At 39.4% G+C, this 121,896-nt stretch overlaps 1 protein-coding gene and 1 pseudogene across 1 annotated transcript; both read right to left on the bottom strand.

Annotated features, from left to right (window-relative positions):
• Window positions 1–16,626: 16,626 nt before the first annotated feature.
• LOC113074279 (regulator of G-protein signaling 20-like) lies at window positions 16,627–113,497 on the bottom strand. The gene is made up of 5 exons (XM_026247039.1): window positions 112,798–113,497; window positions 109,580–109,764; window positions 107,646–107,726; window positions 27,970–28,204; window positions 16,627–17,009 (listed from the first exon to the last, which is right to left on the bottom strand). The coding sequence occupies exons 2-5, from the start codon at window positions 109,759–109,761 to the stop codon at window positions 16,824–16,826; spliced, it is 684 nt and encodes a 227-aa protein (XP_026102824.1). The 5' UTR covers window positions 109,762–109,764; window positions 112,798–113,497; the 3' UTR covers window positions 16,627–16,823.
• On the bottom strand, window positions 51,984–52,137 carry LOC113074293 (uncharacterized; annotated as a pseudogene).
• Window positions 113,498–121,896: the final 8,399 nt, after the last annotated feature.

The raw sequence follows: 121,896 nt of genomic DNA, 5'->3' as shown, positions 1-121,896 counted from the left end.
ATCCACCCTGGCAACCAGTCTACAGTCACTGACAACCAAAGCCCCAGACCACTGCATGATACACAAACCATGCTGCGTGCACAGAACAATATTGTGGGTTGTGCACCGTCTGACATCACAATGCCAGGGCGTGTAATGCCACGGAGCAAAAGGGGGATAAGGCCAATATATTTCCATGATGCAGCATGTGCTGCACCACGCAGCACCAGAGCCACGGACAAAACACTGAAGCAAGCGTCATGCCAGCAGCAAGATGTGGCAAAATATGGGCGAGGGCGAGCTAAACCCAGTCACCGCCCACGAAGCAAAGAGACTGTCATGTCCAACCAAAGACAGGCCTTGTTTGTTTCTTTCTCCCCTTTCTCTCTCTCTCTCTCCCTATTATCTGTACCAGGATGCTGCTGTGGTTTGCTGTGCCGTGCTGTCAGCCAAAGAGAGGACAGCTGCCACCGAGAAAACCGCTGAGACTCCTGACTACCGATGACAGGGCACACTACCCCAGCACTGTAACCGAATACAGCTGTACAAGGTTCCGATGGAGAGAGGACTCCCTCACTCACACTGAGGCCGATGTCAAACACCTGTTCAGCCAATATGAGAAAGTGACGGTTACACAAATGGAGTTAGGTGGACACCACCACCGCTCCAAACAGTTCCCGGGAGCTTTGCTTAGAGCCGCTGCTGCTGCCGCCAGAATGTTTAACATTGTTATGTCCAGTGTCAATGCAGCGAACCAGACTGTAAACTCCTTGAAACTGTTTACTGTCTTCCAGAAGAACTTTACCCAGACTCAGCTGCCTACAGCGTTAACAACAGACATGCTGTGGGAGGTTAGCTCCTCCAATGACAGCCTAACCACGAGTAAAACCCCACCATACATGATACCCTTAAGCCTTGTGTTAACTGTGCTGTCTTACGCCATCACCATGCCAGCTGACCTGCTACAAGTACACCTGGCCAACTCTCTGAATAGCGCCTTCCTACGGCACGTAAACCCCAAACAGAGAGAAGTGAACGTGCTCCTGAACCAACTCATCAGTGAGTCAAACCAAGTCTACAGACCTAAAGACATTGTCAGTGTCAGGATGTGGAAGAGCAACACCCACACCAAAACACACATTCCAAATGTGGTGGCCTACCACGACAGCAACACACAGCTGTACCTGGCCCCAAACATGCACATGTGTACTTTAACTAAAGACATTCATTATCTCTGCCTTAGCAAACCCTTCCTCAGACACAACTCTGAAGGAATCTGCGAGCTGCAACCCTGGGTCAGCGATACGCGCTGCCCTGCCGAAGCCAAGCCTCGTACACAAGTCACAGAAACGCAAGCAGAGATTGTGGGTAACAGATGGCTCGTCAACACTCCTGTGCGCTCAGCTATGCTGACCTACGACCAGCATGACACCGCCACCCGTGCCAACCTGCTGGACCAAGTACTGAAAGGTACCACCCAACACATTGACATTACTCCTGTCGATACAGCCCTCCAAGCACTGTCTCGACAGCCCATTCTGAACCAGTCATCTGCTGTCCTAGCCTGGACTGCTGCCGACACTGCACGGTGCATCTTCACCGTCATTGGTCCCACCCTGACTCTTGGCGTGACCTTCATCCTATACAGGATACTCAACGAGATGCAAACCTCTACAGCCAAACTCACGACAACTGTGGCTGGAGGTCTCCGATGGAATCCCCGGAAAAGGGACGCAAAGTCAAAGACAATACCGAACCTCACCAAGCTGAATCCTCAGCTTCAGGAACCACCTGTCATCATGACCCACCTGCTGCATGACCATCACGATTCACCTGTCATCTGCCCATCCGGATGATTGCCGTCCGATGATGTCCACACAGGGACTTCATCTGACGTAAAGGGGGAGATGTAACAGATATGCAGGTCAGCGATTCATGGGTTAAATTCTGTTTTATAAATTCAGACTGTTGGTACTAAATGCCAGCCTGGCTGGACTTAAATTACTTTACGATACCCATGCGAGCCTCAAAGGATACCTGAAACCAAATTCCTTAACACACACACACACACACACACACACACAAAAAGAAACCTTTCTTTTTGTTCCTTACTTTTGTAAGTCCTTTATTAAATATGTATTTTATATGTTTGTGTATTGCATAAAATGGTTAATCCTGGGTAAATGGTTAAAGTGCTGACTTATAAGTGGAAATGCTTGATTTCAATCTTATACTTTCTCAAAAAGAAATGTTCTGCAACCCCCACACTCCTTGGTAGCTCGTAAAATTTTACGACCACACAGGACAGGAGAGAAGCCAAGTCACTGGCTTCTTTTGAACAATGCATTCTATGGAATGTATTCATTAACTTTCTGTTTTCATGTTTTATAAATGTATTACGTATTCCCTTTTGGTACATTTAGATGTTTCCCAACATCTGCAGTGTTATCATGTGTTAAACAAATCTTTAAATGTGTAATTCGATCTAAAAATTAGATCTTTGGTCATATATATATTATGTCTAGTCTTGTTCTAATCGTCATGCTTTGACAGACCCACTTATCTAGAGCAAAGTAATGAAAAATGTATTTAATCTGGAATAATGAACTTGCTTTAATATTCCTGATGAAATCGGACAGGCCCTAAATCATCAGGGGGTTGTCTCAACCGAGACAAAGGAACTTTCCCTCCGCTTCAGATCGCGGACATTCATTGGATGCTCCCTCGAAAATGGGCGTGAACTATTTCAAGCTATAAGAATTGACCAAACAAGGTCCACCTTCTCTTCTTGCGCTCTTCTTGCTCTTCTTCCCGTTCTCCGTTCTCGGACACGTCGGGCCGCGCTCAGTTCTCCTCCCCCCTCAGCACACGGACTGAGGAGAGGAAAGCCATTTTCATGGCTCATTTGGAAACTTTCATTTTCGTTGTTTTGTTTTCTTTTCTTTACTAAGTTTATTCAACTATTCGCCTCTCCACACAATGAAGACGAATTCTGGAACATTGTTTGTTGAACCTTTCAAATACCGCGCGAAGATGAACGAACACCTCTTTGCAACAAAGGAACACGTGACTCCACGCTCACGCCAAGATCCAGCGCAGCTTGCACGCGCGTCGCACGGCCTCCGGCCCACGCGCGCAGTTTTCAAAGGACCACGTGACATCACACGTGCGTCGCCGGTACCACGCTCACCCACTGGGCCATGCAAGTATCGTTTTCTATGGAGATTTAAATGCTGCTTTAAAGTGTTGCTATTATTTGATTCGTTGTTGGTTCCACTAAGGTTTACTGACTGATTTTCATACCTGAGCTCATTCTGTGATCTCTCTCGCCTTCTCCACTTCTCTCTCTCTCTCTCTCTCTCTCTCTCTCTCTCTCTCTCTCTCTCTCTCTATTATTTGGATTCCGTTATGTCTGGTAAATGTTTATTGTCTGTATTTTCGTATGCATATTTACTCTGTGTGATTTGTAGTTTGATGTATTACTAGTTGAATTATTAAAAACCCATATATAAAATGATTGGCTTTGGACTCCACCCCACTCACATTACGAGTCACTGATATGTTTTGGTCTTTAGCTACAAGCTCTAAATTTAGAAACTAAATTTATCATAAGGATAGGATAATATTTTCATGGCCAGAGAATACTTTTCCTTGAATTATAAGGCGTGATAACTTTATTGAAAATTGATAGGTCTACAGTGGTGTGCTGGACATACCACGGTTTGATCTGCAGTAATTTACAGTAAGAGATCACAATAATTGATATGAAGAATGTAATATTGACATATTAATGAGTAAATTACAGTGCCCTGTGATTAGTATTGGTATTGGCAATTGAGCTATTTTTCATAATCAATAAAATTAAATGTAACTGTCATCTGAGATATATATTAATCAAATTCTTGATTAATTATTCAAATTCCCTATATATCATTTGAGTTAATTACTATGTAAAACTCATTGTTGTTACACTATTTAATTTTATTTATTTTCTCATTACAATTTTTTCACTTTAAATAATTTATAATATATAATTATAGGATTAAAATGAATTGTAGTTGCTCAATATAGATCTTATATTTGAGTGCGTGCCGAGGCCCAGGTTTGCACAAATCTTCTCACTGTGCGCAAAGTCGCTTCCTCTTAAATGTTTAAACTGACAAAGCTTAAATGAGTTTAGTTTAAACACAGATATCAGCACCCAGGTGATGACGGAATAAATTACTGCTCATATACCGCATTCGCGTTGAAAAAGAGTGAATGATTTGTCCAGGTTTTTTTTTTTCTCTCATGTTTTTGTAATGTCTGGGAAGCCAGAATGCGCATGCATCAACAGAAACATTTATTAGCTGAACCCTGTTTTTTTTTTTACGTGCCATTTATAGCAAGCCATATTACAGATGATATTACAGATGGTTTTTCAGATTTAAGTTGAAGCGCGTGCCGAACCGTGTGTGGTGAACCGAATGTTTTTTTTTTTTTTTTCAGCGAACTGTGCCATCCCTATTACCTCAATAATCAATCAATTACAGGCCTAAAACAATCATGCCCGAGCAGACGGATATTAGTACATCTCATCACACCGGCACCCGTGTCTAAATCAGTTGTATGGTCTGGTTTTCAGTCTAAAACAGTTGTGTCATGGATAAATGTCTCGTCTGTTTCGGGAGGTGCGCGTGCAGTCATCTTTTTTTTCTCAGGTTTTGAAAAATCTTCGCCAACGACTTAAAATGCTTCAAAGATCGACTTGTTGACCGCGACAGACGGGTTGGTGCCTCCAGATATAGCGACCAACTTTTTTTGAACAAGCATTGATTATGCGTGACACAGTCTCAATTTGTGGGACGCATGAATTGGGCTTCAAACGCTGTGCGCGCACACACTACACGGGACAGGTTGTCACCCTAAATAACATACTAAAATGATTTAAATATCCAAATCCGTTAAAGGATTTTTAAGCTGCATTAATTAGGTAAACCGGAAGCGGGAACACTACCCATAACACCCTATGTACTTGCTACATCATTAGAAGAATGGCATCTACTCTAATATTTGTCTGTTTCTCTCTTATTCCAAGGTCACCTTAGCCACCAGATCCAATATGTATCCAGATCAGAGGGTCACTGCAGTCACCCAGATCCAGTACATATCCAGAAGAGATGGTGGATCAGCACCTAGAAAGGACCTCTACTGCCCTGAAAGACAGCGGAGACCAGGACAACTAGAGCAGATCCCCTGTAAAGACCTTGTCTCAGATGACCACCAGGACAAGACCACAGGAAACAGATGATTCTTCTGCACAATCTGACTTTTCTGCAGCCTGGATTTGAACTACTGGTTTCGTCTGGTCAGAGGAGAACTGGCCCCCCAACTGAGCCTGGTTTCTCCCAAGGTTTTTTTCTCCATTCTGTCACTGATGGAGTTTCAGCTCCTTGCCGCTGTCGCCTCTGGCTTGCTTAGTTGGGGTCACTTCATCTACAGCGATATCGTTGACTTGATTGCAAATAAATGCACAGACACTATTTACCTGAACAGACATTTTGCATTATTGACACACAATTTTCCTAATGAATGTTGTTCAGTTGCTTTGACGCAATGTATTTTGTTTAAAGCGCTATATAAATAAAGGTGACTTGACTTGACTTGACTTAACATGTAAAGCGTGAAGAGTAACGTCCCTATTACTGAGCCTTGAGGTAATCCATACTGCACTTGTGATCAATATGATACCTCTTCATTCACTGCTACAAACTGATGGCGGTCATATAACTACAATTTAAACCATGCTAATGCACTTCCATTAATGCCAAAAAAATGTGTTCTAGTCTATGAAAAAAAAAATGTTGTAGTCAACAGTGTTGAACGCAGCACTAAGATCCAATAGCACTAATAGAGAGATACAACCACCATCAGATGATAAGAGCAGGTAATTTGTAACTCTAAGGAGAGCAGTCTCAGTTCTATGATATGGTCTAAATCCTGACAGGAAATTAGGGATGTCCCGATCAGGTTTTTTTGCCCTCGAGTCCGAGTCAGTGTCCGAGTCTGAGTTATTTGATTTTGAGTATCTGCCGATACCGAGTCCCGATCCAATACTTCTATAATACATAAAAAAGAATAAAGAAGAGTGAAAAAAAACAGATCCAGGATGTTCAATAAATTAATATAAAATAAATAAATATAAAACAGCTATTTTAAATAGGCTTGTAAAAATATGTCAAAATCTTACTGTTTTGCTGTACTTTGGATCAAATAAATGCAAGCTTGGTGAACAGAAGGGACTTCTTTAAAAAAAAAAACATTAACAAGCTTACTGTTGAAAAACTTCTGACTGGTAGTATAGGCAACTTTAATTTTTCTCTAGTTTCTAGCTTTTAATTGGTTTAGAAATCTATAAATGCTGGACAATAACAAATAATAATGATTTGTTTATATACTACAAACACTGTTTATCACATAATAAGGCAGGATCGTTTCTATACTGTAATAAATGCTATGTCAGTTAGCAGTGTTGGGGGTAACGAGTTACAAAGTAACAAATTAAAGTAACGATATTACTTTTTTGGGTAACGAAGTAAAGTAAGGCATTACACTAATAATATTGGTAACTACAGTACTTTACAAGACTACAGGAACGCGCTTTCCTGCGTTACACATGCCGGGTTTGACTGTGTGTAAAGTTCTGGGCTGGGTTTCCCGATTATGATTGATCTTAGTGCTTAGAGGCGCCATAGTGTACGTGATTACGTCATCGCATTTTGACAACATTGATTCGTCAGAAGAAACCAATGCTTTTGTTCCTCTGAGAAAAAAGAAATGATTGGTGATGCTTAGTCCCACCCTCGTGCCCAGATTGGTTCAAACTCTGCCATATTAAACCAATAAGTTGAACTACTACTTAACATAGCCTACTGCTTTGGTAAATGAACGAAAACAAAGTGAAAGTAAAGTCTGTCGTGAGAGCATGAATACAAACACACAATAACACATTTGCATGAGAAAACTCTCCGAAAAAACACAAAAAAACAATCGACAGAGTACTTTGACATAAAACAAATAAAAAAGGATGAAATAGTGATATATATATCATATCTGATAAAGCACTGGGATTTATGTCTTGGGTCGTTAGGCGAGGTCCCGGTAAAATCGATTCTGACACAGATTACAGCCAACGTATCGATCATTTATATTATGCATACTATGTGAATCATTATGTAATTATACAGTTCATAAAGATAGTTGCACAATTTTTATTATTATTATTTTGATGCACTCCGAATATTTCTCATTCATTTTGTGTGAAGTTTGTGAATCTTTTGCACTTTATTGTTGAAGACAATTTGTACAATTGTTTTTACTATATGCTACATAGTTTGTGTTTGTTGTTCATACTCAGATTGAAAATATATTTCTCAGAAGAAGAAAAAAAGAAATGCAATTTATATTTAAAAGAAAATCTAAATGAATGTTTTATGCCTTCATTTGATAACCAGAAAAGTGTAAATACACAACAGAATTTCTGAGGGGAAAAACACTTCATAATGCTATTTTAAGAAAATGTAATAAATGAAGTTGGTTTTTATGCATTTAAATAATTACACATGCTAAATAAAACATATGGTTGTTACGGATCACTCGGAGACAGAGGAGTAACAGATGAGTATGATGTTTTATTAAAGACACAAGCAGAGGAGCAGGTAGTGAATGAGGGATTGGGATCCGTGCTGGGTTGGAGGTGAAGGCACACACACGCACCGTGGGTTTCTTGGAGGAGTCTTCGGGAACCATCCTTAGAGAGGAGAAGGAGGAGTTGAACTCTGAGAATATCCTTGGAGAGAAGGTAAAGAGGAGTTAGTCCTTATAGTTGGCGCAGATGAGTAATCTTGTCGCGAACGTGACCGGACAATGACTGTGTGTGTGTGTGTGGTTTTTATGGTGCAGTGGTGGATGACAGGTGATGAGGATCAGGTGGTGAAGGTTCAGAATTCAGGTGAGGGTGTTCGCTGTGATTGTGTGGAGGTGGAACCTGGCGTGTTTGTAACAATGGTGAAGAAAAAATAAAACATTTCATAGGGCCCTAAACATGTAATTTTTGTTAAACTTTTAATAAATTCCTGTGAAAATGTATAAGAGTTATGAATTAAATTAATTAGACATGCTTTTTGATGAATACAATTAAATTTAACCATTAAAAAGAAGTTGAGAAAAATTTTAACGGATTTTATAGGGCCCTAAAAAAAGTAAAGTAATAAGTAGTGAAGTTACTTTTCAAATGCAGTAACTAGTAAAGTAATCTCATTACAATTTACAGAAGTAACTAGTAACTAATTACATTTTTTGAGTAACTACCCCAACACTGTCAGTTAGCACTGCATTGTTCATATACTGTATTTATCACCTGCTGGAAATGACTTGAAAAACAATTTATTGTCGTGATCGTATAATGTTTGCATAAGTTTTTGTTTTCCTGTGAGCACCACAGCGATAGCTGGATGCTTTTGTCCATATTAGGAATTTCCTGATATCAGCGTGAGAGTGTCACGGTGTCTGGTCTGTGTTTCCCTGGGTGTCCACTAGTGGTCTCACTTCCCCATCGGCACCTCACCGCAGGCACTACAATTCCCTCAAAGCCTTGTCCCTTCATCACGGTAATTGCAAACCTGTTAATTGCACTCAGGTGTCTTCACTTTCATAGTCATTATCCTGCCTATTTAAACCGGTCTGTTTTCTGTCTGTGTTATGGAGTCCTTACTTTCCGTCACTAGGTTTCCAGGCGTTCCTAGTATTTCGAGTCCTGTTCCTGTTTGTTTGTGTTTTGGACTAATTTTGGTTTTTGACCCCCTGCTTGTTTGATTCTGATTTTGGATTACCCATTAAACTCACACTGCTCTTGGATCTCTCGTCTCCTGTGTCCCAGTCATTACAGAAGGACTCCATCATGTCTAGATCCAGCGGTGTGGGACTTCATATCCGTTTCCCAGCCAGTATGGAGTAGCGGAGTGTGAGATTTCTCAAATTAACCACCCTCCTTCAAAAGGAGTATTCTGGACACTGGCGGTAGGAATGGGATATAATCATGCGGCCCTAAAAGACCTTTTCAACGCCGGTCTGGATAACCCTGTGCCAGAAAGGGAAATGGATAAGCTGGAAGCCTTTGATTTTTGGGGGTTCATTCACATCGGTCTCAGTGGGATACCCCAGCCACACCTGTCTCTCCCGGTGGGATGGCTGACTCTAGACAGGGGTCTACATTCAGGAGGACCGCCAGCCCAGCACCACTGCACAATATGGCCGCCAACCCAGCACCACAGTACAAGATGGCCGCAAGCCCAGGGCCACAGCACAAGGTGGCCGCTAGCCCAGCGCCACAGCACAAGTTGGCCACCGGCCCTGAGCCATGGCACAAGATGGCCACCGGTCCAGCACCTCTGCACAAGATGGCCACCAGTCCTGAGTCAGGTCAGGTCACTGTTTACACTCCAGAGTCAGGTCAAGTCACCGTTTACACTCCAGAGTCAGGTCAAGTCACCATTGACACTCATGAGTTAAGCACTACCACAGTTAGACCTCAGGAGTCAAGTCAAGTCACCGGTGATCTTCATGGGCAAAGTCAAGTCACCGACTATCGGGCGCTCGACTTATCCTGTCTTGCCCACGGAGGCCACCCTTAACCTGTTCATGTTCTCTGTTTCAGACTTGCCTAACCAGACTTGCTCTCCTGTGTAAACGATCCCACTGTGGTGGTCTTCAGCGCCGCCCTGATGGGCTCCTGTCCCGACCGCATGGCTGTGGTGGTCTTCTGCGCCGCCCTGGTGGGCTTCTGTCTCGAACGCATGGCTCCAGTTCCACCTTGCTCCACCCTCAATTCCTGCCCTGTCGCTCGGCCCTGGGCCCCTGAACTTTCTGTTCTCTCTTGGCCTTGTGTTTTGTTGTTGTTTTGCTTTTGATTTTTGCACTTCCTGTCTCTATTTCCCTCTATTACCTGGCCCTCCGTCCCTCCCCCTGGTCCTCCGCTGGTCCATCTCCCTCCTAGTCTCCTTGTTTTTGTTTTTTTGCACTTCCTGTCTCTGTTTCCCTCTATTACCTGGCCCTCCATCCCTCCCCCTGGTCCTCCGCTGGTTCACCTCCCTCCTGGTGTCCTTGTTTTTGTTTTTTGCACTTCCTGTCTCTGTTTCCCTCTGTTGACTGGCCCTCCATCCCTCCCCCTGGTCCTCCACCAGTCCACCTCCCTCCTGGTCTCTGTGTTCCTTGGTTTGTTCTAGTGTTCGGCTGGAGCATCTGGTAGCTGGCACCTGGTGGCACCTCACCACAGGCACTACAATTCCCACAAAGCCTTGTCCCTTCATCACAGTAATTGCACACCTGTTAATTGCACTCAGGTGTGTTAACTTTCAAAGTCATTATCCTGCCTATTTAAACCAGTCTGTTTTCTGTCTGTGTTATGGAGTCCTTACTTTCCATCACCTGGTTCTCTTGGATCTCTCGTCTCCTGTGTCCCAGTCGTTACAAAGAGCATGCTCCGGCTTCGAGTATGGGCCCGATTTCCAATCACGTGATCTGATCTGGACATCCCAACTGGAAATCCTCACAAATACTATTTTTCTCCAAGATGGAATATAATTGTGAGGATCCTACCACTTCTAGTACCTTGGACAGAAAAGGGAGATTCGAGATCGGTCTATGATTAACTAGTTCTTTGGGGTCAAGTTGTGTTTTTTTGATGAGAGGCTTAATAACAGCTAGTTTGAAGGTTTTGGGGACATATCCTAATGACAATGAGGAATTAATAATAATCAGAAGAGGATCTATGACTTCTGGAAGCACCTCTTTCAGGAGCTTAGATGGTATAGGGTCTAACATACATGTTGTTGGTCTAGATGATTTAACAAGTTTATACAATTCTTCCTCTCATATAGTAGAGAATGAGTGGAACTGTTCCTCAGGGGATCTATGGTGCCCTGTCTGATGCGATACTGTAGCTGACAGCTGAATTGTTACAATTTTATCTCGAATAGTACCAATTTTAGAAGTAAAGTAGTTCATAAAGTCATTACTGCTGTGATGTTGGAAAATGTCAGGACTTGTTAAAGCTTAATTTTTCGTTAATTTAGCCACTGTATTGAATAAATACCTGGGGTTATGTTTGTTTTCTTCTAAAAGAGATGAAAAGTAATCAGATCTAGCAGTTTTTAATGCTTTTCCGTAGGATAGGTTACTTTCCTGCCAAGCAATATGAAATACCTCTAGTTTTATTTTATTTTTTTCCACAGTTTCACACATTGCATTTGTTACTACATCAGAAAAAAACAAAAGTGTTCTATTGTGAAAAAAAATGGACTCCCAAGAAGCAATAGCTTATAAATAGGGGTCCATTCCATCACCAGCACCACCCCACCCACCTGGCAATGATTATGTGAGCAGTCCAACTTTAGATACCAGGGCAACCATTCTTTAAATTGTTGGTATTTAGAGTACGGTTATCTTAAACAGAATATTCAGAATATCTGCTTATCAATTCCATGTGACAGTATTAAATCTAGAGTATGATTTCGACAATGAGTAGGTCCTGAGACGTGTTCAGAATAGAGTTCAGAATGTCTATAAATACTGATACCAATGCATCTTTTTCATTTTCAACATGGATATTAAAATCACCAACTATTAAAACTTTATCTGCAGCCAGCACTAACTTGGATGTAAAATCGGCAAACTTTAATAAAGTCTGCATGGTGCCCTGGTGGCCTGTATACAGTAGCCAGTACAAACATCACAGGGGATTTATCATTAACATTTGTTTCTCTGGATAACCGTTTGGACTTGGCGCATGTTTATAACAGTAATCTTAAGAGGTAGACTCATTTAAAATAATGTAATCGCCAGGTTTTAGCCAGGTTTCTGTCAAAAAAGAGCTAATCTAGATTATGATCAATGATCATATTATGAAGTGCTTTCATAGAAAGGGACCTGATATTTAATAAGCCAAGCTTTATTATTTGTTTATCAGTATTGCATCTGTTTTTTGTTTTTTTTGAACCTCACTTAAATTGTTGCTCTTAAATTGGTTTGGCTGTTTTTTGTATTTTCTATTTCAGAGAACAGACACTGTCTCTATAGCATGATATCTAGGTGAAAGAGTCTCTATGTGCTAAGAATTAACTATCTTCTGTGATGTGAGGCAGCTAGCAGACAGTAGGTTTAGCCAGTCTGTCAGCTTCCTGACCTGGCACCCAGTTAGTCAAGTACAAACTCTAAGACTATGTGCCATATTTCTAGAGAGAAGAGCTGAAGGGATGAAGACCATCTCTTTTCAACAGGTTAGGTCTGCCCCAAAAGCTCGTCCAATTGTCTATGAAACCTATATTATTAATCTGCTACGCATCTCATCACCATGGTAAGCAGGGAGAGGACCAGAGCATATTACAGTGTCTGACATCGTGCTTGCAAGTTCACACACCTCTTTAATGTTATTTTTAGTGATCTGCGACTGGCGAAGTCAAACATCATTACCGCCGGCATGAATAATAATCTTACTGTATTTACTTTTAGCATTAGCCAGCATTTTTAAATTTGTCAAGATGGCAGGTGCTCTGGCTCTCGGTAAACATTGGACTATGGTGGCTGGTGTCTCTATATTCACATTCCGTACAATAGAATCGCCAATAACTAGAACACTTTCTAACTTTCTAACTAGAGAGTAGGCCTAATGGTTAGAGAGTCGGACTCTCATTCGAAAGGTTGTGAGTTCGAGTCCCATGCATGTATAGTTCTCTCTCCACCTTCGATACCACGTTCATGGCTTGAGCAAGGCATCGAACCCCCAACTGCCCCCCGGGTGCTGCAGCATAAATGGCTGCCCACTGCTCCGGGTGTGTGTTCACAGTGTGTGTGTGTGTGTTCACTGCTCTGTGTGTGTGCACTTCGGATGGGTTAAATGCAGAGCATAAATTCTGAGTATGGGTCACCATACTTGGCTGAATGTCACGTCACTTTCACTTTCATCAGGTTTCTCAGTGGTTGCATCACTGAGTGGGGAAAACCTGTTTAATGTTTTTATCGCAACAGAAGAGCAGTGTTTTGACCCATGACTATGTCTCACTGTCACCTAGGTGCCCTGCTTCTGTTACCAGAACCAAACAATGTACAGGACTCCAAAGACGTATCTAGAGCCCTCACATTCTTACTGTCCTCAATTAAAGTTTGGATGCGTGTCTCTAATTCTGAAATCTTCTCTGTCAGCCTAGCTATTTCCCTGCATTTATCACATGTGAATCCCTCATCACCGACAGAGATAGATAATCTGTACATGTGGCAATCAGTGCAAATAACAATAGCAGGAGAATCAATTACTCACCATGCTAAAGATTCTTACCACAGTTGTTTTCATGAACTGGGGTGGCAGTGGTTCATGTAGGTTGTCTACAAACCGGAAGGTTGGTGGTTCAATCCCCGGCTCCACCTGACCAAGTGTTGAGGTGTCCTTGAGCAAGACACCTAACCCCAGCTGCTCCCGACGAGCTGGATGGCGCCTTGAATGGCTGACACCGCAGTCCGTGAGTGAATGAGTGTATGAATGGGTGAATGTGAGGCAAATTGTAAAGCGCTTTGGATGGCCATGTGGTCTGTTGAAAGCGCTATATAAATGCAGTCCATTTACCAGTCCAGTCCAACTTGTGAAAAACTGGCAAGAGAGTGGAGAGGAAGAGAAAGAAAACAGCGATAGGCACGAATGGAAATGCTAATGACAAACAATGACGGGTGCTTAAGTATATATCTCATTGAGAGCATTATTATCAAACTCTGGAATAGTCTTCCTGATAACGTTCGGGGTTCAGACACACTCTCTCTGTTTAAATCCAGATTAAAGACACATATCTTTGGCCAAGGATTCAAATAATGCATATCTTAATGTTGAACTGCAGATATCTGATAAAATGCACAATATTATTCTTTAGTTTGGGTTAAACACATTAATTTAACTTGGTTGAAACAGTATCTATTTGTTTCTCTGTTTTGCCATGGGATTGACATCCCGAAGTAATCTAGGATTTAAAAAAGCAGCCCCTCAGTACTTCAATGAGCTTTTGTTACATTATAATCCCCCACGGGAGGCAAACACATTCTTGCAGTTTAAATCTAGATTAAAGACCCATCTCTTTACCTGGCTTACACATAACACACTAATATGTTTCTAATATCCAAATCCGTTAAAGGATTTTTAGGCTGCATTAATTAGGTAAACCGGAACCGGGAACACTTCCCATAACACCCGATGTACTTGCTACATCATTAGAAGAAATGCATCTATGCTAATATTAGTCTGTTTCTCTCTTATTCCGAGGTCACCGTAGCCATCAGATCCAGTCTGTATCCAAATCAGAGGGTCACTGCAGCCACCCGGATCCAGTACGTATCCAGACCAGATGGTGGATCAGCACCTAGAAAGGACCTCTACAGCCCTGCAAGATAGCGAAGACCAGGACATCTAGAGCCTAAGATACAGATCCCCTGTAAAGACCTTGTCTCAGACGACCACCGGGACAAGACCACAGGAAACAGATGATTCTTCTGCCAATCTGAATTAGCTGGTTTTGTCTAGTCAGAAAACTGTCCTCTCAATTGAACCTGGTTTCTCCCAAGGTTTTTTCTCTATTCTGTGGAGTTTTGGTTCCTTGCCGCTGTTGCCTCTGGCTTAGTTGGGGTCGCTTCATTTACAACTATATCGTTGATACTATTTAAACTGAACTGAGAATTTAATGATGAAGTGCCTTTAACTGTCATTTTGCATTATTGACACTGTTTTCCTAATTAATGTTGTTCAGTTGCTTTGACGCAATACTTTTTGTTTAAAGTGCTATATAAATAAAGGTGACTTGACTTGACTTAAGCTACTACTAAATATTATAGAAACATAAATTTTCTTTAAAGTTGCTGTTGATTTATATTGTAAAAAGCGCTATAGAAATCAAATTTAATTGAATTAACTGTTGCTGCAGGTTGTTTTTTTTTATGTCCTCAAGTTGAAACGACCCCATTTACATGTATTTTAGCCCCCTGAGCGTGATTTTTACTGGGGGACCCCCTCAAAACGCGGTTAGTTTGGGCTAGTTTTGAGTTGCAATTGGGCAGGTTTTGTTGTGTGAAACCCGGAAACCCTTTTCCTCAGGGACGTAACGTTATGATTGCTAACATATCAACTCTTTTTTAAAATACATTGGCATTATCTGTATTAAAGAGAAGATAAAGTTTAAGTGAATAAAATTACAGCATTTCTTACTGGAGTTCCACAACTAATGACTTTGTTCTCTCTTGTGTGTGTGTGTGTAAGTGATGTAAAAGAGGAAAGCAGGCATTATGACTAAAGCACTATGAGGCAAGGGAGGAGGAGACTCAAAATGTTTCTAAACTTTAAAATACGTTTTTGTCCCGTTTGCTCTGCTTTACAACTTAAACAGTTATTTGAAGTATAAAGTATACATGTATAAAAAGTATAAAATAAACAGTATGATTTTTAAACCATATTTTAGCAAAGCAAACATGTAAACATTTAATATGATGGGGGCAAGTTTTTGAGCAATATTGCAGGGCAACTTTAGTTAATGAAGGCATCAATGGGCAATCAGTGAGACACAGCGCCTATGACCAATTTAAAGGATCCAGATAGAAATTTGAAACCCATTTTCAGTGAGAAAGTGCCCCAAGCAACATTGCTCAATAAAAGTAGCCTTTCAAAATTGCTCAAAGAGTTGCCCCATGTTATCATCAGATTTAGGTCACAAATAATGTCTCAAAAGTCATGGAAAATCATGGAAATTTATTGATAAAAATGTGTACAAACCCTGTACTTTTAGATGAGATGTCGTGTCAAAAATGAACCCAAAAGCAGACTTTATTAATGATATAGACAATAATGTAGACAAACTCATCAACAGACATTTTACAAACCAATCTGAGAATTATTTTGAAGGCTAACAGTTTTTTTCTATCACCAATATCACGTCTGAATGTCAGCATTGTTCAGTCATTTTGACATTTTTATAAGTGGATCTCTTAAATTCTAAAACCTCCTTAGTGTTACAATTACGAAAAATTTGCTCCCTTTTCAGGTAGGTCTAATTCTATTTTGTTCATACAGTATTTTCAAATTAAGGACTTTAAACTAGATTACTGGGACACAGGTATTATTTGTTTTGCACTTTACTGTTACATATCTCTATTTGTACATTTATTCCATTAATTCATACAGATACCACCACAGAACTGGATTGAGATTTTATTTTTACCTCAATATCAGTCTTTTTGGGGGTGTATATTTGTAAGATCTATTTTTATTACTTCACATTTAAATTGTAAACCATCTAGACTAAAACTACTTGACAGCACCAATTTCCAGTGGCAGTATAATTTTCTGGCCTATCCTAATCTTTGAGGCAAGGCACAATTAAAGCTCTGCTATTTTAAGTGCATATACTTGCACTAAAATAATTAATAAAATATATTATATTTGACAAAAAATAGAACCAGTGCCAAATGTACAGAGTGCCCAAAATGTATGTGTCTAAATAAATAAATAAAACATTTGTAAAAGCCATATGTTATTCCAGTCATTTTACTATATATATATATATATATATATAAAAGGCACTGTCAACAAAATACAATAACCACTGTCACAGAAGATGTGTTTTGAGATGTGTGTAAATATCAGATTTGAATGTCTTGGCTGACCTGATCACTTGGGATGGATGGTAAGTGTTAACAGGGCCAAAGGGATCTATCTGGTCTTCAGGGAAGTGTAATAGGCCTGTATCTAAAGTCTAGGTCCCATGTACATTCATATATGCATGTTAAGACTCATTGACTTGTTCAAGGCTCTGTATGAGGTCTGCGTACATGCTGGAGTTCATATATCGTGGGTAGGAGTCTCGCTGCATGAGCGTGTAGATCTGCTGTTGTGCCTCATCAAACGTGCATGATGAGGGTTCCAGCATGTTCCTCTTGATCACTTCACGTGCACTTGAATCCAGACTTACCTATATAAGCAAAGACAGATTTCCAGGTGAAGTAATAATAGTTAAATTATTCTTAATGGTAGTTCTGTTACAAAAACTGGTGAGCTACTTGGTGAACTGGTGATTACTTCCAACGCAAGAACATTGTTAATACATATAGTATATCATGATTCAGTACATCATGATGTTATATGGGGGAATATTACTATTTAAAATTTTTACAAAATGTAGCTGTAATTCACAATGCATTATGGGTCAAATAAGTTTTTTCAGTTGCTAACAGTATATTTCCATGTCAACTGTAATTCATTTACAAGAAGCAGGTAGCTATCTATCTATCTATCTATCTATCTATCTATCTATCTATCTATCTATCTATCTATCTATCTATCTATCTATCTATCTCTCTCTCTCTCTCTCTCTCTCTCTCTATATATATATATATATATATATATAAAGTTGAACATAAAACAAAGAAAAGACTACACAAAGTGGGTATGTGCACGATAGTTCCTTGAATGAAACAGCCAGGGACATTATAATATATATATATATATATATATATATATATATATATATATATATATATATATATATATATATATATATATATATATATATATATATATACACACACACACATACAGGTGCTGTATCTGGTTTAAGGACCATGGTATCCCTGTTCTTAATTGGCCAGCAAACTCGCCTGACCTTAACCCCATATAAAATCTATGGGGTATTGTGAAGAGGAAGATGTGATATTCCAGACCCAACAATGCAGAAGAGCTGAAGGCCACTATCAGAGCAACCTGGGCTCTCATAACACCTGGGCAGTGCCACAGACTGATCGACTCCATGCCACACCGCATTGCTGCAGTAATTCAGGCAAAGAGAGCCCCAACTAAGTATTGAGTGCTGTACATGCTCATACTTTTCATGTTCATACTTTCCAGTTGTCCAAGATTTATAAAATCCTTTCTTTGTATTGGTCTTAGTTGAGTGTAGTTGTCAGGTCAGTTCAAATGGAGTTGAGGAGTCTGATGACTCGAAGGAAGAAACTGTCCCGCAATCTGACCGTGATGGCCGTCAATGTTCAGCGGAGAGTGGTTGGTATGTGATCTCCTAAAGTCAACAACCATCTCTTTAGTTTTGTCCACGTTCAGGGACAGGTCATTGACTTTATACAAATCCGCTAACCAATGCAAATCCTCTCTGTATGATGATTCATCGCCTTTGCTTATAAGACCCAACACGGTCGTGTCATCAGCAAACTTGATGATGTGGTTTGAGCTGTGCATTGCTGCACAGTCGTGGGTCAGCAAAGTGAACAGCAATGGACTAAGCACGCAGCCTTGGGGAGCTCCAGTGCAGTGTTAATTTCGTTGACTAAATATTTTCGTCATTATTTTCGTCACGAATATATTTTTGCGGACGAAAACGAAACGAAAACTAAAATAGAAGGCACTGATGGAGACTAAAACTATGACTAAATTGATTGACATTATCGTCAACGAATAAAGGACGAGACGAAAATAGACTGTGACGAAAATCAAATCAGCAGACGGGAGAGATGCGAGGAATGAACAAAAGAACCGGCAAAACGGAACAGACTGCATGAGAGAAGAGAACCAATCCGAGCCTGACTTATTGAGACGTGAAGCGAAGGTTTTCAGTTTTTAAATGAGCTCCCGGGAAGACGGCATTCGAAGAGGTGATGTCTAAAAGAGCGACAAAATGTCCACAGCTCACTTCACGTTTGACAACGAACAAAACAAAACAAAGCGTAAAGCACGCGGAGCGCTCATTTGTGGCAAGAACACCACCAATTTGAAAAGACGAGCCACCCGGACATTTTCTCAAATGTAATTTCACAACGATGTTCTTTTGTTTATTGAGCTAAGCAAAATTGGAAGACTGCAGTGCGTAGATGTTGTAGCATTAAATATTACGAACTGAAAAGTACTGTAAAATAGCCCCTTCTTCAAGTTAGATGAGAGCACAATACTAATACGTAATATCATGATAAATACATTTGATTAATACTAATGTTTAGTATATTTTATAATGTTCTACTTGTTGACAATATCACAAATATTTCTATATTAGTCATGTGAAACATGAATGTTCACATCCTATCATTATACATACAAATCTAGCAGATCTATTCAGAATCTATTGTAGTATTTAAAACATACAATATTGCTAGACAAATGAATACCTTATAAAATCTTGTTACTTTTTTTTATCCACCTAGCTGCCAACTTATTAAATATTTACTTTAAATGTATGCACTTATTGTTCAGCTCAGCTGTAAGCTTTAAGGTCCTGGACCTAACGTTATTTTTCTTTTATTGATGGTCAATTGGCAGCTAGTTATTGTTTACATTATCATGACAGTGTTTGTTGCTGCATAAAAGCTTTTGAATCTAAATAAAGACACAGTTGTGTTGAAATAAAGTTGAATTTGTGTTTTATATATTTTGGTTAAGTTTGTTTCCTATACCAGCTTTACAAAATTGTCTAGTAAATCTGTTATTGATTTTAGTCTTATTTTAGTCGACTAAAATACCAAGCAATTTTAGTCGACTAAAATAAGACTAAAATTAAAACAAATCAGATGACTAAAACTTGACTAAAACTAAAAATAATTATAGTCAAAAGACTAAGACTAAAACTAAATTAAAATTTTGTGTCAAAATTAACACTGCTCCAGTGCTCAGTATGGTGGTGCTTGAGAAGCTGTTTCCGATCTAGACTATCTGAGGTCTCTCTGACAGGAAATCCAGGATCCAGTTACAGAGGGAGTTGTTCAGTCCCAGCAGGCTCAGCTTTTCAATCAGGGTCTGAATGCTGAGCTGAAGTCTATGAACAGCATTCTGACATATGTGTCTTTTTTATCCAAGTGAGAGCTAGATGTAGGGAGGTTGTGATGGCATCATGTGTTGAGCAGATTCTTGATGTGCTTCATGACAAGCCTCTCAAAGCCCTTCATGATAATGGGTGTGAGTGCAACGGGTCGGTAGTCATTGAGGCTGGACACTGTGGACTTCTTCAGCACAGGGACGATGGTGGTAGCCTTGAGACAACACATTTCAGCGGTGCTCCGTGCGGTACACTCTGGGGATGTTTGTGTAAATGAGATCCGCATATTTTTGTCTCATTACAAAGTCCACATACTGATGACATTTAGGGAGTACTGTCTTGAGCTTCATGTGATTGAAATCTCCTGTGACAACAAAAAGTCTGTCAGGGTGTGGGTCTTTTGTAGTACACTGATAGCCACATACAATTCACAAAGTGCCTCATTAGCTTTAGCACTGGCATTAGCGCTAGGAGGAATGTGAACTCCGACTACAAACACTGTGGTGAACCGGACGGTTTTTGCTTTAAATACGCTATCGGCAATCTGACTTTTTTTTTTTTTTTTTTTAGCCGATTTTTCCTGAAGTTCACCCGTGTGCACAGACTACATTGTAATCAGTTTCTATCATATAATTTGTGTGGAAGTATTTCAAAATCTGTGCGTTGGACACAGGCAGCCGTTCAGCACTGGAAGTGCAGAGCTACATGTCTGAGGCAAAGATAGCAGGAAGCGAACAGCCGTTGATGTATTTGCGCACAAATAAGAGTCCCTTTCCTGCGCTCACTGAAAATGCATGAGCGTACTGTACCTGTCTGTGCCCAGTACATGCAGAGACAGTGAAGGGATGTTCAGCTCAACTTCTCACGTGTTGTATGAGAAACGAAATGGACTAAACTGTGATAAAAATGAGATGCTTTTTCTTTTTCTTTTTGTGTAAAGTAGAACTTGCATACACATTTGCAAAGCCAGATTTAAATGTCAGTTCTGTATAGGATGATTATTTTTATTTTACCTGAAAATTACATAGACTTAATTTTATTTAATAATAACCTGCTGTATCACACTGAAAAAAAGTCTGTCATTCATCCAATTAAAATTATTCACATCTATATTTTAGAGGGAAACAAAAATGAAAGACACAGACAAGAAACCCAGGAGGGAGGTGGACCGGCAGAGGATCAGGGGGAGGGACGGAGGGCCAGGTCCATAGGAGGAAAACAGACAGAAGGAAAGAAAAAAACAAACACAAAAACACAAGTCCAAGAAGGACATCACGTGACGCCCACCAGGGCGGAGCAGAAGACAACCACATCCGTGCAGCCGAACCAGACGCCCCCCAGGGTGGAGCAGAAGACCACCACATCCGTGCGGCCGAACCAGACGCCCCCCAGGGCGGAGCAGAAGACCGCCACATCCGTGCGGTCCAAGCAGACAGCTCCCAGGGCGGAGCAGAAGACCACCAAATCCGTGCGGCTGAAACAGACGCCCCCCAGGGCGGAACAGAAGACCACCACATCCATGTGGTCGAATGAACAGGAGGACAAGTCTGATTGGGCAAGTCTGAAACAAAGAATATGAACAAGTTAAAGGTAGCCTCCGTGGCCACAACAGGATCATTCGGATGCTCAGAGAGTTCGACTGAGACGTGGCGAGGCTCTGGAAGTTCTGCAGAGGCGAGGAGAGACTCTCGTAGATCAGCCGATACGTGGAGAAGCTCTGGTAGTTCATCAGAGACGTGGAGAGCCTCCGATAGTTCAACAGAGAAATGACGAGACTCTGGTACTCTCATGGTGTTTCTACTGGGTTCCAGAAGATCAATGCTGACTTGACTCTGCTCATGAAGATTATTGGTGACTTGCATTTGTTCATGAAAATCATTGGTAACTTCTATTTGTTCATGAAGATCAATGGTGACTTGCCTTTGTTCATGAAGATCACTGGTGACTTGAATTCTCCCATGAAGAACCTCGGTGACTTGACTCGGTCCTTGAAGATCACCGGTGACTTGACTCTGTCCCTGAAGATCACCGGTGACTTGACTCTGTCCTTGAAGATCACCGGTGACTTGACTCTGTCCCTGAAGATCACCGGTGACTTGACTCTGTCCTTGAAGATCACCAGTGACTTGACTTGGCTCTGAAAGGTCAACGGTGACTAGCCCTGACTCTGGAAGGTTAACGGTGACTAACCCTGACTCTGGAAGGTCAACGTTGACTTACCCTGACTCTGGAGGTTCCATGAGCACCTGACTCGACTCTGGAGGGTCCATGAGCACCTGACTCGACTCTGGAGGGTCAACCGGAACCTGACTCAACTCTGGAAAGTCAACGGGCACCTGACTCGACTCTGGAGGGTCAACTGGAACATGACTCAACTCTGGAGGGTCAATGGAAACCTGACTCAACTCTGGAGAGTCAACGGGCACCTGACTCGACTCTGGAAGGTCAACAGGAATCTGACTTGATTCTGGAGGATCAACTGCAATGTGACTTGACTCTGGATGGTCAACAGGAATCTGACTTGATTCTGGAGGATCAACTGGAATGTGACTCCACTCTGGATGGTCAACAGAAACCTGACTCAACTCTGGAGGGTCAACTGGAACCTGACTCAACTCTGGAGGGTCAACTGGAACCTGACTCAACTCTGGAGGGTCAACGGGAATATGACTTGACTCTGGAGGGTCAACCGGAACCTGACTCAACTGTGGAGAATCAACGGGAATTTGACTCGACTCTGGAGGGTCAACCGGAACCTTACTCAACTCTGGAGGGTCAACGGGAACGTGACTCAACTCAGGAAAGCCCACTGTAGCTGCCATCCTCTGCAGTGGCTCCGGGCTGGTGGCCACCTTGTGCAGTGGCACTGGGTTGGTGGCCATCTTGTTCTGTGGTGCTGGCTCAGCAGACATGACGTGAACAGTCTCTGGATCAGCAGACGTGACGTGAATACTCCTGGGAATCTCTAGGATTGTTGACAGCATGGAGAAATAATCCAAAAATGTCTCATCGGCCATCTTGGGCGTTGGCGCTGAGCTGGCGGCCATCTTGCATCGTGGCGCTGGGCTGGTGACCACTTTGTGCTGTGGTGCTGTGCTGGTGTCCATCTTGCCTCGTGGCGCTGGGCTGACGGCCATCTTGTGTAGTGTTGCTGGACCTGCGGCCATTCTGCGCAGTGGCTCTGGGCTGGCTGCAATCTTGTGCTGTGGCGCTGAGCTGGCGTCCATCTTGCCTCGTGGCGCTGGGCTGGCGGCCATCTTGTGCTGTGGTGTTGGGCTGGCTTCCATCTTGCCTCGTGGTGCTGGGTTGGCGGCCATCCTGTGCAATGGCGCTGGGTCGGCGGCCATCTTGTGCAGCGGCACTGGGCTGGTGGCCATTTTGTGCAGCGGTGCTGGCTCGGCAGACTTGCGCATCCTCTACCCTCTCCGTCCACAATGGTGAGACGGCGGCTCCCATCCATTCCTCCCGAACCCAGGGTAGACGGGGGGCCATAGTGGAGAGTGATGCCGGACCTCCTCTCGACCACTCACTCCTAAACGACCTCCCCTGGTCCCACGAAACACGACCAGGCGGGTACCTCGAAACCATTCCTCTCCCTCTCGGTGGGTGGAGAGGAAATATGAACAGACATACCGCTGGATCTCAGTGATGGAGTCCTTCTGTGACGATCGTGTACCCAGAGAGACACAGGGAGAGCGAGAGATCCAATTGCAGAAGTCTTTATTCAGGGATAATCCAAATCGTAGTCAAAAACAATCCAAGGTCTAAACCAAAAGACAGTCCAAAAATAAACAAACAAGGAAAGGGACAGGAAAGGGAACTCAGAAAACAAGAGGACTTGGAGGACGAGCAGACTAGGAAGAATCTCGGGGAACGAGAATGCTGGATACGTGAAAGGTAAGGACTCCATACAAACAACAGGAAAAGACTGGTATTTATAGGGAGGCTAATGACAATAAAGTGACTGCACCTGGTGCAATTAACAGGAGTGCAATTACTCTGATGACAGGACAAGACTAGAGGAATTCTAGTGCCTACGGTGAAGTGCCTAATGGCAAGTGAACCCACTAGCGGACATCCAGGGAAACAGAGACTAGACAGCGTGACAAGTATAAAAGAAAAAGTAATGTAAGGGAAAAAAATGCCATTGAGAACAAAATATTGGGCCGTGCCACAGGGACCTATTGTCCACTAACCCACCTCCTCAAAAAAAAAAAAAAAAAAAAAAAAAACATTTTCTAAAGGCCAAAATGACTATAATGTTATATTAAAATGTTCATGTAGAAAAATTTGGGATGCACTAGGCTACCTGTTTCAGCCACATATATGCCCATTGAAAATGAACGCATTTTAGTACAATGCAAATATATTAAAGAGCTAGAGATAGGATGACTAGTTGCGAATAAGTATTGTTATGGTGCAAAAAGTCAAACTTCAGAGGCATGTCATCAATAACCTTTAATGGAATGTAAATGTACATCCAAGCTTAGCTGCAGGAATCTGCAAGGGCAATGGACAAGAACATTAGTGCAGGCTTAATAACAATTACACTTGTATGGTTGTCTATATACAATAAACATTATAGTGCTGTCAAAATTAATGATTAATCCAAGTGATTAATCAAAAACTAAAAATGAAAAATAACTCATAATCCTGATACCTTCTTGATTGATAGCTTCCTGTATTCACTACATACGTTTGCTATGTTCGGGGGGTAACGAGTTACAAAGTTGGTAAAGCCTAGTTATCACAACATTGTCAATCGCGTCATCAGTCGCAAACGATAATTTATTAAAACGTCTCGCTACCGAACTACCTACAGTAGCTTAATTTGTGGAGGAGGAAGATAAAGCACCCATTTGGTAAATGAGCCAGTGAGAAATAATGACTTTTAAGTAGGGTCCAGTGCCTTTTCGATACTTTTAAAAGGTACCGGGGCCTAAACTGTGCCTGAACCGATACTTTAAAAAAAAAGAACCTCAAAAAACAAACTATGGATAACTTTAAAGAACATTACAAAAATTTGAAATAAATCCATAGCTTCCACCTTGGATGCTCTCATTTCCCAAGTTGTGCTTCCCTTAATCTAAGGCTAATAAATGTATTTCACAATCTGGGTCATTATTTAAGACAAAACCACACATAATATTTCTACTGTATCTCTGTCACTCACTCTGATATTTAGTTAAAATGAGTGCTGTCTGTCACTGTCTTTAATCAATTCTGTGAATTACTGTATGCTCATTCTTTATAAAGTAGCAACAATGTAGTTTTTAAATACAGTACTGTGCAAAAGTCTTATGGAAAAGAAAAAATAGTATTTTCACCCCCAAAAAAAGGGTTTTAAGCCAGTTATTTATATCTTTTGCTGTATTGTGTCAGTAGGAAATATCAGTTTGCCATTAATCTTAATAATAATCTAGTGCGATTTTGAAGTTTGACAATGGCAAAATGAATGTTTGGAAATGTAAACTGATATTTTCTACTGACGCACTACAGCAAAATATATAAATAGCCGAACACCATTCTTTTAAGTGAAAATACTAACGTGCCTAAGACTTTTTCACAGTAGCTAGTGTATGTATAAAGTACGTATGAATAAGTGTAATTAAAGTATGTGTTCGTTCATATGTGTTAAGGGCTAGATTTTCGCTGGAGGAAACGGCTGTGATGTGATGAGCAGTGACAAGCAAAAACTTTACAGTAGATGAGCTCACGTTGAGTCAATCGAATGAACAAACACGTGCGCATATTTGCATCGCTTTGATCATTTCACCTTCAATGCATTGATTGACATTCTGTCTACAGTTAAAGGTCAATTAGTGCAATAATAAGTGCTGTAGTGTAATTCATCAAATATCCCACCCATCATGTTCAAAAATAAGGAGCATGACGCTGTAATCCAAGCAATGAAAGTAGATGTAATAGACGAGTGGGATGACTTTTTTTACAAGGTCATTTTTAATTTTGATGATTTTGTAACATATTATCACTGTAATAAAAAAAAAAAGTAGATTCATGGTAGTTTGAATAAATTTTATTAGTGTATAAATATGTGACTATGTTACAGCACCCCTAAGAAGGGGAGCTAATCCTTTTCTGCTCACAGGTAATTGGAGACGAGTATTGTTCCCATATAGTTTTTTGTAAAAAAATGTACTCAGTTACTAATGTAACCTCGGTTCCTTTAGATACGGAATGAGTACTGCATCGTAAGCCGTAGGGAAAAAGTCCCTTTTCTCCAATTTCTGAAACCTTTTCAATCACACAGTGATAACTGCACGACCGTTGATAGAAACAAACCAATGGTGGCACCGCCACACGAGCCTATGGTGAGGGAGCCCGCCCAAACCTGCCAAAAGGGGCGGGGCATCGGGCTATATATTCAGCTGTCTCACCCAATGCAGACTGATTTAATACGACTGGAGCGACGACATGAGGTGTCCTTGCGTACAGCATGACAAAGCATGCAGTACTCCTTCCGTATCTAAGGGAACCAAGGTTACGTTACGTTGACAAAGTCATCATCGCTCTATGTGGATACCTGGAGCTGTATGATACCTATTCATACAAGTACTTCTACAGAAGCCCCTCCCATGACGTGAATTCACATCTGTTGTGAAGTTAATTTCACATGCGAATGAAGTGAATAAATTCAAAATGTTCAAGCATCCAACTACGCATGAATAGTGCGATTTAACACGGAGCATGACTTGATGCGCGACATTGCAGAAAATGTGCATTCACAAATGTTGCCTATGTTGATTAAAATATGGAAAGCACTTTCAAATGTAATAATATGAGGTTTTCTCCAGAAATGTTTTGCCATATTTCTTCAATTAAGGGTGATTGCTGCGTAATATTTGTGTTTCCGTTTGCCTGAACCTCGTAAAGTGAATTGCGGGCCAAACAGAAAATCCCGCACCCTCCTTCACTACTAATACTGCGACTATTCTTAATTCTATAACAAATTTGTCCATTCTGGTGCTCAATTTTAACGAACTGATGGCTCTTGATGACAATTTGAATTGAATTCCACCAAAGTGCATGCTTGTTTGTGTTTGTTAAATGCGTAACGTAATGTGAGTAGGTTTGCTCATGTCTGAAAATAATTTGACATAAAAACAATAGGCTATAGCTTATATTTCTTTAGTACATTTTTTAATTAATGTAAAAACTAAAATGAATTGTAAAAAAAAAAATTGAAAGTAATTTCTTTAAATTGTGTTCAGCATGGCGGGCCGCATTTGAATTCATGAAGGGCCGTGGGTTGAGAACCACTGGAATACAGGAAGACAGTTTTATCCGAGTCCTTGATCTCTGTCAGATTCAGCCAGAGGTGGCATTCCAACACCACCAAGCTGGCCATCGAACGCCCGATGGTCTTGGCGGTGGCCTTAGTAGCGTGCAGGTCCAGGTCCGTAGCGCTGTGCAACGCCTTAAATTTGGCCGGGTTGTGCCTCACTTCATCAATGGTGCGGAGGAGCTTGGCCTGGTACAATCGAAGCACCGACATGGAGTACAGTGCTGAAGCTGCCTGGCTGGCTGAGATGTAAGCTCATCCTGCGAGAGCCAAAGTCGTCATGGCTTGGACGGGAGGGTCACCTTAGACTTCCATCCAATGGCAGCATGCGGGCACAGGTGTACGGCCATGGCTTTGTCCACTGGAGAGATCTTCTCATAGCTCTTCTGCCCCTCACCGTCAACCACATGGCATGAGAGGCAGATGTTTTGAGGAGAGCAGAGTAGTCTAGTCACTTCGGTTGCTTATTTGTCTCGCGATAGTTGGTAACAGTGTCTCAATCAGGTATTTTATATTTCATTTAATCATATAGCAGACATTTATGGAAAATAGAAGCAAGCAAAACCAAAATAAGAGCAATAAAATGCAAATGCAAAAAAAGTCTCGGCAAGTATATTTTTTTCTTCCTGTGAGGTGACAGGAAGAAAAACTTGTATATAAAATAGTATTTTATAATAGTATATATAAAAAATGTATTATTTAAATCCTAACAGCCTTTTTTTTCTTTTTTTTTTGGCCATACCATGTATATTCATATTTAACCACAGTGTGAGTAAAATTTAAATGCAGAGTGTGTAATCATGTTGAATCATATACCTCTTTAGGTGACAATACAGAAATGTAGTCCTCATATATTTGTTTCACGGCCTGTTCTACCATGGGTTTGTTAGTCTCTTTCTTTAGATCCTCACAGGCGAGCCAGAACTTCAGGTTTTCTTCACTAAACTCAGTCTTAAGAAACTGTCGGAAGTGCACACGACCTTGTGCACTTTTTATTAACCGTTCAAATGAATCTCCCCATGTGTGCACCTCCTCCAGAGTGAGCTGAGGCCTATAAAAGAAGTGTCAGAAAGGAAAGTTCAAATTTATTTATAAAACACTGAATAAAACAATTTTAACCAAAGTGCTGTACAAACATTAAAGCAATTAGGAGAGAAAAAAAATCACAACCATATATCAAATGTAAAAAGAGAAGCCTTAAAAAAAACTGTTGAAATATATCTTAAATAAAGAAAAAAGTAACACATATTACACTAGCAAACTTCACAGTTATCTTTGATCAAGTGCTATCATAAAAAAAAATTCAGATGGCTTTTAAACTCACTGAGCGTCAGTACATCCCTAATATATAGCATCAGGTTGTTCCATAATAAAAGCATTATCCCCTCTAGATTTAATCTTAAACCAAGGAATAATACAATTTTTCTGTGATTGAGAATGTAAAAATCTAGTTGGCTTTTGCTCCTGAATCCGCAATATACGATGGAACTATCCACCTAATTTTGCAACGCGAAAGTAGATATGATGATGCACTTACTTATAATGTGTTAAACTTTAGTTTCACTAGCCGGTAGGTAAGAAGCGTAGGAGTGATATGGTGGGCACACACACAGAACACTACTAAACACCATGATGGTAAATATTTACCACACCTACGGTGTATGACACACTAGAAGGATGAAAAGAAGAAGTGGCCTGCCATAACTGTTTTAATATTTTGTTTTGTCGCTTGGAGAAGACGGGTCTTCAATACAGAATTATAAAAGCACTGAGGCATATATCAGTAACGTTATCTGCAGATCAGAAAAGTCGGCCGAGTGCTGGTACATGAAACAGAAAATGAAATTTGTGTTTTTAAAAGCAGACTGAATCCCAGTACTGTTATGAGATTGCATTTAGGATTTAGATAACTAGTAAATGATTGTATCCTTTTTCTCTTTCATTACTTATATTTTTGAAGTACTAATTATTTATTTATTTTTTGTTCTTATCCGTAAACTGATTACTATATCAGTTGCAGAATTAGGCAATGCATTTTATTTGCATCTAAAATAGAAGTTGTAACTAAAATATATGTGTGTACTTTTTATATATTTATATATAAAACATTTTTATTTTGGATGCAATTACTCGTTTTACAGTACTATTCAGAATGTTTTCCATTTTTCCATGAATTAAAAAAAAAAAATAAATACAAATTAGCCATTATTTACCTAGCATTGCTAAACTATCATTTTCAGTAAGGAGAAAAAATCTAAATAAACTGCAACTTGACATTTTAATTGTGTGCATTTGTGTGTGCATATATAAGGAGAAAGAAGTATTATAAGATATTTAAAAAATATTTGTGTAAAAACAGTATATTTAATGGTCACACTGAATAATTCCCAACAACTACACAATGTATCCAAATTTACTACACCATTCTAAATTTCATATAAAATGACATGGAATGTAGACTCGTGCTCCTCTTCAAAGTATTCAGCAAGATCTCCTTTAAGTAAATTCAACTTCAGCTTCATCATGGTCATCAGAATTTGATCCATTATGTGCATCTTAAGTTTAGTATTCAACAGTGTACAATAAAGAGCCTGTGTCATTCTTGAGAAAGGCAAGGGCTAAGGTATCTTCACTGTGGAACTGTATTGCCTTGTATAACATTATTTTATATTCTGAGGCAAAAGTATGTCAATCCCTGGACTTCAGGCATTACTGTACTGAAGGGGAAGCTGCAATGGCCCCATTTGTGCGGTCTCATGATCACCTTGCTCATCTGCAAAACACAACAGTGAAGTCAGTCAGATGCTCAGAAGAAACTGATAAATTCTCCAACCCCTTTTTACAGAAGGTGTTACAAAAACAAAGTAAAAGTATTTTGTACATGGCACCGTTGTGTTCCCGTCCAAGAACAGTGGTACTTTTATTCAATACAATCACCTGTACCTGGCTTTCAAGGATAGCTCACCCAAAAATGAACATTTTCATCATTTACTCAACCTCAAGTTTTTCTAAACCAGTATTCAAGTCAAGTCAAGTCACATTTATTTATATTGCGCTTTTAACAAAATACATTATGTCAAAGCAACTGAACAACATTAATTGGGAAAACAGTATTACTATGAAAGTGAATGGGACCCAAGATTTGCTTACAAGATTTGGATACAAATTAACACAGGTTTGGAACAAACAGAGTAATTTAATTAAAAGTAAATTACAGAATTTTACTCTCTATGCGCTTTTTTGTAACAGTTTTCTACCGTTATCAACAGTGTCATCGATAAATAAATAGTTTAAACAATGTCTTTTGTTAGAGCACATAACTTAACAAGAAGCTGTAACATACCTATTAATGGATGTATCCTTACGAGATATCACCTCTGAGTCTTCACTAGAGCATCGTTTCTTGGGTTAATGGATGATTTTCCATGGGTCTGCCATCAAAGAAGTGGAAAGAGCAAACGTACGGAAATTTCAATGGTTTCTTTAAGTTGAAGGCTTTTAGTTTTAACCAAAGCCGACAAGCTTCTTCTGCAAATCATAGGGTGCCTTCATCCACATTCAGCTCTGATGAGTGGATTATGTTAAAAACAAATGTCTTGCAGGTATTTTTTACTTTTTAGCTATTATGACACCCCCTTTTTAGACATATAATAAGATTTTAAAATTAGTCCTAAAATAAACAAGAAACCAATTCAATGAATTGAAAGGTGGTATAGAATGCAAACATCGTTTTTATAAGGTGTTTGAACACAGTTGTGTGGCCGCACTGTGTGAAAATAAAATGGTAAAAATTCACCCACTCATTGTTTTATAATCCCAATAAATCATAAACAGTCTCTCCACACAAGCAGTTCCGGAGATACAATGTCAGCGCCAAAGATCCATTAAAAGTGTCGTGTGTTGGGATGCAACAATGAACATAGAAGTCTCCATAGACATTGTGGTTAAATTTGATCTTCGTAGGAAATGTTCCTAAAAAAAAGAGACAAAAAAAATAAAGTCCTATACATTTGTGCTAACATTTTACACCGGACTGCTTCATAAACGCAGGTCAGTTCAGTGCTGGAGTTTTGCAAAGATTTCCCTTGAAAGAGGGATGATTGACACCGACGCTTCGTGTTAGCCCGCAAACATGAGCTCTTGAAGCTCTGCACTCTTCTGAAAAGGGAGACGGGAGCACCAGCTCATTTTCATTTAAAGGGGACAAACACAAAAAGATTTCTTTTTTTTTTTTTTTCTAAAGTGGCTCAGAGGATCTATAGGTATCTGTGTAAAACGAACAGTGCCACACAAAAAAAATAAATATATATATTTTTTTGTTTTGTGGCACTGTTCGTTTTATACAGATATTTTTTGTTAAAACAACACAAATATATTTAGTTTCCTGGCAAATTATCATTGTATTGTGCTTAATCAACTTAAACGGTTTAATTTTCAATTTTACTTAATTATTAATCGTTAAACTAACGTAAAGGGTTTAATTTCGTAGTTAAAAAAAAAAAAAAAAGATTTTCCAATGCATTTGATGATGATGGGACGGAGGGGAGAGCAAGAAGTACCCATCAGGTAAGAAAATCTAAAGTTTTCCTTGTGTTAAGTCTTTCGTTTCTCTTAGAGTTTCTGTTTTGAGGTGCTTTTGTTTTGTAGTCTAGTTTTTTGTAACTGGTTTTTTGTAACTGGTTTATTGCACCGTTAATAGATGATTTTGAGCGTTTGGGAGATGTGAAAGTGCACAACTCTCTGTGATGTATTGTCTTTATATATATACACTAGGGCTGAAACAGTTAGTCGACATTATCGACAACGTCGATGATAAAACAAATTGTCAGCAAATTTTTTGGAGTAGTGGTTTGATCTCGTATCTGCCGAATGTAAGAGCCTGCAATAATGCGGTTTGACCAGTGTGGCGCTGTAACGCAAGACTGTAATACACTCTCCTGATTCAATTCAAAAGAAGAAGATAACACTTCAGTTTAAGCAAACTGAGCTGATCCGAACCTTGGAGGAATATCTCACTAACTGCATAAACACAACAAAAACTGACCGCGATATAACAGCAGCTCTAAAGGACACATTTGATTACAACTATGTGGATGTTTGCACAAACTCTGAGGTTCGGCACTCCAGTAAAGAAAAGTCCAGTCACGTTTATTTATATGACAGTCCTTTATGCAATAGATAACATTTACAGTATTAAACATGAAATTAGTCAGTGTCGCTAGAATTATAACTTGATTTCCTGTTATAAAGCAGCTCTCCAGTGTGGAGCTAGCTAATGATCAAATCATTTTATAAGTGGGGGGAAAAATATTTCATTAAAGTTTTAGCTCAGCGCTAGATCAAACCAAACTGTTTTGATTATCATAACCCAATAAGGTATTTTAAGAGAGACTGTAATTATTAATACATTTTTTATTCAAAAATAACATTTCCTATCACTTACTTTTACTTTTATTATACAAATGGCTTACAATAAGAGATGTTAATAGGCAGAATGATTTGTCATTCAGCTAATTCCTCATTTCTCTATTCAAATGGTGAATAGGAGTTTCTCTCTTGTCTCATTTTGTGTGCCAAATATATTTATTTGTATAAATTAATTGTATAATAGTAATACATAATGAATTTCAAAAGCGGAAGTAATTGCTTTTATTTGTTAGAATATGTATATTTTAACTAATTGCAAAAGCTGAATAATAAATAAATGTCTAACCATGAAATGTCGACCGAGTTTGGAGACCTGGCTTAGCACAGTTAAAGTCTTTAAAGTTTTATGAACATGGCGGTGTGGTCATACAATGACTTTAAACCAGACACTACTCTTGAGCTGTTCACATTATACATATGTTCCAGATATGTAATGTGGTGGAAAAATTCATTTAACATTACTTCTGTATGCCTATATATGCATGTGTTTTTCTTAGAATTGCTGTGTTGGTTCAGAAGGGCGACACCTGGGTGGGAAACAGATGTCTGAGAATGACCTGAGGGGGTCACCTAAGTCCTAAATGTGTGAGAAACTGCCCATAGAGAGTGTTCCTTGTTATGTGTGGAAAGTTATAGCTGTTCAGACTGTATAACCTTGGAAGCAGCAGAGGTATATAAGGTGGAGGACTGCCCTCTTTCTGGGTCGGTTTCACTCTGCAGGAACTCAGTGTTGCTGTATGACTGTCTGACCTTCTTTGCAAAGATTAAAAGCTTTCTTTTTAATTATACCTGAGAATGAGTCTGTCTCTTTGGCTGATGAGAGTTGATTTAAATTTTGCCACGACAATTTGGTGTCAGAAGTGGGATTCCTTGGTTGTGTCTTCTGGACCTGTGAGCGGACGGTGACTGATCATCCTGAACAATAGAAGTTCAGCCCTAACCCCGATTAGGTTTGAGGGAGAAAGGGACCGACCGCCGAGGCCCGGAGGGGACACCACTGGAATCAGAAAAAGAACCGGAGTGGCAACAGAGCTCTCGGGTAAGAGACAGTTCATGGTATTCTAAATTTTTTTTTTTTTTTTTAAATAAGGATTGGAATTTAAATTAGAAAAGATGAACCATATTGGTTTCCTTCTCTGTGGAATGCACAATCTGGGCGATTCCAGGGGAATTGGATTGTGAGAATACTGCGGCACAGTTAATACATTTCTAAGGGGAATTGAAACTGCTGCAACTGGCGTGATCGTAAATTGAGTTAGAAATTGAGATCAAAGCGATCCAGATATTTCCAAGCGATAAGCTGAGATCACGCTCGAGCGGTTAATATATTTCTAAGAGGGAAAGTGAGACTGTGCGAGTATTGGCTCTCCGACTTGGCCGGGAAGTCGGATCTGTTGGAGACGTCTGACAGATTATAGGCGCGCCGAAGAGAATCTCCACAGAGAAGAAACCGGGAGATATGGGAAAGTCTCAGAGCAAGCTCGTTGAATATGATACACCAGTGTTTAGGCAAATGAAAAAAGTGTATGGCCAAAAATGCATGCAAGATGTGGGGAAATTTATTAAATACCATGGTTTTCCAAAAGAGGGAACGTTGAGTGTTAAGATATTAAAAGCTGTGAAGGAATCAGTAGAAGAGGGAAGCGAGGGACAGAAAGGTTGTTGTGCGAGGCACATGTGTGAGAAATGTGAAGGAACTGTGAATTGTTGGATAGCGGAAGCAGATAGGAGAGAAAGGAGAACAATGCAGAAAGAATTAGCAAGTAGGAAGGAGGAAAAGAAACTTGAAGAATGCAAAGAAAGTGTAAATGCCTCACATAGACCTACTAACCGCTCTGATGTTTGTGTTTCTAAACATGTACCTCCACCATACACACATTTCCCGGTGACCGAGGTGCAAGCCGCGAAAATGGACCCCGACCTCGACTGCTCTCCACCGAGAAGACCAACAGCACCGTGGCCAGATCCAGAATGGAGACAAGAAACAGCGGAAGACCCAGAAATCATTCCTGAAACCCCCAACGAGGAAATAGAAGAGGAAATAGTGCGCAGAGCACCCTTGTTAAAGAAAAGAAAGACCAGACAGCCAGTGAAAGAAGAAAATGTTCCAATGATTGAAGTTTCAGGCCCTGATGGCCCTGTTATGGTCTTTAGACCATGGACTATAACGGACGTTAAGGAAGCGATGGCTCACTTGCTGAGCCCTGACGAAGCAGGTAATACATTTTCTACCGAATTAGATTCTACTAATTAGATATTGCAGAGGAGATCCAGACAGCGAAGAAGGAAAGAGTTAAAGCCAAGACCAACAGAGTGGCAGCTGGCATTAGTGCAAGCCGTGTCGAAGCCGGTGGGCTATTCTGAACAGCGAAACCAGCAATCGAAAGGGGGAAGATGGAAAAGAGAAGGAGGAAGATATCCGAACGAAACTTAAAGAAACTCTGAAAGATGGGGTTGTCGGATCTGCAAGACTGAAGAACATGAGATATTGAATTGTACCAGATGCAGACTGTGCAAAAAGGATGGTCATTGGGCCGAAGATTGCCCGGAGAACCGGCAAAATCAACAGGCAGACTGAAGTGAGGGAGACGGAGAGCAGAGAGGAGGGGTCCCGGGCGAGCAACCAACAGTCACAAGTCAGGGAAGTGAAAATTTTCTAACCACAAACACATACACATACACTGATGTACTTTCTGCTCTCTGCAATGAAGAAAACGCTTGCTTTCCTTTGTGTATGTCTGATTCTGTTGATAAGCATCCTGACAAATGTGCTATTATGTTTAAGAGTGAAGCCTTTATGAAAATGCCTAAATATCCTATGCTAGTAGAGGGGATATTGATTGAGTTTTTAGCTGATATATATATATATATATATATATATATATATATATATATATATATATATATATATATATATATATATATATATATATATATATATATACAGCCATGTGATTTGTAATGCCAACCACAATTAACAGGTGAAATGAATGAGTCAATTTCTGCATCAGGGCACGTAATTTGTGAAAGGTTCACAGTGACTCTGAATTGAAAAAAAAAAAGAAAAAAGAAGGGGGTGAGGTGCTGAGGCATGCTTTTCTCTATACCCCTGCATGTCCAGTGCCTTTGATGGGGAGAGATTTATTGTGCAAACTAAATTTGACACTGATTGCAGACTCTGGGGGTGTCCGAGTGGCAGAGAAAGAGCAGATTTGCTGTCTGCAAGCAGAACCAAAATGGGCATATGAATGGCACATCATAAATTCTGATTGGGCTGGAATGATGTGTGAACTGGCTAAAGATAGAACAAAACCATTTGATAGAGAAATCATGTTGCCTGACAAATTGCATTGCACGTCACATGTTGTAATGCAGCGAGATGACCAGTATGAAAAAGACTGATTTGAGGGGGAAGAAGGAGAAACCTTACATTTTGAGAAAATGTTTTGGACAGAAAATGTGTGTGCAGTTTCAGTTTGCCTGACAGAGAAACAGCTTCAGTTTTACCTAATGGCAGAAGATTCTGTGCCTCACTTATCACTTTCCAAGTACAGGAGCCAGACAGGGCCCAGATTAGACTTGTTTGTGAAAAACTGTGTTTATGCCAAAGACTGGAGTCAATTAGGGGAGGGGGTGAAACACAGTGAGAGTCTGGGAGCATTTATGACTGAGTGCAAGCATGACATTGAAACAGAGAGAGTTGTGGTACCCACTGACAAAAGAAAGAGGGAGAATCATTGCATGACAATCATTTGCGCCTCAGAAATACATCCAGCATTGACAAAAGTGCCATCAGAGTTATGGGCAAAACACAAATATGATGTGGGTTTGATTAAAGGATGTGAACCAGTTGTGGTCACCCCAAAATCTGATTACAGACCATTGTCAACGTCAATACCCTCTAAAACAAGAGGCAATTCTTGGTATAAAACCAGTGTTTGAGTCACTATTAACAGAGGGAATGATGGTGCCGTGCAATGATTCTCCAGTTCACATTCCAATTTTTTCCTGTAAATAAAAATAAAAATAAGGGATGAGGGTCAGCCCACAGATCGGCGATTTGTACAGGGTTTACAGGCTGTAAGCGCTGCTGACAGGCAAAGAGCTCCATCAGTACCAAATCCATACACAATTTTGTCACAAATACCACAAGATGCAACATTCTTCTCAGTGGTAGATTTGGCAAATGCATTTTTTAGCGTGCCAGTTGATAAAGACAGCCAATTGTGATTTGCATTTGAATTTGAGGGCAAAGGTTACAACGAAGCCCTAAGAAGGAGTTTGGAAGCGTTGACCCTGACAGCAGGTACAGCTTTATTACAGTATGTGGATGATCTTTGCTTGTGTGCTCGTGATGTGGGACACTTTGACCCTCTTGAACCATCTGGCTCAGGAGGGCCATAAAGTCAGCCTGACAAAACTGCAGTTCGTAAAACAACAGATTAGATTCCTGGGGCATGTAATAACACCGAATAGCAAATCACTGTCTGAAAAAGGGGTTGAAGAGAGGTCCCAAAACCAGTAACAAAGAAACAAATGCTTAATTTTTTGGGGATGTGTTCCAATTGTAGAACATCTATTCCAAATTATAAAATTCTTGAGCTGCCCCTGAGAGCCCTAAGAGGGAAGGGGTTGAATTTATATGACAGGATTGAGTGGACAGAGAAAGCGGAAGAGGCATTTCTGAACATAAAGGTTCAGCTGTCTGTTGCGCCAGATAAACCCTTTGTTCAGATGGTTGATGAGAAAAATGGATTTATGACTTCTGTATTGTTGCAATATCATGGAGACAAACTGAGACCTGTGGCACATTTTTCCAGCAAATTAGATCCAGTTGCACCAGGCCTGCCACACTGTCTGAGGGCTGTGGCAGCTGCTGAGAAGGCCATGATGGCTTCTAGAAAATTCGTAGGTTACTCTGATTTGACATTGATGGTGTCTCACGCAGTGTCCATGATTTTGCAGGAATAGAAAACATCACACTTATTAACAGCACGATGGTTAAGATATCATACTATTCTGCTTGATATGACTAACATCACTGTTAAGCGATGCACAACCTTGAATGCTGCTTCTCTCCTTCCAACAGAAAAGGATGGGGAAGAGCATCATTGTTGTTTAACAGCACTTGAACAAGTGTGTACGCCACATCCAGACCTGTCTGACGTGCCACTTAAAAATTGTGAAAATGTCTTTGTGGATGGCTCAGCTTTTGAAAATCCACAAACAGGCCTGAATAAGGTTGGTTATGCGACAACTGAATTTGACATTGTGGCCTCTGGCTCATTGCCATCAAATTATTCAGCACAAGCAGCTGAGATTGTGGCATTAACAGAAGCATGCAAACTAATGACAGACAAATATGTAACGATTTAAGCAGATTCACGCTATACATTTGTGGTTACTCATGATTTTGGTGCGCTGTGAAAACACAGAAAGTTTTTAAAGTCAGATGGTCGACCAATATTAAATGCACCCCTCGTGACAGATTTGCTAGACGCTATTTTGCTGCCAGAAAAGATAGCCATTTGTAAATGCGCAGTGCAGACTAATAACAAAGATTCTGTATCTACAGGAAACGTCAAAGCAGACGCAGCTTCGAAGGCTGCGGCATCTCAGCAGACAAAATCATCAGAATGTACTTTGTTATCTGAAAATAACCCTGACATTTCTTCATCTTTACAGGGCATGCAGACATTTGCGACAGGACAGGAGAGAGAGAAATGGAAGCAGTGTGGCTGTGAAGTGGTGAATGGAGTATGGATGAGCAGAGATGGCAAGCCTTGTTTACCTAAACACTTCTTTCCTAACTATGCTAAGTCGATGCATGGGAAAGACCAAGCATCGAAAGGGGGAATTATTAATTAAATTAAAAGAATTTATAAATTAAATTAAAGAATTGTGGTTTACAAAAGGGTTCAAAATTTATGCAGAAAAATTTTGAAAAAAGATGTGTCATTTGCAATACACATAATGTGGCAAGAGGCATAAACATTTCTCACGTATTCCAGCAGGCCCTTTGAATATTTACAGATGGATTTCATTGAACTTTTCCCATGTGAAGGGAAGGGAAAATGGTTTGGTATTTGTGGACATGTGGTCCAAATGGGTAGTGGTCCAAAACAGGATGCATCAGCAGTAGTAAGGGCTCTGCTGACTGAAATAGTCCCGAGATGGGGAAATTCCATGAAAAAGCAGTTCAGACAATGAAACACATTTTATGTAGGGGCAATAAAAATTGAATTGGCTAAGTGTTGTGAGAAAACTGGACTCACATGGGTTAAGGTGATCCCAATCATTCTCATGTACATGAGAATGAGAAATCGATCCAGAGGAAACCTGAGCCCTTTTGAAATTCACTTTGGCAACCCACCATTTGTGAGTATTGAAGGGGGTAAACAACAGCTACCATCTACAGGTGTGTGAGCATGACATGTTGAGTTATTGCAAGGAAATGTCTTCTCTGTTGTCTAATGTCTGTGTTCAGGTGAAAGCTGCTCAGGAGAAGGTTGCTGAAATTCCGTTGCACAACCTGAAACTAGGAGATTTCGTGGTGGTACTAGATCTGAGGAGAAAGAGCTAGAAGGCAAAAAGGTGCTTTTGACCACTCACACGGCTGTGAAGGGAGCAGAGAGAGCAAAGTGGACCCAGGCCAGCCACTGCAGAAAGGTCCCACAGAAAGGATCTTTAGACACACGTCAACAAGGCCAAGAATCCAGCCTAAACATCAAGCGTCCTTATCAGCGGGAAGAGCAAGGTTAAGACTGAAAAACAACATCGAAGTAGTCTGTGCACAAGTGAAAAGATAACTATGAGCATCATAGCTGGGTACATCATGTTGTTTTCATATTCCAGACTACAGTGACAACGTTATCAATATCATCACTCAGATGAGAAAGGCCGTAAAAGAGCCTGACCGTACACATAATGCTGCTAATTGATTTTTGCTGCTTTGGTATTTGTGGACCACATGTCCACAAATACCAAACCATTTTCCCTTCCCTTCACATGGGAACAGTTCAATGAAATCCATCTGTAAATATTCAAAGGGCCTGCTGGAATACGTGAGACATTTTTTGCTGTCTACCGTGTATTTTTTTTGTTGATATCCAGCTCAGTACAGAGACTGGTGAAGTTTAGTTTTTCACATCAAATGGTTCAATTGACTCAGTACAATGAAGACATTATCATGGATTTGACTAGGGAGAAAACTATTGATGAAGGGACAAACAGTAGTGGAAGCTACAGTGAAATGTGTTAAATGTATGAGATTTATGATATTTTTTCCTTTGAAGTAATGTTCAGGCCTATCTGAATCTATACTGTTTGCTTGCTTAAAATAGGGTCTGTCCCCATATAAAAAGCCTTAGCATATTTTCTAACTTCTTTTACAAACTTAAGAGGGTGATCATTTATGAGAAAATCAGGGATGAAGAGTATTAATGTGATGAAATGCCTTAAGTTTGCTTTATTTTGAATTATGCTTGTATTCTTGAGTGTGAATTTTAGATTTTTGAATTGTGTTTGTATCTGTGACGTGACTGAGGGTCTGACTTATGTCAGGAATGCAGTAGCAGTGATTACTCGTTTAGCCCGGTGCCCAGAGCAAACATAATGCTAAGTGTGTAGTGGAAATAGAACAAGTAGTAATGCATTTTTATGTTTTATTGATCAATGAATGATAAAAAGGGGGAAATTACTTCTGTATGCCTATATATGCATGTGTTTTTCTTAGAATTGCTGTGTTGGTTCAGAAGGGCGACACCTGGGTGGGAAACAGATGTCTGAGAATGACCTGAGAGGGTCATTGGGACATATAGTGGGGGGACGATGTCTGAGGATGACCTGAGGGGGTCACCTAAGTCCTAAATGTGTGAGAAACCGCCCATAGAGAGTGTTCCTTGTTATGTGTGGAAAGTTATAGCTGTTCAGACTGTATAACCTTGGAAGCAGCAGAGGTATATAAGGTGGAGGACTGCCCTCTTTCTGGGTTGGTTTCACTCTGCAGGAACTCAGTGTTGCTGTATGACTGTCTGACCTTCTTTGCAAAGAATAAAAGCTTTCTTTTTAATTATACCTGAGGATGAGTCTGTTTCTTTGGCTGATGAGAGTTGATTTAAATTTTGCCACGACAGTAATCAGGTCCACCCTTTTGGAATGGTAAACATGACACTATTCATCACTCACAAAAAATAAATAGTTTAATATTTGGATAATTGAATTGGTTTTTGCTGTTAAACTTTTTTTTTTTTTTTGTAACAAATTGCATTTCATGTGTTTAAAGATTTGTTCAGAATTTGAGACATACAGAATTACCATAGGCCCATTACAATCAACAATCTTTGACAAAATGGATCTGCACTGCAAAGTTTATGAAGATGTTTGCATAATGCAGAAGAGTGCTTGGACGAATAATGAAACCCTCTTGGTGCCCACTACACAGGTAAGAACAACTGCACTCAACAACACTTTGTATTAAAACTTGTGGTGGGCATAGATACATTTTTAAAATCTAGATTAATCTCACTGTGATCTTGAAATTAATCTAGATTAAAATGGCTCATTCGAATTCTCCCGAAGGCATTCAGAATATGTGTGTTACCCAAATAAAATTGACAAACAGTAAGTCTTTGAGAAGGGGTTTATCAAGCTAGGTGGTGCATTAGAAAAGGGGCTCATCTCCTGTTTCCAAAATGCATCACAATGTGCTTGAAAAAGCTGTAAATTAATTCCACATTGCACAAGGTGCAAACAACCTTATGCCTGATTGTACCAGTGGGCCCTGTTTGAAATTGTTTAATTTGTATGTTCGTTTATTTTTATTTATTTGTGCAATTGGATATTGCTATTGGATTGGATAGACACACACACACACATATATATATATATATATATTTATATATATATATATATATATATATATATATATATATATATATATATATATATATATATATATCAAAAATTATATCTGGTGTCTGAATATTTTTTGTTTTGACTGCTAAAACTACAAAGTAATTCAGTCAAGAGCAGTGAGTGATTTTCATTTTCATTTTCTTGGATTAACATTACAGCAGCCAGTAGCTAAATTAGGCCAGGGGCGATTCTAAGATTTTGATTTTAGGGGGGCTCAGCCCCCAATAAGTGTATGATTAAAAAATATTATTTTACTATTAGGGTAGGGTTGTATACTACTAACCTTATTGCAATCCACTATTCCATTGTATTCCTTGTATTTCATATATGGGAGTAGGAGTACTGACTGAGCCATATGTAACACTGTAAAAAAAACTAATACAGTTTTTTTAGATGTGACCAGTCACTGGAAAATTTTGAATTGGGAATGTAGATATTTTTTTTTATTTTTATTTTTTTACAATAAAGACTTCATGATTCAGTATTAGGACATTCATGTTTATCCTTTGATGATACCACTGCTTTTTCTTATGAAATGTACGTGGAAATTGGCAGAAAATTAAAACAACATAAGGGTTCAATGACTGCAATGAATCTTGGGAACACAGTGGTATTGTGTGTGTGTGTGTGTGTGAGGCTGTCTGTTCTATTCTCACCTGACTGTTGCTCATTTGCAGACCTACTCCCGCACGACAAAAAAAAAATGTTGTATATCCATCTACAATGAAATATAAATTATAATATTTTATTATTATTATTATTATTATTATTATTAATTTTTAGCTTTTTAGCCTTTATAATCAACAATACGGTTGGTTATACATCAAGTCAGTCCCTGAAAATGTATTTCATTTCAAATAATTTAACTAACCAGCTAATATTCATTAAGAATATAGACAAAACATGTATTAATGTAATTGTCTATTGGCAATATGTTTAATCTGTTCTATATTTATTTATATTTATTAAAAATAACATCATTATCAATTTGCCACTTCTATAAATCAATTACTTAAAAAAAAAAAATAATCACAGATCCCTTTACTCTTACTCTAATATATGTATCATGATACACTAATGATTAATTATTACTTAATACAAAATTATGTTTAATAATAGAAAACAAAATAACTCCACATGATGTTTCTCTCTCTGTGCCATTTAGTACTTTCAGACAATGATGTGTGTCGTTAATAATTTATTTTGCATGGCTGCATAATGTAATGCCGAAATACACAATAATATGTTTTCAATTTCAAAAAGTAAATTAAAATAAATCATGATCGTTTTCTAAAGTATGTTTTCATGGGTGTTAATCGCTTCATTTTTGTTAGAAGAAAACACATCTGTCACACTGTGATAAAGGCTGAAAGTGAACGCAGCGAAGACGTACTGGTATTGGATGCGAGAACACACACACGCACACACACGCACGCACACACACACCTTGTACTCTCTGATGTTCGCTCTGCTCGGCGCCCCTGTGGATTGAAAAACGCGCTGAATCCATGCAGACTCAGATAAGGGGAGGAGCCGGAACTTGATGCAGCTTGCCACCGTCTCAAATGAGTTTTTAAAGGGGACTGAAGCGATCACTAATTAATTAATCAAATAATTAATCAAATAATTTTTTAGGGGGGCTGGGCATAAGTTTAGGGGGGCTGAAGCCCCCCTAAAAAGGGCCTAGCGACGCCCCTGAATTAGGCGCAGTCACTTTAAGAGACGATGAACGCATCCCATTTTTTTCCTCAACTGTTTACTTTCACTTAAGAAATAACTGACAGTTTTTTCGAGCATAATTTCCAAGGTGGATATTTTGACATGTTTTGTATGTTTTTGTCGGCACAAGAGCAAAAATAAGCAAATTCAATGTTCAAGTGTTTTGAGACGCCTTTCTCTGCGTGAGCCCTGAACACCAGAACACCGCGAGTACTGAATTGGGCTCTTTCACATCTTTTTGTTTGTTCAAATTGCGATTTGTATTTGTTCTTTCAGGTGCAGGAGGGACCTCGAGGAGAACTTCGCAGAAGTGAGCTCGGTTCGGTGTCGCTGTCCGTGATACGAGTCTCTCTCTCTCTCTCGTGCGCACCGAACACAGCGCGCGAGTAACCAGCTACTCTGTTCAGCTTTTCTGCGTCTTGTGTTTGGATGCTTTAAATGTTTAAATCGTCAAGCGGTAAGTCTTAAAAACACGTGAAAAAGATAAGCTTTCTTTACGATGCGCAGCAGTGGCCCGTCAACTGTCCTGAGCATCTTTTTAGGCTGGCCTCAGCCAGTCGGTTATATGAAATATCAAGGTGATAGTCATCATAGCTTGCTTAGTATATAGACCCAGCTTTGAGAATAGATTAACAGCTATATTTTTTTTTCCGCCCGATAAGAGTCTCACATTAACGGAGCACGTTAATGCCGTTAACGGCCCACCTCTAATTAAAACATTATTTTCTCACTGGCCACTGGAGTTTTAGGGTTATGGAAATAAAAAAAGAGACAGATATAATAAGATTAGGTTTATTGACACAATAAATACAAAATATGTGGTATTATTATAAACTGACAGATTATGAATGCATTTGCTTCCCAAAAACAATTTATTTTGATGCAAGGCAGGGGTGTCCAGAAGCCAGTGTTCTATGGAGTATAGCTCTAACACACCTGCCTGGAACTTCTAATAAGACTTTGTTCTTGTTTTAAAATTCCCAAAAACCTTGATTAGCTGGTTCAGGTGTTTAAATGGCTAGATCACCCAAAAATAAAAATGTCATTAATTACTCACCCTCATGTCGTTTCAAACACGTAAGACCATCATTCATCTTCAAACACAAATTTATATTTTTTGAAAATGCAAGAGCTTTCTGAACCTCCATAAAGGCTGTTCCCTGACCCAGAGTCATGGTAATGACATCAGTGGTTCAACCACACTTTTACAAAGCTACAAGAAAACTTTTTTGTGCAAATAAAACAAAAATAGCCACTTTATTCAACAATTCTTCTCCAAATCACATATTCCGCCATTATGGAGAGTAACAAGAGGCATGAACATTGCTGTCCTCTGCGTGTAATTAAGGCTCAGTGCATGCGTGTTCTAGGTCAGCAGCAACATGCGCATGCATTATTTACGTGCTGTTGATAATGGTGGAAGATGCGATTTGGAGAAGAATTGTTGAATAAAGTCTCTATTTTTGTTTTGTTTGCCAAGAAAGTATTATTGTAGCTTTGTAAAATTACGGTTGAACCACTGATGTCACATGAACAGTTTTACTGATGTACTTACAATTTTCTGGGTCTGGGAACATTTCAGTTGTATTGCTTACCAGGGTCAGAAAGCTCTCGGGTTTCATCAAATATCTTAATTTGTGTTCTGAAGATGACTGAAGATCTTGCGGGTTCAGAACGACATGAAGGTGGAGCAGTTAATAATAGAATTTTTATTTTTGGGTAAACTAACCCTTTAATTGGGAATATTGCTAAACTCTGCAGGACAGTGGCTTTCTGTGCTGATCTGGCCCAGTACCAGTTTCAACTGTAATGTTTGTTAGAATCCCATCTTGACTGCTTGCCTGTATTTCCCATAAGGAAATGAATGACTGACTTTTTTTTTTTTTTTTTACTTGTAATTTTAGAAAAAAACAAAGGCTAAATTTCATTGTTTTCATCTTCAGACTAATGAAATTGAAGTATCCAAATGAAGATCCTAGAAGTATGGTGAGTTTTTTTTTTTTTTTTTCAGGGTTAATAAATGCTTTGTTAAAGTTAATACACAAGAATTTAAGTACTCCATCCTTTTAAATACTTCTAGGATACAGACATTGCAAGCAATCAGGAGGTGATCCAGAAGACTCGTGGGAATCATTGAACTCGGGTGCATCATTGAAGACAGTCCAGCAGATGTTGGAGTATTGGAAGATAAAGTTCTTCAGGACCTATCAGTTTACAGTATGCAAAACCATGTTGCTGGGACTGAACTTGAGCAACCCTCCTGAACTCAGGTACACATTTGGGATGTTATTTCTGGACCCAGATCCTGTTCCTGGAATAAGGTTTGACATGAATGCCAATTAGAAAAGTAGTTTGATATTTCTGCTATTTTGTGTAATTTTGTAATGTGGTTTCAACTGTATTTAACTGTGTAATTATTTATTGCTTGTTTAACAAATACACTTCATTTGTGACATCTTGTCTTTTGACTCATTACAAGACAAATCACACAACAAATGCTTTGTTGAAGGGAGTAACTTTAAATAGAAAACATTTAGTAACTAGAACTAATTGGGTGGAACCACTGTCCATAATTTAAATGAGTAATTTGAAACAAACCTCCTTTTGTTGATAGAGTGAAACAAATTTGGCTAGAATGTAATAAACCAAAACATGTTCAGTTAACTTAACTGGTTTAAGTTAAAGGAAAGTGAATACATTGATTTGGTTGGACATTACTACTTCACATAGATTCTACCTCATTCAGTTGTGTTGTCGCAACACAAGGAGCTTGCATAGATTCAAAAAATTCCATTAATGTTATCAAAACACAATTTGGTTGTGTGGAACCACTGTCCATAATTAAATTAAGTAAGTTTAAAGAGTAAATTTTTTGAGTGTAGTTTCATTTCAACTGTGTCACCAGGTTCAGAGGGACCAAAGAGAATTAATTAAATTTTCTATTCATTTAGACTCAAAAAATTTGTAGACATCCATGCCCCGACTTCATTAAAACAGGACAGCAATTTTCTTTATTTTATTGTAATTCTTCTGAACATTCATTAATCTTAGGTATTCCAAGATTTAATAACATGTTGTTAAAATCAAAAGTTGCAGTTGTGTTATTTAATGAGCTAACATGAACTAAGACTTGTGTTTTTTTAACAAAGATTTATAACTTCTGTAGCAAACGTAGCTAGTGCTCATAGTGAGTGTTAATGGTTAACTAATGTTAACTAATGAGGTCTTATTGTAAAGTGATACAGATTGGTCTTTATAGTTATTTTGGACTTTAATCTGTTTAAAACTTTTATCTTTATATATATATATATATATATATATATATATATATATATATATTAGGGGTGTAACGGTTCACAAAATTCACGGTTCGGTTCGATACGATACACTGATGTCACGGTTCGGTTCGGTTCGATACGTTTTAGATACAGCAAAATGTAAAAACATCTCAACTTTTCAGAATGCCGCAAGCGCACCGCGGGTCATGTGACAAGAACTAACAAATCAGCTTCATCCTTTCCCGTAACAACGTTGAGAGCTCAGCCAAGATGAAGGATCAGCTGATCATAGTTGTATATGGATTGCAATTTTGAAATAAATTTAGTAGCAGAGCTACTGCAAGCGATTTTTAGAGCTGCAAATCCATTTATCCTTCGCTGAAATTTCCGCGTCTCATGGAGAGAGCACGTCATTGTTGCTTAGCAAAGACAGACGCCTCATGAGCGCTTCTGCCCAAGCGCTTTGGAAAGGAGGAGAAAGACGTGCTTAGCGTTTTCCACGCGTTTTTAGGAGCGATTCAACGGTTCAATACGAATACGCGTATCGTTACACCCCTAATATATATATATATATATATATATATATATATATATATATATATATATAAATAAATATATATATATATATATATATATATATATATATGTATATATATATATATATAAATATATATATATATATATATATATATATATATATATATATATATATATATATATATATATATATATATATATATATATATATATATATATATATATATATATATATATATATTTAGGGCTGTAGCTATCGAATATTTTAGTAATCGAGTATTCTACCCAGAATTCCACCGATTAATCGAGTAATCGGATAAAATGTGTTTTTGCATAAAGTGCAATATTAATTATGCAGGAGAAAATGAGACTCCTGGGTCTCTTAAAATTAACAACGAACTATTTTTTAAATGCATAGAATGCAATGCATACATCAAAAATAAACATTTAATCATTACCCATTGTTTCTCTGTCTGCACTTGTACTGTGAACAATGACAATAAAGTTAGACAGATGAATTAAGTGCGTTTAAGTGCCAATCGGTTGGGGTTTTAAATAAAGCAGTTTCTGAGATGCACATTAAACATTAAACACAAAACATTAATTTAATTTATCTTTTAATTATTAAAAATTAAGCAAACTTAACTTTTTGGTAAACAAAGGGGATTTACTATTAAAAATAAAACATGGAAGAAATGTGTGATTAATACTTAAAAAAATAATATTTTTTTTAGTAGTAGGCTATGTACATTGTGCTGAACAATAGTTTTTAACCGGACTTTTATTTTATTTTTACTGTGTATCTGATGTGACGCTAGTTTTACTCTAATCAAACGGTCAAATGCTTATGAAGTGACTGTCAGAGCAGTTCTGGAGATGTTGTTCATGTGTCCACGTACTTATTTAGTGAGACGCTGAAATCACCAGAGCGTCACGCTCGCTTCAGTGTGTTTAATGAATGAAGACGCGCTTCTGCTCCATTCATTAACAGAGACATGCAGAAAATGCAGGATTCATATTTAAATAGACTGTTCCGGCTTAATATTTACAGATATAAGTACATATCGTGATTTGATGTAAGTGCAATGACCTATTTTTCAAATTTGGCAAATTCCGTGCCAATCCGCATTAAACTGTAAATTCCGTTTTTATGACTGGATTCCGCGATTCCATCCACGTTTTCTGCATTGCGGAATCATAGGGCCCTAGTTGTGGTATGCCAGCTCTATCTTGAAATGAACACACGCCACGACGTTCTCTTTACGTTTGCCCTCGCACTCAAATCAAAACACTGCTGACTCCTGGCAGTATGCAACATAGACATATATGTCTATGGTATGCGACTTCGGACGCAGCGCTTGTGTCTCCTTCCGCTTTGTGGGTGACGTAAACGCATTGTGTCACATAAAAAAAATAATTGCGAAAGAACCTGAAAGATTTAAAATAAATTAAAAGAGGCTTCGAGGCAGAGGAATTTGCCTCGATCATTTTTTGTAACCGAGTTACTCAAGGAATCGTTTCAGCCCTAAATATTTTCTGTATTGCTTTATTGTATTTAAATATTCAGTTGTTTTTTATAAGAAATTTTTATAAGAGATTTGGTAACACTTTCTATGAAGCCGTATTTATAATACATTATAAGGGTATTCTTAAGACATTATAATGAATGCATAATGCATTATAAAAAACCTTATAATATGTTATTTCAACTCATGAATAATCATAACGATTATAATATATCATAATATTTATGTTTATGTGGTTTTAAGTTTAAGATTATGATTATTTATAACGCAAAATGAACACCATATTAAATCTACTTCATGTACAGTATAGACCAAGGGGCAAGGAACTCGACCGGAAGTTGAAGTCGGGTGGGGGCTGCCATCTTTTAGCAGAACTTCACTTGCGTTAGCATTCCCATTGACTCCCATTCATTTTGGCGTCACTTTGACAGCGAATAACTTTACATCTGAGGCGTTTAAAGACTCCGTTTGTCCATTATTTATTTCTAAAGATACACGACAATGTATAAAGGGCTCCATTACCTTTTATGTTACATTATGGCCCTGTATAAACAGTTTTTGTAAAAAATAGGCTAACGATTGCGTCATAACCACTTGGCTCTCTGTCGCATTACCGTACAGACAGGTGGAGAAGCTCGCAGGCAATTAACTTAATATGGCGTACTGGCGTTACATTTTAAAATACTATACAAAATAATTAATCAGAATACTTACTCCTGCTCATTCACGCCAAAGAACTCCCCGCTCAAGCTCGCCGTCTCTGCAAGATTAACGATGGCAGTTTTCACGCACAGCCACTTAGAAGATTTACATCTGTCAGACAGGTTGCTGACGTCGTCAAGCTTCGTTTGAGTCTGCGCGGCAGAAACGGAAGTGCTAAAAAACGCTAAAACTGGGCTTCATTTGTCTCAATTGAGTTCCAATGGGGTCGCTGTGTCCATTTCTTTTACTGTCTATGGTATAGACCCCTTTTGCGCGGACGTCAGAGGTACGTCACGGCGCTAGCTGGAGGCAAAAAAACCCGGAAAACTGGAGGCGGCTAATACAAACCAACACAGGGTCGGCTACTCAAGGAGCTTAAAATGTCGTCTTGTTGTGTTGTTAGTTGCCAGAATCGACGGAGAACATTTTATTTACATTGTTGTGATTAATTGTGACCGGAATTTAAGAACATGGTATGAAAGAATAAATACAGAAAGTTTATAATTAATTTGCAGTCTTCAGAAGTTTTATTTCTAGAAACTATTTACATCTTAATAATAATTTTACTGTAATGTCACTCTTTATTTAATCTAAGGATTTATACGCCCTCATTTTCTCTTTACTATACACGCTCGGTTTCTCTATCAGGTAAGTGTAGATGTCAGGCCACTCAATCGGAGGTAATCCTGTCAGATCGTCCATCCAATGAGTTATTGTGTATGGGTCGACCAATCTGGTTCCATCCGTTAAAGTTAACTTTTTCAAATAATTATTGCAGTCCCGGACAGTGAGTGACCTTAAATATCCAGATAAAGCAAGATTTTCTCCAGCCATTGTTAAAAAAAACAAGCTAAGAAAACTCGCTAGCTACCGTTTGTTCAAGTGTTGAGGGGAATCTTTCTGCCTCCAGCTAAGCCCCACCCACACAAATACGTCACATTGTTTACCAACTGTAAAAGGGTCTATAATGGACTGTATCATATCCTGACATTGTTTATTTCAGATCTACACAGTATCTTACTACAGCTTTTGTGTTATTTGAGTGTTTCCTGTGGATCTAATGTTAATTAATTGATGTGAGCTTAATACTTCAAATAAAATAAAAAATGCAACGTTTTATATGGTTACATTTTATTTTGATGGTCCCCTTAATTGACTATAGAGTGTTTCCAGTACTCAGGAACAATCCATGAAAGTAGACTTTTTTCTTAATATGGAAACGATTTAAGGACTGACCAATTCAATGATTTTCCTTAACAGAGGTGTTGGAAGAATGTCTTGAGCAGATGCAGGTATTTTAATTTAGACAAGTCTTTCAACATTTCATAAACAATTATTTACTTATCTTTCTTTCATTTTCATTCACATCTTCTACATTCCCTTCTTAGGGACCGTATATGTTAATTTAACTATGGAGCTAATATTAATATTGTCATCTATTTTTAGTTTTAGTCTTAGTCCTGTGTTAAATGTCCTTGTTAGTTTTTATTATATTTAGTCAACCTTATCCTATTTAGATTTAGTCAACTAAAAGTCTCAACATTTTAGTATGGTTTTAGTCAATGAAAACTTGACATTTTAGCAATAAGATTATTATTAATTAACTGCAGAGCAGTATAATTTTGACAGCTATTTTAAATGTATACTTAGTCTACTCAAATGTAGATTTTAGTTATCATATTTAGTCAACTTTGTTCTGTTTTTGTTTAAATGTAATTTATTAATAAGATTCGGGAGGAGCGCTTCAGATACTTAGCCTAACCAACACAGGTGGACCATAATCAAGTAATCAATCCCATAGTATAAATATCGCTGACTTACCTCTATCCATTGTCGGTTTATCAGCATGCTGGTTCGCTTCGTCAGTCACCTTATCACAGACCCAATTTTCGTACCAACGAAGAGTGCTACACAGGGGATTTATAAGACCTGCTGCTTTTGCCAGACCCGAGACCATTTCTACCCAGCCAAACACGGCCGTTGAGCAGCATTAAGCGTCATCGCGACAGCTGCTCTCCTCGCCAAGCAACACATCGTGGCCAATAGACCGTGCAAGCTCCGAGCTCGCCTCGCTCGATACAACGATCGTGCCGCCCGATACCGAGCTCTTGTCGAGCGCTGGATTGCAGCAGAAAGAATCCAACCAGCCTGGGCTGAAAAGTTCTCACCGCGGCTCAGCCTTCCACCCCAGCGTTTCGGCCGAGTGGCAGTTTGAGGCCACTTCCTCTAGCGGCACAGACCACGCGACGTTAACCAATACACTTCCAGGCGAAGATGCTAAAAACAGGTTCTTCTTTTTCTTCATTGGATTTTTACAGCAGTTGGCATCCAAAGTGTTGCATCTAAAAGCAGGTTCGCGGCTAAAGTTTGTTAAACGACATCATGATGCAGTTCTGTCTTCTTCTACTAGTGTTTTATGGCGGTTTTGGCAAACCAGCGTAATGTGCATTACCGCCACCTGCTGATCTGGAGTGTCGATCGCACATAGATTTGGACTACAGATACAAACGTTCCGTCGGATGATGATGCCACTTTTAACCACGAAGCCAAGGCATTACATTCACCTTACCGCGCACGTTTTAACCTCACTGAAATTATACAGAAATAAGTTCCATGATTTAAAAAAAAAATGCTTGTAAGTCTCCGGATAAGAGACTGCTAAATGCTAAATGCACACTGCTAAATGCTTAATTTAATTTTAATTTTTAATTTCCATGGCAGACTTCTGGTAGGACCAAAACCACTACCATAAATTATGCAGTCGAGATTCCCGCATTTGGGGAATTCGCAGGGGTCAGCATGGCCGGAGTGCAATGGACAAGCCTCGCCCTGGGTGAACCGCCTTCTTGATCATGGTGTCTCCCCTGCCAGGTAAGTATAACTTACAGTCAGAACACACATGTGAGAATGCTGTTCATAGACTTCAGTTCTGCATTTAATACGGTAATCCCCTCCAAGCTGATCTCCAAGCTCAGCCATCTTGGAATCAGCACACCCATCTGCAACTGGATTCTAGATTTTCTGACTAACAGACCTCAGTCTGTTAAGTTAGATAACCTCTCCTCCTCCATCATCACCCTGAACACTGGAGTGCCACAAGGCTGCGTACTGAGCCCTCTCCTGTACTCCCTATTCACCCATGACTGCGTTCCTGTTTATGGCTCCAACACCATAGTCAAATTTGCAGATGACACCACGGTGGTAGGTCTGATCAAGGATGACGACGAGTCAGCCTACAGGGATGAGGTGCAGCACCTGGCTGTGTGGTGTGCCACCAACAACCTGGAACTAAACACCCAGAAGACAAAGGAGATCATTGTGGACTTCAGGCGGACTAGGAATCATGCACACACACCCATCTACATCAACGGAGCTGTAGTGGAGCGTGTGTCAAGTTTCAAGTTCCTTGGCATCAACATCTCAGATGACCTCACCTGGTCCCTAAACACCTCCACCCTGGTCAAAAAGGCTCAGCAGCGCCTTTATTTCTTACGGAGCCTTAAAAAAGTTCACCTCAGTCCCAGGATCCTTGCTGAATTCTACCGCTGAACCATTGAGAGCATACTTACAAACTGCATCTCAGTGTGGTACAGCAATTGCTCCGCATCTGACCGCAAAGCACTCCAGCGGGTGGTGAAAACTGCTCAACGGATCACCGGCACCCAGTTAACATCCACCGAGAACATTTATCACAGGCGCTGTCTGGGCAGGGCAAGAAACATCATCAAGGATGCCTCTCACCCTAACCATGGACTTTTCACCCTCCTTCCATCCGGCAGGCGTTACAGAAGCCTACGCTCTTGAACTAGTAGGCTCAGGAAGAGCTTCTTTCCTGAGGCTGTGACACTTCTGAATGCCGCACCACCTATCTAACCTGCACCTGCTCTTTTACTGCACTGGTCACAGTACTTTACATACATGTATTGCACTACTCATATTTTGCACAGACTGCACATGGTTAAATCCATTACACTATAAACTGTCTAAGTGGTTACTGTACAAGCACAGTAGACTATTTCTACAAAAAATCATTGCACTACTGTTATTTTGCATATAATAGATTGTTCAACAATACTTTGCACGCTCATTCAACTGTATTTATTACCACTGTTCTCACGTTCCTGCTATTCATAATGTATATATAATCCTTCATTGCTCTGTTCATAATGTACATACAATATCTACATTGCATTCATATTTATAATCTGTATATACTCTGCTCAATACTGTATATAGCAACTCCACTGTACATTCTGTATATCATAGCTTTACTTACTCTGCACTTTTATGTATATAAAACACTATATTCTTGCACTTCTGGTTAGATGCTAACTGCATTTCATTAGCTCTGTACTTGTACTCTGCATAATGACAATAAAGTTGAATCTAATCTAATCTAATCTAAAATCATTTAGGGACCTATTTCACCATTCACTGGCGTGATCACTCAAAATTCATCTAAACACATCTGCCCACGTGTTTTGATGCAGGATAGCAAGTGTGAATAAAATTACTGTCTCCTTTTAAGGACCGTAATACGAAAAAAAAAAAAAAAACTGGCAAGTAAATATCTTTAGAAACCACGTGGAAGTGAATAGCACATAACTGCTATTAACCCATTTGCTTGCAGGCATCGCCAACGGCCCCAGTCTATTATCGTTTCACTTTCACAGCACGTTAAACATCACTCTCTTACATGATCTGGATAAACCGCGCATCAATTAAAAGTCTAAAGACTTTGGCTTTTATATTTGACCAATATTTCGATAAAACATTTCAGTGATAATTTTCCATTATGTCAGGAAAACTATTCCTATTCCTGAACGGTAAATGTCGAAGTGTTAGCTCGTGGACAAATGTTGATCATGGATCTATTCAGAAAGAATCATGAACAGAAACATCTTTATTTTGGGTATGTAATTTCTGTCTTTTTACTCTTCCCACAGCCAACATCTACAGCAGCAGAAGCAAGTAGCCTTTCCTGTACCTCCTCACTGCCGCAGCAGTGTCTGCACCTGCAGGAGCCTTTCCCGGATCTCCTCACTGCCGCAGCAGTGTCTGCTCCCGCAGGAGCCTTTCCTATACCTCCTCACTGCCGTACAGTGTCTGCTCCCTCAGGAGCCTTTCCTGTACCTCCTCACTGCCGCAGCAGTGTCTGCTCCCCCAGGAGCCTTTCCCGTACCTCCTCAATGCCGTAGCAGTGTCTGCTCCCGCACAAGACTTTCCTATACCTAAATATATATTATATTAAAAAAAAAAAAAAAAAATCACATCACCTCCGCTTAAAGGTATCCCATGCATCCTAGGTTGCGGTGATAGCATCATGTATCGACAATAGCCAAGATGATATTAGGCCCATTCTCCAACCAACGTTTTTTATAATAATTATTAGGCGGCCTACCATAATTCGGCTATCAAACCGCTCTGTTATCCCATCTCAGCACTGCATTTCACACTCACCCGTGCTCTCAAAGGATGATGTGAGCCTGTAGGTGGCAAAAAAGTCTCCATCCACAAATAGACATACATCTTTTGAAGATATAAGGTATTCCATCGTACTCTAACAGGTAATCCGATACGTGCCATATTTTAAAGGAGCTCTCACTAACGGAGTTTAATGCCACAGTTACGTTAGAACGCATCTCATTCTGGTTTCAGGGGCGGCGCGTCGGTCCCATCATGAGGCATGTGGTCCAGAGCACGTACGACCAAGGCATCATTTCAACCGAACTCACTCCAAATATGAGAACTTACCGTTTTTTGAATACCTTATACTTAAGGCATTAGTTTACGTCTATATTAGGGTTAAATCGTTGGACTTTAAATTGGAATCTACTATCGTTCAAAAAAAAATAAAAAATTCACAGGACAAGCGAGATGACAGTAGTGCCGACTACATGAACTAGCAGTTTTAAATATAGTATTTTATATTTAATGCCAGTTTATCAGTACGTCCGAAAGTATATTTTTCGATTATTGGTGATTCCATAGGCTCTTTTCGTGCACCTGTATGGTCAAAATGGCAAATAGTAAGCTCAGACAAGTATAAAGAATATTTCTCTTACTCCATCCATGCACGATTACATCGTCGATATGTACCATCGATCTTACGTGCTGACAATGACCACATCACCGATACATGGCACCTATTTGGGGTACACTGGCACAGGAAATCCAATTTATTTTTGCACGCTTAATTTCGAATACAATGACTGCACCAAGATTTTTCGGACTCATTATCGGAAGCAGCTCATTGGATTTGCTAAACAATTATTCAAGTAAGCCTCACAGCGTCTACCCTCGTAGACAAACAAATCATCCTTAGTGTAACCTTATGTTTATTTCATTATTTTATTTTTCATTTTGTCAATTCATAGGTTATATATATAAAAAAAAAGAAAAAGGAAGAATAAGACATTTTTGGTAAAATTTGTTTAGTAAGATTTTGGTGTATTTTCAAATGTCTTATGCAAAGTTTTATACATGTTTTGTTAGAAAGATATTTGGTGCGCCGGCTCCTTTAAGGCAGGGGCGCGCTTGGGAAAAAAAAACCCAAGCGAGTGTAGTGAGAGTGTTGTGTGTTCGGCTGTTCATGCTGTTATGCCGATGCTTCTGATTAAAAGAAGAAACGTGAATTATCACTGTTGTAACCCGTGTTTTATTTATGGATCTACGTTGAAGAGACTGGAGTAGGTGCAGACAAAAATAAAGGGTTACAGACTGGTGGCAGCGGTGTTCAAGTTCAAGAGTTTCTGGAAGTTTCTCGGCTGAAGCGTTCGATTACGAAGGTGCATTTTTTTTAATGCACCGTGAAGGGTACTGGTGAGTGCACAGTTGCCAGTCGTTAGATTGTGCAGTGAAAATGTCTACCGATTCTCGCGTGCTCCCCGCACGTGCTGCGTCCTCTAATGAGACGGATAGTGATGAAAGTACACCTACAGCGGAGGGCAGAGAGCACGCAACTCCTGCAAATCGCACTACAAGATTGCTGCACTTTAAAGTCGATCTACCACCGTGCTTTCATGGAGACGGTAGGGACAAAGACAGTTTTTCTTTATGGAAAGCCCGTTTAGAGCTTGCAGTTAAGGCCTGTGCGGATGCACAAACGCAAGATTTGGCCGCCATTTTGCCTACAAGGTTGAGTGGAGATGCTTTAGCTTACTGGCTCTCCCTGTCTCCTGACATACAACAGAACTATGAACTGTGTGTTGCTGCATTAAATGATGTTTTTGGGAGGAAACAATTTTTGCTACATTTTCAAACTTTTGTGAATGCCAGACCACGTATGTCCAAAGAACCTTTGGAAGTTTTTGCAGCTCAGATCACAAGACTAGTTTTGGAAAACTAATTTTCCAAATTATGGTGAGTCCGCCATTGCCATGGAAAGATTTAGACGGTTCGTAGCTGGTCTTGATCCCATCCTTCAAGCAAAATGTCATGAACATGGTGCTACTAGCCTAGAGGAAGCTTTAGCTATTGCTTGCAAGTGGGAACGGGCACAAGAACTTCTCAGACTTGCACCTCTGCCCCCTCTGAGTCAAAAGACAGCCTGTCACCAAACTCATCTACTACCTTACCCAGTGAATCGCTTTCAGCTATGGTGTCCACAAAGACCACAGCATCTGGGGACATTTCTTCTGAAATCATGACTGCGGTGAAGCAATTGACGGCTGATGTTAAGGCTCTCAGGATGGAAGTGAGTCAAATGAAGAGACAACACGCTTTCACCAGTCAGAGAGATTACTCATCTGAACGTGGAAGAGACAAGCAACGTTACTCTCCACTTTCATCTCCTAGGAGATATCCATTGTCACCGGCATCTTCTCCACATCGTCAAAATGAGCCTTACTCATTCAGCCACCGAGACCGTGACAGACGTCGGGGCTATGGAGAGCATCACGTGAGTCCATCTTCTCCTTACCGAGATCGTCATGTGAGCCCATCTCCACATCATCAAGATCGTCACATCAGTGCTTCTTCATATTACCGAGATCATCACGTCAGCCCACCTCAACCTCATCAAGATTATCGCACCAGCATGTCTCCACATTTTGCTGCTCAACATACCAGCCTTACTCCTATTCATCGTAACCAGCATGTCAGCTCGCCCCCACCTCACCGTGATCGTTGTGGCAGTCCAACCTCTGATCATCGAGATCATCGCTTACATCACGCATCCCATCATCAGGATCATCATATGACAGAATGGCCCTCCAACAAGTTCTCTGGCGAGAGATATGGCCCACGATCTTCTACTGACCATCTACCCTCGTCTGGTGACCATCATGTCAGTTTTGTTGGAGAGGATGTTGATCTTCAGGGAAACGGCTGGTAGCAGGTACTATGGGCCGGGTATCTGCTGAGACTATGGTTGGGCCCAAACAAACTGAACGGGTAAATCCTGTCATTCCAACGCCTTATGTTTTTGCAATCATTGAGAACATTGCCATGCAAGCATTTGTAGACACAGGTTCAGAAATATCTTTAATCAGTGAAACACTGAGAATGTCAATTCCAAAAAACCTATTCAGAAATCCTTTCTTTTGGCGAAATCAGTAACTGGTGACTATCTTGACACTTTGGGTTTGTTGCCCATTACTATTAGGCTGGGTGAGGAAATGTTCTCACATGATGTTCAGGTGGTTAGAATTGCTACACAACCAGTTCGAGCTGAGATAGACAGGCAAGTTCAGCAGCTCCTTTCCAATGATGTAATTGAGGAAAGTTGTAGTCCCTGGGCTTCTCCTGTTGTCTTAGTGAAGACGAAAGATGGCAGTTATAGATTCTGCATTGATTTCAGAAAGCTTAATGCAGTCACTGTAAAAGACTCTTACCCCTTACCTCGTGCGTCAGATGCTTTAGACAGCTTGGCAGGTGCACGCTGGTTTAGCACAATGGATCTGTCCAGTGGTTACTGGCAAGTTGAGCTAGACCCCAAGGATAGGAAGAAAACCGCTTTCAATACAGGCAGTGCTTTATATCATTTCAAGGTAATGCCTATGGGTCTTACGAATGCCCCTCCAACTTTTCAACGATTGATGGAGCTGGTGCTTCGTGGACTTCATTGGAAGGTTTGTCTTGTTTACCTTGATGATGTACTGGTGTTCAGTCAAACTTTCAGTGAACATCTTAACAGTCTTGAGGAGGTTTTTAGTCGTTTCCGTTCAGCAGGTCTGAAATTGAAGGTTAACAAATGTCATTTTGCACGCAGTGAAGTTTCCTACTTAGGTCATGTTGTATCCAGCCAGTGTCTGCTGCCCGATGAAAAGAATCTGAACAAGGTCCGGTCATGGCCTACCCCCAGGACGGTCACAGAGGTGAGAGCGTTTGTTGGTCTATGCTCCTATTATAGGAGATTTGTCAGGAGTTTCGCTGTAGTGGCCGCACCCCTTCATGCACTGACCCAGAAAGGTGCTGTCTTCAATTGGTCAAGTGATTGTGAGGAGGCTTTTAGGTCACTGAAGCAGGCCCTTACTAGTCCTCCCATTGTAGCTCACCCTATATTCACACAGCCTTTTCTACTATACACTGATGCTTCTCATGATTGTGTAGGTTCAGTGCTTGCTCAGATGCAGGATGGGAAGGAATGCGCAATTGTTTACGCCAGTCATGCTCTCACTCCATCAGAAAAGAGATGGTCAACTTATGACCGTGAACTGTGGGTTGTGGTATGGTCTGTTCGACATTTTAGACATTTCTTGTCTGGGGTGCCATTCAAGATTATTACAGATCACAAACCATTGTTAAATCTAAAAAAGGCAGCAGTTGATAATAATCCGACTGGTAGAAGAGCACGCTGGATACTTGAAATGGATGTGTATGACTTTACCATTCAATACAGGGAAGGGAAGCATCATAGTAATGCTGATTCCTTGTCGCGGTGTCCTAGCTCGCCGGTGACTGAAACGAAATCAGTGCAGTGTGTAATTCCCAGCCATACCACTGCTGAAAAAGTCTCCTTTTCATCTGAAGTGCCACTGGTTTGTGGGGTTCTTCCTGACGTGGGTCCGACACTGTCAGTGATTTGACTGAATTACAAGCTCAGCAAAAGGCTGACTTTTGTCTTAGTACTGTCATGGACTGGAAAGAGAATGGTAATCAAAGGCCCCCACTAGGCAGACTGAAACATTCCCCTGCCACACTGAGGAAACTTTGGCATGAATTTTCCAAATTATCAGTCCAAGAGGGTATACTGTGTCGTAGTGAAATCATCTCCTCATAGCCCTCTTGTTTACCAAGTAGTCTTGCCTGAGGTAATCATTCTAACAGCTCTTAAGTGTTTTCATGGGGAGAAGTTTAGTGGTCATTTGAGTGCTGAGTGTACTTTGTTGAGAGCTAGGAAAATGTGCTATTGGCCTTACATGTCCCGTGATATTCAGAAATTCTGTGCTGAATGTGTATCCTGTCAGTCCTGTGCTTCCACCACTCCTCATGAAAGGGCCCCGTTACAGTCAATTCATGCAGAACGACCATTTCAAAGAATTGCCGCTGACATCACTGAGCTACCTGTTACCTCTCTTGGGAATAGGTATGTTTTAGTTGTGATGGATTATTTTACCCGTTTTGTCAATTTATACCCTCTGAAGGATCAGCGTGCAACAACTGTAGCACAGTGCATTTTTGAGGATTACATTAAGCAGCACGGGGTCCCTGAGATAATCCATACAGACCAAGGTAGACAGTTTGAGTCAGATTTGATTAAACATTTGTGCAGACAATTAGGCATTGAGAAACCTCACCCTACCACGCCCAGTGTGATGGTATGGTCGAAAGACTGAATCGAACCTTGAAAGACCAACTCGCCAAGTACATTTGTGAAAGTGGGGGTGAATGGGATAAATATCTGCCTCAAGTGGAACTGGCATATAACTCCAGTATTCATTCTAGCACAGGGTTCTCTCCTTTCTTTCTTGCACATGGCAGAGAACCACGGCTACCTGCAGATATCATTCTGAACTATAGTCCAGCTGTCACTTCCTATACAACAGGCACCCCTGCAGGCTATGCTCATGATGTGACCATGCGTTTGTCTTATGCTTTCAAAGATGCTGCTGTGCGGTCCACTGCAGCTAAACTTAACCAGAAACGGCAGTATGACAAAAAGACATTTTTCCATCCGCATAAGCCAGGTGACATTGTATTTTTGGATGACCCAGCTCAAAAGCAGAATAAACTGGCTCCTAAATGGAAAGGGCCATACAAAATTCTGAGGCGAATGGACAGAGATAACTGCCCAGGGGTAACTTATGAAATTACTGATCCAAGAAATCCACAGTCGAGAAGGTGGGTGGTTCATCACAATCGCCTAAAACCTTACAGGGGTCCTTGGGAGTTGCCTGCAACTCCTAGTTCAGGTTATGATCCTCCTGTGTTTGGTAGTGCTGAGGCCCCTTCTTTAGTTTCTTTAGTTCCCCTCACTGCATTGTCAGGTGCTTTACCCTTTCGACCCTCAACACCGCCGTATGTGCCCAACCAAACTATACAACAGACTACTACCAATGCACAGACTGAACGTTCAAATCCAACTGCTTTGTTGACTGAACCTGAAAGTGTGCCAAGTCCCAGTGTTCCGGCCTCTATGGCTCCGGAGAGGGCTATATTGCCTTCAGCAGACACACCTCAATTATCCCGTAGTGGCCGTGTGGTTAAAAAAACCTGAAAAGTTTAAAGATTTTGTTTGTTAAGGAGTTATGCACTTATTGGTTGTCTGTGCATTGTATTTTTCACTGTATTTTCACTGTAATGGATAATCTATATAGGAGAAACAAGGACGTTTCCTTGTTAAGCTGGGAAGACTGTAACCTTATGTTTATTTCATTATTTTATTTTTCATTATGTCAATTCATAGGTTATATATATAAAAAAAGAAAAAGGAAGAATAAGACATTTTGGTAAATTTGTTTAGTAAGATTTTGGTGTATTTTCAAATGTCTTATGCAAAGTTTTATACATGTTTTGTTAGAAAGATATTTGGTGCGCCGGCTCCTTTAAGGCAGGGGCGCGCTTGGGAAAAAAAAAACCCAAGCGAGTGTAGTGAGAGTGTTGTGTGTTCGGCTGTTCATGGTGTTATGCCGATGCTTCTGATTAAAAGAAGAAACGTGAATTATCACCGTTGTAACCCGTGTTTTATTTATGGATCTACGTTGAAGAGACTGGAGTAGGTGCAGACAAAAATAAAGGGTTACACTTAGAATCGAACTCCCTGTCAGGCACTGCAAGAGTGCTCCCGGTTGAGCCAACCTTTGCCTTCTCCATTCAACTTTCAGCAAAGCTATTAAAGTATTAAAATCCTGTCAGATGCTTTCCCGCTTCAGCAATCTAGGACTTTCCATCCGACCACCAGCAAAGCTTACCCGATTAACCCAAAAAAAAAAAAATTACACTTACCTATCGAACATCAACGAGTACATCGCAGCTAAAACAAATTTTTCCCTCCGATGGCAAGATGTACCCATCCAATACCGCAAGTTACCCTTTTGCCGAACACTAATGGGTGCTTCGCAGATAAAACAATCTAAATTTTCCCTCCGATGGCTGGAGAGACTACCCATCTGGTGTCGCAAATGTAATTAATTAATAAAAAAAAATTAATTAAATAAAAATAAATAAATAAATAAAAAGACACCGGATGCCGGCCATAGCCTCCCGGCCAGATAACCTTACCTTTTTCTATCCTATGGCCAGCAAGGCTTCTCTCTTCGATGCCAGGAGCTCGAGCTCCCATCGGATGCTGACGAGAGCCTCCCGGCCAAACAACCTCACCTTTTCCATTCTGCGGCCAGCTCCCTCCCTTCGGATGTAGGTGAAAGCCCCCAGCTACCTGTTTTGCCATTCTGTTTTACGTACGGAGAGGTTTACCCATCCAATGCATGGAGTCAGGGCTCCCATTGGATGTGGGTGAGAGCTTCCCAGCTAGACAACCTTACCTTTTCTGTCCTTTGGCCAGCGAGGCTTAACCGTTCGATTCCGGGAGCTAAGCTCCTGTCAGACGAAGGTAAGAGCCCCCCGGCTGGACAACCTTTTCCGTCCTTCAGCCAAAGAGGTTTACCTGTTCGATTTCTGAAGCTAAGCTCCTATCGGACACCGGCAAGAGCCTCCTGGCCAGCCAACCACGACCATTCCACGTGGTTTAGGTCACAAAACCTACAAGCAATCCGTTCGATGCCACAAGTACCAAACACACAAATAAACCCTCCCTCCTTCCTACGGTCATCAAGGCTTACCCGTCTCTTGCTGTGAGTAGCAAACTCCCATAAGACGCCGACGACAGCATAACGACCACACAAACGTACCTTTTCCATCCTGCGGCCTGCGAGGCTCACCCAGTTGTTTTTGGAACAGGAAGTCCCCGTTGGATGCTGGCAAGAGCCTCCTGGCCACCTATCGTTACCTTTTCTGTCCCACATCCGGAGAGGCTTACCCGTTCGATGCGTGTGCTCCCTTCGGACGCCGGTGAGAGCCTCCCGGTTAGACAACCTTACTTTTTCCTTTTCTGTGGTCAGCGAGGCTTACCCGTTCGATGCACGTACTCCCTTCGGACGCAGGCGAGAGCCTCCTGGACAGACTTGCTTTACGTTTCCACTCTACGGTCGGTGAGGCTTACCCATTCGATATGTGTGCTCCCTTCGGACGTCGGTAACAGTCTCTCGGCCACGCAACTTACTTTTCCATTTGACGGTAGGCAAGGCTTAACCGTCCAACACTACGAGTCTCGTCCTCTCGCCAAATCCTGCAAAAAAAATAAATAAAATAAAAATAAAAATACAACACTCTCAGCTATGCTCATATCTTTTAACTCCGCCTGGCAAGGCTTACCCGTTCGATGTTCTGAGTTTAATGCCCCATCAGATGCCGCGAGAGTCCTCCCAGTCGGGTTTCCCTTTCCGCTCTCCCCGTCCGGCGAGGCTTACCCGTCTGATGCGTTTGCTCCCTTCAGATGTCTGGCGAGAGTTCTCCCGTTCGGGCCTATGCTTGCCGGCTGCAAGTGAGTCTCATCCATCCGATGCCATGAGTCGGGATCTCCCTTCGGATGTCGCCAGAGTCCTCCTTGTCGGCCAGCCCAAAGCTTTTTATCTGCCAAACCGAGAGGACCCAGACGTCCGTCATCCTGAGTCTCAATCTCCTGTCGGAGGCTTCATGGGCCCTCTTGGTCAGCATTAGGCCCTTCACCCACTGAATAGCAGGGGCTATCAGCCAGTAGGGCCCGTACGCCGACACCATGACCTATTCCGGTCGAGGCAACTCGGGTCCTCCCGGTCGGGCACCACAACCACGCTGCTCCTCCTCATCGGCTGGTAGGGCTCACCATTCCAATGCCAAAAAGCTCCAGTTGAGCAACGGTTCGAGCCCTACCGACCGGGCAATCCAATAGTATAAATATCGCTGATTTAACTCTATCCATTGATGGTTTATCAGCATCCCTCCTCCACCCCATCTCCTCACTTCGAGTTCACCTTATAAATAGACGGGGAAGGGGGGGTACTCTAGGTTCGGGCCATTCCCGATCTCGGTGCCCTTCCCCGGACAGCACGCCAAATACGCATACCATACCTCAGCTAATTATATGTAAGCGTGAACTAGTGAATCAAGTATGAGTCAATTAAATCTTATTCATATTTTCATCATGCTCTATGATGATTAAACTGACAAAAAGTCATTTTTGCTCAAAATTATAATCATAAAGATTATTGGCATTTGAGAAATTCACTTTTTGCATTTCAAGCATTGCACTTTCACCCCGCAAACCACATCCTTTTCTGTTTGTTTAAACAACTGCAATTTGTATTTGTTAGCAAAGGAGAGTTTGGTTCGTTGTTGCTGACTGTGAGACATGGCTCTTTGCGTGTGCACCGAAAACAGTGCGTGAGCAACCAGCTACTCAGTTGAGCTTTTCGACGTCTTCTATTAGAATGCTTTAAACTCTTTTCAATGTTTAAATTGGCAAGTTGCAAGGCTTAAAACTTGCAAATTATAAACTTTAGTGATGACATGCACCAGTGGCCTGTCAACTGTCCTGGTCGTCTTTTTAGGCTGGTCTCAGCCAGATGGTTGAGATCGTCCAGACGGTTTGACCCTCCGCCGTGGGCCTCTATAATCATCACCACCTTTCACCCTACTTGTTACATCCAGCGATTGTCTGTATTTCTCCTGTTCTGTATTTCCGTGACTTGTTGTTATCTTAGGTCAGTTCCTGTGCTTAATTGATGGCGCGTTGGAGGGGGGAGAGAGCGGCGTTGCTTTGTGTTTGAATTGTTGCTTTAAATTAGATTTTTGGTTATGTAAACTTTTGAGTTAACAAATAAATCCTTAGATATTTGTTTGCCGCACTTTCTCCTGCCTCTTGTGTTACTATTTGAGAGCCAGTAGTAACAAGTAGGGGCTCGTTCAAAAACAATTTTGCCTATAATCTATTGTAATCAGAGGCTGATGGGACGCTCGCTCACGTGTCTCCGATATTAAATCTGGCATTTTGGGCGATTGCAAGTAATGTGAACAGAGGAAAAAACTGTGCGGTCGGAGAGTAGGCTATATCAAACGTTATATTGTGCCTTGTGCGTGTCTGGGACTAATATGAATGTTTGTTATCTTGTTGGAGTCAGGAAAATAGATTTTCTATTGTAATCAGAGGCTAACTGGAATGTTGGACATGGAGGGTAAGTTCAGCGATATGTAGGCTATTTAATCAATTAACCATTTCTTTTTGTGCTTACATTGTAGGTTGCGTGTTTTGGGTCGTGTGTTTTTTTGTTTTTGAACAGGTCTGTGGCTAGAGCATTAGTCTCGGGGGCACTACCGAGGAATTGGGGAAATCGCCAGATTACTGGTTGTTTAGCCACTCCTGCGGGCTTGGTGTTTAATCCATCCCACCGCAGACCTGTTTGAAGATTCGCGTCTAGGTAAATAGTATGGGGTATCTTTGTAAGCTTAAGAGAAATGGTTAGCTATTTGGTTTTGAAAATGTCGCTGTTCTACCCGGTTCATGTTTAATTTATTCAGATCGTACAGACTGTAATAAGAAATGTTGATTTGAGTTAATAATAATAGAACTTGCTGATCATTATAAAATAGAGCTTACAAGTAAGCGATATAAAAAAGAGATCAAAAGTGTAATGAATGAAGCCTTGTGCGCCAAGGGTTTACTGATAGCGTCTGCCGATGCATCTAAAGATGATGATGAAATAGTTTCTCCGACTTCAGGTCATGCTGAAAAATTAACCTTTGCTGAACAAAAAGAATTATTACTCTTACAATTAGAAAATCGTAAGTTAGAACATCAAATGCAAATGGACAGTTTGCGTCAAAACGAACAAAATGAACGTGCGAAACGAGCACTAGAGCAGCAAAAGCTTGAACTTGAAGCTGAACGTTTGGATCTAATAAGACAAGGGAGAATGTCTGGTTTAGGGGATTCGAAGTTCGATATCTCCACTAGTTTACGGCTTCTTCCCTCATTTAATGAGAAGGATGTCGACACTTTTTTTCTGTTATTTGAAAGGGTGGCAGACGCGCAGGGTTGGCCTGACATACATTGCACTCTTATGTTGCAGTGTACTCTTACGGGGAAAGTACAGAGAGCGTTCTCCGCTCTCAGTGTGGATGATGCGAAAGACTACGAAATCATTAAGGCATCAGTGTTAAGATCATTTGAGTTAATTCCAGAAGCCTATCGGCAGCGATTCAGAGGAATGCGAAGACGTTTCGATCAAACCAATGTGGAGTTTGCGAGAGATTTGTGGTTACAATACCAACGCTGGTGCGTCGCCTCTAATGTTCAAACAGTGGATAACATGACAGACTTAATAGTCTTAGAGCAATTTAAGAACACATTGCCAGAGCGTGTTGCGATATATATTGCTGAAAAGCAGGCAACAAACGAGGCTGATGCTGCGGTGTTGGTGGATAAATACGAACTAACACATAAAGCTCATTCTGGCGAACGCGTGTGTTCAGTAAGGGGACAAAGAGACGCGTTTTCTTTTCGTAATAAAACTCCAAACGTTAATCCTCTACTAGTAAATCAGGATCGCTCAAGTGTAACGTCTGATGCAGAGCAAATTTGCCGTTATTGCCAAGGGAAAGGTCATTGGAAAGGGAGCTGTCCAGTGCTGAAGGCAAAAGCTAAAGCTCGTTTTTCGTTTGTGAAACCTGCTTTGGCTGTGTCGCCTGGTAATTCAGAGGTTGTGCTTAGTAAACTGAAGCCTAATTATCTTCCATTTATTTCAGATGGATTTGTTTCACTACTTGGCAATGAGGAGAAAATTCCTGTAAAAATCTTGAGGGATACAGGAGCTTCAGAGTCCTTTATTTTGGAGTCTGTGTTGCCGTTTTCTTCCTCAAGGTCCGGGAGGTCACTTTTGGTGAGAGGTATTGATCTTAGTACTTTAGAAGTCCCTTTACATAAGGTTGTGCTCTACTCTGAGTTGGTAGAGGGGGAAGTTGAGTTGGGAGTCCGCCCGGCCCTACCTGTTGATGGGGTGTCTGTTACATTAGGGAATAATTTAGCTGGCGGCCGTGTTTGGCAGACTAGTCCTATTCCTGTGGTGACTGATTCTCCTCAGCTGGGGAATGAATCTGATGACTGTTTTAAAGAATTTCCTCAGGTGTTTGCTGCTTGTGCGGTGACTCGTGCTGCTAGTCGTGCTGATGTGAAGGACCTGGAGGTTAAGGCTGCTGCAGGAAAGGTTAGCTTTGCTTTAACAGATTTTCCCTTGTCTCTTTCTCAAGAAGAGCTAGTCAAGGAACAGCATACAGATCAATCTCTGTCTTCGTTGTTTGAGCGAGCTGTTCCTGTTGACTGTTTTGAGAGTGTGGATCATGGTTATGGTGTTCTAGATGGCTTGCTAGTGAGGAAATGGACACCTGCAACAAACATTTAACTGGGGGAACCATGGTTTCAGGTTGTTGTGCCTATCACCTTTAGACAACTGGTGTTAAAGACTGCTCATTACATATTGGGTCATTTGGGAGTAAGAAAGACGTATGATCGCATTATGCGTCATTTCTATTGGCCAAAATTAAAGAAAGATGTTGCTGCCTACATTAAAACCTGCCACATTTGCCAGATGACTGGAAAGCCCAATCAGGTTATAAAGCCTGCACCTCTGCATCCAATACCTGTTGTAGCTGGTCCTTTTGAACATTTACAGTTGGACTGTGTAGGGCCATTAGTTGGTGCTAAATCTGGGTCTAGGTATTTGCTGACCGTAATGTGTCAGGTAACCCGTTAGCCTGCTGCCTACCCACTACGCTCTATTACCACCAGGGCCGTTGTAAGGGCTCTTACGCAATTTTTTCTATATTTGGTATACCAAAAGTTGTCCAGACTGACCAGGGCTCAAATTTTATGTCTCGTGTTTTTGCTCAGGTCTTACGCCAGCTTCATATTAGACACAACAAAGCCTCGGCTTACCATCCTCAGAGTCTAGGTGTTCTTGAACGTTTCCACGAGACCCTAAAGTCCCTTCTCCATGCATATTGTATGGAGCTGGGACGTGACTGGGAGGAAGGTTTGCCATGGATGTTGCGTACACTCTAGGGAAGTCGTTCAAGAGAGTACAGGTTTCAGCCCTAATGATTTAGTGTTTGGCCATTCTGTACGTGGACCTTTGGCTGTCCTAATAGATGGTGTGGACCTCAAAGAACCACCAAAAGCCTTGTGTGATTATGTCAATGGTTTTAGGAGACGTCTTTATGAGGCGGGGAGGTTGGCCCGTGAGAAGTTAACAAACACTCAGTCTAAAATGAAGGAGCAGTATGATAAGCAAACAGAGCGTCGTGTTTTGGCAGTCGGTGATAAGGTGTTGGCTCTTTTGCCTGTTGTGTCATCTCCTTTCCAGGCAAAGTTTTCTGGACCGTATACGGTTGTCAGGAAGGTTTCAGATGTTAATTATGTAATTGCCACTCCGGACAGAAGGAAAAATACTCAGTTGTGTCACCTTAACCTGCTTAAGCCATATCACGAACGTTCAAAGGCAGTTAAGAGTAAAACTGCTGTACAGCCTGTGGCTCTAAGTGATGCCAGTTTGTCTCCTGTTTTTTCTCTTGTTCCTCCGGTGGCAGCGCAGGAGCAGGAGGAGATCCTGATGATGGGGTTTTGCGTGCACGTTTGCACAATTCTGAGACATTGAAGCAACTTCCACAGTTGCTGCAGCACTTGTCTGGGAACAAGTGTACTGAGATAATTAATTTAATTAATGATTTTCCAACTCTCTTCTCAGATACTCCGACTCAGACGCATCTCTTGGAACATGATATAGATGTTGGTGAGGCTTCTCCAATTAGGCAGCGGTTTTATCGTGCTTCCCAAGAGAAGAGGAAGTACATTGACACAGAGGTAGAGTACCTTCTCGACAGTGGGCTGGCGGAACCTTCTGCATCGGCCTGGGCATCACCATGCCTTCTGGTTAACAAGCCAGATGGTACCTTTAGGTTTTGCACTGACTATCAGAAACTTAATGCAGTCACAAAGCCAGACAGTTTTCCCTTACCTCGCATAGAGGATTGTGTAGATCAAGTTGGTGCCGCGACATTTGTTAGTAACTTCGATCTCCTTAAGGGCTACTGGCAGGTGCTCTTGACTCATCATGCAAGAGAGGTGTCTACTTTTATTACTTCACAAGGGTTGTTTTCATATAAAGTAATGAGTTTTGGATTACGAAACGCTCCTGCCACCTTCCAGCGACTGATGAACACCGTGGTCGCTGGTCTAGAGGGTTGTGCAGTATACTTAGACGATGTGGTGGTCTTTAGTAACACTTGGGGTGATCACTTGGACTCTATTAGAGCTCTGTTCCAGCGCCTTGCCCAGGCTCACTTAACTATCAACCTTGCAAAGTGTGAGTTTGCGAGGGCGACTGTAACCTACCTGGGAAAAGTGGTAGGCCAAGGTAGTAACACTACTAGCGACGACCCTGCTTCTGGATGTGGCTTCAGAGAAAAGACAAGACATGGGGGAGAGAAGGATCAGAGGGTTGGCTGCAGGGGGTTTTAGGAAGATTTCCCCAAGTCTACTCCACCACATGGTAATGTTCTAGGAACATCAACGATCGGTTGCTCCCAGCTTATGACCCTGCAGCCAGCCTAAATGACACTCTCCAAGGTGCATCAGGCAGAAATGTCTTACAGGTATTTCTACTTGTGCTTTATCGGGCTTTACGGGCAAATGGTGTTCGGATCCAGAGAAAGAGGGTGCAAAGTTTAGTTTAGAGTTCAGTTCGAATTGACCCGAGGGCAGCTGCACTAAGGGCAATGTCCCAAAGACTGTTCAGTGTCACTGGACCAAACACCATGTGGCAACTTGATGCTGACCATAAATTGATTAGGTAAATATACACAGGTTATGCAGCAATAGTTGTTCTTGTGTGTTTGTGTGTGTGTGTGTTTTAAACACATTATGTTGCTTATAATTATTACTATATAATTGTTAGACAGTACTTGCCAACAGTTTAAAACAATAAAAATATATTTTAAAAATAAAAACATTAATTTTGTGAAATAGTATTACAGTTTGTTGAATTTTCAGCTTCATTACTCCAGTCTTCAGTGTCACGTGATCCATCAAAAAATAATTATAATGTGCTGATTTGCTACTCAGATTTTGTTTTATTATTATTATTATCCATTTTGAAAACAGTTAAATAAATAATAATAATAAAAACACTTTAAATATTAAAGAAGAAAGTTTTTACAATATTAAGCATAAGACATTAAAAACAAGAACTGTACCATTCTGTTTCGTTTTTCTAATGTCTTTTCTTGTTTGTTTATATGTTAAGGTTTAGATGGAGAATTGTCATTCATGGTGGTATCAATGGCTGGATCTGTCTTATAGCCTTCCTCCATGCCTCTAACAACAACCACAGCAGTATTGTAATGGATTGCTTCTTAAATGCCGTGGCGAGATATGGAGTGCCATTAGAGGCAGGAGCACTCACTAATTCCTTACATTTATATAGCACTTTTCTGTGCACTCAAAGTGCTTTACAAGGAGGGAATCTTCTCAACCACGATCAGTGTTGGGAAGTAACTAGTTACATGTAACGGCGTTACATAATTTAATTACAAAATAAATCTAACTATAACCAGTTAGTTACTAAGATTTTTTTTTTAAATTAAATAACAGTTACTTATGAAAATTTTAACGATCACAAAGGGGATTACATTTGAATATTTCTTCAACTTCTCTAAGATATACAGCCCTATAATTTCTGCTATGTGGAAAACACAGTCTGGTTCATAGAATCCAGTCATAAAACCGGAATTCCTATAGCCTAATGCGGATGGAATATGTCACATTTTGGGACAAATAAATAAAAAGTAGGTCAGTATACTTGAATCAAAATGCGATAAGGACTAGTGTCTGTGAATATTAAGCCGCAAAAAGACAACATATGAATCCTGCACATTCTTTGTGTCTGTGGAAATCAGGCATGGACTGGCCATTGGGAGAATCGGGATAATTCCCCGTGGCCTGGCAGACGATTTTGCATGCTATTTTAATATAATATTATTGTATAGTTGCCTGCCGAATGTACTAAAGCGATTATTTCCATCCGTTAATTAAATCTCTAATACAAAATTAATTGGTTAGTCGTGAATGCAATACTTCGGCTCAGGCACTCTCTGCACCACCTCCAGGTGGTTTGGATCACAGTAATGAGTGGACTGTGGAAGTGCACAGGTGGAGCAAAGAAGCAAAACTACAGGGTTTCAAGTGCCTGTTTTGTCTTTGTTTACCTAGTTAAGCAGCAGCAGCCCATTTCTCATCATCACTTAAAATACTGTATAAAGGAGATCATTATTAACTATTGTAATGTTACATAGTAATTTAGATAATAATCTTAATTTATTATAGGTTTAGGGGGAGCTAGGGCAGACAACAACACAACCCTTATGAAAATGTAAGATAATTTTACTTTAAATCTAATTTCTTAATGTGTTCCTGTGGATCAAGTGGTAGACCATTGTGTTAGCAGCGCTAGGATGTGTGTTAGATTCCCAGGGAACACATGTTAAGTAAAAAAAAAAATGTTAGCCTGAATGCACCAAGTCGCTTTGGATAAAAGTGTCTACTATATTCATAAATTAAATTTAAATCTAAAAACAATGGGTCTCATTCACTAATTTTTGCGTACAATTTTCTTATTTATATGCGCATTTGAACTTCTCACGAGAACTTTCCGCCTAATTCACAACACGTGCGTACGTACATGAGCTTGTTCTTAAACTCGTTCTTCTGTTAGTGAATTTGGAGTCTTCTAAATGAGCGCCCGCGTGCACGAGGTCAGTAATTAGCATAATTCACGCCCAAACCAGCTCCATATAAGGACTTTCCACAACGAGGCACTTGTACAGAGAAAGACAATTATGGCACCGAAACAAAAGACAAAGAAAAATAACTTTAACGATAATAAACGTGAGGTTTTGCTGTCGGAGGTGGAAGCCAGGAAAAATTATTTGTTATTTAAAAGTGTATCCACTTGCATAACGGGCACAGGTAAAAAGGAAGCATATGGGCTATAACAAAGGCTTGGAGATAAGGTGGTGAGAGTGGTTGGTGATGTGGCTTAGGTGTGGTTCCAGTGAGTTACATAAATCAATGAGGACTTCTCTGGGCAACCTAAAGCGACTGAACAGCCATTCGTCACTCTCCGCGAATATATCTGTGCGCTCTCTAAAGACGCGCTCTCTCCTTAGAGCACGTGCCGCGATGTCTTCAAGCAGTACCAAGTGTGCCACGCCTCTAAACACAAGATGAGACACATTAATCACCGTTTATATAAGGATAGATCAGGTGATTATTGTTTGGACCTCTAATATGTTCTTGAATCTTTTCGTACATTTAGAATAAATTTTAGTATGAAAGTTTTTGATGAATCATGATTTATTCGTGAAAACGTCCGTACGCACATTTCACGCAAAAATCTGTGCCTACGCATATTTAGTGAATGAGACCCAATAGTTACTATTGTTCAACCATGTTAACCACAAATTTACCATGGTTTTTGACACTAACCATAGTTTAAACATGGAATGTTTAGTAAAAATTAATACAAATGGTAATCCATTTAGAAATTATAGTTTTGTTAAATCCTGAGTGTAAAAGTAATGTGAGAGATATGGCATAATAAAGAGACTGAAAAGAAAAATGGAAGTGAAGGTGCAGTTCTGGAGAAAACCTGTTTTGCATGTCACCAAACTGAAGATTTAAACCTTTTTTTATGTGAGGTCAAAATATAAAAATATAGGGCTGTCCATGTTTCAGTATTATTATTATTTTTTTTTTTTGTATGAGTGTGAGAATTCCCGGGCTTCCCAGTATTCACCTCAAGGAAATTAATAGTGCAGACATACAGTTTCATTTACTTCACATAGGCCTATTGAAGCTTGTGGTGTTTTCAACCTCAATACATGAATACGTGAACACATAAACATAATCTCTAGATCTGCTCTGAGTCACTTCATGAGCATTTTACTTATTTTGAGAAAACTATCAGAGACACCAATTTTTCAGGAGTTTAGTACACAGTATAGGACACATGCTTATTTGAGTTGATGTACATGCTTTTATTTATTATTTTTTAATTAACTTGTTTTTTTTCTCCCAAACCATTGTTAGATATAGTTCCCTGTAGTTATGCAAAGATTTGGTTTCAAAATCAGTATCAATAAACAATTTCTTATGATTTTAAATCTGCACTGAACATCAGATCAATCTCAAAGTAAAGTCTGATTTTGTGGTGAATGTGTTCAAAAGTGATCATCTTAATTTTTTTTTTTGAAAGTCTGACAGTATTGAGCACTACTGTAAGATTTACCCTGCATGTTGTAAATGTTTAAAAAATTATTAACAGTTGAAAATAAATGTTCATTAGAAATTTAGAAAAGTAATCAAAAAGTAATCAAAAGCAATCAGTTACATTAATAAAGTAATTGAAAAAAGTTACACTTCTATTACATTTTATATCAGGAAACTTGTAATCTGTAACCTCAAGGTCAAGGTCATGGTATCTTTATTTCATACCTGCAGGTAAATTTGTTTAGCAGATAAAAGAAGAATTCGGTCATCCAATATAAAACATAGAAAACATAAAACAGGCTGCACCATGACACATACACATCCTCTATTCAAATTAACTATCAAACCTATAACATTATAAACCTGTAAACTATTACATTTCAGAGTAACCTTCCCAACACTGACCATGACCAGTATGCATCATCCACCTGGATGATGCAAAGGCAGCCATTTTGTGCCCACCACACAGCAGCTTATTGGTGGGGAGGAGATAGAGTGATGGAGCCAATCACTGAAGCAGAATACCGGAGTTACACACCTACTCTTCTGGGATTATAAATGACCACAGAGAGTTAGGACCTTGGTTTAACGTCTCATCCGAAAGATGTTGCTTTTTGTCAGTATAGTGTCCCCGTCTGCATTTAACTCATGCAAGTGCACACAAAGTAAGAGAGAACACACACCAAAACAGAGCAGTGGGCAGCCATTTTTGCTGTTGCACCCAGGGAGTAGTTGGGGTTTGGTACCTTGCTCATGGACATGGTTATTGAGTGGGGAAGAGAGTATTGCACAATCACGCACTGTTTTGTTTTTCTTTGTTTTTATTCTTTATTTTTTCCCCCACCCCTTCATGTTGGTGATACCAAAACAACTGTCCAAATCACCCAAAAAACCTTTTAGTCAAATTTTTTTCCACACCCTACTCCACCCCATATGTTCCGACCTCTATAATTGTCACTTATAACAACTGAACACTTTTGATTGCCACTGTATTATTATATAAATATTGTAAGCCAAGGGAAGTTTATTTAATTAGCACATTTCATACACAATGGTAATTCAAAGCACTTAAAAATAAAATAATAATAAAAATAATCAACAATAAAACAAAAAAATTAAAAGCTTTGAAAATGTAACATTTAAAATGTTTAAAAGGTGTTTTTGAAAACAATTAAGATTTGTAAATGATTAAACATAAAATACAGTGCAATCAACTTGCAAATTGTTGTAAAGAAATGGTCCACTGAAGGTGAGCATAGTGAAGAACCCATGTGCAGTTTATTTACAGACGTAATCCTGAATACAAATATTATCCAAGACTAGAGACACAGACTTGATGAGGCAGGAACAGATCACCAACAAAACAAACCAAAGGGAAACAAGACACATGACTTGAGTAGTATGACAGGACAACAATCAATCAGAACATGAGTCAATGAACCAAAGAACCAATCAGAACAAAAAACACACAGATAAGGGAAATCACATGGCAGAACAAGGACCATGACTAAACTCCAAAATAAAGACATGAAAGCAATAAACAAGAAACAAACAAAACCCAAACCTTTTACATACAGTATTGTTCAAAATAATAGCAGTACAATGTGACTAACCAGAATAATCAAGGTTTTTCGTATATTTTTTTATTGCTACGTGGCAAACAAGTTACCAGTAGGTTCAGTAGATTCTCAGAAAACAAATGAGACCAGGCATTCATGATATGCACGCTCTTAAGGCTGTGCAATTGGGCAATTAGTTGAATTAGTTGAAAGGGGTGTGTTCAAAAAAATAGCAGTGTGGCATTCAATCACTGAGGTCATTAATTTTGTGAAGAAACAGGTGTGAATCAGGTGGCCCCTATTTAAGGATGAAGCCAACACTTGTTGAACATGCATTTGAAAGCTGAGGAAAATTGATCGTTCAAGACATTGTTCAGAAGAACAGCGTACTTTGATTAAAAAGTTGATTAGAGAGGGGAAAACCTATAAAGAGGTGCAAAAAATTATAGGCTGTTCAGCTAAAATGATCTCCAATGCCTTAAAATGGAGAGCAAAACCAGAGAGACGTGGAAGAAAACGGAAGACAACCATCAAAATGGATAGAAGAATAACCAGAATGGCAAAGGCTCAGCCAATGATCACCTCCAGGATGATCAAAGACAGTCTGGAGTTACCTGTAAGTACTGTGACAGTTAGAAGACGTCTGTGTGAAGCTAATCTATTTTCAAGAATCCCCCGCAAAGTCCCTCTGTTAAAAAAAAGGCATGTGCAGAAGAGGTTACAATTTGCCAAAGAACACATCAACTGGCCTAAAGAGAAATGGAGGAACATTTTGTGGACTGATGAGAGTAAAATTGTTCTTTTTGGGTCCAAGGGCCACAGGCAGTTTGTGAGACGACCCCCAAACTCTGAATTCAAGCCACAGTACACAGTGAAGACAGTGAAGCATGGAGGTGCAAGCATCATGATATGGGCATGTTTCTCCTACTATGGTGTTGGGCCTATTTATCGCATACCAGGGATCATGGATCAGTTTGCATATGTTAAAATACTTGAAGAGGTCATGTTGCCCTATGCTGAAGAGGACATGACCTTGAAATGGTTGTTTCAACAAGACAATGACCCAAAACACACTAGTAAACGGGCAAAGTCTTGGTTCCAAACCAACAAAATTAATGTTATGGAGTGGCCAGCCCAATCTCCAGACCTTAATCCAATTGAGAACTTGTGGGGTGATATCAAAAATGCTGTTTCTGAAGCAAAACCAAGAAATGTGAATGAATTGTGGAATGTTGTTAAAGAATCATGGAGTGGAATAACAGCTGAGAGGTGCCACAAGTTGGTTGACTCCATGCCACACAGATGTCAAGCAGTTTTAAAAAACTGTGGTCATACAACTAAATATTAGTTTAGTGATTCACAGGATTGCTAAATCCCAGAAAAAAAAAATGTTTGTACAAAATAGTTTTGAGTTTGTACAGTCAAAGGTAGACACTGCTATTTTTTTGAACACACCCCTTTCAACTAATTGCCCAATTGCACAGCCTTAAGAGCGTGCATATCATGAATGCTGGGTCTTGTTTGTTTTCTGACTATCTACTGAACCTACTGGTAACTTGTTTGCCACGTAGCAATAAAAAATATACTAAAAACCTTGATTATTCTGGTTAGTCACATTGTACTGCTAATATTTTGAACAATACTGTATCACTCCTCTAAGGGCGGCTCCAGATGCCCAAACAAACACCAACAAGTCAAGGACGGTTTTAGAGTGAAGGCGGAACAGGGGGAGGGATGGAGGGCAGGCCCTTGAGGGGGAACAGGATCTGGAGCATGGGGCAATGGCAATACTGGGACATAGAGCAAAGGTGGGCCTGGATAATGGAGATGATCAAGAGGAGCATGGAGCCATGGCAGAGCCAGCAGAGCAGGGGGCCTTGGCGAGCAGGGAGAGACGGACGTCTGAGTGGTACCGGCAGAGCAGGAAGCCAAGATGGAGCAGGTAAATGGACAGACCATTTGGCTGTGACAGAGCAGGCAAAGAGTTCTTGAATGGCCTTCTTGGCCATGACATGACAGACAGTGAGTTCATGAACGGCCTCCATGACTGTGGCAGGACAGACAGTGCGTCCATGTGTGGCCTCCTTGGCCATGGCAGGACAGATAGTGAGTTCATGTGTGGCCTCCTTGGCCGTGGCAGGACAGACAGTGAGGGACAGACAGTGAGTTAATTTGTGGCCTGCTTGGTCGTGGCAAGACAGACAGTGAGTTTATGAATGGCCTCCTTAGCTGTGGCAGGACAGACAGTGAGTTCATGAATGGCCTCTGTGGTCATGGCAGAACAGGCAAAGATTTCAGAAGTGGCCTCCTTGGCTGCAGCGGAAGCCGCTGCCTTTGGAGGTTCTGCAGCAGAAGCTGCCACCTCTGGAGGTCCTGGAGTAGATTTGTGGACAGGAGAGGCCCCAGGAGCAGATTCCATCTTGGCCGGGGACTACGGCGTGGCCGCCATCTCGGCCGGGGAGTCTGATGTGGCTGCCATTTTGGCTGGGTACTCCAGCGTGGCTGCCATCTTGACCGGGGACTCCGGCGTGGCCGCCATCTTTGGCCGGTGACTCAGAAATGGTGGCCATGCTGTGACGAGACTCAAGAAGGGCGGCCATTTTGTGAAGAGACTCTTGTGTGGTGGCCATCTTGCGATGAAGCTCTTGAATGGCTGCCATGTTGTGATGAATCTCTTGAGTGACCGGCATGATGTGAGCAGACTCTGGCTTGGGAGACATGAAGAGGACTTGGCATAGCAGACATGGCGTGAGTAGGCTCTGGCAGACATGATGTGATCAGGCTTTAACTTGGTAGAAATGACTTGAGTATACTTTGACTTACCTGGCATGTGAGCAGGTCCTGGAGTAGCGGGCATGATGTGAGTAGGCTTTGGCTTGGCAGGCATGACCTGAGCAAACCTTGGCTTGGCAGGCATGATGAGAGGAAGCTTTGAGGAAGTGTTGTGTTCCTTCTCCATGACACCCACAGTAAAAGCAGATCCATTCAACCGTAAAGCAAAGTCAATTTACTTTTCAGTGAGGAGTATTGTGAGGCATTAAACTTGATAATTAGTCCTTAATTAAACCAAAACAAAAAAATGTCCTTTAGCAAGGTTTTATTGAAGTCCACCTTATGATAAAGTCCACAAAAGTCCTCAGCATAATCCTCTATGTCCCAGTTTCCTTGGCGAAGATGAACAAGGCAATCTGCTGGCTTCATTTTGGCAGTTGTGTATTCTGTAAAGAATTACTCCACTGAAGGCGAGCATAGTAAAGAACCCATGTGCAGTTTATTTATAGACGTAATCCTAAATACAAAATAATCCAAGACTAGAGACACAGATTTGACTTGATGAGACATGAACAGACTTGACTAGGTATGAACAGACTTGACGTATACCTACCTGATGAGGCATAAACAGACTAGGCTCACCGACAGTGGGTTACAACTTCAATACACAACAAAGAACAATGGCATATGATGGCTACTTATAGCAGACAATGAAGGGTCACATAACAAGAACAAAACAATGGGAAACAAGACACCTGACTAGAACTGTGAGTAGTATGACCGGAAAATAACCAATCAGAACATGACACAATGAACCAAATAACCGATCAAAACATCACACACATAACAAGGACCATGACTAAACTCCAAAATAAAAAAAACATGAAATCAATGAACAAGAAACACGGTTTCCGGCGGAGACGTGCTTGTGTTTGAACTTCGGCGCGATCTGCTTTCACAACATGTTTTCTTGAATGAACAATTGGCTGTTGGAGAGAGAGACTGAGGTTTGGCTCAGCTGTACTGTGACTGGACCAGAGATGGAAGAGGATGAGATAAGGAGAAAAGTGGTAAGGGAAAGCAGATAGGAAGTAAAAATTTAAATCAGAAGAAGAAAAAAAGGCAAACACACTAGGTATTAGCAGTAACTCAGATTTGTGTGTGGTGTGTGTAGGGATGGAAGAGGTGAAGTCCAATTTAAGAGGTGGTACTATAATGAGTGCACAAAGACTTCAAGCATCAAGAGAGGGGGATATGGTGAATAGCCAATCAGTTTTGCTGCAGTTTGAGGATGAGGCTCTCACAATTGGATATATGAGTTACTTTGTTAGACCTTATGTTCCAAAACCGCTTAAATGCTGAAACTGTCAGCGCTTTGAACATGTAGCAGCAATGTGCAAAGAAACTAGAAGGTGTGCCACATGTGGAGGAAATCATAATTATGGCCAGTGTGTATTACCAAATAATCTAAGACTGAAAGGTTACAGTTGATAGTTATGACAGCAATACGACATCTGGATATAACAGGACTGACATGGGAAATAGTGAGAGATGATCTCAAACAACAGTCTAGTCAAGAATCATGGGTTGGTTAATATTATGTTGTTAGTAATACAATGGAATGCCCAAAGCCTGAAAGCAAATGGACAAGAGTTTAAATATTTTTTTAGATGGAATGGTGGAAAATCCAGATGTTATTTCTATTCAGAAAATGTGGCTTAGTCCAATATTTGGATTTTGTTATACAGGGTTATGTGGGGGTTCATCGAGATAGAAAAGAAGGACCTGGGGCAGTGTGTATTTCATGTATTATTTTCATGTATTAGACAGGGGCTTCCATATAGGACTATGGGACTGGGAAAGGAGTTTGAATATTTGATGGTGGAAGTGTGGATAGGGATGGACAGTATAGCAAAAATAACTTTTACAATCCATGTAGGAGACTGGACTTAAGTTCAGTGGAAGAGGTTGAGGGACAGGATAGACGAAAGGTAGTATGGTGTGGGGACTTTAATGCTCACAGCCCACATTGGGGAGGGAAGAAGTTGGATAGAAATGGTTGGGTCTTAGAGAAGCTGTTGGATTTAAAAGGGCTGGTATGTCTTGATGGTAGAGGAACACAGATTGATATGGTTTCAGGAAATGAGTCAATGTTAGATCTTACAATTACTTCTAATGATATAGCAAGATTATGTGAATGGGAGGTATGGGAGGAATCAACTGTAAGAAGTGATCATTTTCCTATGTTATATGATCTATTCAAATGAGGACGAAAAAGCGGTCTTAAGAGTGTTAGGTAAGGCAAACTGGGCAAAATGAGCTTTTTGAGGAAAGGTTAGACAAGGAGGTTAGAGATATGGATATTGACAGAGAATACAGTAGTTTCCAGGAAATTGTTAAAGGGGTGGCGGAGGAAAATATTCTTAAGAGCTCTGGAAAAGGAAAGCGGTTCCTTGGTGGACCGAAGAATGTAGAGAAGCAGTAAGGAATAGGAATAGGGCTTTTAGGCAGTTGAGGCAGACACATAAATTTGAGCATTTAATTCAATAATTAAATTAGCTCAAGCATTAGTAAGAAAGACAATTCGACAGGCTAAGAGAGATTATTAGTATCAGTTCTGCAGTTTAATAGGTAGAATGACACCTGTGGAAGAAGTGTGGGGGATGATGAGGAGGATGGGGGGGAGGGAGGGAATGGGTTTACCCTGTAATGTTGAGTGGTGAGGAGAAAGCTGTGACTGTCAAGGAGAAAGCAGAGATGATGGCAAAAGCTTTTGTAGTTATACATAGCTCTGATAATCTAGAGGGAGAATGGAAGAAAGGAAGGGAAAGGACACTGATGACATATCCTGGGGTCTTAGGAAAAAGAGAGGAAGTGGATGATGCATTGAGTGCACCATTTTCTAAGGCAGAGATGGAGAGAGCAATTAAACGGGCAGGGATGACAGCACCAGGAGGAGATGAACTGTTATGCTATGTTGACTTTTATGGGTGAGACTTTTTTTTTTTTGGGAGAAAAGAGAATTAATTGATTCTTATCAAAATGGATTCATGAAGGGAAGAGGGACAATGGTTCCAGTACTGTGCCTGGAAGATGAAATAAGGAAATCCCAGGTTAATAGGAAATCAGTGGTGGCAGTCTTCCTTGACGTTGAGAAAGCGTATGATATGATGTGGGAAGAGGGGATGTTGATTAAGTTACATCCTTTGGGAATAGGAGGGAGAGCCTTTAACTGGGTAAAGGATTACCTGTACAGAAGCTCTGTTCGGGTGAGAATTGGGAACAAATTATCTGGTAGTTATATGGAACACCTCAGGGTAGTGTTATCAGCCAACTGCTCTTTTTCATCATGATAAATGATGTATTTTCAGATGTAGGGCCTGGGGTTGGAAGATTGCTGTTTGCAGATTATGGGGCCTTGTGAAAAAGGGAAAGAAATATAAAATATACGGTAAGTAAGGTCCAGGAACTAATAGAACAGGTAGAACGATGGTCAATGAGATGGGGGTTTAGATTTTCAAAGGAAAAATCTCAAGTGGTTTTCTTTACATGGAAAAATATAGGGGAGGAAATTAATCTTAAATCATATGGACATGTTCTAGAGAAAGTAGAGTCCATTAGGTTTCTGGGAATGTTTTGATGCTAGGTTAACAAGGACTGGTCACATAGAGAAAGTTTTAGTAAAATGTAAAAAAATATTAAATGTGATGAGGTGTCTGACAGGAGTGGACTGGGTGGCGAACAGGCAATCATTGAGGGAGATATATGTTTCACTGATTAATTCTGTTATAGATTATGGTTGTATACCATATTGAGATGCAGCAAGAACTACACTGGCTAAACTGGAAGTAATACAAACTTAAGCAATTAGGATATGCAGTGGGGCTTTCCGGACATCACCTGCAGTGGAGTTGCAAGTGGAAATGGGGAATATGCCTTTACATTCAAGGAGGGAACAGTTGGCAGCCAACTACTAGGCAAACCTGGTAGGTCCCACTAAACTAGAGAAGTAATCCAGTTTTGCTGGGAGCATGAAAGGGTTAAAAGGATGGGTATGTGGTGCTATTGGAAAAGACTTGGGTTTAGAGGGTATGGAATTTAGTCCAAAGAGTAGAGTAGAGGTGGATTAATGTAGAGTGTTTTGTGAACATCTGAACGAGGAGTTTAATGGGTATCTGGATATTTAGACAGATGAGTCTAAAGATCCTAAATCTGGGCAAACAGGGGCTGCATTCAGAACACCAAAAATTGGAATTAAGGTACAGAAGAGACTGTCTGACCAAGTGTCTGATCAATCTGTATTTAAAGTGAAATTGATGGGTATCTGGTTGGCTCTACAGTGGGTAAAAGAAACAAGATCGGATAAAGTTGTAATTTGTGCAACCTCTAGTGCAGTCCTAAAGAGTTTGCAATCATTAAAAGTCAAAATCAAGACTAGACATAGTATATGAGGTACTAGAATGTTACACAAGATTTCCTCAGTTGGGAGTGAAGTTAAAATTTACAGGAAATTAAATGTAGATGGTAGATGGTTTTGCAAATCAAGCCAGTAAAAGAGAAGATGTGGAAATATCAATCTTAAGTAAAACAGAAGCTAAAAAAAATCTGGATGGAAATTATGAAAATGTGGCAGAGTGGTTGGGATAGAGAGGGGAACGAGAGGAGACATTTATACAGAATACAACAGAAGGTTGGGACAGGGAAGATCGCTGGAAGGAATCGAAGGGAAGAAAAAAAATACTTGGATTAAATAAGTGCTTAAATATTTTAGGTAAGCATGTATCAGGAAGATGTGAATTTTGTGACAGTATTGAATCTGTTAAACGTGGTACTTGAATGCCAAAAATATGATCAAGAAAGGATAAAGATGAAAGAAAACAAGGAATTTGGGGGTGCAATTAATTTTAGGACCTTCTGGGAAAAACAAATTCTATCAGTACTCATTTATTTACCTTCCTGAAGGACACGGTGTAGCAGAAATGAGTCAAATCAGACAAATCAAAGAGTCTATCAGAGCTGTGTGCATTGAAACATGAGCTGAATTCCTCAGGAAGTCATAAATCAGTTCTAGTGCCACAAGAACCAAGCAAGATAACCAACCAACCAACTGGTTCACACAACAGCTTTCAACATTAACACCAATAGAACAATTATTGACAATTTTAATTCGAAGAAGAGATTGTCAAATTTATTGTTCGTGATTGGAATGCAACGCTGGACATCACATGTAAACCCAGGAGATCAAGTTAAATACTTGCATTGACTTCCCCCCCCAGCCAGTGAAACCAGACTGAAATTCCTAAGGGGGAAGGGCTTTAAACCTTTGTCTTCACAGAAAAGTCCTTTGCCAGAGAATGGCAAAGAAACCCTTTTTATACATTATATATGGACCAGAATGAACTCAAAAAAGACTTATGAATGAATCATTCCATTGCTTAACTCCATATTCATTTACGTGTAACCCACACATTTGACTATCATGTATAATCACTTTTTGTGTATGTCTTTTGATAACTATAGGATACATAGTCATGTCTAGTATTGAAATAATCGCATTTTCTTGCTTGATATTGTCCTGACAATCATTTATTTGTAAAATATATCATAATCATGTTATAGGAATCATGTCCAAAATTAGACCCTGTGAGGCAAGAACCACATGCTTGGTAAGATAAACAAATGATTTATGATACCCACCCCAAGAACATATCTGATTGGTCAAGGCAACATTTGAGGGGTGGCCAACAGGAAAGTTTAAATACTTTGGATACGATTAAATTTTTGCTTTTAGTTCTAGTCTAGCTGCTGCTATTAGCCATGTCGGCTTTTAGTCTAGCATTGCTTGTGCTATCAGTCATGCGGGCTTTTAGTCTGCTTTTAGTTCCAGCCTTGCTCGTGCTATCAGTCATGCCTGCTCTTAGCTTTTAGCTTGTAGCTTTGCTACCTAGCTTTAGCTATAAGCATCTAGCCATGTGGTTAGTCGTCATTGTTCTTTGAGCGCGGTTCCAGCGTGCCTGCCTACTGCTGCTATGCCACAATGAGAAGGAACACAACCTAGTCTCGTCAAACTTTATTTCTTTTCTTTTCCGTTTGAGTTTCGTGTTCTGAGTTAAGTTTTGTAACGTCGAGTCTCCTGACGCCTGACCTCGGATGCCCGTTCAACTTCAACCAGCGCACACGACTCTGCACTTTCAGTCAACGCCCAACAACCACGGGCTTCCCAAGACGTCACTTCACTACTGAACGTCCAGCCAATCAGCGACACCGGGATACCCCTTTCAACGGGAGTTCCTTTCACAGGAAACTAAGGCAACGTATCCCCAGATATTTGTTGTGCTGGTGTATCTAGTATAATTTTAGTCACATTGAGGAACTCAATGCAAGGGCTAATTACGTGATTGATGGTTGTTCATGTCTATGCAATTTAACGTATTGCTGTAAACTTGGGATTCCATATTTCCATTCTCTTAAACTCATCTTTCCCTAACTTTCGACCTTCCTGCAACTTGTGTGAATGTGTGTGTGCGTGCGTTTATGTGTTAGATTAGTTTATATGTCTTAGATTTATCTAATAAAGCCTTATTCATATTGAAAAGAGAAGTATCTTGTGTTTTGTGCTTACAAGTTAATGTCTTAAACTGCCGATCTTGTTACTGTGCTAATTGATAGTGTTTTCACTATAGTTTGGATATTAGTATCCAGCGCAGATTTGATGTTAAACGGCTCGTTCACTGAACCGCAGGCGCGTCTCCGTGAACAGCCGTGAAACAGTGATTCTGTTCAAATTCCCTTTAAAATCTTAAATGATTCCCTTTGAGCTAAATTGACCTGTTTCCCTTACAACGGGGATAGCAAATAGAATATAAAATACAATCTTGGAAATCTTTATTACTAATTAAAGTGTGTGTATGGGGGTTGAAGGTCTCCATTTTAGACCGAAGGTCTCTCCAAGTCTTGACTAGAAACAAAACATCTAATTCTTGAAATGTTTTTTAGATGATAGTATACTGATTTAGTTACTGCATTGACATGACACTGAAACCAAGGTCTGTCTCCAGAATCACACCAATATTCCTGACTTTTTAGTTGTTAGACCCCTAGGGTCAATGTATGTCTTCAGTGTGAGAACTTCATCTTTGTTTCCAAATTCAATGACTTCAGCTTTTCCTTGTTTAAATGAAGAACTTTCTGGCACATCCAACTGTTAATTTCATCAGTATTTTTGCAGAGGGAGTCAATGGAACTGTAGTAATTTGGTGATAAGGCTAGGTAAATCTGGGTATCATCAGCATAGTTGTGATGGGCAATTTGGTCCTTTCTCATTATTTGACTGCACATAAAGGCTAAACAAGAGCAGTGTAAGAATTGAGCCTTATGGAACTCCGCATGTCATGGACATCCATTAGACTGATGCTCTCCTATACTCACATAATAACCTCTCCCTTCTAAGTATGATCTGAACCATTTGATTACCATCCCAGAAAGCCCAACCCAGTTTTTAAGTCTATCTAGAAATATGTTATGATCAACATTGTGCAATGCATCACTGATATTTTGCCAGAATCAGAATTTAAGTGAATATAATTTATTATCTAAATTAGCACTGACTCCAGAAACCAGATAGGAAACTATCCAGGTATCAATTTGAGTTTAAGTATTTGTTTAGCTGATTAAAGTGTACCCTTTCAATAATATTGCCTATAAAAGTAAGATTTGCTATTGGTTTATAATTGTTCAAAATGGTGTTAACAAGATTGCTCTTTTTCAGAAGAGGCTTAACAACTGCAGTTTTCAGGGAGTTTGGAAACGCCCTAGAAAGAAGTGAGGCATTCACCACTTCAAAGAGATCTTTATTCAAACAGTTAAGCTCACTTTTGAAAAAATATGTGGGAAGTGTGTCAAGATAGCAAAAGAAGTTTCAATTCCTTTTACATTCTCCAAGGTATTAACATTAACATTTTTCATAACTCCATGTAGGACGATTCTGTACATAAATGTTAGCACTGTGGCAGTAGTAATACAATATTTAGAAAATATATTCTTATACTCTTGATACTCAAGTTCTTTTAAAACAAGTACTTCATTACTTTTACTTAAGTAGACTGTAGAAAGTACAAATCTGATTGTAGTACTTGTACTTGAGTAAAATTTAGCAAGGGTTATCTGTACTTTTACTCAAGTAATGAAGCTGTGTACTCTGTCCGCCTCTGTGTATCTATTTGCTAGCACATGAGCAGCTCCATTTTATCTTGGAGACGCGTTCTGTCTTTGCGGCTTGCCAAATTCGCCATGTAAATAGCAAATCCGTCATGGCACGAGCGCAACTGGCTCTTAAAGGGAATGGAAGATGAGACTCTGATTGGTTTATTGCATGTTACGCCCAAAAACACCCATTACTCATTAAGAGAATAGGGATAACCCGTTTAGACCATGCGCCCTGGTGCGCCAAAAGTTTTTCCGTCGTTAAAATAGCAAAAGTGGATTTGGACATGCCCTGAGTGCACCTGCGCTGTGTGCTTCACACTTTGCATTAAGAGCATTAAAATAGGGCCCTTGGTGTTAAAGATATAGCCTCCATAAATGGCACACAAGTGTTCTTGTTAATGCATCTCTTTCTGACAGAGACAGATCTAGATTCATAAATGTTATCAATGATATCATATCAGATATGTATTTTTATTATAAAATACATTATCCAAAATGCAGATCCATACACAGCTTTATCACACAGCACAATGCCACAGATGTCGCAAGTTTTGAGGGAGCATGCAGTTGGCATTCTGACTGCAGGAATGTCCACCATAGCTGTTGACCGTGAACTGAATGTTCATTTCTCTACCATATGCCGTCTCCAAAAGGCGTTTCAGAGAATTTGACAGTACAATCAACTGGCCTCACAACCACAGACCATGTGTAGCCACCAGCCCAGGACTTCCACATCAAGCATCTTCACCGCAGACCAGCTACCCGGACAGCTGCTGCACAAACTGTCAGAAAACGTCTCAGGGAAGCTCATTTGCATGCTCATCATCCTCATCGGGGTCTCGACCTAACTGCAGTTTGTCATTGCATCCAAATTGAGTGGGCAAATTCTCACATTCCATGGTGTTTGGCACTTTGTAGAGGTATTTTCTTTATGGATGAATCCCGGTTTTCACTGTACAGGGCAGATGGCAGACAGCATGTATGGTGTCATGTGGGTCAACGTTGTGGATCGAGTGGCACATGGTGGTGGTTGGGTTATGGTATGGGCAGGTGTAGGTTATGGACAATGAACACAGGTGCATTTTATTGATGGTATTTTGAATGCACAGAGATACTGTGACAAGATCCTGAGGCCCATTGTTGTGCCATTCGACCATCACCTTATGTTGTAGCGATGTTGAAAGCGATTTTCTTGCGCATCTCATCAGTAAAGATGCTCCTGTACTTAGAAGTATATCTCCAGCATGTGCGTTCAGATCAGGGTTGCCAGGTTTTCCCAACAAATCTTGCCCAGTTGCTTCTCAAAACTAGTCCAATTGCATTTCCAGGAGGTTCTCCGATAAAAATTTGCTTCTCGGGATTAAAATATAAATTTTTTTGGCAGGGTTTCCTTGGTAAAATGTGCATTTTAGAGGCTAAATATCACGTTATTGGTATTGTCGCTTCGACCCGCGGACATGAAAAACAACCGCAGACTACACAGAGCTGTAATTCACTGACAATCTACACAAAATCCATTTTAAAATCACAGGCGATTCTTTGTCGATTTTGAAAGCGATTTTGTGTTAGTTGTCGGTAGACTACAGCTCTGTGTAGTAACTGCCTCTCCACCTGAACCAGTGTTGCCAAGTCCATGGTTGTTTTTCATATAGTTTTGGACTAGTTTTGAAAAGCAACTGGTCAGGATTTGTTGTGAAAACCCTGATCTGAACGCACGTGCTGGAGATATACTTCTAATTACAGGAGCGTCTTTACTGACGAGATGTGCATGAAAATCGCCTATAGATTTTTTGCACAGCCCTACCGGACATGTCACCCATTGAGTATGTTTGTGATGCTCTGGATTGGGATATACGACAGCATGTTCCAGTTCCTTCCAACATCCAGCAACTTCGTACTAATGAATACTAATTTATAATGAAAAATATGCATTGGGATTAGCATTTATAGACATTCTGAACTCTACTGGGGTTAGACAACACGTTTCAGGACCTACTCATTGTCGAAATCATACTCTAGATGTAATACTGTCAAATGGAATTGATGTTGATAGTTTTGAAATTATGCAGCCAACTGATGATATCTCAGATCATTATTTAGTTTTTTGCAAACTTCATATAGCCAAAATTTTAAATTCTACTTCTTGTTACAAGTATGGAAGAACATCAGTTCTACCACAAAAGACTGCTTTTTAAGTTATCTTCCTGATGTATCCAAATTCCTTAGCATATCCAAAACCACAGAACAACTTGATGATGTAACAGAAACTACGGACACTCTCTTTTCTAGCATTTTAAATACAGTTGCTCCTTTACGCTTAAGGAAACCAATATGACACCATGGTATAATAATCATACTCGCACCCTAAAGAGAGCAGCCCGAAAAATGGAGCGCAGCTGGAGGAAAACAAACTAGATGTATTTTGTATTGATTGGCGGGAAAGTAACCTATCCTACAGAAAAGCATTAAAAACTGCTAGATCCGATTACTTTTCTTCTCTTTTAGAAGAAAACAAACATAACCCCAAGTATTTATTCAATACAGTGACTAAATTAACGAAAAATAAAGCCTCAACAAGTGTTGACATTTCCCAACATCACAGCAGTAATGATTTTATGAACTACTTTGCTTCTAAAATCGATACTATTAGAGATAAAATTGCAACCATTCAGCCGTCAGCTACAGTATCGCATCAGACAGTGCACTATAGACCCCCTGAGAAACAGTTCCACTCATTCTCTATTATAGGAGAGGAATAATTGTATAAACTTGTTAAATCATCTAAACCAACAACATGTATGTTAGACCCTATAGATCCTATAGAAGTCATAGATCCTCTTCTGACTATTATTAATTCCTCATTGTCATTAGGATATGTCCACAAAACCTTTAAACTGTCTGTTATTAAGCCTCTCATCAAAAAACACAACTTGACCCCAAAGAACTAGTTAATTATAAACCAATCTCGAATCACCCTTCTCTGTCCAAGATACTAGAAAAGGTGGTATCCTCACAATTATATTCCTTCGTAGAGAAAAATGGTATATGTGAGGATCTCCAGTCAGGATTCAGACCGTATCATAGTACTGAGATTGCTCTCCTTAGAGTTACAAATTATCTGCTCTTATAATCTGATCGTGGTTGTATCTCTCTATTAGATTTATTGGATCTTAGTGCTGCATTTGACACAATTGACCACAACATTCTTTTGCATAGACTTGAACACTTTGTTGGCATTAATGGAAGTGCATTAGCATGGTTTAAATCATACTTCAATGACCGCAATCAGTTTGTATTAGTGAATGAAGGTGTATCATATCGATCACAAGTGCTTTATATGTATATATTTATACATATAGTAAAGTATATATATATACTTTATATGTTTATATGTAACCCTTGGGAGATATTATCAGGAAACATGGTGTTAGCTTTCACTGTTATGCTGATGATACTCAGCTCTATATTTCTATGCGGCCCAGTGAAACACACCAATTTGAAAAACTAATGGAAACATAGTCGATATAAAAAATTGGATGACGAGTAATTTCTTACTGCTAAATTCTGAAAAAAACAGAGGTGTTAATTATAGGACCTAAAAACTCTGCATGTAATAACCTAGAACACTGTCTAAGACTTGATGGTTGCTCTGTCACTTCTTCGTCGTCTGTCACCTAGGTGTGCTATATGATCGCAATCTTTCCTTAGAAAGCCACCTTTCTAGCATTTGTAAAACTGCATTTTTCCATCTTAAAAATATGTCTAAATTACGGCCTATGCTCTCAATGTCAAATGCAGAAATGTTAATCAATGCATTTTAAGGTTAGATTATTGTAATGCTTTATTGGGTGGTTGTTCTGCACGCTTAGTAAACAAACTACAGCAAGTCCAAAATGCAGCAGCAAGAGTTCTTACTAGAACCAGGAAGTATGACCATATTAGCCCGGTCCTGTCAACACTGCACTGGCTCCCTATCAAACATCGTATAGATTTTAAAATATTGCTTATTACTTATAAAGCCCTGAATGGTTTAGCACCTCAGTATTTGAATGAGCTCCTTTTACATTATAATCCTCTACAGTACATCCGTTACGTTCTCAAAACTCAGGCAATTTGATAATACCTAGAATATCAAAATCAACTGCGGGCGGCAGATCCTTTTCCTATTTGGCACCTAAACTCTGAAATAACCTACCTAACATTGTTCGGGAGGCAGACACAGTCTTCCAGTTTAAATCTAGATTAAAGACCCATCTCTTTAACCTGGCTTACACATAAACATACTAATATGCTTTTAATGTCCAAATCCGTTAAAGGATTTTTAGGCTGCATTAATTAGTTAAACCGGAACCGGGAACACTTCCCATAACACCCAATGTACTTACTACATCTTTAGAAGAATGGCATCTACGCTTAATATTAGTCTGTTTCTCTCTTATTCCGAGGTCACCGTAGCCACCAGATCCAGTCTGTATCCAGATCAGAGGGTCACTGCAGTCACCCGGATCCAGTACGTATCTAGACCAGATGGTGGATCAGCACCTAGAAAGGACCTCTACATTCCTGAAAGACAGCGGAGACCAGGACAACTAGAGCTCCAGATATATATCACCTGTAAAGACCTTGTCTCAGACGACCACCAGAACAAGACCACAGGAAACAGATGATTCTTCTGCACAATCCCACTTTGCTGCAGCCTGGAAATGAACTACTAGTTTCGTCTGGTCAGAGGAGAACTGGCCCCCCAACTGAGCCTGGATTCTCCCAAGGTTTTTTTCTCCATTCTGTCACAGATGGAGTTTCGGTTCCTTGCCGTTGTTGCCTCTGGCTTGCTTAGTTGGGGTCACTTCATCTACAGCGATATCGTTGACTTGATTGCAAATAAATGCACAGACATGATGACATCACTGAATTCAATGATGAACTGCCTTTAACTATCATTTTGCATTATTGACACTGTTTTCCTAATGAATGTTGCTCAGTTGCTTTGACGCAATGTATTTTGTTTAAAGTGCTATATAAATAAAGGTGACTTGACTGGACTTGACTCAGACGCAGGTTATATTCAGAGAATAAGTTGCTATGGCTACTTGCCCTAAAAGTTACCTCTATTTTTGGAACCAAAAGTTTATTAACTTACTTAGTCTTAAATGTAGCTAGGTATGTCACGTAAACTGCTTTCTGAAATACCCCCCTTTTCTCATATCATATATAACTGTGATGCTCTCCAAATTTCTTTGGTTTTATATGAGATGTATATTTGCAAGAAATATAGCCTATGCAACAGCCAGTATGAAGTGACTATCTTGCAGTGTGGGCCATCAGATGAACTCTTCTTCTGCGATGAGACAGACAGTAAAGAAAGACTGAGTTGAAAAGTGGTATTTCAAGGAAGCTCACATATTCTTCAAATATAATAATATTAATGATGATTTTCTTTATTACTTTTTTTTTGGTTTGTATTTTGATTTGTTGTTAAATCAAACTGGAGCCATTCAAATAAAAAAATATTCCAAGACCAGAGTCAGTATTATTGAAAAATAACTGGTTTGATCTGATCATCTTAAACAAGTCATAGCCTCTGGTTTGAATGCAGTTATTGGATAGCATATTGTGGACAGATTGGAGATTAACCCTACTAAACATTGCGCTACAATAAAATATCAAAATTAATTTAAAACTGTGTATTTTTATAAGTTCAGCAGTATGCAGATGCTAGTTTATGTCAGGACTGTGGTGAAAGCAGCACAGAGTCAATTAGCTTGCTCACATAATGTAACCATATGAGTGAGTGAAGTGACATTCAGCCAAGTATGGTGACCCATACTCAGAATTTGTGCTCTGCATTTAACCCATCTGAAATGCACACACACAGAGCAGTGAACACACACACACACACTGTGAGCACACACCCGGAGCAGTGGGCAGCCATTTATGCTGCGGCGCCCGGGGAGTTATACATCTTCTATAACTGGAAAATCATAATTTTATTATGTGTTTATGAGAAAAAAAACCCGTCATTTTAATTTTTACAAGATGATTATATCATTTTAACTAATATGTAACATCTTATTTCAAGAAAATATGTTGTTTTAATGACATCTCGTTATTATTATTATTATTATATAATTAAGCAGAAAAAAATTATATGTTTGTGGCAGCAATGCATCACTGTATATTTATTTGTTAAACAGCAAATGTACATAAAAGGTATTTATGCAATAAATGACACAGGCATTTACACAATGGGGTTGGTATGCTAAAATGGTTTCCAAATAATGAACAATAACATTAAAGTATGATAAAGACGTGGAATCAGACTATTTTCAATGTTAGTAGAAATAAAGTTACTTTACACATAAATACTTCCTATTAATTCAAAGGCACTTCTTCGTCTAAAAAAAAATATGTGGTTAAGTAGTCTGGTCTGGTTTTGTTCATCATTGATTGTGTGAGAATAGTTCAGTATAACTGGCTATGACGATCAGCATGCATTGCTCATTATACTACAAGGAAAACTTTTTGTGCTATCAAAACAATGTTTTTTTATTTACAGCGTCCAGTGGCAAGCCAATGGCATTAAAAGCAGGGCTTTTTACAAACATTAAAATGCAATTAAATACATGTTGTTGTTTTTTTTCTTTACAGCATCTGCTATCAGGAAAGGCATATTTGACAATATTGTTTAAAATGCCATCAAAAATGTTGATTTATCTATAGTGTAAATCTGACCCTTTTCGCTTGCCATACAACCATCCTTTGCCAATAATAAGCACACCATCGCAAATTTATTTTCTGTTCAATCAGTGTTCATTACAAAACTGTGATGGGGGGGGACTGCTATATTATGATGATTCATCATTGTAAAATAGACATTTGATATAGCGTGCAATAAAACAGGAATATTTATCAGTTTAAAAAGGCTATCATTTGTCACAGTGTCTGGGTTGTGTTCCCTGGGTATCCACTAGATGTCATCCTTCCCCACGCTGTCTGTCACATCATTAACCACATTCCTCACGTCTCTGCCTAAATCATTGCACCCAGCTGTCACTGCTTATCAATCATCACACTCTGTCAATTCCCCATTAGCGTTCGTCTCTCCCTGTGTATTTATACCCGGTCTGTCTTAGTATGTGTCACGGAGTCCTTGTTTAATTCATGTCCGTCAGTTTGTGCCCTTGCCTTGTGTTCTTGTTTGCTTTATGTTTGGATTGATGTTTTGGTTTCGACTCATGCCTGGACTGTTTATTCTCTTTGGATTACCCCTTAATAAAGATGTACTCGCAATTGGTTCTGTCTCCGTGAATCCTTGTATCACCGGTCGTGACAGAAGAGCGAAGTATCTGAAGTTGACCGCCCTCCGCCAAGAGGGCAATGAGGTGGGTGCCCTGGCACAGGTGTTCTGGTCCCTGGCCAGGGCATGGGATACAATGACGCAGCCCTTAAAGATTATTTTAACAGTGGGCTAGATGATCCAGTTTCTCATGAGGAAATGGCGCAGTTAGACACACTTGAGTTCTGGGAATTTGTGTACTATTTGCAGCATAGGCTTTCGTGGGATGCCCCAGCCACTCCTGTCTCTTCCGGTTGGATGGCCGGCAGTCCAGGGCCACTGCCCAAGAAGTCTGCCAGCCCAGAGTCACAGCACAAGGTGATCGTCAACCCAGCACCACTGCCCAGGATGACCACCAGTCCAGCGCCACAGCCCAAGATGGCCACCAATCCAGCGCCACAGCACAAGATGGCCACCAGCCCAGCACCACAGCACAGGATGGCCGCTAAACCACCGCCAATGCCCAAGATGGCCGCTGGTGCAGAGCCACTGTCTAAGATGGTCGCCCGTCCAGAGTAATGGCCCAAAATGGCCGCCAATCCAGCGCCACAGCACAAGATGGCTGCCAGCCCAGCGTCACAGCACAAGATGGCCGCTAACCCAGAGCCAATGCCCAAGTTGGCCACCAGTCCCGCGCCACAGCACAAGATGGTCGCCAACCCAGCACCACAGCACAAGATGGCCGCCTGTCCAGAGCCATGGCCCAAGATGGCTGCTTGCCCAGCGCCGCTGCACAGGATGACAGCCACAGCTGACCCTCCGGAGTCGAGTCAGGTTCCAGTTGATCCTCCAGAGTCGAGTCAGGTTCCAGTGAACTCTCCGGAGTCGAGTCAGGTTCCAGTTGACTATCCAGAGTGGAGTCAGGTTCCAGAGTTGAGTCAGGTTCCAGTTGACCCTCAAGAGTCGAGTCAGGTTCCAGTTGACCCTTCAGAGTCGAGTCAGGTTCCAGTGAACTCTCCAGAGTCGAGTCAGGTTCCTATTGACCCTCCAGAGTTGAGTCAGGGGTTTGTGGACCCTCCAGATTCAGGGCTAATCACCGGTGACCCTCCAGAGTCAGGGCTAGTCACAGATGACCTTCCAGAGTCAGGGCTAGTCACAGATGACCCTCCAGAGTCAGGGCTAGTCACCGTTGACCCTCCAGAGTCAGGGCTAGTCACCGTTGACCTTCCAGAGTCAGGACTAGTCACCGTTGACCTTACAGAGTCAAGTCAAGTCACCGGTGATCTTCAAGGACAGAGTCAAGTCACCGGTGATCTTCAAGAACAAAGGCAAGTCCCCATTGATCTTCATGAACAAATGCAAGTCACCAATGATCTTCATGAACAAATGCAAGTCACCAATGATCTCCATGAACAAATGCAAGTCACCAATGATCTTCATGAGCAGAGTCAGACCACCAAGGATCTTCAGGAGCAGAGTCAAGTCAGCATTTATCTTCTGGAATCCAGTCTAAACACCATAGGGTTGCCAGAGCCTCGTCAGGTCCCAGTCGAACTCTATGAGCACCCGATGGATCCTGTTGTGGCCACGGAGGCTACCCTTAACTTGTTTAGATTCTTTGTTTCAGACTTGCCCAACCAGACTCGTCCTCCTGTTGGTTTGGCCGCTCGGTTGTGGTGGTCTTCTGCTCCGCCCTGGGGGCTTTCTGCATTGACCCCACGGATGTGGTGGTTTTCTAATCCGCCCTGGGGGGCACCCGTTCCGACCACACGGTTGTGGTGGTCTTCTGCTCCGCCCTGGGGGGCTCTCGTCCTGACCACACGGTTGTGGTGGTCTTCTGCTCCGCCCTGACCACACGGTTGTGGTGGTCTTCTGCTCCGCCCTGGGGGACTCCGGCCTCGACCACAAGGACGTGGTGGTCTTCTGCTCCGCCCTGGGGGGCTTCCGCCCTGACCACACGGTTGTGGTGGTCTTCTGCTCCGCCCTGGGGGGCCTCTGTCTCGACCACATGGTTGTGGTGGTCTTCTGCTCCGCCCTGGGGGGCGTCCGTCCCGACCACACGGTTGTGGTGGTCTTCTGCTCCGCCCTGGGGGGCTTCCTTCCTGATCTCCTGTGTTTTGGTTGTTGTTTTTGCTTTTTGTTTTTGTGTTCACTCCTGTTCCTGTTCCTCTCTGTTTTTCTGGCCCTCCGTCCCTCCCCCTGAGCCTCCTCCTGTCCGCCTCCCTCCTGGTCTCTGTTTTTGGTCTTGTCATGGAGCGTCTGGGAGCCGCTCCGTAGAGGGGGGGTATTGTCACATTGTCTGGGTTGTGTTCCCTGGGTATCCACTAGATGTCATCCTTCCTCATTGGTGTCTGTCACTCCATTAACCACATTCCTCACGTCTCTGCCTAAATCATTGCACCCAGCTGTCACTGATTATAAATCATCACACTTTGTCAATTTCCCATTAGCGTTCGTCTCTCCCTGTGTATTTATACCCGGTCTGTCTTAGTATGTGTCACAGAGTCCTTGTTTAATTCATGTCCGTCAGTTCGTGCCCTTGCCTTGTGTTCTTGTTTGCTTTATGTTTGGATTGATGTTTTGGTTTCGACTCATGCCTAGACTGTTGATTCTCTTTGGATTACCCCTTAATAAAGACGTACTCACAATTGGTTCTCTCTCCGTGAATCCTTGTATCACCGGTCATGACATCATTAACCTCCAATTATAAAATTACAAATTACAGCAGATTCATTTGAAATATCCACTCCTGTACTTCCTTTGCAAAGTCATCAGACGATCTCTTGTCGGAGGACAGAATATTGAGAAGCGTTATATCACAACCGATGGCGGTAATGAACAAATTTAGTTTGTGATCTTGTCAGAAGACATTCCCCTACTATAATGCATTACAGGCTTGAGTGGCTCGTCAGAATTCAATGTATGTAGCTTTTGGTTGAACTACACTACTACTTGCAGGAAAGAGTAGTTAGCTACTGGAAAAGCTACACTTTTTTTTTTTTACTGTCACACTGCTGAAAAATGTAGTTATGGTATCAGCTTTGCTACTACGTTAACAGAGTCGCTACTTCCACATTTATTTAGCAATTAATTTGATTAATTCATTGAAACATGTAGTTAATTAGATTTAAAAAAATTGACTGAGAGCACTAATATTTTTGTCACATGGTCGTGGTTGTATTAACTGCGCATGAAGAGTAGAAGTAAAGAAGGTTTTTAATAAACATCAACACACATTGAACATTCAAATTAACATTAATCCAGGATGAAGAATAGACAGAAACTGAGGGCTTATAAAAGACAGGCAATCTAAGGAGCAAACAAGACAATTAATACAACACAGGTGGAAACAAATAATAACAAATGAAGACAGGAAACAGGAAGAACAAAATAAGATCAACATTCAAGTGATATAGATACAGGCCTGTCAAAGTTAATGCAACGCGTTAACGCATGTGATTAATTTTACAATCCTTAACTCAAAATTACTATTGCTTCTCTGCTTATGATCAGATCATTTTAAGACGCTAAACTCTGGGAAAGTTTTCAGTCCAATGATCCAGGAAGAAAATGCATTCAAACAATCCGTCCAAAACAGCACTAATATATAAGGAAACCAGGCTGATTACATCAGAGATTGAAGAGAGAACAAAGACTCACGTTGTGTTTTCAGTGAATTATTAATTCCAGTGTGTCTTGCTTTTAAACAGGAGCTCTGTCATATTGTTTGACTGTCTCTGAAGAGCGCGAGCCCTCACAGTCGTGGTGTGTGAAGTACAGACTGAAGGGATAGTCAACATCCCACCGCTGTATGGACAGATGAGATACAAACTATGTTTTTCTTTGACTGGAAAACATTTTTCTCACTAGTAAAGTTTTGATGGATGAAGACTGCAATCAAGATTAATGATATTGTTTTAATAATTTAATAATACGAGTAAGATTGATATTGATGCACTGATCACAGATTGTATTTATGCACCGGCACGGACATTTCCGTGCATTCACATTGTTTCCCACACTGATTTGTGATGATGTTTTGATTTGTTTTGATTTGATGTATATTGCTGTGTCATCTGTTAGTTATACTGTATGGATCCATGTGTACTGTAGTAGATAAATGCAGGCAACATGTGGTTGGGTTTAGGGTTTTTCTGTTCAGTGTGACAATTTGATTTCTCTAAAATGTAAAAAAAAAAAAAGCCATACATACATACATACATGCGCATATATATATATATATATATATGGTGTATTTTTGGAGAGCCTACATAAAATGTATTACACATAAAAATTTAGGCTGCAAGGGCCTAACAAACTATGGAACACCCACACACACATGTACCTGTTGACTACCAGGTACACACACATGTTAAGTGTGGGTTAAAAAAACAAATAGTAATACCAGTACATTTTGGCCTTGTTTTAACCTTCTGGGTAATTGTTCCAGTCCCCATGAGTAAACAAGCTTATAAATCACACAGAATGGAGTGCAATGAAAATTTGAAATAACAGAAAATTTCCTGTGATGAGTAGATTTAGGTGTAGGGTTGGTATAGGATGATAAAAAATACTGTTTGTACAGTATAAAAAAAAAACATTCCGCCTATGGAGAGTCCCCGTGTGTGTGTGTGCACATGTTTCTGTGACATATCAGGACACAGCTTTGTATAATGACATGGGTATGACACAGGTATTACAAGGAGAGGGTGAGGACTTATGAGGACATAACCCATGTCCCCAGATTCAAAACGCTTAGAAACCATATAGAATTAGTTTTTTTTAAAAATGAAAAGTAAAAATGCACAAAGTTTCCTCTTAGGGTTAGGTGTAGGGCCATAGAATATACAGTTTGTACAGTATAAAAACCATTATGCCTATGGGGTGTCCTCACTTTTCACAAAAACAAACGTGTGCGTGTGTGTATATGCGCATCTTGTGCTGGCAAAATGAGTCTGAATGCGCACCTGTTAATTTTGAGCTACAAAGAAAATGAAGGATTTCACAAAAATATTTCCTTAAACCCTTGTCTAACAATCCCAATGCTTCAAATAGTAATTAAACATCTAAAATAATATTTATTGTACGTTTTCTGAGAAGAGTACCATTTTCTCTTCTATTAAGTAGGTTATTCTCGCAAACATAATCTGGTATGTTTTAAGTGGATGTTTGGGGAATTGTTGGGGAAAAAACTCTAATTTGTAGCATTAAATTAGGTCCATGTAGTAATATCTGTCTCAATGTTAAACTTATAACATTCAACTCTATTTACATCAACTAAAAGAGGGTTAGATTATACGTGAGATCCCGGAGTGTTCAAAAAGATGAGACAGACAACAATTGAAAATTAAATGTGTATTTACAATATTCACAAGGAACTAATCCTAGGCTGTTAAAAGCACACAGTCTTCAGTTCCATACCATTAACAAAAGTCCTTAAGAAAACCTTAAGAGTGTTGTAAGTATTGTAAGTATCAATGTGAATGTCCCAGAGGTGTCCACCAAAGTGATAATACAAAGTGCTGGAACGGTGAGTCCACAAAAGTAACGCTGCTATCCAGTATGCAGGTGATCGCCAAATGGTCATGAGCAATGACCTTACTTGTTTGGAATGCTGCCTCCTTTATACTTGCTATATACCCGAATCAGACCCAGAGACACTTGGCTTGTTCTATTTCATGTGGCGCCACAAACATCAGCTGCAGCCTGACTTTTGACTTTGTTTTGACTTCCAAAAGAGGAATCTAGAAATCTGTGGTTAAGTTGCATTTACAACACTGTTCCAGAACAGTTCAACTCAAATATTCAGATGTGTGCGGTGCACATTATGGAGGACTTTTTTCTGATCCTGGGAGGGTAGACTACAATGCCTGCTGTTCTGACTCACAGACTGTAAGTACATTTTCAAATTTAAAGGTTTTTAGAGTAGTGCTTGTTGTTTGTCATTTCTCCGATCACAAATGCAGACATGGTTTTATGTTTATGTGGTGCGATGCAACAACGCGTAAAAAGACAGTGTAAGTCATTATAATCCCTAATTATGTCCCCAATTGATACAACACATGCTTAGTTTGTAATGGGTTTTATTTGTTTTGTGTCATCGCACCAGTGTTCTGCGGATTGATGTTGCCCTGTAAGATTTTGCTACCGTCCATTAAAACTTATTGTAGCACAATTCAGAAGCAAAATCCTTTATTAACATGTACAACTACCCCAGCGGTTCTAAATTCCAGTCCTCTTGCCCCCCAGCTCTGCATATTTTGCATTTCCCTTTTTGTTAACACACCAGATTCAGATAATCAGCTCATTAGAAGTGAGCTCAGTGCTTGAACTGTGTTCCAATTGACATGGTCCCTACATAGTGTCCATTGCTCCCTAATCCCTGAACACAAGAAATCTGTTGAAGTTTACCTCACTTCTCAACATTCATTCACAGATTTGCACCATGCAATAGCTTCACACAGGGACAGTTGTGACGTATACCTCTGTAAATAAATATAATTTAAATTCACGGCTTGCAGGCTTAAATGCACTTTAAATAAAACATACTGTTTACATTTGCTTGGAACTGAAATCATAGTGAAATAACCTGTGTGTTGAAAAACCCATGACATAGTGATTATAGCTCCACCAACTATTGCCAGCTGCACCCTATTCTGGCTCCAGTTAAGAGCCTTTAAGAAGGGTTGCTTCAGTGCAGCTATCAGTTCACTACTCTTTCATATGGTGTTGTGGCTGTGTACAGATGTAAGTACAGATGTAAGTTTATTGTTTGTTTGGGATTCTTGTTTGTAATTCCTTTTTGATTGTTTAACTTTATCAATCTTGTTTAAGTTCCGAAACCAGTCTTATACACCTGTGGAAAGAATTTTATACTGGCATTGCTGAAATAAAACTTGCAAATGGATGTTGTCTCAAGGTGTTTTAACTGACATCCTATAGTAATGCTCTCCCTATGAATAAGTAGTATCCTAAGAGTCTTTTACACTGTAACTTCCACTTCGCAGGCCACTTTCATTCAAATAGAACAAAATTCTGAAATGATAAGTGAAACATACAAAATGTGAAGAGCAGGGGGATGCAAGGACTGGAATTGAGAACCACTGACCTACCCCAACCCTAAACCTACCCTTACAGTAGGATAAATACAGTGTTGGTAGCATGATCGGATAGGTAGCATTATTTGTTAGAACACCGGGAGACGGCATCACAGTACGGTAAGAGGTGTAACATTTGTTACAAGCTTGAGGTATTCAGCCTATCACAACGCACTGGATAGCTGGCCAATCAGAGCACACCTTGCTTTTCAGACTGATAAAAATGATGCGTTTCAGAAAAGCGGGGCGGAACAATAATGTAAATTGTGTGGAAAATGTGTTTTTTGAACCTTAAACTGCATAAAAGTTTCATTACAACAAATACACAAAATAATGTTATTTTTAGCAACATAATATGACCCCTTTAATGTTGGCAGGAGCCGTGTAAATGCTGGCTACCATAACTGAAAAAAGGCCAATGAAACAGACAGAGGATTTCACAAACACAAAACTTCTGAAGATAACTTTTTTCATACACAATGTGGAAGTTGAGGAAAATACTTCTCACCTCTGATTAAAAACAGACCAACTGTAAAAAAACAAAAAAACAACAGGCACTTCTTGTCCTACATCATGGACTTTATTTGCTTTATGGAAAATCGGCTACTTTTATGGGGAAAATTGGTTGCTTCTGACAACATTTTGGAGGGAGACAGAAACCTTTTTATTTTATTGCTGGACTATACAATGAAAAATAATTCACTTTTTCACTGCTGATGTAGTGGAAATACTTAAATGCCACTTTTACCAGTCATGATATTTAAAATGAGCTCACAATTTTACTAAATGAAGCAGTGATCATTAAAGAATTGGATGACTCCTATTACACATTAAAGGGGTCATACGATGTTGCTTCAAATAACATTATTTTGTCTTTTTGGTGTAATGAAATGTGTTTAAGGTTCAAAGAAGACATTATTTTCAAAATACTGTACATTATTGTTTTCTCCTCTATGCCCCGCCTTCTGAAACACGTCGATTTGTTCATGGCTAATCCCTAGGGCTGTGCAAAAAATCAAATGCGATTTTCATGCACATCTCATCAATAAAGACGCTCCTGTAATTAGAAGTATATCTCCAGCACGTGCGTTCAGATCAGGGTTGCCAGTTTGCCACAACAAATCCTGCCCTGTAGCCTCTCAAAACTAGTCCAAAACTAGTCCAATCGCGCTTCCAGAAGGTTCCCAGATAAAAATTGCTTCCTGGGGTTAAAATATAAGTTTTTTTTAGCAGGGTTGCCTTGGTAAAATTTGCATTTTAGGGGCTAAATATCACGTTATTTGTATAGGGGTATAATTCACTGACAATCTACACAAAATCGATGTTAAAATCACAGGCCATTCTTTGTCGATTTTGAAAATTATTTTGTGTTAGTTGTCAGTAGACTACGGCTCTGTGTAGTAACTGCCGCTCCACCTGAACCAGTGTTGCAAATCTGCGATTTTTTTTCATGTCCGTGGTTTGAAGCAACCCCAATACCAATAATGTGATATTTAGCCCTTAAAATGCGAATTTTACCAGGGCAACCCTTCCAAAAAAATTATATTTTAACCCCGGGAAGCAATTTTTATTGGGGAACCTCACGGAAACGCGATTGGGCTAAGAAGCAACTAGGCAGGATTTGTTGTGAAAACCTGGCAACCCTGATCTGAACGCACGTGCTGGAGAAATACTTCTAATTACAGGAGCATCTTTACTGATGAGATGCGCATGAAATTCACATTCGATTTTTTGCACAGCCCTACTCATCCCTCTGAAAAGCGAGGTGTCTTCTAATTGGTCAGCTATCTAGTGCATTGTGATTGGCCAAATGTTTCAAGTGTCTGACGGAAATGTTACACCCCTCAACATACACAGTTATGACATGTCCCTGTCAGAACACCGGCATGGCAGGACAAAAACAATAAAACCCATTATAAACTAGGCAGTTGTCCAGTGGGAGCATAATTACTGATTATAATGACATATACTGTCTTTTTACACATTGCATATCTTGCCTTGCAAATATAAAACCATGTCTACTTGTGATTGGAGAAATGATAAACAACAAGTGCTACTCAGCACTGCTCAAAACTCTCGTTTGAATCATCAGTGGCAAATAATTTACATATGTAATCCTACTTCCATACCATGGAAGTCATAAATGCCAGACTATCCTTCCAAAGAGTGAGGAATGGCCAGTGGCTTGAGTGAGCGGTAGCCAGCAGCTAGAAAGAAAAACAGCCTGGGGATTGAGTGAGTAACGGCCCGTGGCTTCAGTGAGCAGCAGCCAGTGGCTATAACGAACCGCCGGCTGATTCGACGAAGGGGCGGCCTGGCGTTGTGCAAAACCACATGTGACGACCCAGGGCTGGACTCTGCTTCGTCCACAGTTAAAAGCCGATCTGGCATCCACAGTGCGAAGTTGATATATTTCCTCAGCGACCAGCTCTAGGCATGACGTAGCGGATATCGTCCTCTTCTGGAAGGCCAAACAAAGTAGATTCACTTTCAAAATGAAACACACAGCTTCTCCCTGAAATTGTGCTGGCGGCAACATAGAGAATAAAACATACGCCTTCTTTCTTTGCATGAACATTTGGGCAGTTTTGCAAATCTTCCAACATAGTGACGTAGGTTATTTGGGCGTGTTTAAACGAGCTGTTTTAGGGGAGCGTGGCAGAGTCTTAACTTTGATAAAGAATCTCTTTTTGGTTTTGAGACTTTGGTCTTTGCAACTTTACAGATCATCTTTATGCACCAATAGCTTGTAACACTCCAAAGAGAAAGGAAACATTTAAATTGCCTCATATAACCCCCTTTAAAAGTAGAAGGAGCCTACAAAATGCAAATTATATAAATCGTCATTCGGTTTAGGAATTAGAATGTGTCCTAAAAAGCAGTGGAGTTGCCGTTAACTGTAGCCACTACTGAAATAAGTGATGGGCAGACACTGACAAATACCATTTTAGCAAAGCTAAACAAAATTGGTCTTAACCCATCAAAGATTCATAGCCAAGTATATGTCCCAGTTTTTTAGCTTGTGTGCTTAGATGGTCACCAGAGGACACGGTGTCTTTTGTTTAAAGGGATACTCCACCGTGTTTTCATATTAAACTATGTTTTTCCCGTACCTAAGATGAGTTGATACATACCTCTCTCGTCTCAGTGCGTGCACTCGATCGCTTTGGCGCGCGGTGACACTTTGAAAGCACTTAGCTTAGCCTATTCATTCAATATGGGCCAAGCAGACAAGCTACCAAACACCTCCACGTTTTCATGGCAAGTGCTTGTAAGCACTTCGTCTTGGCGCAGTAATATCTTCACTCGTGAAAAATCCTCTCACCGGCCCCCGCTCCCTCTAGTGAAGATATTACTGCGCCAAGACGAAGTGCTTACAAGCACTTGCTATGGTATTCCGCCACACAATATAGTTATCTATAGTGAAGATATTACTGCGCCAAGACGAAGTGCTTACAAGCACTTGCTATGGTATTCCGCCACACAATATAGTTATCCATTTTACACACTTAGAAAAGCGCAACGTTTTGTTTTGTGTTACCGTCCTAGGTCGAGTTCCACTATGCGAGTAACTGTATTTAAATAGGGAAAACGTGGAGGTGTTTGGTAGCTTCTCTGCTTGGCCCACATTGAATGAATGGGCTAAGCTAAGTGCTTTCAAAGTGTAACCGTGCGCCAAAGCGATTGAGTGCACGCACTGAGACGAGAGAGGTATGTATCAACTCGTCTTAGGTAAGGGAAAAACATAGTTTAATATGAAAACACGGTGGAGTATCCCTTTAAGCACATGGCTTGTTGTGTGATTGTTTGTGCCATGTGCTCTCTCCTGTCTATTGTCTGACCCCGCCCATCTTGTTAACCCATTATTGTAACAGTGATTCCAGCCACAAGGATATGCTGTTTTATTTCAAATCTAAGCTAAATAAATGTAGAAACAGCACATCCTTGTGGTGTGGATAACACAAAAGAGCATACACAGCACAGTCGTGACACAGAGGAGAGATCGTTGATGAAGGACTTATTAAATTAAGTCATTATTTTTGTTTACTTTACGTACAAAAAGTGTTCCCATTGCTTCACATAACCCAGATTACATATCTGATGGCAGATGGAGTATTCTGACAATGACTTTGCATACCTTTTATGGACCTTGAAACTGTTATTTACTTGGCGGTCTATGAGACAGTCTCAAGCCTCAAGGTTTCATCCAGAATGTGTTAAATTGTGGTCTGAAGACAAACAGATCTTTTACGGGTTTGGAACAACATGGGGGTAAGTGATTAATGACAAAATGTTCATTTTGGGGTGGAGAAACCCTTTCACTTTAGATTATGTTTATCATATTTAGTTATGTGTTTTATTTAATTTATGTAAGCTTAAATATCACTCTTGGTTATTAGAAAGGTATTACAGTATATATTTGTCACCCGTTTTGATTTTGTTGTGACGTGATGTAATATTGATTAGTTCATTAAATAACTGATCATCATATGTATTACATTACATTCATTTGTCTCCACCTACAGGCATCAGTACACACTATAAAATGTTTGGTTAAAAATAACCCAACCTGTGACCCAACTATGGGTTGGTATAGCACCTTCCCATCTATGGGTTATTTAAAAGTTACAGTTGAGTTAATTATTTATATTAATTAATATCAGTATTTTTTATAAAAAAAAAAAAAAAAACTTAATACAACCATATTTTTAAACTACTTTGTTGTGAATTACAGATTTAATTTTAATATGCAAATAACACATTTACAAATATATTTTGAAATATTTTATTTAAAATGTACAAGAATGTGTAAAAATACAACTGACATTTTCAAGATGTACAAATGTGTCAATTCATATTCATATCAAAACACACAAATGTGCAAATACAGTTCACAGCTATGGCCTAATGATTAGAGAGTTGGACTTGTAACCCGAATGTCGCAGGTTTGAGTCTCGGTGCTGGAGGAGTTGTAGGTGGAGGGAATGAATGAACAGTGCTCTTTTCACCCTCAATACTCATGACTGAAGTGCCCTTGAGCAAGTCACAGTTGCTCCCCAGGTGCTGAATATGGCTGCCCACTGCTCTGGGGGTGTGTTCACGGTGTGTTCACTTCTCACTGCTGTGTGTGTTTGTGCACTTGGATGGGTTAAATGCAGAGCATCAGTTCTGAGTATGGGTTACCATACTTGCCAAATATGACGACTTTCAAATAAAATGAACATAACATAATAAAACAAAAAAATAATCATAAAATCAAGTAATAATAATAAAAACTATACTGCATTTCAAATATACATTTCAAAGAAATGTTTGAAACACAGATCGACTCCTTGTAATATCATCTCCTTTTCCATCGCCTCCTCGTTTAAAATAATAAAAACTTGGGAGGAGTTTTCCTTGTCACCAAGCACCAGGACGTGTGGATTCTGGCTTGTCTCGTGATTCAAGTACAGCACTAATTAGTGCCAACCTTAAAAGAATAAAAAAAGGTTCAGTTAACATGCATTGTGATGATATTTCATTGATACACTCACTTTACAAATGAGTGAATTTAAATGAGTTAAAAGTTATAGTGAATTTAAATTGGTTAAAGTGTTAATTCACCCAAATTTTACATTGTCATAATTTTTTTTTTTTTTTTTTAAATATCTTCTTGGAACGATTTGTATTGTAAAACGTGTCTTATAATGTGAGTAAATTTTACCACAATTTACCCTTTAACAGATATGGACTTGTAGGGAGGAACAAAAGTACACTGTAAATGAAAGGAAGCTTTGTTGGACGGAATGCGGCAATAAACTTATTTCACTTCATTTGTCCTTTTTCATAATTTTTGGAAAGTCATAGGTCTAAGTAAAATTGAAAACTTATGTATCATTAATTTAAATAGGTTACTTTACCTTGAAATGTTTCAGTTAACAGGCAGAAATTCTATTGTTGCAATTTTTCCTTCACGAAAAAGTCCATTGTCTAAAACACAAGTATAAACACATTTAGTACAACACATTTAAAAACATGTCAATGAATCTAGCTTCATAACAGAAATTTCTGTAATAATAGGCTATTCTAATAGATGCATGACAAAATTCAATATGAATGAACCATAACACTTTTACCACAGGTAATTAGTGCTGGTGCACTAAGACGAATATGACTTCTGTTTTACGCTCCCTCTTAAAGGTTGGTTGTAGGAGTAACGTTATGTAAATTTGGGGCACTGGTATAAATTTCCGCTGAAAGAGCAGACTGCCTCACGACTGCGCGCTTTTCTTTCGTCTGGGTTTTGAACTTTTATTACAGAAAATTGCAGGTTCATTCAAACGATTCTCACGGAGTCTGTTGTCTGTCGCATGACTGTGTGTGAGCTCAGATTAATTCTAATGATTTTGTCAAACTTTCACATTTCACCAGACATTTTTATTAACTGCAAGTAATACTTGTCTAAAAAGTTTTGCAGCTAATCTTTTAATGTATTAATCCTGGTGAACAAACAGGAATGGCATTCATTTACAATCGATTTGATTCTATGGGGCAAACAAACAGACTTATGGGAATACAAACTTTTTTTAACGTATAAAAAAATAATAATTAACGTTTTAAACACATTACTTAATGTTATAACAGTTATATACATCATACGATTATATTAACAGTTACTTACTTTTCATAATAATGCAGGCTGCCGCTGATGTCCACGCTGAGTCTCTGACTGGACTGTTAAAATTTGAACCGGAGTGAAGCGGGAAACATATTTAACCCAACAGCTGGGTTATAACTAAAAATAACTCAACGACGAGAAAAAAAATGACCCAACAAATTTAGAGATAACCCAACACATTGACCCAATATGTGTAACCCAACAGTTGGGTTAAAAAAACAACCCAACGTTTTTTACTGTGTTTGTATTGTGGTCACTGAACAAATTAGTGAAGGTGTCTGAAACAACATTTTGGTAAATTAATTCAAGAGACTCCAGTCACTGGAGAAAATTTAAATTCCAATGACTAGAAAGAATGTGGCTTGAAAAAATAAATATATTTTTTTTATATTTAAAGGTGCTGTAGGGAACTTTTGTAAAAAAAAATATTTTTTACATATTTATTAAACCTGTCATTATGTCCTGACAGTAGAATATGAGACAGATAATCTGCGAAAAAAATCAAGCTCCTCTGGCTCCTCCCAGTGGTCCTATTGCCATTTGCAGAAACTCCATCGCTCCCGGTAAAAAATAACCAATCAGAGCTGCGGTCCATAACTTTGTGTGTGTTCAAAATGTAGAAAAATGTATATAATAAGTGAGTACACCATGAATCAATTTTCCAAACCGTGTTTTTGGCTTGTCCTGAATCACTAGGGTGCACCTATAATAAGTGTTTATATTCTGACAATTTTAGATTGCTTCGGGGATACCGCGGTGGAGTAACCCAGTACCTTTGTGATTCTTCATAGACATAAACAGAGAGAAGTAGTTCCAGCTACGATGTTCTTCCGCAAGGCGCAAGCAGTTCTGTTTATTAACCGCTAGAGCGTCAAAAGTTCCCTACCGCAGCTTTAAGTAACATTCAAGAAACATTAAAAAAATGACCCCATTCAAAATTCCTAAGAGGAAAGTTCATAAAAGTTAAACCTCTTTGCAATATCATGTAATTTAAAATATTACATTTATAATACAACTTACATTTGGTTGGTATCAACGTCCTCTTCTTTTTCGAAATTTGTCGTCAGAATTCCTTCCTCCTTAGCAGAGCGTGCTGTAAGACTACATACACACACACACACTATAAAAACATGTTTTTTTTTGTGACGCATGAACATCCACTGTGTGACACTTGAAAGTCTCAGGAGAAGGATAATAGATGAGCACTTCTAAGCTCATTCTAATTGGCCTTAATGAAGTTTCCTAGCACACGTTTACTCTCATGAGAAAATCTCACAACAGTGGTAAAAAAAAAACAAAAAAAACATCAGAACAATTTCACCCAAAATGCACTGCAAAACAATCTGAGGGTTTGTGACAACTTGAGGGTAAGTAAATAAAGGAATTTTCATTTTTGGGTGAACTATCCCTTAAATTGTCCTCAGAGGTTATAAATCCAAAAGCTAGCTCAGTGGAAAACTAGTTCAATGCAGAAGAGAGCAGAGACATGTTGCACAAAGCATGTTTCGTATTTTTTTTTTCATCCAGGTACGTTTGCGTTTAGTTTGAGCAAATTCTGAGGAGTTTCTGGTATCAAAAAGGGTTGGTTTTGAGTGGGTTGTCACCATAGTAAATTACAGAACACCGCTACCTTGCTCCAGAGCAAGTTTTATTCTGGGTTAGAGATCACAAACCCAAATTGGACTAATCAGCTGTAAGCAAAGTAACATATATCTGATTCAATATAGCCACTCCTCCATCGCTCGCTTCAAATGAAAGCAGCTTACAGTCAAATAATTTTAGAGACAAAATTTTCAGACTACTTTGAAACTCTGAGATTGTTCAGATAGCTACATGCAACACACCACATGTGTTTTATTCCAGACTATATAGTCCTGTTGAAAGCGTGCTTCTTTACTTCAGGAATTATAGTATCTAACCTGCCTGGCCTGCCACAAAGGAGGTCTGTGGATCCGCCTTACTAGAAGTCCCTTGAGCTTCCTATCTATCTTGAGCTTCACTGTTATTATATATTTATTTGTTTGTTTGTTTTTTTCATTGGTTTCTTGTTGGGCTATGTTCACGGCAAAGTAAAACTTACATATTCAATGATCCTAGGCTTGATAATACTGTCCAATGTATGATGCACTCATGTTTCTTAATAGAGGTTGACAAATTTTGCAGATTAATCGGCACCAACACTAGATTGAAGGAACTATCAGCTATTGGCAAAATCTGCTCCATGCCAATAGTTTTTTGGGGTCTTTGCTGGAGTGCTAAGGCTAGGTTTACATGACAATGGTGTAGTCAAAGATTGAAAAGTTTTGCCCTTGTGTTTTTAAAAATTTCACATATACACGACAACATTCGAGATCATTTGTTCATTTGTTGACTAGATGGTGCATTAGTGGAAAAAGGACAGCAGTATGTTTGCTGTCAAGCAGTGGTCTATAAAGTATCTGAAAGTCATATTCAAGTATAAGTACAGATATCTTACCAGAAAATTACTTTGGTAGAAGTTGAAGTCACCAATTAGGATATTACTTGAGTAAGAGTCTTAAAGTATGTGATATTTATTGTACGCAAGTACAAAAAGTATTTTTTTTTATCTATGTACAGCAGCATAATTTCACAAATCTACAGTCACGCCATTTTGCTTTAAATTTTTATATTATACATGCTAATTAAAATAAAAAATAACTGCTCATGCTACAAATGCATAGCTTCTTTGTTCAGATTTTGATTAAAATGCAGTGGTTGTTTCTTATTTCAAACGGCTACAGACATTTATGTTTGAGGTCAATTTGCCTGTTATAGAGGCAATAAACAACAATAACAAAAACAAAAAGCCTAAACAGGGGGGTGGGGGGGGGTATATGCTGAGCTAATATGCTAATGTTATGACTTAGTAAGCCAGGCAGCCTATTGAGAAACCATGTTCTATTTCATGTAAAACATTTAAAGAGGTTTCTTACCAAGAACAGCTGCAGCAGCAACACCAACAGAAGCAGCAGGCATTTGAGGGAGAGTTAAACAAGCCAACCGTTTGGGTGTTCACACTTCTCAAGGTGTGAGTGTTAGGGGGAGTATTCTGCACTTGGGTTGAATTTCCAGCATTCTGTGGTGGACATTTTCCCATCTCCAGTTCAGACCCCATTAGCTACAGACAGAACTTTCAGTTTACCAAAATGCTTCACACAAATGAAAACATGATCTGTGCAAGAGTTACCAGGGTCATTCCATGAAATTGGTGCTTTTTCCACTTGGAAAAAATAAAAAAATAAAGTAAGTTTAAAGGGGTCACATGATGCGATTAAAGTTTTTGGGTTGTTTTATTTGGAGTGTTACAAGCTCTTGGTGCGTAAAGAAGATCTGTCAAGTGGCATAGACTAAAATTCAAAGGGATATTAATCATCAAAGTGAAGCCCCCCTAAAATGCCTCATTTAAACATGTCCCCACATATCAAAAAAGTGTGGGGATATGGAAATATTTGTGTAATGCCGCCCAAATGTTCATGCAAAGAAAAGCTGTGGTTTCCAGTCACAATGCACTGGGTCAGTTTACCAATCAGAGCAGACTGCTCTTGGTGGAAGGAGGGAAAACGATGTATTTGAGAGAGGCGGGGCATAGTCCAAAATTATGTGTTTTTTTAACATTAAATCATGTCAACATATTCTGTTACACCAAATACTCAAAATAATGATCTTTAAAAAAAGCTTCATATGACCCCTTTTATTAAAATTGTTTAAATATCCATGAAATGAAGACACCTTAAAATGACAAGAATTTGTATTGTGCCATCTCAGGCATGAATTTATTACTCATCCATGTAATTTATTATTTTATGACTATATTTCTACCTCATGTTTTTGGATTTTTGTCAAACCCTGTTACTAAGTGTTACTAGATACTATAGTTTAATTAGAACTGTGTGATAGTTTTCACATACATACGAGCAGCACTTTAGTCCCTCTTTTCACTGAAATTGTTTTAAATTTATGTATTTTTTAATTTCTTTCAAATAATATATATTTTTATATTTGTCATTCAGATGACAAAGAACATCCTAATTGTGTAGGGTGGTGAACACGTCAAATAAGATTTTTTATTTTTTTTTGCTCCAAGAGAGATATTAAAAAAGGTCTTTGTCCAAAATAAAATACAGTTTAAGTTAAATAGGAAAAACCTAGAAAGCTATTTATAATATAATATAATATAATATAATATAATATAATATAATATAGACCAGATACGATGATCTCTCATATATATATATATTCACCAGACTGACCAAATTAATTAACAGGGATAACAGGACATAGGTCTGCAGTCACTTTGCTGCTCTTGTTAATAATTTAATTTGCATGGATGCATATTGACAATGAGTTATGGAAAAAAAAATATATATATTGAGACCGATCATCCTATCTGGTCTTTAGCAACAATAGTAATAGTAACAGTACCAATAATACTAACTAAAATGTAACTCATGCTCATATGCCACTGAACGATATAAGCATTAGCCCAATAATACACACAAGGTGACCTTTAACAGCTATCTGCTTATTTAAAATGAAGTTCACAAAAGCACATATTGTACACTTTGACTGAGGGGATTTTACTTGTAGATACTGAGTATATTGAATGTAAGAAATAACGAGGAGTAATGTAAATAAATAATGATGAGACATACAGTCAAGCCTCATAGATAAGAGATAGAACATTATTGAGGAATGAGAGAAATATGCTTATATTTCAAGTGTTGGAATCCTGGTTGAGAGATGATGTAACCTCCTAGAAATGATGTCACTTGATTGTACATTATTTTACATGGGTTTTCTGATGAGGGTAACAGTGCTGACATGAATTCAGGGGAAACCAATAAAATGATTTATATCTTATTAAAAAAAAAGCATACTTGTGCCAAAAAACAATTAGACTATTTAAAAAAATAAACATATATTATTTTAGGATAATTTTTCTTTCATTTTGCAAATGAAAATTCCTGCTAAAAAAGAAAAAAAAAAAAATCACAGTGAGGGACAGGCCAAAAACCTTACATAATAATTATAATAGCAGGGCCAACACACTTTCAGGGACAACTTTTAATTCTAAATAAGAACATTTAGATCATGGAAATTAAGTATCAAAATATTAGATATCTTAAACTTGAATAAATAATAAATAAACATAAAAAAAAAGTACAAAAAAAGAAAGAAAAAAAAAAAAAAAATCACAAATATTTGCATCTACAGATTTTTCCCTGACCTAGATTTTTCTGTAAATGAAGGGTCCACAGTATTGCTGAAAAACACACTCCCTGTTTAGCTGTCAGATGTCCAGATGCACAAAGGCACAAATCCCTAAACAAGGCCTTATCTGCAGATTAAACTTTTTTTTTTTTTGTAGATGCACCTACTACACCACATTATGTATGATAAGCTGCAAAAGAGACAGGCACAAGTGGAATGCAAAAAAAAACAAAAACAAACAAAAAAAAAAAGTGAAATTTATTTTTTTTTGTAAATATGTAAATAATGGGCAATATATTGCATCACCAAATTTTTTTTAGATAATGTACATTTGTGCATCAATATATTGATTATTGCAACAGGCCTAATTTAATTAAAGTTACTTTTTTATGTAATATTTATGAGTTAATTATTTGGGACCAATTTCGGGGAATGACCCACCAATATGACAAAATTACACATTCACAGTTAATTGTGCTTAATTAATTTAAGCAACCCTCTAGGTATGAAAGAGGCCTGCAAGCCACAATACACAACAGACATGTAGCAAACATTTATATCCATATGAGACCAATTACAACAGAACACCTGAACTCATGCACAGAAGGGATCACTGAGATCACTGTTTATATTCATGCGTCTTTTTTCATAATAATAATAATAATAATTTCAAACAGCATAAATAAACTTATCAAAATGTATACACAAGCCACAAAGAGACTCGATGATGTGTGTTTTCCTAAATGTGGACGCACAGCTGCATCAATTATCTTCATTGTACTTAAGCTACTTTTTTAAAAAAAAAAAAATCATTTTATTTGTATAAGAAATGCTCGCTATATGCACGCCTCTGCAAGACTGGATGTATCTTATCTATAACGATTTGCCTCAGAATACGCAGTAATGCACACATACACTAAAACACAATAATGAAACTCACCTTTTCTCCATTGGTGTCCGGTAAAGACTAACTCCAGCCTTCGTTCACACACCCATTAACTGCAAGCTCTCGCTCAGCTTCACCATACTGCACGCATGCGCGTACATATCTGCTTCAAATGCACTCTGACGTGCACATAGCCAACCTCACATGCGCCGTTTAAATCGTCTTAATACAAGGTTTTTTTTCTCTCATAATTTTCTGCTATTTATACATATTGGAAAAACAGTGGCAATTATCTGCACCTATGTATTGTAGTATAGTAAGAAATAATAACAACGACGTGATATCTGATTTGAAAAAGTAGAGAAGAAAAAGGTTCAGCAAAACCTGGATTCGAACCCTAGTCGATCGCGTCAAAATCAAATTCAACAGGTATACCCCGAGTACTACTATGCCAGTGGAACTGGTCTGCTTTGTAATCACACTTGGTGGGTGGAGTTAGTGTAAATCTCCCAACAAGGCGACCTGGGGCCTGTACCATGATGGTAGCTGAACAAATTCAGAGTTACAGGATTCGTTTTGAGTTGACAAAAACAAGCCTCTCAAATCCGGCTTTGTTGGTACCATAATGCTGTTCATTAACTTTCTTTTTCAAATCAGGCTTTGATCCTGAGTTTGTGGAGCGCGTGCACATGAATGTGTGACATCACTGGCGAACAGCCAATCACGAGCCTTGAAACACAAAGCAAGTTTGATTTACTTCTCGCAAGAGACCCAGCGAGAATCAAAACTAAAGGTTAAAGGTTTTGCTAAAGGTTAAGAGATTGAAGAATATGACAAATTTAAATGTCATATGAAAAATAAAGGAGGACTAATAAAATAAATGATCTTGCTTCATCAGTGTAGTCACAAGTGGAACTTGTTAACTTAGTCTATAAATTTGAAAATATATGGTGATAGAGACTTGAACATTTAAGTTCAGATTTGTAATTTTTAAAATAGTTCAATCTTTTGATACTACAGCTTATTTATATCACATGATCTGTATACATTAATATTTATTTAAAATAATTTATAATAACTGTTAAACTAAAATTGTTTGTGTGTAAGAGATAAATAATAATACGAATCACAATAATTATATAAATCATAAAATGATGTTATTAACATTAAAGCCAGACTTCTATTTTTTTTTTTTTTTAAGCATAAGTGACCTTTAATTTGGAGCAAGTTAAACTGGAGTGACTTTGTGTCAGACATGTGTCACTTCTCTCACATCTGATTGGTTCACCTTCAGTTTGAGATCTCTAATCCAGAACATAACCTGCCCCGGAGCAGGTTAGCCATGCAGCGTAAGATACCATGGCAACGAACACTGATTAAAGCCGAGCTACTTTCATAGTACCTAAAACCCAGGGTTGGCGGAAACTAAGCTGAAACATAGCTGGCTAGCCACCTAATCCAGCTTCATGGTACAGGCCCCTGAGACACTCCGTTTGTTTATTTTATTTTATTTATTTATATTATTTCTATTTATATCCGATTCCGTTGTTCTTGATTCTTTTTAGTAATCAGCCTATTTCGGGGCGTGATCATAAAATCCTGAAGATACATCTTTTCATATCATCACGCTCTGATAATACACAGTCATGAGTCATGACGTTTTTATATTTCATGTTTCATTTTGACGTTACTCAAAACAGTGATACCTAAGCAGGATAGTGGTTTACTTACTTTATAATATCTCCATAATGTTCTTCATTCAGGCCGAGAGCTCGCCCAAAAACACGAGGCGAGGCCGGATTTATCACATGAACCAATTGCATTCAATTATAACCGATCATATCATAGCGCGATGGAGACATTAGGTGTGTTTGACTTGAATCATGGCTACAGATGGCAATTGGTGAGAGTAGCTGCTTCCCACATAGCAAATGTCTTCTGGTCCAGATCCTGGCCAAGCAATCACTTTTCCCTCTCCCCAAGTACCGCAAATAACGACAGCCCTGAAGCCCTAATCACCCTTAGCTGGGCCTGAACTGGGCCAAAACAGGTTTTATTATTTGTGCCAATTCTCAGCCTTAAGTAAATCAGAATCCCAAAATCTGGGCCACACCTGGGCCTTGTATAGCTTAGACCCACAGAATCGTAATATTTCATATTATTGCCTTGTGTATTGACAGCAACATAGTGTTGGCCTAGATCCGGCCCACATCTAGCCAACGTGAAATCCATGCGGGCCAGATTTGGGCTGGATCTGGGCCGAAACTGCTTGCTGTCTAGTAATGTACACACACAAACTATGCCAATAAACTGAATAGAAAATCAGACTTTCAAAATCACAAATCATGTAACTGTGCAATAAAAAAAAACGTATTGCATTGATTTTTCTATTTATTTTTATAAAGAACAAATCAACCAATAAAGAGTGAGTGTATAAAATATACTATCTATAAGAAAAACGTAACAGATACACACGTGTAACTTCATCTTAATAATTTATTACAGATGTGTCAAAGAGCAGTACAACGGTAGTCCAAATGACGATGCATTTCAGTTGCAGTCCTCTCTGGCAGAATATAATGCTAGTGCAAAGAGCAGGGTATACTTTAAGTTGTTAAATGCTGAAAATACTATCCCAAATCCCGATCCACTCCGTCAAAGTGTGCGTTTCTCATTCAAAACATGCATCACCGGAAACACGGCAGTTCACAATCTATGACAAAACTGGCAAGAGCCAATAAGCGTTTGATAACGCTGCTGTAAAACATGTTGTAAAACTTCTTAACGGCACATTTTTTAAGGGAGGAAGGAGGAGAAACATATCGCCGATGAATTGTTTGAATTTGGATCTGTTCCTCACACCAAACATCACATGGATACAGAGGATTTAAATAAAAGATAAGATACTTTTGATCATTTGATCATTTTATTTAATGCCTTGTGCATGACAGCATACTAATAAAAATGATGTGCACCCACTCTCTATTATAGATCAGTGTCTGCCCCATGGTAAACCAAATAAATATTACATGATAATGGTTATGTAAGGATTTTAAGGATTCTAAGGTTATTTGTACCAAGAATAATAATATAAAATTTTATAAAATTATATTTAAGTACAGTGTAATACACTTGCCTGATTTGATTAATTTTGAAATGATAATGTTTTATTCGGTTTTGACTTGCCATTTTAAAGACTACATTTTAACAATACTACACTTAATTAAAATGTATGTGATCATTTTACCATTATCATGCAATATTGGATTTATCTTGTTTATCATGAGTCACACAATATGCTGCCAGATCTTAGCCTGATTTGGGCCTCATATCACTGGACTGATCCGGGCCACACTCCTCCCACCAACAACTGGCCCTCATATAGTTTGCCTTCTTCTCTGAAATTAATCACATTTTTGAGGGCCTAAACATGCTCCAAAACTCACGAAACTTTGCACACGCATCAGGACTGGCGAAATTTACATCTGATATAGGTTTCAGAAGTGGGTGTGGCAAAATGGCTCGATAGCGCCACCTGTTAAATTTCAACAGAGTGTTCCTCGAGCTATGTTTCACATACATTCATGAAAATCGGTACACACATGTAAAACACCATTACCTACAAAAAAGTCTTTTGGTACCAAAGTTATTTTGAATTTCCTGTATGATTTTTGTGCAGTTTTTGCCATTTCCATGCCTCGTACTTTGACGAACTCCTCCTACAGTTTTGATCGGATTATCTTAAAATTTGGTGAGGGTCATCATAAGACCTTTGTCATGTTAAATTGCGAAGGTTTTGAGTTTTCGTCAAGGGGTGTGTCCCTGGCAGCCTGACAAAATGTGATGTTTCGCTGTGAAACAGGAAGTTGCTTTAACTCAGGCAAGCAATGTCCGATCTTCCCCAAAGTTCACACGTGTGAGAGGTTTTCTGTTCTGAACAAACACCCATGACCAAATTCAGTTATAGTCATAGCGCCACCTGCTGGTAACAGGAAGTGACAAGGTTAACAATGTTATGGACTCCTAGGAACAAATTAAAAAGTGTCAAAATGTGTTAAATAGGCTGGCAACATGCTAGAAACATAATAAAACATGCTAGCAACATTTAGCTAAGTGTGCAACATTTAGCTAAGTGTTAAAGCATTCTACTGAGGCAGTGAAAAAGGAAGTTGTTGTAACTAAGGCAAGCAATCTCCGATATTCCCCAAACTTCACACGTGTGATAGGTGTTCTGTCCTGATCAAACACCCATGACCAAATTCAGTTATAGTCAAAGCGCCAGCTGCTGGTAACAGGAAGTGACATGGATAACACTGTTACAGACTCCTAGGAACATATTAAAAAGTGTGAACAAGTGTTAAATAGGCTGGCAAAATACTAGATACATACTAATACATGGTAGCAACACTAATCTAAGTGCTAAAACATTCTAATAATGTAGTGAAAAAGGAAGTTGCTGTAACTCAGGCAAGCAATGTCCGATCTTCCCCAAACTTCACACATGTGATAGGTGTTTTGTTCCAAACAAACACACATGACCAAATTCCTGCCACCTGCTGGTAACATGAAGTTACAATGCTAACACTGTTATGGACTCCTAGGGACAAATTAAAACGTGTCAAAAAGAGTTAAATAGGCTGGCAAAATTCTAGAAACATAATTAAACATGCTATCAACATTTAGCTAAGTGTCAAAGCATGCAACTAAGTGTTAAAACATTCTACTAAGGCAGTGAAAAAGGAAGTTGCTGTAACTAAGGTAAGCAATGTCGGATCTTCCCCAAACTTGAGACATTTGAAAAGAGTCCTGTACTGAACACATCAACATGCCTGTATGCATTATAGTCATAGCGCCATCTACTGGTAACAGAAAGTGACAAGGTTAACACTGTTATGGAGTCCTAGCAACATATTAAAAAAGTGCCAGCAAGTGATAAATACACTGGCAGCATGCTAGAAACATACTGAAACATGTTAGCAACACTTACTTAAATTCTAAAGCATCATATTACTGAAGTGAATTAGGAAGTTAGTGTAATTAATTCAGTCATACAGTGTCCAATATGCCCCAAATTGAACAAGTTTGATAAGAGTACTGTCCTGAACACATCAACATGCCCGTGTTCGATGATAGTTCCACCTGCTGGCAACAGGAAGTGGCATTTTTAAAACCGTTATGGACTCCTTGCAAAATAATAAAAGCATTATTTAACATATTTTTAACAAAAATATATATTTAACATATATTTAACAAAAGTGTTAAATAGGCTGGCAACCTTCTAGAAGCAAACTAAAACATGCTAGCAACACTTAGCTAAGTGTTAAAGCATGCTACTAATGCTGTGAAAAAGGAAGATGCTGTAACGCAGGCAAGTCAAAATGTCCGATCTGCCCCAAACTTCACACGTTTGACAAGGGTCCTGTCCTAAATAATGCAACATGCCCATATTCAGTTATAGTCATAGCGCCACCTGCTGGCAACAGGAAGTGTCATTTTTAACACTTTTATGCACTATTTGCAACACAGTAAAATATGCCATTGTGTGCTAATCATGCTAGAAATATTTTCAAACATTCTAGCAACACTTAGTATGTGAAAAATGATGCTATTAATACTATAAAACAGGAAGTTGTTGTAACTCATGCATACAATTCCCAATCTGACTCAAAAAAACATCACATGTTTTATAAGATTACTGGCCTGAACACAACTAAAGGCCAATATTCAATTATAAGTATAGGGCCGCCTGCTGGCAACAGGAAATTACTTATTTTATACTAACTTAAACATGACTTGTCTGATCTGTCCGAAACTTTGCATGTATGGTAAGAGTCCTGGCCTGAAGACATTTACATGTCGATATTCAGTTATAATCATAGCGCCACCTGTTGGCAGCAGGAAATGTGGCACAAATATTTACTATTTTATAAGCATATGGCCCAACTTTCACTGTTCCTCCTATGGGCACCGGGTGGTGGTGAGCCCAAGTGCCAGGGCCCTTTCATCGCTGCTTGCAGCTTTAATTTAGTTATTTTTTTCTTGTCTTCACCACCTGACTACTGTTGTAAAATGTTGAGAGATTCAAACAAAAAGTTATCAATAAATAGAACAAAATAAATAAATAAAGACTGCAAGTGATGTCGCTAGCGGAAGCACACATGTCTGACAGTGCAAGTCTGAGAATGCAAGTCTGAGAGTGCAAGTGCAATTCTGCAGCCAGACCCTTCTCGGATATTTGCCTAGGCTGCTTTAGGGATCATCTGCAAATTTGAATTTCAAAATGAAGTCTAATAAATACATATAATGTCTACAAAGTCATAGTAAATGCTTTGTGGGCAAACTGACAGAACATATTTAAACAATATGTCGCCATAAACAATATCTTCTTTACTTTACGGACAGTATACAACTACTTTGTTTTAAAGATTACTATAATTATATTTTTTGTTCCAAAGGTTGTAGTACATTCGTAGTTACAAGACTAACTTACTACAAGTTAAATGTTGCCAACATCTCCCTTACTGTATGCACAGTACATGATTGTTCATAGAAAACAATTACTGTAATTCAGTAAATTGATTTTTTTATGTTTCAAAGGCTGTATTATGTTTGTAGTTACAAGACTGATTTACTACAGGTGAGATTGCCAATATATCCCTTACTGTACATGCAGTACATCATTATTCTTAGTTAACAATTACTGTAATTCACCAAATGGTTTTTTTTCATGTTCCAAAGACTGTAGTACATTCCTAGTGGCCAGACTGACTTACTACATGTGAGATTTTGCAAATATCGTCCTTATTGTATACAGTACATAATTAGTCTCAGAAAACAATTATAATAATTCACTGAAAATAGTTTTTCTTCTTATGTTTCAAAGTCTGTAGTACATTCCTAGTGGCAAGACTGACTTACTATACATGAGATTTTGCCAATATCGTACTAACTGTACATACAGTACATAATTATTATTAGAAAACAATTACTGTAAATGACCAAAAGTATTTTTTTTTTTTATGTTTTAAAGGTTGTAGTACATTTGTAGTTACAAGACTGACTTACTATACGTGAGATTTTGCAAATATCTCCCTCACTGTACATACAGTAAATTATATTTTTTTTTAGAAAACAAGTACTGTAATTCACAAAAATGTTTTTTTTTTAATGTTCCAAATGTTATAGTATGTTTGTAGTTACTAGATTGACTTACTACAGGTGAGATCTTAGCAATATAGTACTTACTGCATGTAAAGTATATATTTATTCTTGGAAAAAAATAAAATACAGTCATTCACCCAAAGACTTTTTCATGTTCCGAAGGTTGTAGCCAGACTTACTATAGCTGAAATTTTGCCAATATATACCTTAATGTATGTATAGTACATAATTATTCTTAGAAAACAATTACTGTAATTCATGAAAAGTTTTTTTTAATGTTCCAAAGGTTGTAGTATGTTTGTAGTTACAAGACTGACTTACTACAGGTGTGATTTCGCCAACATTGTACTTATTGTATGCACAGTATATATTTATTCTTAGAAAACAATTACTGTAATTCACCCAAATACTTTTTTATGTTCCAAAGACTGTAGTACATTCCTAGTGGCCAGAGAGACTTACTACAGCTCACATTTTGCCAATATCTCCCTTACTGTACGTATAGTACATCATTATTATTCTTAGAAAACAATTACTGTAATTCACTCATTTTTTTATGTTCCAAAAGCTGTAGTTTGTTTGTAGTTACAAGACTGACTTACTACAGCTCACATTTTGCCAATATCTCCCTTACTGTACGTATAGTACATCATTATTCTTAGAAAACAATTACTGTAATTCACTCATTTTTTTATGTTCCAAAAGTTGTAGTTTGTTTGTAGTTACAAGACTGACTTACTACAGGTGAGATTATGTCAATATATCCCTTACTGTACATACAGTACATAATTATCTGTTACGTGACCATGGTAATAAACCAAACTGGTACAAAATTACATACAAAAACTATAGACATAGGTGACATTGCAAAAACAATTTAATTTAATGAAATAATGTTTTTACATAAACAGAGCGTGGTAATAATAACAAAACAATCTCACATAACTACAACAAAAGGTAAAACTTACAGAGAAAGATAATAACAAGCTGAGCCGTGCGAGCCAGGTGAGACACCACAGAGCTGCGCTCCTTCTGCCAGCGGGAGCAGATGAGAATGAAAAGAGAGCCCCCTCTCCTGGACGTCAAACAAGGCGTCTTTAAAGTGGTTGCCCCACCCACAAACAGCAGCCACCTGGACATCACCTGACCTAGAGAAAAAAAAACAAAACAAGAAACAACAGGAGCATAACCGCAACTAAGCAGCACAAACTGTTCAAATCACGCTTAATAGCGTAACATTATCTTAGAATAACAATTACTGCAATTCACCAAAAGGGTTTTTATGTTCCAAAGGTTTTAGTATGTTTGCAGTTACAAGACTGGTTTACTACAGTTGAGATTTTGCCAATATCATTCATACTGTACGTAAAGTACATCATTATACTTAGAAAACAATTACTGTATTTCACTATATGTTCCAAAGGTTGTCTAAGACTTGATAACTGCTCTGTCAATTCTTCGTCATCAGTTAGGAACCTACACTGTAAAAAATGTACTGTAGAATTTACAGGATTTTACTGTCAAAAAAGTTGCCAATAAAATCCTGTAAAAATGATGTAAATTGCTGTAAAATGGATTACAGGACATTACTGCAAAGCAAATTACAGTTATTTGCTGTATGTGAAATACAGCAGTTTGTAGTATTTTTTACAGTAACATTGAATTTTACAAGTAGTTTATTTTACAGCAATATTTTGTAAATTCACTAAAGTACAGTATTTACCTGGCAAAAAAGTTGCCAATAAAGTCCTGTAAATATATTTTACAGCATTTTTTTTTTGTAATTTCATTAAATTACAGTATTTAATTGGCAACAAAAGTTGCCAATAAAATCCTGTAAATACCCCTAAATACAATATGGTGTTGTAACAATTTAACAATGAAGCTGCTTTAAAGAATAATTTTTAAAGTAAACTATAAAATACTGATATAAATGCATCATCATGAGCTCTATCTTAATACATTTACAAATGAATGAAAACCAAGTCAATG

Source organism: Carassius auratus, unplaced genomic scaffold (genome assembly GCF_003368295.1).
Source record: "Carassius auratus strain Wakin unplaced genomic scaffold, ASM336829v1 scaf_tig00014207, whole genome shotgun sequence".
In the NCBI taxonomy this organism is placed as follows: domain Eukaryota; kingdom Metazoa; phylum Chordata; class Actinopteri; order Cypriniformes; family Cyprinidae; genus Carassius; species Carassius auratus.
The sequence above is the reverse complement of the archived record's forward strand: the minus strand, read 5'-3'. Positions and strand labels throughout refer to the sequence as shown.

Coding starts and splice junctions, on each gene's coding strand:
- LOC113074279 (XM_026247039.1), bottom strand. CDS start 109,761: ATGGGGTCTGAACTGGAGATGGGAAAATGTCCACCACAGAATGCTGGA. Junction 107,727..109,579: donor TGCTGCTGCAGCTGTTCTTG/GTAAGAAACCTC, acceptor GTGTGTATGTAG/TCTTACAGCACGCTCTGCTA. Junction 28,205..107,645: donor GACGTTGATACCAACCAAAT/GTAAGTTGTATT, acceptor CTTCTTTTATAG/GCCTCAGCTCACTCTGGAGG.